Genomic DNA, 139,594 nt, shown 5'->3' on the forward strand with positions numbered 1-139,594 from the left:
ACATGTATACACACACACAAACATGTATACACGTGTATACACACATGTGTATACACACACACACGTATACACACACACAATATATACATACACACAATGTATACACACACACATGTGTATACACACACGTGTATACACACACACACGTGTATACACACACACGTGTATACACACACACGTGTATACACACACGTGTATACACACACACATACGTGTATACACACACATACGTGTATACACACACATACGTGTATACACACACACACGTGTATACACACACACACGTGTATACACACACACGTGTATACACATACACACACACGTGTATACACACACACGTACACATACACACACACACACATGTATACACACACACACACATACAATGTATACACACAAACATTTATACACACACACACCCCAGCACCACCACATCAGCACACCGGTATCCCATGCCCCCCCAGCACACTGGCATTCTCGGCTCCCCACCATTCCCAGCCCCCATCAACACCATCAGCACCCACACATCGCCACCTTTGCACCTCCCCCATCGGCACACCCACATCCGCACCCCCACATCAGCACCAAACCCTCCCAAATCAGCACACCAATACAATCACCATCAGTACAGCCACAGCAGCACTACCACCGCACATGGGCCGCGTGGACCACTCCCCACCCAAATGCCACACCCACACCACAAACATCCCGGGCAACGCCGGGGCTCTCAGCTAGTTATTAATAAAGAGGCCACGGCCTTTACCCACACTCTTAAACCCTTCGCTGCCAGGGGGCATGCAGTGCAATGAGGTTGTTAGCTAAAAAAGATGGACGTTTCCGTTTTAGAAATGAGCGTCAGCTGTGAGTAAAACCGCCATTGGTTTTTTATAGCTCCATGTGTACGGCATTACAATACAAATGGAATAAGTGCATCAAGATATACATGTAGCATCGGTACAGTGGAGTTCCTGCCCAGAAGAGCTTACAATCTAATGTGTTCTAAATAACAGGATAGGTGCAGAAAAACACAAGACTAGAGGAAGAGCCTAGGGGGAAATAAAGATGGATGTGTGGCTTGCAGTTTTATCTGTCCTGTTGTTCTGCAGTGCTTACCTGAGCTGTGTTCTCTGCACTGCTCTGTGTATAGCAGTGTACTGTGGGTTACTGTATCAGAGTTTGTGTTCTCTGCACTGCTCTGTGTATAGCAGTGTACTGTGGGTTACTGTATCAGAGTTTGTGTTCTCTGCACTGCTCTGTGTATAGCAGTGTACTGTGGGTTACTGTATCAGTTTGTGCTCTCTGTACTGTGGGTTACTGTATCAGTTTGTGTTCACTGCACTGTGTATAGGAGTGTACTGTGGGTTACTGTATCAGTTTGTGTTCTCTGCACTGTGCTGTGTATAGCAGTGTACTGTGGGTTACTGTATCAGAGTTTGTGTTCTCTGCACTGTGCTGTGTATAGCAGTGTACTGTGGGTTACTGTATCAGAGTTTGTGTTCTCTGCACTGTGCTGTGTATAGCAGTGTAATGTGGGTTACTGTATCAGAGTTCAGGCAGAAACTGAAGGACATCAGAGAATATTACAACTGACATTATTGGGGCAGATCACTTGGTCCATCAAGCTTCAGTAACCTCTTTCCCAGCCTAGCAAGTACTGGAGCGTTCTGGGAGTATCACCCACTCACTGCCTATAGCATTAGAGGGGGTTATTCAGTAAACTCGGATAGTGCCGATCTGTACACTTTCACAGAAACTCGTTGACTGCAGAGAAGTTGCATTTGTGTCGATTTTGCTCAATACTGTTGCTCCCCAAAGTAGATTATTATGATTATTATTATTTTTTATTCATGTGGCACCAACATATTCCGTAGGGCAGTACAATGAGGGAGGACAATGACATACAAAAATAGGTACATCTAAGTAGGATGACACAATATAAAATAGGAAAAAAATGAGTTTATTAGATATCTTCATTAATTACAAAAAAATCCCTGGATTGTACAAAGTACATATGTATGTATATCTTTATTTATATAGCGCCATTAAGGTAAACAGCGCTTCACAGCAGTAATACACGTGACATAATCATATAAATAACCAATGATACAAATTAAACATAATGGGAATAAGCGCTTCAGACATAAAAGTAACATTTAGGAAAAGAAGTCCCTGCCCCGAAGAGCTTACAATCTAATTAGTGATATATCTCACCGGTAAAAGTTGCTCTGACCTCTCAGGCTGAAGCAAACATGAAATCAATTTACCTGTGTTGTGTTACTGGGCAGTCACTGGCCACTTATAATGATTCAACACATGTCTCGAACCATGTCTGTCACCTTGCATTTCACACCCGGAGCACCGAATGTGTTAAACTGGCTTGAGAGTCCTTCCTGGCAACGACCACTGTGCGGTACTGAAAGGGTTACTGCTCTAAATCTCTGTTGTGCATTTGGGCTGGTGCCCAGCTCCTCGCGTGCCCAGCTCCCCGCGTGCCCAGCTCCCTGCAGATACAGATTCACAGTTCACTTGCTAGGAATAAAATCTTCCTTCATCACGGCTGCCTCGGCACATATTTCTATGGAAGAGCCAATGGCCGCTCCCAGGCAGGAAGATAAAACTGTCTAACCCAAGGAGCACCGGATTTGCATTAAATTAATTGAGGGCAGATATTGTGAATTTCATTTTAGTTGATAAGAAAACATATTTGTCTTACTAGTCATCACCTGATATATGTGCTAATTAAGTTGGTGGGGCCAGTCAGGCGACATTTTAGAAGTATATAAGTAAGCACACAGCAGCCTTGCTGTCTGCAGCCATGTTGGAAGTACCCAGGTTAAAGTAGAATGTTAGTGCTGAAGTTTAAAAGGAAGTTCAAAAGGACCTACTGGTCCTGATTCCTGCATGTGATCTACGCTGGAAAGGAGGATATTATCTATCCCAGACTGCACACCTCAGCACAACTATTTCTGTGATGCCGCCTTTACTATTCATATTTGTTATGACTTCACTTTTTTCAAATGATGCACTTCTTTCTACCAGCCTTATGTCGCCAACTCTATTCATATATCTCCATCTCTCCTTTCTTCGCCACTTCTCAGTGCTCATGAACTCCTTTCTTACCTGCGCCCGCTGTCACTACACAGCTTATCCCCTGCATTAAAACACACCCCTACAAATCCTCCTCACAAATTCTCTTTCTATCCATGCTTCTCCTTCTTGCTTCTGGGGATATCTCTCCCAATCCTGGTCCCTGCCTTATTTCTACATGCTCTCGCCCTCATCTGCCAAATCTGGTGTCGACCCCTCCAACCTCATACCAATCCCCTGACACCCTCCCTCCTCTCTCCCTTTCTCCTGTGCCCTTTCGAATGCTCGCTCCCTTTCTAACAAGTGACTTTCTGTCCATGACTTCTCTCTCTCTCTCACTCTCTGCTCCTATTTGCTATAACTGAGACCTGTCTCACTCAGTCTGACTCTGCTCTGGAAGCTGCCCTCTCTTATGGTGGCCTTTTTTTCTCCCACACTCCGTGCCCTGGTGGCAGGGGTGGAGGCGTGGGGGTCCTCCTCTCCTCTCTCTGCCGTTACTGTACCCGTCCTATTCCCCCCTCTCTTGCTTTTCCCTCATTTTGAGGCCCACACTGTCTTCTCTACTCTCCTGTCCTGCCTGCTTTCTCTCTCTAACCTCTTCTTTTGGCCTTCAACAGTGGACTGCAGCCAGCACCCACAAGGATGGCCACTATCTAGATCTGGTTTTCACTAAAAATGTTCTCTCTCTGATTTCTCCATTTCCCCCTTTCCTCTCTATGACCTCACCTCATCTCATTTTCTCTCTCGCTTCTCCCCTTCTCCATCTCCATCTACCCCTCGTTTCTGCAGAAACCTGCACTCTATTAACCTACCAGCCTTTGAGTCCATTTTACGCTCCTCCCTCTCCTCTCTCAGTTCTGCTCCAGACCCTGACAACCTGGTCAGGAACTACAACTCTGCTTTATCCTCCTCTCGCGATCTACATGCCCCGCTTTCTCTCTGCCGTCCTCGGCCTTCTAACCCCAGGCCCTGGCTAAATACCCACACGCGCATGCTCTGTTCCTCTGGAGGAAATCTCCCACTCTCACAGACTTCCTTCACTACAAATTTATGCTGTCCTGTTTCAACTCTGCCCTCTCTCAGGCTAAACAAAAGAACTTTTATTTACTAATCAACACGCACAAATCTAACCCACGCTGACTTTTTTGTCTTTAACTCTCTACTCAAACCACCCTCAGCTGCGTCTTCTTCTTCCGCTATCTCACCCCAGGACTTTGCTGACTATTTTAAGAAAAAGGTGGAATCCATACGTCAGAACATCCCCTTTCCTCCTCCCATCCTACACCGCTTCCCAATTCTCCTACTGCCTTCCATGACTCTTTTTCTGCTGTCACAGAGGAGGATGTGGCACTGCTGATCTCCTCTTCTCCCTCTACCACTTGCTCTCTTGACCCCATTCCCTCCAATCTCCTTAAACCTTTTGTTCCTACTATAATCCCTACGCTCACACATTTTTAACTCCTCCCTCTACTCTGGTACCTTTTCCTCCTTCAAACATGCAACAGTCATACCATTACTTAAAAACAGCAAGCTTGACCCTACCTGTCTTTCTAACTATCGACCTGTCTCCCTCCTGCCTTTTGCCTCTAAACTCCTTGAGGGGGTTGGGGGGGGGGGGGGGGGGGGAAAGGGGAGTTACTGGTGCCATAAGTTGAGGCGGGAAGCGCAGTGGTGTGACTTACCTGGGCGGGAGGTAGGTGTGTGTGTGACCTTTGGCCCGTCACTCCGCCTCAGGCCAATGAGAGGTGTGCGGGGGCGGGTGGGCCAAGGGAGCCATCTCATTGGCCTGAAGCAGAGTGACGGACCAAAGGTCCAATGTGATTGCCCCTAGGGACAGGCCAGAAATGCAAACACACATACGACGGTTTGAGAAATATATAGATAGATATATATATATATATATATATATATATATCTCTCTCTCTCTCAAAAGACAAAAAAGCCCCGACGCTACATCCAATATGACAAATTATTTTGTACATTATAATGTATTTTTTCTATATTCTTTCTTCATAGATATGGGTCACTTAGTTCAATACTTTGGCCTCCCTCTCTCCCTCCCCCCACCATTCCCTGTTCTCACCCCCATTCCCTCTTCAACCCTCCCCCCTCCATTCCCGCCTCTCTCCCCCTGTCTCTCCCCTCTCTCTCTCTCCACCCAACTCCCTTCCGTGTCCCCCTCACCCTTCCCCTCTCTGTCCCCTCTCCCTTCCTGTTTCTGTCCCCTCTCTCCACCACCTCTCCCTTCCCCTCTCTTCACCATCTCCCTTCACCCTTCCCTCCCCCTCTCGGTTGCCTCTTCCCACCCCTTCCCCCTCTCTCACCCCCTCTCTATATCTCCCCCTCTTTCCCCCTCCCCTCTCTCTCTCCCCCTCTTCTCTCCTCCCCCCCCCCCCCCTTTGAACAATGCAGGGATTGTGTGCTGGGCTCAGCTACCCCTGCATCGACTGGGCCCCAGCACAGAAATTCCGAGAGAGACTGTGTGTGTGTGTGCGCTCTACCTGTAACTGGATGAAATGGTAATGCACAGTGGTGTCTGATTCACCCACGCAGTGGGTACTACCCACACACACATACTACAAGCAGGATAGAACCATGTGGCACACAGCCGCGTGTTTCGTGCATAACAACAATAAAATCAGAAACACCAAGGAATTTTAGCTGAAGGAATGTTCCTCCCGCCGTGCCTCCCAGGGCCCCTTCTTAATGCAGCGAGATGGTAATGCCGAATCCTCTTCCTTTCCAGCAGTTACAAGCCAATCCAACATTATTCATGCTCTCTAACCCAACTGTCCATGCAAAATAACCTGCATGACATCAGTAATGCAGCTCCTGTGGTCAGGGATGGCCTGTGAGTAATCCAGTATACAAGGTGAGAAAAAGCAACACGGGGCACTATTGATTTTCTAACCTATTTATTAAGCCAAATAGCTGTGCGACGTTTCGACCCACATAGGTCTTTCTCAAGCGATAAGTGGCACTTGAACGCATAATGTGGGTCGAAACGTCGCACAGCTATTTGGCTTAATAAATAGATATGAAAATCCCTAGTGCCCTGTGTTGCTTTTTCTTGCCCCACCTGTCACCATACACACGAGGGGACTTGGCTCTGTGCATTTGGTTACCCATCCATGGCCAGCTCCACCAAATGGTGCTAAGCACGCCTTTACTCCCATTCATATGATTGCTAATGCTGAGCACCGTTTGGTGGATCTGGGCCCCTGGGTCTCTGAGCGCTCGAGGGGTTAGAAGCATATCGGAGTCTATTTAATGCAATTCCAAAGAAAAAGAATAAAAAATACCTCTTGTGAGCACATTCACATGTCTCAGACAGGTCTTCTGCAACCCTGCCGTTCCCCATTATCTCTTAGGCCTCGGACATGGTGCCTCCAGCCGCGCTCCTCCGCGCTGCTGCTCAGGCCCGCCTGCTCAAGCAGGAGCTTATAGGAGTCCTGGCAGGCGAGGCAGCGAGCGCGCTTGGGAGGCGGGTGGTAATTGGGGCGGGAGGCGGGGCAAGTGCGCCCCATCACGGCGCTGACGTGACGGGGTGCCATTGGCTGTTTGCCGGCCCTCCGCTCCCCTCAGCGCGTGTCAGCATATCTGATGCAGGGGGTAAGTGTGCTGGCTTAGCGCGGGTCTGCATTGTCTTTTTGACCATGGACCCGGCCTTAGAACACAGCGCTTCCACTGCAGCCAGGTATTCTGGGAAACGCGCCCTATAAGCTCATGCCTGCCGGATTGCACAGCTTTCCAGCACAGCCGGGGTTACAGAAGTGCAGAGCCAGTAACCCTACCCACATTTGGCTGGTTATACTGGCTTTGCACTGTGACGTTGGAAGGAGGAGTAGCATACCGGTAAATAGGAGCAGGGTTTGCTTCAAATTCACCTCTTAGTAAAGTTACATTTCAGATCATTGTCGTCTTTAATGTTTAGGGTCTTCCCCCATCCGCCCCCCCCTCCCCTCCTCCCTCTCCCTCACCTCTCGAACCCCGGGTAGTAACAGACAAGGGCCCTTTCCTATAGTGAGTAGGCCAGACACTGTTATGATTGCGATTGAATGGATACTTTATTGGTTTCTGTCCTGGGAGACACTCGGTCATGCTTAGTTTTGCTTCACACTGCAGCATGTACATCTCAGGAGATACGGGAAACAAAGTGAATAAAGTGCGCAGCTACAATCAACCAAGTGTGTATTGTGATAATAAAGCGATGATAATAAAAAATGTATATTACGTGACCTTGTGAACACTGAAATTGGAGCGTCTGCAGCCGTGGAAACAGGGGTGGCTCAAAACACCCCCTGAAGCTAGACAGAAAACACAAAAACACAGCGCACAACGCTCATAGTGCATTAAAAGAAATATTATTCAGATTAAACAGTACAGGTGAGTATTATGCGTACATAATACCCGGGAATACGGCGGGTTCCGTTCCAGGGGCCTGCCGTATAATGAAAATCGCCGGAAAGCGGATCCGGCGATTTTCAGTGATTTTGCATGCACAGAACGGCATTTTCGCCGTTCTGCGCATGCGCGGCCTATTGTCTGCACGCGCAAACTACGGTATGCGCGCGCAGACAACGGTCTGCGCATGCGCGCCGGGCGCAACCACCCACCGCCAAAAAGCGGGGCGCCGAGAAGCGGGGCCCTGCTGTACATCAAAGTGGAAAAAAAACAGCATGTCAGGGGTTAATGTTACCCATGCGCCAACCGGATCTCCAAGCAGGATATCGTCAGATGTTATACAGCTTGATGCCTCTGGGTCTTTCGATCCGTGAACAATGTCAGCAGTTTCCTCAATAGTCCTACTAGTGTGGGTGGATGTCCCAGCAGACTCGTTAACGAAGGCGAGGATTCCGTTGGTGAGAATAGTCACTCACAGTGGTTTGCTGCACACTTGCAGCCCTCCGATTCTCCGTCTCCAGATCTGTGACGTCACTCTGCGGCGACACCGCAACTCACGTCGCGATTTTCTCACCAGTTGGGGATTCGAACCAGCAATAAAGTAGGATGAAATGTCCAACTGAGATATCACATCAAAAGTTCTTTCCAACGCGTTTCGAAACCATAAGGTTTCTTCATCAGGGAATAACATGTACTAGTTTGTAAGGCATTGAAATACCCCACGCTCAAACCTGATTGGCCCACGGCTCGAGTCCTCCAGCCAATCCAGGAGGAGCGGGGAGGAGTCAATAACCCCATAATCTTACCCACTGTGCCGTGTCAGGCAACAATCTCAACATACAATCTTTATTCAAACCAAAAACATTAAATAAAAACCCTAAATAGCATATTCAATGTGCTAAACGGGAATAGCTAGAATGGAAAAGAAAAAGGAGGTTAAAAAACATAATTTGAACAAAAAACAAACTTAAATGAAAAACACTTTTAAATAAAAATACATATAAAAATTGAAATAAAAGTTTTGCAATTTTGAAAAGTCCTGTAGCAAATTCAGTACTGAGATGGAGTCCCTTAAATTGGAGGGGAGTTTAGCCACATAGGGCTGAAGGAAATACCCTCCCCCAAAAAGTCTTGTATTTTTTACTTTAGGGGGTCCTGTGGCGCTCAGCTGTGATGCCCTGACCGCCACGAAGCCCCCGTTTGCTGGTAAAACAGACTTTACATTTGTTGTATTTAATGTAAACAAAATAACAAATAATGCCGCGGGGTCAGAGGTCAGTGGTCAGAAAGTCGCAACGGCATCTTCATGCTGCAACTTGGTATCGGCCAGCACATCCCACAACCAGTGGGGGGAACCGCTTGTAATTCAGGAAACGAGGGGTCCCCAGAGGTTGGTTGATTGAATGTCCTTGTCGCGCACCAGGAAGAGGGTTTGCTTATACTTGTTCACTGATAGACATCGGATATCTGCATATGTTCTGTGTCTTTTACAATATTCTTGTATTTACATTTATTGTTTGATATTTGATATCTGCTTATGTGATTTGCCCTCTTTAGACTTTAGATTTATATCATTAGCTGAGCGTGGGATTATTTGACAGTGGGGAGGGAAGGCTTAGGGAAGTACCTTGGGACCAGGGGGAATGGGCCAGATGAAGAGGTCACCCCTCGAAACGTCGCCCCCCTAGTTTGCTTTCCTTTTTCCATTTTTGTGATTTTTTGCTTTTCTTTTGTGTTTTTTTTCCCCTTCTCCTTCTTTCCCCTCTACCCCCTTTATTTTTGATTTCCTCTATGGTGATATTTATTCTTGCATTGGCGTATTGGCTATTGTTGCTATATTTTCAGTTTATTATTAGTGTCATTAAATTATTCATATTCCCTACACTGGTATTCGCTTATATCTGTAGCTGTGAGACAGAGAGTGCTGGTACTATTTTTTGGTTTATATTGTTGATAACCTTCCAGAAGAAGTTAGCTGGGTTTGATATATTCTGATGAAGATTGTCAGAGTAGTATTGTGCTTTTGCGTGCTTTGTTTGCCTTGTGCACACGTTCCGCAGGCATCTGTAGTTATTAAGATCCTTGGTAGTGCCAGTTACTTTTTAGCTTTTCCACAAGGCATCCCGTAGATGGTAGAGCGATATAAGGTCGGTTGTTACCCATGGAAGGTGGGCCCCCGTACTCTTATTCAGTGTTGCGGAGCATCGGTATCGCAGAGTTTTAAGAACTCGGATTGGAAATAGTCGAATCGGTGTCGGGAATTAAGTTGATTCTGTACCAAGGGCAGCTGTTAAGATCAGACAGAAACTGTTGTGGGTTAAAGTTTCTAAATGTTCTAGTGAGGAGAACTTTAGGGCTTGATTGGGGTGATCTGATTTTCCTTACACAGTACGCTATTGCATGGTCACTGAAAATGTCAGGAAGGTGCCGGAGGATTGGATTCTGCTGGGACTAGAGGAGAGAATCCAGTCTAGCAAGGAATGGTTGTGAGATTTCAGGTTTGTCCGTGTGGGTTGGGAAATTAGTTGTGTTAGGTTAAGTGACTTGATTTGTATCTGGATTTTCTTGTTTTTAGGGTTGAGCCAATTGTAGTGCGGTAGATGCCAGCAATAAGAACGGGCTTAGAAAAGGGGAAGCAGATTTTGCCAACTAGGATTTAAAAAGAGGGTGGACTTGGGGGGAGGGGAGTTTAGCAGTTTAAATTGTAAGGTGGATACAAAAAAGACACAGCGCACAACGCTCATAGTGCATTACAAAATATTATTGACATATATAATAAATGGGTGAGTAATGTGCGTACATCAAATACAATAATAACGAGCAGTTTCGGGATATTTTACCCAACGCCTCCGGAGACCAGAATAGGTGTCCTTGCAGGAGTGATGCTGCGTATCCATTTGCTAGCTCCAGGGGGATCCTGAGCCCCCCCATTCCATCACAGCTGCAGACGCTCAATCCTAGGTTAAGTTATTTATTTATTTATTTCACATATCCTTCACTTATCACGTCACGATTTAGTTTTGCGCACTATTACTTTTTTGTTAAATTGTAAGGTGTCTGCAATATAAAATAACACCCCTCCTCCTCTCTTTGACCTGTCTCTCCTAGAAATGGAGTATCCCTGAATGGCGATATTTGCATCGGGGTATTTTAGGGGTTAGCCATGTTTCTGTGAGAACGATGGCTTTGGGTTTGTGCATAAGGCACCATGCCATTAGTTCATCCAGTTTGGGCAGCAGGCTCCGGATATTTATATGGGCGACGGATAACAAACACGAACAGTTTCGCCAAGTCAGGAACCGCGAATCGAATAAAAACTTCACGTCGTTCTTTTCTCCCTAGGAACGGGATAAAAATACAAAATAAAGCAGATATTCATGTTTGTTGCAATCTCCCCTTGGATGTTATTACAGCGCGTTGCTTTTTTATTAAAGAGAAGCACATTGAGGTGAGGCGCATGCGCGGAGGCAAAGAGCATGGTTGTCTAGACTGAGAGCACTGTGCCCTGCTACGGAACAATATAATAAAAAAACCTTTTAAAGCAGACGTAAAAGCCCGGAAAGTGCACCACAAGCATAACAATACGGGAGGATGTCAAAGAAACTAACGAAAACCCCGAAGAAAAAAGGGTTACCGGAGTACTTCGGCAGTTCCAGGAGGAGCAAACCGGGCCCTGCAATGGCGCCGCTCTCAAATCAAGGATCTGACACAGAACACGACGGGGAAGAAGAGGAGAGTGACAACCCCGAACTGATGCCGGTTAGCGTCCGGGACTTTAATCGCCTCTATACGGACTTAAAAACGCTGCTACAAGCAGATATAAAGGAGTTAAAGAAAGAGGTGGGATCCCTGGGGGAGCGGACCGGCCACATTGAGAAGCAGCTGGACCTCGCTACTAGAGCCACGAAGAAAATTGAGAAAAAAATCTACCGATCTCCAACATCGGATTAATGAGATAAGGGAACTCCAAGAAGACGCGGAAAATAGAGATCGGCGGAATAATGTGCGCATCAGAGGGGTCCCCGAGACGGAGGTAGATTGCGAGGAATATGTGCTGCGTTGGCTTGAGTCCCTGCTGCCGGAGATACCGAAGGAAAGGCTGGAAATGGACCGCTGCCACCGGGCGCTGCGGTCGAGGCCCCTACAATCTGAACAACCTCGGGATATAATAGTGCGACTGCATTATTATGGCACTAGAGAGGCTGTGCTCCGCAAAACACGAGCCAGCCCAGCAATTGACTTCGAGGGGGCTCGCCTCCTAATTTTTCAAGATCTGTCCCCAACTACGCTGCTAAGACGTAGGAACCTAATCCCTATCACAAAGATATTGCGGGATAAAGCCGTCCGGTACCGCTGGACCTTCCCATTCGGTCTACTGGTGGTCCGGAATGGGAGGCCAGTCTCTATGTGGGAACTGGAGGAAGAGGACGCCTTCTTCCAAAAGCTGGGATTGAAAAAGAACCCCACCATGGCGGCCGATGCAGTGGAAGCCCCAGACCCCACCTGGTCCACAGCGGGACGCTCCCCTAAACCTGGCGCTGACAAAGACTGAGGGTGAGGGGGTGAGGTAGTGGAGTTTTCAGTTCCAAAGTCTCCCAGTTACCCAAGTTGTTACACTCCCCCAACAGACGCTTAAAGTTGCCATCACACTAGAGGCTGAAGAACCCCCACAGTGGCGAGAGGAGAGGGTGAACGGTTTGCCCACCCGGACGCTGTAAGGAAGAAGGCTACGTGCCGGAGGCCCCGAATCCGAAGATGGCGGCTGCCACGAGGCTGATGGAGTCGCATGTTGGAACGCAAACCCCGGATATCCAAGGAGCAAAGGAGGAGAGCGCGCGCTTCCCTTCAGTCTGGCGCGAAATGAGGTCCAAAATGGCGGAGACCGGACATCCGGTGACGTCAGGAGACGGAGCGTGAGCGGCCATCTTGGAGGAGGCGGAAACAACATCGAGTGATCGCAGTTCCGGCGGACGGGGAGCACGGAGGACGTGTGCTGCAGCCGGAGACACAGCGGGACTGCAACCAAGGGGCAGCGATAATGGCAGAGGTGGCAGCCCCATGCACCCCGGCGGCAGCCAGCGCAGAGGAAAATAAAGAGAGCGGGAGGAGCGGAGGGGGGTATAGGGAAGGGACGCAGTAGTATAGCAGTTAGTTAGAACTAGGTAAGAGGGGTATGAGATCAGCGGGAAAGCAATAGAGAGGTGGAAGTGGAGTAGGATCATAGGCAGGTGAGGGAGAAGGTTCGAGGTAGGAAGGTGGCATGGCTAAGGGAAGTAGTTTTGTAAAAGGAGGAAAAGGTACGATAAGTTAGGCTTGAGAGGGACGGGGGAAGTTTTATATAGATAGTTAGAGGAAGTTAGGAAGAGGAAGGTGAGTCAGGCTAGGTAGGTAAGAGAAGGAGGGGGAAGTTACGAAGGAGGAGGAGGTTACGGAAAGATAGACGGCGTGGTGGGCGGGAGCAGCAGGATTAGACGGGGAACAAGGAAGTTGAGTGAAGACAGAGGTAGTAAGTGATAGGAATTAGTAGGGTAGAAGCAGCAAGTGAGGAGAGAGAGAGGAGTGTGGGGTTGGGGAGTAGTACGTAGATAGGCGCGCAAAAGTTAGAGGTACAACTAGGAGAGAGAACAGAAGGTGCAGAAGGAAGGTGGAGGGGCAGCTGAAATGAAAACGGTTACCCCAAGCCGGGAATTAGGCAGGTACAAGACGCGGAAGGGGCACTAATAGTATATTTGAGTGGATGCGGCCGACATCATAGCTGGGATTCACAGAGAGCCCAGGGGGGCACTAAGTCTCAGCAAAAGGGAGAGAGGGGTAGGCAATGTCTACAGTTAATGGGGAGGTTGCGTTAAACGTAGAGATAGCGGAAATAAATGGCGATACAGTTAACATAGGTTTTTTGAGTTTGCATGTGTTAGTGGCGGGGCAGGGGTATCAAGACAGAGACGCGGTCCGCATGGGCCTCAAGCCTGAGCCGGGTGACGTTCATACCCACGGCTCTGACGAAGTCCTTTGGGGGGGGGGGTGGTTTGAGGAGAGTGGTGCCCCGCCCTGGCCCTCCGGCACCCAAAGGCGATGAACTCGGTCCCTAGTTGGCTGGGCCAAGGCCCCGAGGACAGTATAAATGTGTTAACTATGTGGTTATGTGTTTGTCTTTCCTTTTGTACCCCCCCAGCCCTAACCCTACTCAGGCTAAGGATGCCCGAACTGAGCGACGACGGTTGGAGCCTCCTCGCTGCAGAGAAACCCACAGACAAACAGTTAAGGTACACCGCGGCAGCAGCTCACAAACACCCAACAAATGAGTAAGGAAATAACAGTCATCTCACACAACGTGAAAGGCTTCAGTAACCCTATTAAAAGAAAAATTGCATTCAAGGATTATATCCGCAAAAAGGCCTGATATCGTCTTCCTACAAGAGACACATTTTTCCCAAAATAATCACCCCAAATACTTAGATAAACATTACAGGACATATCTGGCCTCGGCGCCTGTTAAAAAAAGAGGAGTGGCAATTCTAATACAAGACCTACGCAGACACAGATGGTAGGTACATCATAATAATAGGGACTATACAGGGTCAACTGCTAACGTTAGCCTCAGTGTACGCTCCTTGTGAAGACGCCCCAGAGTTCTTCGTACAATTTTTTAATTTGTTACACAGCAAAGCACAAGGCAGTATTCTGTTAGCGGGGGACCTCAATAGAACGCTAGACCCAGACTTGGACAGATGCACGGGGACTAGCCAACCACAGAAACAGGACATACTAACAATCACCCAGGGGATGAGGGAGTGCCAATTAGTGGACATCTGGAGGGAGCAGCACCCTACCGCGAGAGAATATACTTTCTTTTCTCACCCCCATAACAGATACAGCAGGATAGATTACTTCCTGATATCAAACAGGGTGGTCCCGGTGGTCTCCCGAACAGGGATTCATGACATCTCTTGGTCAGACCACGCACCTATAGAGCTGCGGTGCACACTAAGTTCGCTGGACAGACCCGGAGCGAACTGGAAACTAAACGAGCTCCTACTTAAAAACCCGATAACCGAGCGGGAGATAGGGGATAAACTGAAGGAATACTTCGAAATCAATGAGGGGAGTGTCTCTTCACACTCGACACTCTGGGAAGCCCATAAGGCGACCATGAGAGGGATTCTGATGAATCTGGCCGCTAAAAAAAAGAGAGAAAAGGAGGCTAAGATAAAAGAGCTGCGGGAGAGACTAGCACAACTCTCAGCACTCCACATAGCCAATAAACAGGATGATATCCTGAAGGAGATCTCGGACACTAAAATTAAACTCAATCTGTTGCTGACCTCCCAGGTCGAAAGGGAGTTGGCCTGGTCTAAGCGTAAGTTCTATGAAAAAGCCAACAAGCCAGATACCTTACTTGCCAACAAGCTACGCAATAGGCTTCCAAATTACTGTATCTCATCAATTCGAACCCAGGGGGGGGGACCTTACCTCCAATCCTAGATTGATCGTGGAGGAATTTAAACGATACTATGAAACTCTCTACGATGGAGATAAGGTCAGCCACACACAACAAACAGGAGAGAGACTAAAAGATTGTCTAAATGAGGCACGACTACCCAAATTGAGCAGAGGAGAGAGAGAAGCGCTACAGGGGGACTTTACCCTAGAGGAACTAGCTGAGGTAATAAAAGCACTTAAGCCGGCCAAGGCTCCAGGTCCAGATGGCTTCTCAAATTTATATTATAAAAAATACCTGAAAACCCTAGCCCCCCCAACTATTGAAATTATTTAATGTAATTCTCGCAAGGGGTCTCCTTCCCAACTCAGATGCTCCAAGCTTCCATCTCACTGATCCATAAGACTGGTAAGGACCCAGCAGACTGTAAGGGCTACCGGCCCATCTCCCTGATTAATTCTGATGTAAAAATCTTCTCTAAACTATTAGCCAACAGGGTGGGTATCGTCCTTCCCAGATTAATACACCCGGATCAGGTAGGGATTATCGGAGGCAGGCAAGCAGCAGACAATACCAGATGGATAATAGATTTGATTGATTTGGCCAAGAAACGCAATATCCCGTCAATGGTATTGAGTCTGGATGCGGAGAAGGCCTTCGATAGAATAGATTGGCCCTACTTGAAGGAGGCATTGAGAGCATTTGGCTTTGAAGGACGGATTCTCGAAGCCATCATGGCATTATACAACGGCCCTACAGCTAGGGTGCGACACCAGGGCTTCCCCTCTGTACAATTCAATATCTGTAGCGGGACAAGACAGGGGTGCCCCCTGTCCCCGCTGTTATTCGCCCTGTGTATCGAACCTCTAGCGGCGCATATTCGTCTAAGCCCCGATATCGCAGGGATAGAGGTAAAGGATCAAGCCCATAAAGTGGCGCTGTATGCGGATGATGTGATCCTGACACTGTCTAAACCCCTCACCTCCCTGCCCAATGTCTTTGAGATTTTGGGGAAATTAAATCAAATTTCCGGGTTCAAAATCAATCAGACCAAATCAGAAGCCCTCAACATAAATCTACAACGCCCGGTAGAAAAATGAATAGAAATAAACTTTAATTTCAAATGGCAAGCCTCCTCTATCAAATATATTGGGGTGTACATTACCAAAGATTATAACTCACTCTATAAAGCAAATTACCCGAAACTGTTTAGGACTCTGAGGGAGGATCTCAGAGTATGGGCCGGATTTGGTATTTCATGGTTCTGGAGAATTCATAGTATTAAAATGAACCTCCTCCCGAGGGTGCTCTATCTATTCCAGACCCTACCAATGCCTTTAGTGCACGCTGATGTCCTCTCCTTACAGTCCCGAATATTTAATTTTATTTGGAACAATAAAAGCCCGCGAATTGCGAAAGGCATTTTAAAAAGGCCAGTCACAAAAGGGGGATTAGCGGTACCTTGCTTGTTGGCATATTACAAGGCAGCCCAATTAGCCAAATTGTCCAGTGGCACGCAGACCCGTCCCTGCGGAGATGGGTGGCGCTGGAGAGAGACTGCTGTGCACCAGTTGAGCTGCACGATTTAATCTGGCTTCCCAAACGCTGTGTAAACACAATAAGGATGCGGCTACAGGCCGTGGCGAACTCTGGCGGTATGGGGGAATACCAAATTTAGACATAAGCTTACCACCAAACAATCCCTGATGACCCCATTACTCAAGAATCCAGATTTTGCTCCTGGGATGCTTAGTAATAACTTTCTAATCTGGACTCAGTCGGGTTATAAACGACTCAAAGATCTGGAGGGGATGAAATTTATTAAAACATTTGCGCAAATCAAATCAGAAAAAGGAGTACCAAACACGGAATTATTTAGATACCTCCAGATCAGAGCTTTTTACAATAAATTCCCAATTCGACCATCAAGAACGAATTTCGAGCAGATGTGCTCCAGAGGAACGGACACACGGGGACTGACCTCTAGGATGTACATGGAAGTGATCTGTCCTGGGAAGACTGACGAACCCCGACTCAACTACATGACGAGGTGGGAGACGGACTTAGGGGAGACACTAGAAGACGAAGACTGGGATCATATCCTTCAGGCTGCAGCCAACAGCTCAGTCTGTGCCACGTTAAAGGAGAACGCATATAAGGTCCTCATGCGTTGGTATCACACCCCATTAAAACTATCAAAATTTGTTAAAGGATATTCGCCGCTCTGCCCAAAGCAGTGCGGGGAAGCAGCGGACTTAAAACACATGCTGTGGTCCTGCCCGAGGGTGGTCCCGATTTGGGAAAACATTAGGGAATGGTTACAGAGGATTCTCAACTTGGAGATCCCCCTGGATCCGTGGCTGTTCCTCTTGGGCAGGCGGACCCAGGGATTGCCAAAAGCGGCACACAAGCTGGTTGCGCATTTCGCAACCGCCACCCGATGCGAGATCGCAGCAGTAGGGAAACCAAATGAAATTCCAATTATCCCCAGAATTCGGAATACAATTTGGCACGTTTGCCAGATGGAACAGTTGACTAGTTGGGTCAATGACTCTGGCTCAAATTTCCTAAAAGTATGGGCGCCATGGATTGCCCAAACAGACATCCCAGGGGTAGAGGCCGACACAATCCTGCATTAATAGCATTGAATGCGTTCTCCGATGACGGGGCAAGACTCAGGCACTATCGTTTAGGAGACAGGTAGGATACACCCCGAGTTAGGATGACAGGGCAGCTAAGTCTCTATCTCTAGGAAGGATATAGTCAAACGATGCCACCAAGGATGCAACACTCATGTAACAAGTTCAAGGCCGTCTCGCCCTGCCCCCCCCCTCCCCTTCTTGTGTTGTTGTCTTGTCCGAGTCATGTAGGTCAGGTTTGTCAAGTCCTGTGATTAAATGTAGTTGGTAAAGGATGAAAAATGTTGCTCCGTCCCAGCGCAACGCGGGGATGGGGGCAGCATTAGTATGGGTACTGCGATACCTAACAATGGAATGTGTCACATTGTATGCTCTGTAAAACCCAATAAAAATTTAAGTTAAAAAAAAAAAAAGAGAAGCACATTGCTCTGCGTTAGATATTAGATTTGCAGGGTGGCTCGGAGGATAGGCATATTCTTTTTCTGTTGTCATTTTCATTGGTCTGGCAACATATTTTAGGTTAGATTTGGGAAGATCAGCCGCAAAACTATAACATTTGTTTCCCTCCAGAATGAAAACATGCTGCATTATAGTGAAATAGTGAGAGGCAGGCAGAGCACCTTTAAAAGGCTGCTTAATTAGTATTTGTCTCATTTCCCTGCCCTAAGAAAAACATGTAAACATCTTACACAGCACGGATACAACCTCCTGCAGCATTGTAACTGGAAGTAGCTGCTGGGAGGGGATCCATGAGCAGGGAGCTGGGGGCTGCTTCCTCGGAGAGTTTTGTGTCTCTGTGCTGGGAACAGAGCTGGAAATAAAATGTGATGAAATGTGATTGGAAGCTGCAACTCACACACTGCATAAAATCCACATCTTTTGGAGCTGTGCTGACACTGAGTGGGAAGCTCCCTGCCTGAGATAAGGTATGGATTTGGGAAGGGGGGTTTGTGCAGCTTTTTCAGTCATTTCACAGGGCACAGAAAGAAAAAGCAGAAAAGAAAATGTTATTCTGGTGAGTGTATGCAGGGCAGGTACAGTGCAAAGCAGCAGGGCAGGTACAGTGCAAAGCAGGAGGGCAGGTACAGTGCAAAGCAGCAGGTACAGTGCAAAGCAGGGCAGGTACAGTGCAAAGCAGCAGGGCAGGTACAGTGCAAAGCAGCAGGGCAGGTACAGTGCAAAGCAGGAGGGCAGGTACAGTGCAAAGCAGGAGGGCAGGTACAGTGCAAAGCAGCAGGTACAGTGCAAAGCAGGGCAGGTACAGTGCAAAGCAGCAGGGCAGGTACAGTGCAAAGCAGGAGGGCAGGTACAGTGCAAAGCAGCAGGTACAGTGCAAAGCAGCAGGGCAGGTACAGTGCAAAGCAGCAGGGCAGGTACAGTGCAAAGCAGGAGGGCAGGTACAGTGCAAAGCAGCAGGGCAGGTACAGTGCAAAGCAGCAGGGCAGGTACAGTGCAAAGCAACAGGGCAGGTACAGTGCAAAGCAACAGGGCAGGTACAGTGCAAAGCAGCAGGGCAGGTACAGTGCAAAGCAGCAGGGCAGGTACAGTGCAAAGCAGGAGGGCAGGTACAGTGCAAAGCAGCAGGTACAGTGCAAAGCAGGGCAGGTACAGTGCAAAGCAGCAGGGCAGGTACAGTGCAAAGCAGCAGGGCAGGTACAGTGCAAAGCAGGAGGGCAGGTACAGTGCAAAGCAGCAGGTACAGTGCAAAGCAGGGCAGGTACAGTGCAAAGCAGCAGGGCAGGTACAGTGCAAAGTGGCAGGTACAGTGCAAAGCAGCAGGGCAGGTACAGTGCAAAGCAGCAGGGCAGGTACAGTGCAAAGCAGGGCAAGTACAGTGCAAAGCAGGAGGGCAGGTACAGTGCAAAGTAGCAAATACAGTGCAAAGCAGCAGGGCAGGTACAGTGCAAAGCAGGAGGGCAGGTACAGTGCAAAGTAGCAGGTACAGTGCAAAGCAGCAGGTACAGTGCAAAGCAGCAGGGCAGGTACAGTGCAAAGCAGCAGGTACAGTGCAAAGCAGCAAGTACAGTGCAAAGCAGCAGTGCAGGTACAGTACAAAGCAGCAGGTACAGTGCAAAGCAGCAAGTACAGTGCAAAGCAGCAGTGCAGGTACAGTGCAAAGCAGCAGGTACAGTGCAAAGCAGCAGGGCAGGTACAGTGCAAAGCAGCAGAGCAGGTACAGTGCAAAGCAGCAGGTACAGTGCAAAGCAGCAGGTACAGTGCAGAGCAGCAGGTACAGTGCAAAGCAGCAGTGCAGGTACAGTGCAAAGCAGCAGTGCAGCTACAGTGCAAAGCAGCAGGGCATGTACAGTGCAGAGCAGCAGGTACAGTGCAAAGCAGCAGTGCAGGTACAGTGCAAAGCAGCAGTGCAGGTACAGTGCAAAGCAGCAGGGCAGGTACAGTGCAAAGCAGCAGGTACAGTGCAAAGCAGCAGGACAGGTACAGTGCAAAGCAGCAGGTACAGTGCAAAGCAGCAGGGCAGGTACAGTGCAAAGCAGCAGAGCAGGTACAGTGCAAAGCAGCAGGGCATGTACAGTGCAAAGCAGCAGGTACAGTGCAAAGCAGCAGGGCAGGTACAGTGCAAAGCAGCAGGTACAGTGCAAAGCTCACCCCCTCCCACATTTAAATGGTTAAAAGCTCACTCCATAGCATCTCCCACTCTCAGGGGAACTTGCTTGCTTGCAGTATGATTGTGGCAAATCTAATACAGAGTGCTTTTCCTGGTAATGTACAGGTTAATAAAAGCTTCAATCAGACTTAGAACTATGCAACTAATTTTGACAGATTTATTATAAATCATTCTTCCTGGTAATGCACAGGTTATTAAGAATTTATAGTAGTGTTAGGGACCCTTGAGATGTGGTCTGCCGTGTAGTGGCTCAGGGGCTTAAAACACTTTGGCCAAAATGTTAAACTAAAAGACCATTTTATTTAATAGATATCTATACATATATATTTAGGCACTGTACCGTGTATAAGTTTCACTGGATATGCACTGAGCTCTGTCTGTGTTTCATGTTCTGTCTCTGGTTTTAAACTGTGCAAAGCAGCAAGTACAGTGCAAAGCAGCAGTGCAGGTACAGTGCAAAGCAGCAGGACAGGTACAGTGCAAAGCGGCAGGTACAGTGCAAAGCAGCAAGTACAGTGCAAAGCAGCAGTGCAGGTACAGTGCAAAGCGGCAGGTACAGTGCAAAGCAGCAGGACAGGTACAGTGCAAAGCAGCAGGTACAGTGCAAAGCGGCAGGACAGGTACAGTGCAAAGCGGCAGGTACAGTGCAAAGCGGCAGGTACAGTGCAAAGCAGCATGACATGTACAGTGCAAAGCAGCAGGGCAGGTACAGTGCAAAGCAGCAGGGAAGGTACAGTGCAAAGCAGCAGGGAAGGTACAGTGCAAAGCAGCAGGGAAGGTACAGTGCAAAGCAGCAGGGAAGGTACAGTGCAAAGTAGCAGGGAAGGTACAGTGCAAAGTAATTCTCAGACGCACTATTAGAGAGTGTTGGGGTTCCTCAGAACTTCACAATATAAATGTAGAGTTCCTTAACCCCCCAAAACTTCAACCCTGGTGTAGAATGCTCTCGCATGTGTATATAAAGATTCTGTAACAGTTAATAGCTGGCGAGGAGCTACATTACAAGTAAATATGTTAAAGCCTCCGGGCAAAAAGCGAGTTGCTATTCTTTATGTTACATAAGAGGAAATCCTTCCACGAGTTACTCATGAATGCTCATGAAGCACAAAGTGAAGAGAGAAGAAGCAGATGGTGAGACGCTGTCACAGATGCGCATGGCGACGCCTTCAATATCTCAGTATAGTTGGGAGGCGCCTTGAAAGCGTCACATGAAATAGTGGGACGTTTGTATACTGCTGTCATTTTGTTCCTGAAGATGGTCTGCTCTGAAATCCTCCATTTTGCATACGATTGCATTATTCTATCGTTCGGAAACTTTAAAAAGAACCAGAGCGGAACATTTATTATTCTGTGTTCCTTTTCATTTGCCTGTTTATAACCCAGCATTTTTGCGGTCCGTTTCTATAAGGCTTATTATATACATTGCAGCCTGTAACTGACCCTGGGGTACAAAAAGGAGACAACGTCTACAAGAATTCGATGTGCATTCTTCATATATACAGTATATATACAGTGTATATATATATATATATATACTAGCTGAAAGGACCCGGCATTGCTCGGGAATTCTAAGGAACCATAAATACTGACATTTAAAAAAGGGTCATTGAATGTTTTAATTGCTGAATGCGAAATCCCTCCGCTGTAACAGCAGGAACTCCACCCATAATGGTTTCATTGCCTCTGAGGTCCTGAAGTGTTGGGCTGGGGCCATGGTACCGCAGACCGTGCACTAGTGTCCGCGTCTATGCGGCCGCGCGGAAGTGGGAGGGGTCGCGCGTTGTGCAAGAAATCAGTTCAAACGGATTTCTCTGCGCGACAGGCCGGTCACGTGAGCGGTTCGCCCAATGAGGGCCAACCAGCTCCGTGACGTCACTGGCACGCCCCTAGACACGCCCACGGACGGCGCGCGTACCGTGGCCAAAAAACGCACCCACGGGTGACGGCGCGGCCGTGCGCTCCTCCGCACGGGCGAAGGCACTATGGCCCCAGCGCAGGATGGAGAGCCTCTAATGCTGCCTGTGTGTGGGAGAGTGTACTTAGGGTTGGCAGGTGCACAGCGGATGAGAGGGGAAGAGGCCTGGCCTCCCTGCCAGCAACCCTACACTTCTCTTACTGCAGGCAAGCTGTGCCCTCCCCTTTTCTGGCTGCCGCCCCCATCTCTCCCTCCCCTCCTCGCTCTCCCTTTTGCTCAGCACTGCCCATCTATCCCTCAGGCCTCTTCTGTGCACTGGCCATGTGTCTCTAGCAGGAGTCGGGTAAGGCCCCAGGCTGTGTGTGTGTGTGTGTTTATTTGGGGAGTGGGTTTATTGTGTGTGCCTCTGTATTTGGGGAGTGGAGACTATTGGGGATGTGTGTACCTGTATTTGGGAAGGGAATTATTGGGTGTGTGTATTTGGTGAGGGGGCGGGTGTGTATTTGGTGAGGGGGCGAGTTTATGTGTATTTGGGGAGGGGGATGTGTGTGTATTGTGTGTGTATTGTGTGTGTATTGTGTGTGTATTGTGTGTGTATTGTGTGTGTATTGTGTGTGTATTGTGTGTGTGCGCTCTTGAAGAACTTTGGCTGTTCCTGTATTTTTGCTAATGTTGCAATTTAGATTTTCAAAGTGACCAAGATTAAGTGGTGGTTTGAGGGTTGTGTGATGGGATCAGTTATCAGTTATGTCATAGCTGATGTCATTTGTGAATTGTATTCAAACGTAGACAAAAACCTGCTCCTTGGTCTCGGGAACTATCATGCAAAATTTGGTATATAATTATTGCATTAAGTAAGGTTGTCACTTGGCTCGATTTCAACAGATACAGCCAAGTCACGTTGTTTTCATTCATTCAGAATATGTAAATGCCCTAAATACGTGAAAACAAGGGGTGACCATGGATTTCCTGCTAAGACATTGTATAAATACCCTAAGTGCGAGATGACAAATCCAGCAAAGTCTGCGTTTTAAATCTCAAACCCCAATTTAAAAACCTGTACTGGCTAAAAAGGGTTAAAGACACTAAACCGCGCCCAAGCCTCCGGCGGCGTTTGTCCGCTGAGGGACCCTCCGTCGCAGCCCCTCCGCTGCCGGCCACGTCGCCAAGGTAAGTTAATTGGTGGGGTTTTAGCGGTTAAGGGTAAGGTTTTTGGGGTAGGGGACAGCGTTACTATTAGAGAGGTTATGTTTAGGGGGCTTAGGTTAAGGGTAGGGGGTAGTGTTAGTATTAGTGGTTAAGGGTAAAGTTTTTAGGGTAAGGGGTAGTGTTAGTATTAGGGGTTAAGATTAGGGGGTTTTGGGGTAAAGGGTAAGGTTAGGGGCTTACCTTGGCGGAGAGGTCTCGGCGGCGGGGTAAGTGGAGTCAAAACACCGCCGGTATTTTGCCGCGACCGTATGTCCTAGACCGGAGCGGAACACGCTGCATTAGGCTGCGTCCCCGCTAGCGCTGAGCGTGCGGCGCTTCCAGCGGTTACTTGCATATATAGCTATATGTAAGTCCTCGCTCACGCTTGTGCGTGGGCACACACGCTCACCGGCGCTTAAGTAAACATAAAACCTATACTTTCCCGCGCGCTCAACTACCCGCAATGCCCCCCTCCCGCGCGCGCGTTCACGCAGGACACTCGGCGCTCATGCTTGGAGCGCTCTCCAAGCATAAGCACGCTCGGCGCCAGCGGGGACTCAGCCTAGATGCTGTAACCCCAGTGCTGGCTGCAATTGGCCCTAACGCAATGCAAAGGGTAAAGCTAGTCAGATCTGTGGGCTGGGTCCCAATCTTCCTACAGGCAGAGGCAGCCACAGGTTCATTTGTGCATACTTCCACAAATACCTGCTCAGAAATAATTAGCAACACACACATGACACAAGCCACAGAGTGAACCTGTGCTGTTTGGTGAGTTTCTGCGCACGCTGACTTAAACTCCCTTCTTTATCTGCCCTTGGTGAACTCTTTTAGCCAGTCTTTTCATGCTGTGTTTGTATTCTTGCTTCCTTTTTATGCTGCAATACTCTCGGGGAATTTTGGGAGAGTATGTAAAATGGCTGCCAGCCTCTCTCCCAGAAGTAATGATTTTATAATTCGAAGACTTATTTAAAGCTTTCCAAGGGGACTTTTTGGGGAAGGAAAGAGCACAATATGTCTGTGTCTTGCTTTCCCATCTTCTCATAAATAAGGCTCTTATAGTGTTATACACAGTGCAGGTAGTGAATCTGCTCTCAATGTAATATCTAGTGTGTCACACAGGAAGATCTGGTGTTGAACCTGTATCACCCACTTAAAAGACCAGCATCTAGCTGCCTGCATCAGTAGGTCACCTCTTGTCTTTGAAGTTTCCCCCCAATAATTGATGTCAGTAAAGCAGATGAGTGGCTACATCGCGATGATCTGTAATTGTATGCGTTGATATGTTTCTGCATCACGTGCAAGGACCAGCTGAGATCTCCGTGTCTTCTGGGGGAAAATATACTAAATACGCCAAACAGTCAGGGCATGCCTACCGCATTAACCCCGTATCCTTCAACAAACCGGGATTCATACTTTGTGCAAACAAAGCCCCTTACCTATAGGGGACGCCCACCTCCCATGGGGGATATTCACCTCCTGTACGTGGCATTATCCTCCTGCAGGGGAAATTAAAGTGTCGGGAGAGCATGTTTCAAGCTCCTGCACTGAAGAGGTTAAAATGTCTTGGGCAGAGAGAAGTCCCTGTTCTCTCCCTGCTTCTTGGCATGACCTGGGTTTGCTGCTGCTGCATCAGTTTGAAATGTTACAAGCCTTGGGCAGAAGGCAGAGAAGCTGCCCGCGCTGCCGCTGTGCCCCCTCATCTTCCGAATCACTTCAGCTTTTAGGGGTTTGTTTTGTTGTTGGTAACAGACAAAATATATATGCTAGAATTTTTTAGGATAATAAAGCCAAATCGGTGTTGTAATAAGTGTACGCTGCTTTGTTTCAATGTCTTTATTAAAGGAATCGCGTTGTTAAAATATGCGTGGAAATGTTTCCGTAAAGGTGGCTCCCTCCTACGCCATTGCAGAACCCCCCCTGTGTACTTTGTGTAGGGCACATTGGACCTTGCGCTCCGCACTCAGATTCACCTTTGTCTCGTAATTAACATGTGTTATTTGCTCTCGTGACTTTCTACAGGCATACCCCGCATTAACGTACGCAATGTGACCGGATCATGTTTGTAAAGTGAAAATGTACTTAAAGTGAAGCACTCCCTTTTTTCCACTTATCGATGCATGTACTGTAATATTCATATACGTGCATAACTGATGTAAATAACGTATTTGTAACAGGCTCTATAGTCTCCCCGCTTGCGCACAGCTTCGGTATAGGTAGGGAGGTTCAGGACGTGCTGACAGGCGCATGCATGAGCTGCCGTTTGCCTATTGGGCGATATGTCCTTACTCGCGAGTGTACTTAAAGTGAGTGTCCTTAAACCGGGGTATGCCTGTATATGTATTCAGTTAAATGTGTTATCCAAGGAAACGCCGAGTGTTTTTAACCGCTTTAATGATCTGAGTCGCGCACGAGGTTGAAGGCGGAGCGCGCTGGTAGTGACTGTCGTTGAAGTGGGTGACCGTGCTTTAAATCCCATGTCAGTTCTCCCTGTGATCTTGACTTATTTTCCCTGTACCGCTCAGTCTTCGACATCAGCTAGTAAGTAAAATCTATGCGCGGCGCTGGGCACACTGTTGGCGCCGTATAATACAAACAATTCTTCTTGATATAAATGTAATCCTGTGAATACGAGAACGTAACAGGGCTTGTTGGTTCAAGGAAAAGGCGGTGATTCACCAAAGCACAGTCACGTGTCCTTGTGGTAACTGTCTCTCACGTGGATGTCTGTGGACACGACATCTGCACTTTCAGTCATTTCCCCCAGAGGGAACACACACACACACACACACACACACACACACACACACAGAGTATCGTGTTACTTTGCACCGGTTTTTCCACTTTGGATGGACATTATCAGCAATTGCAATTACACCGTGCTATAGGTCCCCCTGTACTTTGCTTCCACGTACCCTTCCTTATAGACTGTAAGCTCCTATGGTCAGGATCCTCCTTAGCTACTGTAACAATGTATGCTAATGTTTGATATCTTATTGTTTTCGTCCTCCGACCCCTATTGTACAGCGCTACGAAATATGGTGGCACGTGATAAAATAACAAGTCCCTGCGATGGGACACCTTGGGAGTATATTTAGCAGCTGTACTCTCCTTCTCCTGTATATCCCTGGGAGCTATTCCCCTGGTATTTGTGTCGTGCTGGAAGCTGTTTCCTCATTCATCCTTACTGTCATCTCTGTAACTTGGCAGGGAAACCCCCCAGCATCTCTTCCTTGTTACATCTGGTTATATCACTGTTTCCATGCCAAACATATCCCTTTCCTCATGTAACAAACTCAGGAGCAGGAGAAGCTAAACCCCGGTTTTTTTTTTATCTTTCCTTTTGTCCCGCGAGTTTCTATGGCGACCTAACCTACTTCCGAACTGCCGTATGTGCCCAGAATTGGGATTTAAAGAGCCCCATGTACGCTGCATGTGAAGCGATGTGTGTGCGTGTCCTTATCTCGGACAGGATGTTTGATTCAATGTAACATTTCTTCTGTATGGTCTGAGCAACCGTTTCCTATAATTGGCTGTTGGGGAAGAGCTGAGGTTAAGGTGCTGCTCCGGGATAGATACGCATGTTGGCGTTTAATTCTCCGCTTGGGGGTTATTGTTCTGCAGCAGACATGAAGAGCACCTTATATGACGGTTGATATAAGTGTGGGACAGTAGGTGCACACCCGTGACCATACACAGCGCCTCAGCTGCCCGGAAGTCCGGGGAGATGAAATGAATATAAACAAATTCTCGAAACGGAGACAGAACCGGTTCTCCAGGGGTATAGAAAAAATATAATCTTTATTCCAAACAAACCGACGTTTCACAGATAAAGGTGCACAGGCGCAAACCTGGGAAGAGTGGTTCAGTGAGTAAAGACACTGACTGGCACTGAAAGTTTGGTTCAATTCCCGGTGTCGGCTCCTTGTGACCTTGGGCAAGTCACTTTATCTCCCTGAGCTTCAGGCACCAAAAACATAGATTGTAAGCTCCACGGGGCAGGGACCTGTGCCTGCAAAATGTCTCTGTAAAGCGCTACGTAAAACTATACAAGAAAAAACTATTATTATTATTTTATTAACTCATGACGTTTTTATTATTAATGCAGATGGTGAATATCAACACAATTCTCCTGTGTATCTGCGGTGGTCTCATTCTCGGCTCTCTGCTCATCGCTCTTCTCGTTCGGCGAAGTGCCACGGCAAAGATTTATTGGTACGAGAGTGTAGATATCATCAGAAATTTCCTCATGTCTCAGACCAAGGAGCAGAGGATCTTGGAGTTCGTGCTGCAGAACGCAGTGCGCGGCAGCCCCCAGAGCGTGGTGGACATTATCGATAAATACTGCGGCACGAAGGAATGGGCCATGAACGTGGGGGACGAGAAAGGTAACGGCGGGGGGGCTCCAGGGGTGCGCTCTGCGGCCTTCAAATGCAGGTGTAGCCCGGGTTATTGTAATGGAGGGCATGTTGGGCTATTCTGTGCTATCGCTGGATGTTGGGGTATATGTTGTGATATTGAATCCCGATATGCAGCGTTATCAGTGAGTGTGATCAAGCTGGCTACATCTGTACTAGATCTAAATCACGGGTGGCCAACTCCAGTCCTCAAGGGCTACCAACAGGTCAGGTATTCAGGATATCCCTGCTTCAGCACAGGAGGCACAGGTTTGGACTGAGCCACTGATTGAGCCACCTGTGCTGAAGTTGGGATATCTTGAAAACCTGACCAGTCGCCCAACCCCCACGCCCCCCCCTTCTTCGATCTAAATAAAAAATGATTTCCATGTTTGTATTGGGATAACTTGCAGTGTTTCGATATCCCAGTCTGCACTGTTCCTGTGGCCTTCTGGGTGAGCAGGGTTGCCCTTCAAACGAGAGGAAGGGGTCGGGGCCAAAGAATGAAAGCGGCAATCCAAGCCAGCGATTTTGTTTTTGCAGAGTACTTTTTTTTAACATTGTATTGAAGCTGGGGGCCCCCCTAGCTGAACCCCGATAATTAACGGGATTCAGCTGCTGGGACTCCCTACTTCCGGAGATACAGAGCTCCGTAGTAGGTGCCGGTAGCCGCTCGGCTAGGTGGGGAGCGCGTCCTGCGGGCCAATAGGAAGCCGTGACGTCACAGGCGTGGCTTCCTATTGGCCCACACGGCGCGGGAGCTTTAAAAAGCAGAGGGATGCCTGCACCCCCTCCGGAGGTAAGTATCTCTGGAAGTAAGGGGACCCCGCAGCTGAAATGAACGCGGTTTAGCTGCGGAGACCCCCTGCTTCAATTCTATGTAAAAACATAACAACAATAAAACAATCTATGTCTTGGATTGCTCCGTATTGGCAATAATCCGAAAACGCCTCTGCATATTACATTACGCCAACAGGGAGGTCTTGTTGTTGCTTGGGCGGCATTAAGTGGGCATTGTGATTGGCGTCTGTAAATACTGTGCAACTCCAATCTGTAAAGTAAGGCGCGTTGGGCAGTTGGACTTGTGCATGGTCTATTACAGAGCACGACATGGAAAGAACGCTATGGGTCCAACATCTTGTGCATCTCTGACACGTATCTCCCTCGCCTTTTGCATTGGCACTACCGTATATTAGAACACATCAATCGGTTGTATATAAAAACATCAAATATTACATGACATAAGGTTTCAATTTTTCAATGTCCACTTGTCCGTCAGAGAACTTTACAGCCCCGTTCCATAAAGATTACCCTGGGTGTTTTTTTAATAATAGTTTTGACCATGATTTTATTGATCACCTTTTTTCTTTTTTAAACTGTAGATTAAGGTGTGTGTGTGTGTGTCTTTATTTATATAGCGCCATTAATGTACATAGCACTTTACAGCAGTAATACACCTGATAATCACATAATTAACAAATAATACAAATAACAGGTCATGGGAATAAGTGCTTCAGACATAAAAGTAACATTTTGGAAGAGGAGTCCCTGCTCCGAAGAGCTTACAATCTAATTAAGCAATATCCTACATGTGTGTTTTTTAAATAAATCAGTTCTGTACTATGAGAAAGAGTAGCATTTAAAAAAAAAACTATTTTAAAGAAATGTTTTATTTATTCTAATGTAACAGGCATTTTTGTTCCTATAGCAACCATTTACAAAGTCACATCCCCTTCCCCTTCTGAAACAGCATCACCTTTTTGAGCCCTGCCCTCTTTAGCAGGGAACCCATTGAATCTATTGCCTGTCTGGTCACATGATCTTCCTCACAGAACTTTGGCTGTCAGTGCAGCAGAAGAGGACCCAAGATGTATTTAGTGAACCCCCAGCCGAATCTTCAGCGATATATTACAGGAGAACGGATCGATCGGCAACTTAGCTAATCACTTGTCAGTGTGCAGATTGTATTGATGCACATATTGAATGAAAAAAAATATATATTTTTTTTTAAAAACGACAGCTTGAACTGCAGCTTTAAGCAAACACATTTGTAAATGGGCACACACGGCACATATAAATGCTCACCAGGGATTGGCACTGATGCACGGTACTTCATTTTCAGGCCTGATCCTGGATAAAGTACTGAAAGAGACCGACCCATCAGTATTACTGGAGCTGGGCACGTACTGCGGATATTCTGCTGTCCGGATAGCTCGGCTCCTGAAGCCTGGAGCTCGCTTCTTCACCGTGGAGATGAACCCGGCTCACGCTGCAGTGGCCAAGCAGATGATTGAATTTGCCGGAGTTCAGGATAAGGTGTGTGTATATGTGTGTGTGTATGTGTGTATATATATGTGTATGTGTATGTATATATATATATATATATATATATATATATATATATATATATATATATATATATATATATATATATATATATATATATAATCTCTAAAGACAGAAATGCCCAGTGCTACATCCAAAGTGACAATTATACAGTACAATAATTCAGTGCTAATATTCTCATGAGTAAAGGTCACTTAGTTAAATCCTTTGGCCAAAGTGTTATAAACTATAAAGGAAAAACAACCGCTCATCCAAATACGTAGGAAATATATTTATAATGAACCAAAGGTGCTCAGAAGGATATATATCTTGTATATCAAGGTAGATCCCAAGAAAGGATCAAAAAGATTCCCTCATAGCAGAGCACTCATTGTATGGAGTGTAATAAACAGACTAACATTGGTCTATCAAAATGATATGTGTAGATTGGTCCAATTGTCCCATCTAAACCAAACTGGCCAGGAAAAAATAATAAAGTTTTATTCAAATATATATATTAAAAACATTCAAATCACATTCAAACATTAAAATAACCCCGTAGTTCAAGTGGCAGGATCAGCAAAATCTATAGAAATTGATTCTAATATCCATGTATTTACTGTCACTCTAAGCGTCTGATTATATAGACAAGGTGTCTTACTGTAAGACACCTTGTCTATATAATCAGACGCTTAGAGTGACAGTAAATACATTGATATTAGAATCAATTTCTATAGATTTTGCTGATCCTGCCACTTGAACTACGGGGTTATTTTAATGTTTGAATGTGATTTGTATGTTTTTAATATATATATTTGAATAAAACTTTATTATTTTTTCCTGGCCAGTTTGGTTTAGATGGGACAATTGGACCAATCTACACATATCATTTTGATAGACCAATGTTAGTCTGTTTATTACACTCCATACAATGAGTGCTCTGCTATGAGGGAATCTTTTTGATCCTTTCTTGGGATCTACCTTGATATACCAAAGCGTTATAAGCCTGCAGCCAACGTCACGGTATGACCAGTATGCAGCCACATCACGGCGTGACCAGTATGCAGCCACATCACGGCGTGACCAGTATGCAGGTCCAATCACTACCTGGTAAAATCCTAATTTTACCTCTGCTGGAGGGAGAATGACCACAGCGGGTCTGTCGTACACAGGAACATGGAAAAAAACTGTTAATTGGAAAGTAGGGAGGGGTGAGGAGCTTAAACCCTAGGAGGGGCCACGATGCAGCACTGGATGTAGCACTGGATGCAGCACTGGATGCAGCACTGGATGTAGCACTGTATGCAGCACTGGATGCAGCACTGGATGCAGCACTGGATGCAGCACTGGATGCAGCACTGGATGCAGCACTGGATGCAGCACTGGATGCAGCACTGGATGCAGCACTGGATGCAGCACTGGATGCAGCACTGGATGTAGCACTGTATGTAGCACTGGATGCAGCACTGTATGTAGCACTGTATGCAGCACTGGATGTAGCACTGTTTGGCCACGCTCAGCAGCTCTCCTTTTTGACACATGTATATGCTGTATATATGATGTGGTGGGATTTGGGGTTCTTGAGCTTGCTGTGATTGTGTGTCTGTGTGTGTGTATATATATATCTAGTTACGGTTGGTCAGGTGCCCGGCTTTAACCGGTGATAGTGCTGTGACAGTTGTAGGTATAAACAAAGTAAGTACCCCGCGGGATAAAGGGTTCCAGTGTTGATGTTGCCAAACTTGCATGCACAGTTGTACATTGTTTTCACTCGGTCTACTTAAAGCAGAGGTTCTCAACTCCAGTCTTCAAGTGTGAAAATTAGGTGAGCAACCACAAACAATTTATACGTGAAATAGTGATAGGTGATATAAAGGGGTAAAAAATGTGACCTGGTAAACTCGGAAGGAGCGTCTGCAGCTGCGGCACAGGGGATAGCTCAAATAACCCCTAATAGGAACAGAATACAGAAAAAACACAGCGCACAACGCTCATAGTGTATTAAAATTATAATGTGAATCAATAAAGAAGGTAAGTATTAGGCGTACATTTAAAACATATTTAACAGGCAATTGGAGGGTTAATGTTACCCATACACCACTCGGGACGGCAGTGTAAAGATCTTCAGTGTAGCAACACACCGCTCCTGCCGTCACGGTCACTTTCACTCAGGCTGTGTCCTGGATGATAATCAGCTCGGTCAAGATAGTTCAGCAGGGCTCACGGTACATGGTACACGCAGTGTCCTCAGGTTGGGGAGTCTTTACAGCAACACGGATCACGCTGTTCCACACTCCGATCCGGTATTTCCGTATCAGTGACGTCACTCGGGAGCGTCAGCGCGTCGTAGCCCTCCCAGACACCGTGAAGGCCCGCAATGAGATATTGCACAGTCCAAAGTTCATATAGCAGCTAGGATCTTAATTCCAACGCGTTTCGAGACATAGAAGTCTCTTCATCAGGGAATAAACTGATTATTCCCTGATGAAGAGACTTCTATGTCTCGAAACGCGTTGGAATTAAGATCCTAGCTGCTATATGAACTTTGGACTGTGCAATATCTCATTGCGGGCCTTCACGGTGTCTGGGAGGGCTACGACGCGCTGACGCTCCCGAGTGACGTCACTGATACGGAAATACCGGATCGGAGTGTGGAACAGCGTGATCCGTGTTGCTGTAAAGACTCCCCAACCTGAGGACACTGCGTGTACCATGTACCGTGAGCCCTGCTGAACTATCTTGACCGAGCTGATTATCATCCAGGACACAGCCTGAGTGAAAGTGACCGTGACGGCAGGAGCGGTGTGTTTCTACACTGAAGATCTTTACACTGCCGTCCCGAGTGGTGTATGGGTAACATTAACCCTCCAATTGCCTGTTAAATATGTTTTAAATGTACGCCTAATACTTACCTTCTTTATTGATTCACATTATAATTTTAATACACTATGAGCGTTGTGCGCTGTGTTTTTTCTGTATTCCAGTCTTCAAGACCTGCCAACAGGTCAGGTTTTCAGGGTATCCCTGCTTCAGCACAGGGCTCAGTTTTCAACGGAGCCACCTGTGCTGAAGCAGGCTCTTCGACTGAGCCACCTGCGCTGAAGCCTGGATATCCTTTAAATCTGACCTATTGGGGAGTCTTGAGGACTGGAGTTGATAACCCTTAACTTAAAGGATACATGCATCTACCATCGGTCAGTGTGAGCGGTCAGTGTGAGCGGTCTGTGTGTTTGTACTGTTGCAAATGTTACCGCAGCAATACCGGGTATTATTATTATTCTATGTTACCTAAAGCACGGGGTTCCCCCAGAGCTCAACAATGGTCCCCCTATGTCCGGGGAACCCCAAGTTCAGGAATGGCAAACCCGCGGTAGACGGACTGTCCACCAGGCAAACTGGGGAACAAATAGGCTATCAGGGGCAGCCGTGGTAGCTGTCCGTGGTAGCTGTCCGTGGCAGCTGCTCTCAGTACCACTTGTAGACTCTCGGTTGATTATATCGCTGCTGTAACATTCCTGGTAGTTACGCAGCTTAAGGGTTTTTTGCTATACTGGATTCACTTTAGATCACCCCGGCTTTAATGTGTGGATCCAAAACGTGGAACGTTTTCCTATTGTAGCTACAACTAAATCCCCTTTTTTGTGTAATTTTTTTTAAATACGTAAATGAAAACAAAGGTGCTAATTATATTTTAAACTCTTCAGTGGGAAAAGGTTATGCCATGTGTTACATCCCCCTCCAGCACTGAAGGTGTTAAATGTGAACTCTGAACTCTAACAGCAATACTGTGTATCAGTGCGCAGTGTGCTAGCAGCATGGATGCATGAATGAACAAGCAGCCAGTCTCATTACTGAAGCAACTTGACTTGTGGTAGTAGCAGCGAGATGTGAAAATGATACAATTAAACTGCAGCAAAGAAACCCAGCCCTACCCCGAGGTCACTACATTGCTGGGTGTTTTATGGCAAGCAACATTTTAAGTTGTTTCTCTGTCTGGGTTGTATCACTGGCTCCCACTCCTAACTGCCACTGGTTACATTGTGCAGTGTCCATGTCCCGTTCAATCGTGGAGGTATTAAAAGGTGCAGCGAGACGCCAACGCAGGGACAGCCTTCATTAAGGCTAAGGCCCCGCTGCATGCGTCCGCACAGCCGCCTTGCTTGCCGGCGGCGATCTGCGGTCTGCAGTAAACTTTTTTTGGCATGGGGGGGCGCGGCCATTGACCCCGGGGAGAGGGGTGGAGGAGGTTGTGGGTCCGTAGGAGGGCGGGTTGTGGGTCCAGGAGGACAGGGATAGATTGGGCCATCTACTTTGCACACACAGGCACACTTCCCTCCCAAGCCACATCCCACCTTTAGCTCCCCTCCTTCCCTCCTCATTGGCTGACTCGTGTACCACGTGACTCGTTAGCGCTTCTGATCACCAGAAGCTTGTAGCTCCGGCAGGCTGACGCGTCACAGCACGCAGTGAGCCACGTCGGAAGGAGGCAGCGGGGACCAGCACACTTGAGGTAAGGGGCTGGTGGCCCGCGCGCATGCGTGCCGCCGACCGCAGCGGGGCCTCAGCCTAACCCATTGCAATGCCGTCCCTTTCCAGGTACAGATCCTGGAAGGCACCACAGATGATATAATCCCCCAGTTGAAAAAGAAATATGAAGTGGACACTCTGGATTTCGTGTTTGTGGATCACTGGAAAGACAAATATACATCAGACACCAAACTCTTGGAGGTGAGTCGCCATCTTTTGTCAGACCTGTTCCCCCGCCCCTCCCAATGTCTCCGTGGCTTCAGGTATAGGTTGGTAACCGTACAATGCCGTATAAAATGAATTGTGCAGCTTGTCCCATACACTTTCTTTTAACGTAAGGTGCGTCACCATCCTCCTGTGACACGAGCGTCTCTAGGGCGCAGAATTCCTTCACGTTAGGAGCGCAAAGTCCAGTTCTCCTACTAGGAATTGGTTACAGATGCTGATCACGCAAGGAAGGTCATTCTAACCAAGGGGAGTGCAACTCCCGTCCTCGAGGGCCATCAACAGGTCAGGTTTTAAGGATATCACGGCTTCAGCACAGGTGGTGCAGTTGAAGACTGAGCCACCTGTGCTGAAGCAGGGATATCTTGAAAACCTGACCTGATGGTGGTCCTTGAGGATTGGTATTGCACTCCCCTGTTCTAACCCCATATAACGGAATATAAATCCGTGTCTCGGTCTGAAAGTAAGCCGATCCGCCCCGTGTATCCAATGAACCAGTGTAAAAAAGCAGCCGATCATGGTGACTATTCTGGATCCAGGCTCACTTGGGGCATGTGAGAAGATCCATGTAGCATAAACGCACCCCCTTTTTAAAGCACACAAAGTCCTTCTATTTTCTTCAACTTTGAGTGGTGTTAACAGAAATAAAAAAGTACTTGCATGTAGTTTGTGGTAGGATACTTCTCACAAGAGACATTTCCTAAGTGAGAGGAAGTGGCTTTTTTATCCGGGGAAGGTAAAAAGGAATCCCTTTCACAGGGAGCAGTGGAAGATGTGGCTACTCACTGTCTGCTGTTGTTAAGAGCGAGCACACTTTCCAGACAGGAACAAGCCAAGGGGCATTACAATAACAGAGAAGGACAGGGGGAGAGGGCTAAACCAATCTCAAACTATGCGCATTGGGAGGTTGCCAGGGCAACTGACTAGTGGCCTGTAGAAAAGGTGATATGTAACAGCTATGTTGCAATTTCACAGCAGCACTGGCTGCTAGAACAGGAAAAACATGAAAGCTTCCCTGGGGAGAGCTGGCAGCCGGAGAGCAGAGAAAGTACACCCAAAATAAACAATCCTGTTCCAGGACAGTGACCGGTTCAGCTTTTCAATGACAACTGTCAGAGGGTTTGTGTGTGAAGTTTCTTTGAGTGACACTCGGTGGTGTGAAATAAGGGGGTCTTTGAGTTTTGCACAACTAAGCTACCTGCCCTGGTTTGTACTCTGCCTAACCCCCTCTTCCTCTGCAGAGCTGCGGATTGCTTAGAAAGGGCTCCGTGTTACTTGCCGACAATGTGATCAAGCCGGGAGCTCCAGATTTCCTTAAATACGTCCGCACCTGCGGCCGATACGACTGCACCAATTACCCATCTCACCTGGAGTACATGGACACAGAAGATGCCCTGGAAAAGGCTGTGTTTAGGGGATAAATGTGTTTTTTTGTTCTATTAAAACTTTCGCTGTCAATGTGTTGCCCAGATTTTCTGGCAGTGAAAGGGTGGATAGGTATACAATAACCTCTTGAAATATAGTGATTTGAAGGTGATGTATTTATCCTGTCTCTAGACTATTACTATACAAATTGACTTTTTTTTTTAACGTTTGCTGCTTTCTAATAACAATGAAATAAAACCACAATCTTCTAAGCAAAAGTCTACGATAAATCAATAGGTATAACAGTATTAGTCAAAGGTAAAACCCTATGAAAAGTATTCAATCCCAATATACTGCAGGGGCACAGGGATCAAATACATCCTTTCCTTGATGATATCCTGGACCCTGGAGGGGAGTTTCCCAAATTTAGGGATTTAGGGCCTCATTCAGAAAGCGTTCATAAGCCACTTATCAAGCACTTATCACCCAAAATGCCTACTGCTAATCAGTAAGCAATGATAAGTGGGTGATAAAAGACTGAATTGCTCAAAAAAATTTAGTCATAAAAAATATCACAGAGGCAGCGGAGATAAGTCACTTATCACCACTTTTCAGCATGTTCATAAACTCGTGCAATTCTAGTAGCAGTAATTAGGCTATGAACGCATATAGCCGCTCTAGAATGGTGATTTTATCACAAAATCCTCACGCCAGAACGAGTTGGCGTGAAGGTGTTGGAAACCTGCAGAGAAGCGGCGAGATGGGACTTAGAAAAAAAATGCTTTTTTCCTGCGTAGGATTGATGCCGGGAATCTCTGGAGCTGATATCCATTAATATTAGCACCGGAGACCCCTGGCATGAATCCTGTGCAATAAAAATGCATTTATAGTAAACTTCATTACCATAGCGGATAGCCTCAGGGACCTCCTACTTCCCGAGATACAGGCCCCGTTATGGGGGGGGCCAGTATCTCCTATGCATTTAAATGTCCGCGTCACGTGACCATGGGAACAAAATGCATAGGCGATACCGGCACCCCATAATGGGGCCTGTATCTCGGGATGTAGGGGGTCCCTGAGGCTGAAACCAATGCAGTTCAGCTCAGGAGACCCCCTGCTCATCTAAACTACTAACAAAATTAAAATTTATACACAAATTTCGGGCGATATTTGCACGGGGAGAGACGGCTCTCTCAGAGCAGCTCTCTCTGCAGCAGATACAACTCGCTGAGTTAGGCCTTTTCAGAGGGTCGTTCATCAGATCACCAGCTAATCGCCCGTTCTGTGAATTTTGCTATGACAGGTAATGAAGGCTTTCTGATACTGTGATAGCAACGCTCATAAAAAGGGTGATTTAAATGGCCCGGTGATTTTTTTTATGAACCTTCTCTGAATGAGGCCCTTAGTTTACTAAGGGGCGCTAAACCATATAGCACCTTCAAGGGCCATTCAAGCAAATGGGCTGTAAGGTGTCTTATGACTAACCACTGTTTAGTGAACAAGGCCCATAATGTTGTGCATACATTAGCTGAGGAACACTGCTCATTTGCATGTTATTTCCCAGAATCCCTGGCTGCCGTGGAAGCAGTGTATGCTAAGAGCTAATGCGGAAGGGCAGGTCTGAGGCGTGTGAATGTGCTCACACGTGGGGATTTCTATTTGCTGTAAAATAATACAGAAAACAGAAGCCTTTTATATAATGCCAACTCTGCCTGAATGAGACCAGGATTACAATAGTGTCCCAGCATTTGCAGCTGTACAATGTGGCAGGTTCTCATCAGGCTGGGATAGAGGTCACTGCAGCTCACATACCACTGACCCTCTGAGCTCACGTTGTACAAGTCTGTAACACGCCGCGCAGCACCTTCTTCCCCATCAGGACTTTGGGCTTAAAACATTTTTTTTTATCTGCCAAATCTCTCCAGTCTGAACATGTTGAAACCGTATCATGGGAACAAGGAACAGAAAGGCGCAGACCAAGCTTCTTTTAACAGCTTATCAGTATCATTTCCTTAGAAAGATTCCATTTACTGGGTGTATGTATCATTTCATGTTCACCGTGCCAGCAGCGCACACAGCCCTTTACACCATGACCATACAAGGAAAATAAAGTACAAACAGTGGGGATCAGATAAAGGGAGGTTCTTCCCAGAAGAGCTTACTTATACAGCTCAACCCCCTTATAACGCTGTGCTTGGGGTCCAAAGAATCACATCGCGCTATAAGCGGATCGCGTTAGAAATAATGTACAGTTGTACGCATTGTACAATAAAGTATTTAAGACACCAATAATCGTGTTGTAAAGTATTCATAAATACGAAAATTGGGAGCCACGCTCACATCGCGTTATAAGCGGATTCGCGTTGTAACGGGGTTGAGCTGTACTTTATGCAAAATGAATATTTCACCTGCACGTTAGATACTTCTGTTTATACGAAAGAGCACAAATTAAACGCTCCAACACCTACAAACTGAAGGTACCAAAACCAGAGAAAAGGAAGTACAAAAATATGATAAGAGAATAACAATATTACTCTAATAATGCTACGTTCTCTAGAGCTGCTAAGGGGTACACAGTATAAATCCCTGCACTCGGGTATACCAGAAAAAAATCAATGCTTTATTACAAAAAGAATATTAAAAACAAACCGTTTAAAAACGTTATTTATATTATCTGTTATTTATATGATTACCACATGTATTACTACAGTGAAGCGCTATGTACATTAATGGCGCTATATAAATAAAGACATACAATACAATCCTCTCCTAACAAGTCTGCACAAACAGCACAATATACACAATGACCATGCACTCGCACTAATCTACACTGGCCTAAATCCTGTACCACCTGCAACAAATACTCAACAAGGACTTTACTTTTTGTGTTGGACTAAAAGGAAGACCGTTAACGATGTTGATGCCTGGCAAACAGTCTGATCAACAAAAACAGCGGTAGTTGGACTGCAGAATTATCTTTAAATACTCACACTTGTCCGATTGTTTAAAGAAGGTGTCAATCGGCTGCTACATGTAACCTGTGAAACTGCCCCCAGGTCACATTTGTCCTAGGAGGGTCCGAGAGGCTGGAAACGTCCCATTGAGACAGTTTGAGGATGTCATTGTATCTTCTGTTCAACCAGTCACACGGGAGATTTACAGGTCCCTCGTTAATCCCCTCAATGTTCGGGGGAGGGGGTAGTTTCGTTCTGTTCAGGGCGGTACTTTAAAGCAGGGGGGTGCTCAACGCCAGTCCTCAAGCCCCCCCCCCTGTGCTCAATCAGTCCCTGCTTCAGCACAGGTGGCATAATCAGTGGTTCAGTCGTTGACTGAGCCACCTGTGCTGAAGCTGGGATATTCTGAAAACCTGACCTGTTTGCGGGGGGCTTGAGGACTGGAGTTAAGCGCCCCCCCCTGCTTTAAAGGATCAGGTCTGCCTAGATAAAAAAAATTCTTATCCCTCCTCTTTCTTTTTTGCATGTACGTGAAGTGCGGGGTCTCCGGAGTGGGGTCTCCCTGCTTCCTGGCTAAGGTGCTGCCAGTTCCTCTCCTCCAGGAGAAACAAGATGGAGGTTCAAATCCCCCCCACGTCTCACGGACCAATAGCAAGCCCTGCGGTCAGTCGTCGTGGCTTCCTATTGGCCCACATGACGCGAGTGATTTAAAGGAGCACGACTTTAAAAATCCTATCTGTTGTTATTTTTTTATGAATCAGTTCTGTAGTATTAGATAACACGCGCTGCTGCATTTGGAGTGAGTTATAATGTACTAAGCATCCTTCCCTTTTGGTTTCTATAGCAGGCTCTGGCACACCTCTGAGCCCTCTTGCAACAAATGATCACAACCAGGAAAGTGTTGCAGTGTTCCCAGCAGGAGACTGTATGTGAGCTGAAAGCTCCAACAATAGACATTGTTACCCTTATACCGTAGCTGTTGCATTTCACTGACTGAAGGATTGATTCAGCGGCAGCCATTTGGTTAGCCCAAAGATCAGGATATTCACCGTTCGATCGGCAGCTTACGATAATTCGTTTATATTAAAAAGGTAATCGAATGCTGCATAGATTTAAAAAAAAATTTTTTAAATGCTTCTTCCAACCTCGAGATACCGACAGAACCCCCCCCCCCCGGTAAATATCTCAGGAAGCAGGGGGTCCCCGGATCTGAAATAACCACGTTTCTGCTGCGGGGACCCCCTGCTTCCTGTACATGCTGAAAAAAAGGGGGCATGTAACTTAGAGTATTCATTTAAACTAAAGTCAGTAATATATGGAAGTGGACCTGCACACACTGGCGAGCTCAGGGGCGCCCAGCACTGAGACAGGTTAAGGAGAGGAGAGGTGGAGCCTCACACAGGTAGGTGCCTCAGGCCTCTTAAAAATAATGGAATGCTGATAAGTAGCTCCTTGCCATTCCTTGTGAAGTCGCACTCACCGAGGTTGGTGTGTTATAAAACGGCCCTGGAATTGACACGGAGGCTTTAGGTGAAATAACGCATATTTCTGGGGTTCCGGGTGAGTAGGAAAACCAATATTGCACCGTTCTTCTAAACGGGTTACTACATTGTTTCTTAGCAGCATGTGTGTATGTTCTTAAATGTGTGCTTTGTATGTGCTGGACCATGCTGCATGTATCGGTAGTGAGCTATAATAATGTTTTTATTGCAAGATATTGTATTAGAATAAGGTTTGTAGTGAAGGGGGCAGGTTTGGGAAGCGGAAGGGGCACCACCAAAACTCATTAAAGGGAAAGAATTCAGGGGCTTTTCAAACTAAATCGAGCGGTGGAAATCCTTTAATCTGATTTCACGTTTATTTTCTGGGATTTCTCAGAGTATGCAATATACTTACTGTTTTCTATAGAATTAGTTAAGGCGTCATTATTAATGTATGATATTATTTATAACGTAGCAATTTATTCCACAATGCAGTACAATAACGTAAATAAAGTCAGGATGGTGCAGTGATTACAAAGGTGCAGTGATGAGGGCAGAATAATAAAGCTTGTGTAAGAAAACCTCATCTCTTTACATGAAGATTTCTCCGTAATTAAAAGCTGCTGAAGTATTGGAAAGTTTGGTGTGTGATTTGAAAAAGTTAAAGCAACAGTATAAGTGACAATGTGAGAAATGCACTGTGAGAAAAACTGCCTGGGGTCACAAGGGAGAACCGGAGAGTCTGCTAACTAATCTGCCACACTCGCATGTCACTCGCATGTCACACACCCGTGGGACAGGGAGAGGGGGCACAATGTGGAGAGACAGGTCAATAGCATCTCCTTCATTGGCAGAGGAGCGAGTAATGCATTCATTTTCAGTGAAAGGGTTTTAAAAAACGAAGCAGCAGGTATATACGGTGCTGTGCGCTTAACTTTGCAGGCACAAGACGTAGCTTCCCCCAAGAGTTTGCATTTTATTATTACAAAAGACTGGGAGATGGTGACTTGGCTGAGTTTGCGAATCCAGCGCAGTGACCCTGAAGTCACAAACACAGGGGAACGATACACAGGAGAGCACCCGGCATTGGAATAAACCCAGGGACAAAAAGCTACACAACTGAAGGAGAAAAGTGCAGAAGGCGGCAGCCCTTCTCTTGGGCCTATATTCACTAAACTCCATTTAATCTCTCGCCCTCCAGCAAAAGTCCTATTTCAGGGTCTGGGAGTAACGCCAGAGTTAAATATGACAAAGCAGCAGTTCCCCCACACCCATTTTTGGAACTGTCTTTTTACAGAAGTGGGAGTGGGAGGTCCTGTAGCTTCCGGGGACCCTTTGGCTCCAAAGATAATTTCCAAAGTAACATTAAAGATGGCTGCCTGTGTTGTCCAGCAGAAGGCCAAGATATGTTCTGATCCCATTTGGCTATTAGCCAATCGGAGTGATGGTTGGATAGCAGTCTTGTTGATTACCCAAAATGGATTGGAAACACTGGCACATTTAAAAATGGTAAATATTTCGGGAACCAGAGGTTTCCCCAGAGCTAAATCTGGCACAGTTCAGCTTTAGATTCCAATTCTGTAAAAACCAAGATAAAAAATGTACGAGGGATTACTGCTTTAACGTGGAAACTCAAGCACTTTATTTTTTTTTACATAGGATTGAAGTTTGGGGTCTCTGGAGCTGAACCCCATTAATTTCGGCTCAAGGGATACCCTGCTTCCAGAGATACCTCCTTAGTAATTGCCGGTAGCCGCTCGACTAGCAGGTATCGCGTAATAGCCGCTTTTCAAAGCTCCTCCGTCTTGCGGGCCAATAGGAAGCTGCGACGCCATCCGGTTCGGCTTGCTATTGGCCCCCGTGGCGCGGGACCTTTAAACTTGAAAGCCCAGTTAGCTCGGCCAAAGAGGCTACCGGCACCTACTGCGGAGGTAAGAATCTCTGGAAGCAGGGGGTCCCCGGAGCGGAAACTAACGGGGTTCAGCTCGAGACCCCCTGCTTCAATCCCGTGTAAAAAAAAATGAAACATTATTACCCGGCATTAACCGGATTCAGAACAACGGACAGCAAACCCAAACCCCCCCCACCCAGAAAAAACCTATGCTCTTTAAAACCTAGTTACCATCACGTTATTTGCTGTATTGTGTTCTGATTAACATAGTTACATAGTTACATAGTAGATGAGGTTCAAAAAAGACGTACGTCCATCAAGTTCAACCTGTGCTAAATTTAGACAACAGATACTTTATCCTATATCTATACTTACTCATTGATACAGAGGAAGGCAAACATAAAACCCCAGTGACATATCATCCAATGATATCTCATAAGGGGGGAAATAAATTCCTTCCTGACTGCAAGAATTGGCAATCGGATTAATCCAGTGTTAAACTCATGTTGAATTAGCCAACAGAGCTTAATGAACCCGGGACTTTTTCTCCACCCTCTGAAAGACTTAATGAGCTGCGTCCCTAAGCTCGCAGCACTTCGTTACTACAGAGAGTCTTTCCCACGGAGTCCGAGTGACAGTCTCATCGTCCATCAAATATCCCGGTCCTCAGCTCTGATTAAATTCATTGTCTGCCCGTCTGGTGTTTGTACAGTAGCATAAATATAATGACACGAGGCCGCATCCGAACAACCCTCTTTGCACAGACAACGGCAGCCCCCCACAGTCCAAGTGATCAGGGTTCTTGGTTCTGTGGTCATTTCTCTCCAGTGATACGGACTGTATATTAAGATTGTAAAAGCAGCACCCATTTAGAGCGCTAGAACAGAGACATATTAAGACGGACACCCTGCAAACGCTCAAGCACAACCTGAACATTCAGGAGATCCTGACCCAGAACAACCTCTGCTTTGATCCATCGCCTTGCGACGTGACTAACGAGATAAGCAGTGTGACGGAGTAATTACGATTAACGGTCACTTAATGCGCTGCCACAGCCCGGTAACCACTGACGTGCAATAACAATGTAACATTTTTTAATAGGGTTTTGTTGTAGGTTGTGATACATTTTAAGGAACCACCATTTGCGTTCTTCATAGAGAAAATTCTAGTGTACTGGGGTTTCCAAACCTCGTCGGTTTCTTCGAATGTAACCGAATCAATGAAGAACGCTCATATTGCTTCCATAAGAGTCATCACATCCAACGATTACCTATTTCCAGGACCGGTACATTTTTAATAGCAAACGTGTGATTTAAACATTAGTCCCTAAATGCAATGATCTTGCATCCTATTTGATGCTCACACAACCAAAAGAATCCCTCTCGGAGTTGTGACATCGGCGCGCACACACTGTGGTATCTAATATGATGTTATTCTGACCACAAATGGTCCTCTTCTCAGCTCTCTTGCTGCAGTTCTGCCTAAATATTTCCGAAGAACGGTCCGAGGATCACGGTCTGCCATGGCTGAGACGGAGCAGAGGATCTTGGACTTTGTGCTGGAGAACGCAGTGCGCGGCGACCCCCAGAGCGTGGTGGATCATATAGACCAATACTGCAGCCACAAGGAGTGGGCCATGAATGTGGGCGATGAGAAAGGTAAAGACACAGAAAACCGCTACACTGAGACACCAATAGTCCAGCTGGTGGCTTCTCACCCCAGTAACACACTCCTGCTCCCTTGAGCGCTGCTGTTGTAGATTCCAATCCACCTTCTGGATGCATGATCATTCTAGGCAACCTTTTAGTCGACACTCATTGCTGGTGGTAACAAACCAATGGAAGAGTCTTGTTGGCGTGGGTGCTCAGTGCATTCACCAAGTAAACCCAATCGCTGAGTCTTCAGTCTAGAATGGCCGACCTAAACGGTCTAAAGGAATAGATATTAGGAAAACAAACAAACAGAGCTAGGAATATAGTAGAACCCCATACTCAGGACTGGTATTTACTGATTTCTTAACTGGTTAGTCCTTTACCTGTGACTCTATGACAATAACTTATAATGTTATCTTGTTAATTAATCAAACAAGTATTATGAAGCCTTAACTTCCCCTATTGCTCTACTGCTGAAACTCCAACACAGGCCCTCATTCTCGCCCGTCTTGTCTATTGTAACCTTCTACTGTTCGGCCTTCTTGCTGCTTATCTGTCTCCCCAAAAATCACTTGACTCCCTCCTAATTCAGTTTCCGCATCTTTCCTGCTGAAATCCCTCTCCTGGCTTCCTATTTAATTCCGTATTACACACAAAATTCTCCTCTCTTTTAAAGCTTTACACTCAGCTGTAATTTCTCCCTATATAGCTGCCTGACTCTTACGTTCTGCTTAAGAATGTTTTCGGTCTACTCCAGTGTTTTTCAACAGGGGTGTCCTAGGAACCCTCGAGTTCCTTGAGCACCCCTAAAGGGTTCCCTGCAATTCTCAGGTCATTTGAAAATTGTACCAAATACAGAAGAATTTACAATGCATCTGATCTCAGACGCGCTATTAGAGAGGGTTGGGGTTCCTTGCAATGCATCTGATCTCAGACGCACTATTAGAGAGGGTTGGGGTTCCTTACAATGCATATGATCTCAAACACTATTAGAGAGGGTTGGGTTTCCTTACAATTCATCTGATCTCAGACGCGCTATTAGAGAGGTTCAGGGTTCCTTACAATGCATCTGATCTCAGACACTATTAGAGAGGGTTGGGGTTCTGCAGAATTTCACAAAATAATTATAAGGTGCCTTAAATAAAAATAAATAAAAAATAGGGTTAAAAAAACCACTGGTCTACTCCTTTTGTACCTAAAAACCTCTCACGTACTGCCCCATGCCTCTGGAATGCAGATCCCCTCAATATCTGACTGGCACCCTCGCTACACCTTTTAAGACCTATTTTAAAACACACGGTAAAGCATTTGGGTAGCTCTGCCAGCTGATACTATGCATCTCATATACATTAACAATGACCCCTTGCAGAAACACACTTACTAGAACACACCTATGGTCTCTGTACTTAACACTTTTAGATTGTAAGCTCTTCGGGACAGGGACTCCTTTTCCTAATGTTACTTTTATGTTGAAGCGCTTCTTCCCATTATTTTGTCACGTGTGTTACTGCTGTATAGCGCTGTATACATGGATTGCGCTATATAAATAAAGATATACATACAGGCCAACCCCGTTACAACGCAAATCCGCTTATAGCGCGATGCAAGCGCGGCTCCCAATTTTCATATTTATGAATACTTTACAACACGGTTATTGGTGTCTTAAATACTTTATTGTACAATGCATATAACTGTACATTATTTCTAACGCGATCCGCTTATAGCGCGATGTGATTCTTTGGACCCAAAGCACAGCGTTATAAGGGGGTTGAGCTGTACTTTAAAAGTTGCTGGGAGCAATGCACATCTGTAGAGTCTTCATTCCCATTGTCCCTAGAATCCCACTGCAGACCCAGCTAATCTGCGGCTTAGAACCTTCTCATGATGCCCTCGCTGGTTCATGATTGATGTTTGGGGCACAGAGAGTGCGTTTAAAAATGTAGGTGTCCCTGTTCTGGAAGGCAGCAGAGCAAGATTCTGTTATCAAGGTGAAGAAGCAATTTCGATACGGTCTTCAAAACGTTTATGTGGAAATCTTATTTCAAATAGGTCCCTTTCTCCAAAATGAAGTAAAAGAGTAGGGTCGTATATATGAATACGGGTAGTTGGGAGTTTTCAGCACCACCAGGCAGCGTTAGTATGAAGTTGGGTAATAATCACATTGTGGCACTTTGGGTGCATTATTGGTGGGAAGCAGGGGGTCACTGGGAACCCCTGCTTCCTGAGATACCTGAGATGGTCCGTAGGCCATGCCGGTAGCAACTCCAGCTGGGAAAGCAATATGGCGGCTTAAATCTCCCATGGCACAGGATCCAATAGGAAGCCACAACGTAATGCGTTGTAACTTCCTATTGGGCCGCATGCTGCAGGAGATACTTGTCTGCGTAGCGCATGCTGGTATCAGGGGGTCCGCACAGCTGAAATTATCGGCCAGAAGTTTTTATTTTATTTTGAAGTGAAACTTCTATGCTGGCACACACCATATGAAAACTTCCCTTGGAGTAAATTGGCTTGCTGGTGACGGAAGTGCACTCCCGGAAGTGACGTCACGGGTGGCAGAAGAGGCCTCTCGCGCACGGCACGCCTGCACAGTAGGCGCCGCCGATGGCTTGGCGTATGGAGCACAGGTGGACGACACACACACAGACACACACACACACAAGGAATTCACAGTTACTATACATATAAAAGAGCAAATAGGTAAAACGGGGGGTGTGCCGAGCACGCGCGTTCTAAGTCAAACTTCTTTGCGTTTCGTCACTGAAATTGTGTTTTGATTTTTTAATTAAAACCATCACAAATACAATTTCTGTGACAAAACTCAAAGAAGTTTGACTTAAAATGCGCATGCTCGGCGCACACACTTTGGAAAAAAAAAAGGAAATTCTCCTTTAAAAAGGAACAGTGGGCGTGTCAAAATGATCATATTGTATGTGGAAAGAGGTGTTCTGCCTCTGACACTGAGACGGTTATTATAACACGCTCCTGTTTGCTTCTCCTTCAGGCCTGATCCTGGATAAAGTACTGAAAGAGACCGACCCGTCAGTGTTACTGGAGCTGGGCACGTACTGCGGATATTCTGCTGTCCGGATAGCTCGGCTCCTGAAGCCTGGAGCTCGCTTCTTCACTGTGGAGATGAACCCGGCTCACGCTGCAGTGGCCAAGCAGATGATTGAATTTGCCGGAGTGCAAAACACGGTATATATATACAGCTCTTTGCTTTAGGAAATATGTGTGGGTGAAATGCAAACTGCAAGCTAAATCGTGTCTGGTTAGATTAGCGTTCTCTTATTGCAAATGTTCAGTTCCAGCAAGTAAAAGTTTCCCTAGCTGTGAGTGGACTGAACGGGAGATGTGTTACATGATCAGCAGTGGGATGTGCAAACCACTGTTTTTATGAGCAGAGCCAGGTATTTTCCCTAAATGAACGAATTGACATAGGGCAAAATGTTCCTATATAAGGAATTCTGAAACCCAGGGACCTACGGCTTCAGCATGATGTGTGCCGAAGTTTACACAGCTTGGCCTAGAAAAGGAAGCATCATTCCATAGATAGAACCTTCTAGGGTTTGTAACCATCGTTCATGGCTGATTGTGAAGCTGCTACTTGTGAAATACATGTGTTGGAACCTGTATCGCAGGATCCTCAGTTGCTCAAGTAGTTAAATGCCTGGTGAGCATTATATGCCGATGTTGGTAATAATTCCATTGACGAGAGACTGGTTCAGCACAATGCAATACTTTGATACATTGCTTTCCAGGTGCAGGTCCTGGAAGGTTCCACAGCAGATTTCATTCCACAACTGAAGACCAAATATGAAGTGGACACTCTGGACTTTGTGTTTCTGGATCACTGGAAGGACAGATATATCATAGATACCAAACTGTTGGAGGTGATTCCCCATAACGCCTCTTCTGTGTGTTGATGTTTAATGATTTTGATAGGGTGGCAGAGTAAGGCAACCGAGTATTAAATCCCCTGTTATCCAAAACTAGGTACAGACCCTGTATCCAATTTATTGAACGGTGAATATTTTGCCTTGGATAACATGTAGGATGGGAGTGTAAGTGATGATATATACATGCTTTTCTCATTTATGATATTGGATGAGAATTCATGCGGCAGATTGCTAAATTCCCCAGAAAGAGATTTCTATTACATGTTTAAGGAGATTTTTTTTTTTTTTTTTAAGAATCAAAATAAGGGATAATTCTCTGATTCTGCTCAGTTAAAACCATCAACTCTTCCGTGGTCAGCATGTTCTCTATTCCGTGTGCTGTTCTTGCATGTTACATGTTCCATCTCTCCCGCTCCGCAGGAGTGTCAGCTGCTGAGAAAAGGTTCGGTGTTGTTGGCGGACAATGTCGTCTATCCCGGGATCCCCGATTTCCTGGAACATGTCAGGACCTGCGGCCGGTACGACTGCACCAACTACCCATCTCACGTCCAGTACATGAATAAAGAAGATGCCTTGGAAAAGGCCGTGTTTAAGGGTTACCTGTGACAATGTTACAAACAGGATTCACAGAAGACCGAACATAGCGCCGTGTTGGCAAAAAAACAAAACCCCACTCACACAGACGCATTTATAATTGTTACAGCTGCTGGGAGAAGGCCTAACATTCCGAGAACATCGGGCACTTTTCCTTGCGCCTGGTTGGGAGCAGTAAACGCAGACAGAATAGAATCGCTCTAATACAGATGGAGCAGGCTGTGAGATTCTGGGCCCACCCTGCCATGAGTCCTGTGCAAAGGTTGGGATATTCTGCATGTAACAGGGATATGTTCTGCCATCACCGGCTACATGCAGGTTATATAAATGGAGCCAAGTCTGACCGCATCTCAAGTCCAATTTGCAGGCAGTAAAAACAACGTTTGCCAACTACGGGCCTTATTGTTTCCAAAATGGGTATGTTTTAGTTTTCGCCAACAGAATGGCACTGGTTTGGTTGACAGTTACAGTAAGCGAGCGGTTTCCCTGCAGATGTGCTTGTACCGGGAATAAAATACGTGAATGCTGAAAGTGTGAATCTGAACGCCTTTCTGGATTGTTTTTTGCTGCCAATTTGGTTTTACCACGATCCTAAAATACCAGCGTTAAACGGTACACACTGCCTGCGGATTCTGGCCTGGCAGGAAGGGGGGGTAGGGGGGGTGTATCTTAAAAAAATAGAAACAATAATTGTTAAATAACAGTATACAAAGTACATGATATGGTGCGCTGAATGTGGGTGCGCTGAATGTGGGTGTGCGCTGAATGCGGGTGTGCGCTGAATGCGGGTGTGCGCAGAATGAGAGTGTGCTGAATGCGGGTGTGCGCTGAATGCGGGTGTGCACTGAACCTCGGCGTGTTGAAACTGGATCAGTGGTAGAATAAACGGCAGCAGAATTCCTAAAGCCAGGAAACTCATTCTGAGGTTTCAGTGACTTTTATAGATGCAAGTACAAAAAAGTGTATATAATAAAGCTCTAGCCCAGTGAGCTTTCACTCTAAGACTGGGAGAATTCTGTGCTCATTTGCATGTCATTACCCAGAATTCCTGGCTGCAGTGGAAGCACTGCTTGCGAAGATATTATGGGGAAAGGCAGGGTTGCAGACCTGAGACATGCAAAGGCACCCCAAGTGGTATTATTATTTACGGGAGATCAAATAAATCAGACCACTTTGATTTAAATATTCAACACTGAATTCCTGATCCTGTTATTAGTGCCCAGAGCTTTCCAACCCTCAGGATTTCATCTCCCAGTAAGCAAACGAGACTTGTGTAACCCTCCCTACCCGCTGCTACAGGGGGTCACAGCAGACTGGCAGTGCCAAGTGTCTCAGGCCTTTGCAGGGTGCTAGGTAGGTGCAGGCTGGGCGTGGGTTAAAAGATGGAGGCACCATCTAAAACACTTCACATGAACTGACCTAGACAAACACTCGTGGCAATAACTCTCAGGGCTTCATCCCCTGGTAGGCCCCACTCTGATCCAGGGGAGATGCATGGCAAGTACCCAGTGAAAATTAGTGAATGGAAACCGCTTGCAGGGAGATTAAGACGCAGTAAGAACCTACGGGCAAGTTCAATGAGAGCACAGGCTGCGGTTAGGGGCAACCCTGTGAGATCAGGACAATTGGCATAAAGCAATCAACTCTTTACAGAAACTAGTCCTCCATCTACACTTTCTAAAAACCACAATTTCTATAACATTGAAACATAATTACAGGCGGTCCTCGGTTATCCAACGTAACCCGTTCTGTAAGTAGCGTTGGATAGTGACACCGTTGTAATGTGAGTCCCGTGTTAATCAGTGGCGGTGAGCGTCGGATAACGCATTCCGGCGTCGAAAAACGTCCCATAGGGCTGCATTGTAAAGCGTTGGATATGCCATTCGTTGTAAAGTGAAACGTTGGATAGCGAGGACTACCTGTGATTCTAATGAGAACTAGAAAGAAAATACTATTTATTTATCCATTTCCAGCGGGCTACCGTATAAAACAAGGCTCATTCACACAGGACACGAATGAAAGGGTTTCTTTTGAAAGCAGACAGATCCTGCAGAACATTACGAATGATTACAGAAGTGGGAGCCCTGTATCTAGCACACTGTGACGCATGCCACAGCCAATTACAAGAGCCTATCCCAGCCTCCCCCTGCACACTGCGCTCCATTCCCTGCGCCTGTCATATTCCATCAACTCAGAACGAAAAAAACATCCGGTCGGTTTTGTTATCCTGGTTGTAGGAAGTGACAATTCCTCATGTGACTTAACGCTCCCAGTACTTCCAGAAACTGCAGTCACAGCGGCTCACACGAGTGGCTATTCCGTGCCACGGTGTGTAAGTGCTTATACACCTCTCACTGGCTCTCAGCCACCTGTACGTGTAGATTTATATGTAGGGATTTCGGTCTTAATTAAACCGGTGGCAAAACACCACCTCCTGATCACGCTCCACTTCTGGTTTTACCGTTACCTGTAGAGTTCCACCTCTTGTAGCAGCCGCAGGTAAGACACAAAGACAACACAAGGCAGTATGTTTAATTCAAAACACTTGGGAGGGGAGGAGGAGGGGGGGAGTGGAGGAAAAATGAAACAGACAATTGGAATCCCGAGAGAAAGGGGAAGAGAACAGAGTCGGGGGGAGGGGGGGGGAGAAAGAGAAAAGAGACGGGGGAGGAGGGGGGGAGAAAGAGAAAAGAGACGGGGGGAGGGGGGGGAGAAAGAGAAAAGAGACGGGGGGAGGGGGGGGAGAAAGAGAAAAGAGACGGGGGGAGGGGGGGGAGAAAGAGAAAAGAGACGGGGGGAGGAGGGGGGGAGAAAGAGAAAAGGGACAGGAGGAGGGGGGGGGAAAGAGAAAAGAGACAGGGGGGGGGGAGAAAGAGAAAAGAGACGGGGGGGGAGAAAGAGAAGAGACGGGGGGGAAAGAAAAGAGACGGGTGGGGGAAAAAAAGAGACGGGGGGGAGAGAGAGAAGGGAGACGGGGTAGAGAAAAGAGCAAGGGGGTAGAGAAAAAAAAAGTCAACGGGGGGGGGGGGGAGAGGAAAAAAAAAGAGCAACGGGGTGGCAGAGAAAAGAGCACAACGGGGGGGGGGGGGGAAAGAGAAAAGAGCGACAGGGGGGGGGGGAAGAGAAAAGATGATGCGTCCTTGTATTGAAATAGGAGTGTGTTTTGGCAAGTATTCAGGGTTACCAGAGGTGGGTAGGCGATGATTAACTTTGATCAGGCTTTTAGGGACTATTTGGAGCATAAACACAGTTAAAACGTAGGGAGCCTCGTGCCTGTGATAAAACATTCGGAGAAACAGCATGAAAAACGACAGATACAGCTTCCTAGAAAATTGTGCTCAGTACTAGCGACGGAGCGCTAGGCCACGCCCCCAGCGGTTCAGCCAATGAGGGCGAACCTGCTGGGTGACATCATGGCCACGCCTCCCTGCAGACCGGGGAACTCGGCTGCACGTGCCACCAGCCTGACAGGCGCGCGTGCAACGCAGGCAGACAGCGGGGCCGTAGCCTCATGAACATTAACCTGTGTCCGTATAGGAATGCGCCTCGCACGGCCCGTTTCACAGTCGTCATGTAATGTTTTTATGGCGCAATAGGATTGAGGATTTAATATGTAATGTCTCAATCTAGTATTATCCATTAGAATTGGGATGTCCCATTCTGTGCTTGTCCTTTCCCCGGTGTAATATAATCAGCCGGGTGTGAAGAGGACAAGCCCTTCTGGCCAACAGATCTGCACCAGACGTAAGCATCTTAAGTAATAGGTTTCTAAGATTATAGTAGGGGCGCCCGTCGCCCGAGCGATGGGTGAACGGAACTTTCAGCGTGGCGGACGCGTCACCAGGCTGGTTCGCCATCATTGGCTGAACCGCTCATGTGACATGGCCGCCGCGAGAAAAAAAACAAAAATGATGTATTTCGAAAAATCTGCCGCGCGGTCGCTCTGCATCGCGCCTGCGCGCACTATGGCGCGGCCCGTATCAGCTGCTGCACTTTGTTCTCGCAGCGCGCGAAAACCGCACGCACCTTTTTAGCCTACTATAATCGCAGCCTTATGTCCGACATAGCAGGCGTCCGGTATAAAGTGTTACTATGTTACTTACGTACTTATGTTACTTGGTACCCTTCGGGCTGCCGATCTGTCGCAGGGTAACAAGTAATGTCTCAGATCAAGGAGCAGCGGATCCTGGACTTCGTGCTGCAGAGCGCAGTGTGCGGCGACCCCCCAGAGCAGGCTGGGTAATATTGACTAATACTGCAGCCAGAAGGAATGGGCCGAGTAGAAAGGTAACAGAGTATCCATGTATTGCAACAGATAACCTTTGCTTTGTGGCACTGTAGGGGGGAGAGGGAGGAAGAGCCCAGCTCAACTTTACATACAGCTGGTGATCAGTGATCAGTGACCAGTGCAACATTTCTGCAAACAAATTGCTATTAACCTTTCCTGCTCTTGAAGCCCCAGCAACATATTCTGCACTATAAAATTGAATGAGCAAAATGTAGCCCGTTATTCCATCAGCTGAGAAGTAAAGCAACCCCTCCAGAAGCCTTCACTTCCAGACGTTAACTGAATGTCCCCACTTCTCAGATGGAATAAGGACACTAAAAACCTTATGCATTTGCTGTAAAACACGTTCTGTGGAGCCGGTTCATAATATAGCTATATGGCCATCAATTTCCTAAATGATACCAGGGGTAATTCTATATCTGTTGAAGCAGCCATTTACGCTATTTTAGGCCTAAAATACCTAGCAACTTCAATGCATGGTCAGATGCACACAGTAGATATAGATATCAATTAAAAAATAGATCCAGCACTCTTGGGACATTTATTCAAGAAATATTTAATGTGGTAATCGACATTTCGATCATCTCGCCAAAAGGTTCCAATGGGAAACGAAACATCAATCACCACATTAACTTCTTCATGAAAGTCCCAAGGGTTTATTCCATATTGTATTGATATGATATCAGATACAGAGAGCCTATTGGAATACTATCCACATCAGATTGCTTCTCTTTTCAAACAGTGCATCCCATACCAACCTCTCCCCTCCTACGGAAACCCTACTGTTGAAAGTCCCAAGGAATGCTGGATCTATCTTTGGATTGATGCCCATACTCGCACATCCACGGCACCCGGGTTGGTAACTAGAGGAGTGCCTTACTATATAGATGGCAGAAAATAACTAATACATTTATGTTTTGGAGACTGGACAGCCTGACCTTTTTTGCATTATACCTCGGACAGTATGCACCCAGATTACTCTACTGACTGTTCAGGGGTGTGTGTACAAGTACACGCGCTACTTCATTTGTAGGCCTGATCCTGGATAAAGTCGTGAAAGAGACCGACCCGTCAGTATTACTGGAGCTGGGTACGTACTGGGGATATTCTGCTGTCCGGATAGCTCGCCTCCTCACCGTGTAGACGAACCCGGCTCACGCTGCAGTGGCCAGGCAGGTGATTGAATTTGCCGCAGTGCAAGATACGGTTTAATATATCCCAGACATACGCGATACTCAAGCCGGCAGTTTCAGGAATACTTTGTTGCCAGTCTGTATGCTCACAAACTCTTTCCTATGCATTGCGTATGCATAACAATACATGTCAGAAGAGTGAAGATAAAGTCCTAACATCTCATACCTACTGCAAGCACCGTGTTATATACAAAATGGATTTATATATCACTGGTGGACGTGCTTTAAATGTAGTGATCTACGAAAACAAAAGTCTAAACTGGTTTTAAACTTGGGCGATAAGCAGCTCTTCGGCCTTGTAGAAGGTTTTATCCAATCTTGGCGCTCTCACACAAAAGGAAAGCGTCTTACTTAAATCTAATTTTCTTTGGAAAAGTGTGACACTAAGTTTGCAAATGAAAGGAAATAGTTAGTGGTACGTCAGGTTTGTATACAAGAAAGTACTAGTACTGTATTTGGTATCCCATAGAAGTCACACGTTAACCACTGCATATAGTGTCTGTCCACCAACACCACCCCATATTGTATCCATGTGCCAGACAGCCAAACTCTGCTTGGGCCACTTCGTCCTCCCAGGCAGCTGAGGAACACGAGATGAAATGACAAGACCCCATAACCCCAGCGAAAAGTCACACAGTACAAAGGGAATGTACAATACAGGGCCTCTCTCCTGACTCGCGAAAGGTCCCCATGCACATGAATTATTAACGATACTGTTAGCTGTTACATTGAAATCGACTTTTCTGCTGTTGGAATCCTCCGGAACCCGTTATCCAGGTGCAAGTTCTGCAGGGCTCGTCAGAGGAAATGATCCCCGAGCTGAAGTTGAAACAAGCGGTGGAACATCTCGACTGTGTGTTTATTGATCATATGTGGAAGAGGTAGAAACCGGATGCGGCGTTACTGGTGGTGAGCCCATTCCTAAACGTCCTGTGCACTATTGGTACCCGTTTCTGTGTTGAGGATCTTTATACATTCACACTTACGGCCTCACACACACGGGAAGGTAGAATCAGAAAGATTCCCACAACCATGCAGGCTATGGAAGTGCAACAAGATCATACCCCGCTTTCGTTTTGCCGACAAAAAAAGGCGGCCGTGACCAACACATATTAGGCCTCATATCGCAAAGAAAAGCCAATGCCACTAAAAAACGCATAGGGATTTTATCATTTCCAAAAGTGAATGATTCAGCCGTCTCTTAAGGCCGAGTCCATAGAAGGACAGGCCGCGCTGAGCCGTGCGGACGCTCCGCGCTGAGCCCCTGCATCCTCAATGAGGATGCCTTGAGAGGGGGCTCACGCGAGCGTCCGCAGGCGTACTCAGGCTTTGGAGTTTTCAGCCGAGCGCCAAGCTGTTTTTCGGCGCGCTGTCGGCTGAAAACATCCAATCAGCCTGACGCAGCGTCAACGTCACGGCGCCGTGACGTTGACGTCAGTGCGTCGCGGGCAATTGGCCCAGCGACGTCACTGCCCCACCTCCAACCACCTCCCCCCCCCCCAGCTCCCTTCGCGCATGCTGGCTCGCCTGCAAGTTCATGCAATCGCGCACTTCAGCAGGCGAGCCTCAGCGTCAGCGCGCCTCCGCTCTGATCAAGACTCTATGGCCCCGGCCTAATGTTGCTGCGTGCTACATTGTATTATTGCACGCGTGGCCAACTCCAGTCCTCAAGGGCCACCGTCAGGTCAGTCTGGTTGAGACACCTGTTCTGAAGCAGTCATCTTTAAAACCTGACCTGTTGGTGGCCTTTAGACTGGAGTGCCCCCTGCCCCCCCCCCCAACGCATTATTGCATCTAGTTTTCATGCTGCACCGTGCCATGCGTAATGCTGCTGTTGACATTACGGACACGTGTGACAGTTTCCCGGCTCCTCTCGCTCTGCGCAGGAGTGTGCGTTACTCAGGAAGGGCGCAGTATTACTGGCGGACAACGTGGTGTATCCCAGAACCCCCAAATTCCTTAAACACGTCCGGACTAGCGGCCACTACGACTGCACCAGCTACAGAGTGCATATAGCGTACACGGAAAAGGAAGACGCACTGGAAAAGGCGGTGTTCAGGGGGGATAGAATGGTAGGAAATGGGATTGGGGTTGAGGACCCTCGCCTTGACCAAAGTTGATGTAGCCATGCAAACGCTGGTTTTCTTTGGCTTCGTTGAATTGTGTTGCAAGACTGCAGTGACTTCCCCTTCAACTCTTCTGCATAGGATCGCGCAGGAAGCCCCCTCTGAGCAGGAGCACCGGAATCCGCGTCGGTTCCATCGGCCTATAGCAGGTGTGCATGGGGAACCCTCATTTTGTTCATGAAGCAGATAAAGCCATGTCCTTTCTTTATTTTTGTTTTGGCACATGCTCTGATTTAATATAAAAATAAATTATTTCTACATGGAAATACAAATATGGGAGCTAAAATCTTTTAGTGGCTGCAAACGGCAAAAGCTGAAAATGCGAGTATTCCATAATAATAAAAAAAAAATATATAGTTTTGGAATTGGTTAAAAAGAATAAAAAATAATGGCTGCCTTTTTCTTCAATAGAAACGATGTTGACGATGTCTCGTGTATCATGATTGGAGAGGACGTCATTTAAGCACAATATGATTGCCAATGGTTTTTCTTTTTCTGATCCAATTATTTAATGAAGAACGTCCAAAGTGTAATAAGAGACATATGATGAGGGGCACTGCAGCTTTAAGACAGGCCTGTTAGATCCATTTTGACCCGCTCCCCTGGCTGCGCACTAGATTTTCAACTTTGTTTTTTCAGCAAACCTGTGGGATCTCCTCTTCCCTCCACGGGATCCGGCGCCCGTCAGCATACATGTGAAGAGTGAAGATCAGATCGTTACATCTCATACCTACTGTAAGCCCCGTTAATTCATGTAGTACAGGGGTAGCCGACTCCTGCCCGCAAGGGCCAACAGGTCAGGATTTCGAGATTATCCCTGCTTCAGCACAGGTGGCTCAATCCACCACTGCACCACCAATCCTGAAAACCTGACCCGTTGGTGGCTTTTGAGGACTGGAGTTGCCCACTCCTGAGGTATTGTGCTATAGCAATGTCTGTATATACAGGCATACCCCGGTTTAAGGGCATTCACTTTAAGTACACTCGCGAGTAAGGACATATCGCCCAATAGGCAAACGGCAGCTCACGCATGCGCCTTTCAGCACGTCCTGAACAGCAATACCGGCTCCCTACCTGTACCGAAGCTGTGCGCAAGCAGGGAGACTATAGAGCCTGTTACAAATGCGTTATTTACATCAGTTGTGCACGTGTATGACGATTGCAGTACAGTACATGCATCGATAAGTGGGGAAAAAGGTGGTGCTTCACGCTAGGTACATTTTCACTTTACATACATGCTCCGGTCCCATTGCGTACGCGAATGCGGGGTATGCCTGTATATATGCGTACGCGAATGCATGGTATGCCTGTATATAGGCGTACGCGAATGCGGGGTATGCCTGTATATATGCGTACGTGAATGCGGGGTATGCCTGTATATATGCGTACGCGAATGCGGGGTATGCCTGTATATAGGCGTACGCGAATGCGGGGTATGCCTGTATATAGACGTACGCGAATGCGGGGTATGCCTGTATATATGCGTACGCGAATGCGGGGTATGCCTGTATATAGGCGTACGCGAATGCGGGGTATGCCTGTATATATGCGTACGCGAATGCGGGGTATGCCTGTATATATGCGTGCGCGAATGCGGGGTATGCCTGTATATATGCGAATGCGGGGTATGCCTGTATATTTGCGTACGCGAATGCGGGGTATGCCTGTATATATGCGTACGCGAATGCGGGGTATGCCTGTATATATGCGTACGCGAATGCGGGGTATGCCTGTATATATGCGTACGCGAATGCGGGGTATGCCTGTATATATGCGTACGCGAATGCGGGGTATGCCTGTATATATGCGTACGCGGGGTATGCCTGTATATATGCGTACGCGAATGCGGGGTATGCCTGTATATATGCGAATGCGGGGAATGCCTGTATATATGCGTACGCGAATGCGGGGTATGCCTGTATATATGCGTACGCGAATGCGGGGTATGCCTGCATATATGCGTACGCGAATGCGGGGTATGCCTGTATATATGCGTACGCGAATGCGGGGTATGCCTGTATATATGCGAAAGCGGGGTATGCCCGTATATATGCGTAAGCGAACGCGGGGTATGCCTGCATATATGCGTACGCGAATGCGGGGTATGCCTGTATATATGCGTGCGCGAATGCGGGGTATGCCTGTATATATGCGTGCGCGAATGCGGGGTATGCCTGTATATATGCGTACGTGAATGCGGGGTATGCCTGTATATATGCGTACGCGAATGCGGGGTATGCCTGTATATATACGTACCCGAATGCGGGGTATGCCTGTATATATGCGTACGCGAATGCGGGGTATGCCTGTATATATGCGTGCGAGAATGCGGGATATGCCTGTATATATGCGAATGCGGGGAATGCCTGTATATATGCGTACGCGAATGCGGGGTATGCTTGTATATATGCGTACGCGAATGCGGGGTATGCCTGCATATATGCGTACGCGAATGCGGGGTATGCCTGCATATATGCGTACGTGAATGCGGGGTATGCCTGCATATATGCGTACGCGAATGCGGGGTATGCCTGTATATATGCATACGCGAATGCGGGGTATGCCTGTATATATGCGAAAGCGGGGTATGCCTGTATATATGCGAATGTGGGGTATGCCTGTATATATGCGTACGCGAATGCGGGGTATGCCTGTATATATGCGTACGCGAATGCGGGGTATGCTTGTATATATGCGTACGCGAATGCGGGGTATGCCTGCATATATGCGTACGCGAATGCGGGGTATGCCTGCATATATGCGTACGCGAATGCGGGGTATGCCTGCATATATGCGTACGCGAATGCGGGGTATGCCTGTATATATGCGTACGCGAATGCGGGGTATGCCTGTATATATGCGAATGTGGGGTATGCCTGTATATATGCGTACGCGAATGCGGGGTATGCCTGTATATATGCGTACGCGAATGCGGGGTATGCCTGTATGTACGCGAATGCGGGGTATGCCTGTATATATGCGTACGCGAATGCGGGGTATGCCTGTATATATGCGTACGCGAATGCGGGGTATGCCTGTATATATGCGTACGCGAATGCGGGGTATGCCTGTACCAGTGTTCGAAGAACCTTAAAGCAAAATGTTTTTTTTTTCCACATTTTATTTTCTTGCCTGTTCCAACGCGGTTTTTCTTTTTGTTTTACATTTGATGCTACTCAGAATATATAAAGCATTTAAAATATATGTACGGGCAGTTAAAATGTCTCTCTGGAGCACAGTGCAGTCTAACCACAGACGCTAGAAATTAAGAAAACCATGATTTAAAACCCTTATTTTTATTTCTTTACAGCAGGACATGATCAGGGGGCGACATAGTATTATTATTGGCTCCTGTGATGGATTGCTGCTAAAAAAAAATAAAATAAAAAAACAGAAGCCAATGAAAAAAAAACAACTTATATCAGAGTTCCTTACACTGACCTGCAGCAGACGGTAAGTGCAGAGTTCCACCAGGCGTGGCTGCACCCTGCAGTATACACACATGGTTCTGGCAGGAGAGAATAATCTAGCACTCGCTGAACCTGCTCCTGATGTCTGAGCACGAGGTGCATCGAATGGCTGCAGAGCGTTCAGATACCACAAGTGAAAGTGCAGACTGTCCGTTCCAGGCAGCGTTTATTGAAAACATGTCAAAGTTGTCATTTTACACACCTGGCACGTTACAGGCATTCAACCCATCCAGATTAGTAAAACATCAGCATATGATACAATGTTACTGCAACGTGTTCTTTCATTCCGCATATAATCACTTGCGGAGGGGGAGGGGGGGAGGGAACTCCATCTTTTCTCCTAATCTTCAACTCAAACCAGTTAATTGAAGAATAATTATATTAGTCTAAGATCCCAGGGACATAACTTACCCAGACAACGTAAGGAAAGAGACACACTGCTCATTGTTTTTCAGCAGTTTCAAATCTGTTTCTTTTACCCATCATGAAAGTTCTTCTTTTAAGGCACATGACCGCTACAAACACGTTAGTGACTAGTTACCAGCAAAGTTTATAGTTTGCTTTTCTTTTTTTTTAATGATTATTTATAACCTTTTATTTGCTGCCAGAGCAATGCTTGGCTGTTCCATCTGGCACTGAAGGAGTTAAATATTCTTGCTTATGTGATCTTGATAAACAGAACAAAAAAGGATTATTTACAGCTTAGGCCATGTGGGGATCGTGTGGGTGGGGGGGTATTTGGAGAGGGGGCGAAGATGCCTGTTCTAGGAATGCAAAAACAAGACAAACATTTATTAATTTTTCACACACAGAGCATAGTTGTAAAATCCAATCAGTACCAGAGGATCCACAGAGGGCAATGTGGTACTGGCCTCTCTGGTACTGAATAGCTAAGTCTGCTGCTGGGGTACCCTCAGTGGTTTTCTGGGCTTGGCTTTGTTTGAACAGGAGTAAACACAAAATCAGACTAAAGAACAGAGCTGGGACGAAGTGCCTAAAATCACCCAAACTACACAACCGGAAAGCAGGCCTCAGCTGGATCGTGCGGAGCAGGGTCCTGTAGTATTGATGCGACTGTCCCCTCACTGAAGGTACACCACAAAGCTACACAACTCGCGCTAAAGTAAACAAATGGAAAAAAGTATAAAAACATTTAAACACTAGATAAAAATACAGCAAATGTCCTTAACAAACCCCCACAAAAACAAAAACCACAGCTAGAGCTGTCCTGGGGTTTTGCCGAGAACACGCGTCCCACATCGAGAGAACTTCATGCTGGCCCATCTAGTACTGAAGCACTTTTTACCATCAGCGTTTTAATTTGGCTGCAGTGCAGACAGACTATATGGATACGTGTAATAAGGTTTCTATCTAGTGCCTTATTACTGCCGTAGGCCTGTGTGAAAACCAACCCATTCCCTGGCCAAAGAACCGCAACGTATCGGTTAGCGAGATTTTAAAGACGTCCGCGCTGCTCATTTTTACTGCCACAAAATGGTATCGGGTCAGGGGTCTGGGCGCGCTCCCGCGGGGAAGCGAAGACGTTTAGTATTTCTATTGGCTGGACATTCATAGGGTTCTTAAAGAAACTACAACAAATTAAAATGGCTGCCGCTTGGGCACTAGCAGGAAACCACTGATTAACTTGGTGGGACGACCTGGTTCAGGTACCCTAGAAAAATAAATATTGGCCAGGGGATTGCTGCTTTAAAGAGGGTAAGAGTAGGCACTCGATGCCACAAACAAAAAGCAAAGAGCGGTGTCTTGGTGATGTAACGTTTGATGAAGGACTTGAACACATGCTGAAAGTCCCCAGTACCTTCTCTTCTAACTGTAATTGAACGTCTGTTCTGAAATTCACTTAAGTGTAAACTTGTTGGTTAAGACCTGAATGCAAATGTAACATAAGGGCTCCTACGCAATGATGGCGGAATCCCCTCCGCCGCATTTAAATTGGTCCTCACACCCGCTACTCCCTTCCTTCACTCCTCCTGTCCACCTTCATCCCAACAAGCATGGCCCACAGTTATCACCGCTGCTTAAATGTGGGTGTTCATGATGAAGGATTGCACAAGCAGCCATTATTCATATGACACGCCTAAAATGCAACGAACGTGTTTTTGCTAAAGGACTTCATTGCTTCTCCATTCAGTGCCAGAGAGACCAGTGACGTATTGGTACCAAAGTAGAAATGACAGACAATTTCAACATGCAGACACCCTTCTTGAATGAGAACAGCAAGAAGTGCCAATGACTGGCATACATGTTTACCCTCATGAGTGGCACCATTACAGGGTTCATGACCCAGATTTAGGAATGGACACCAGGTGTGATAGCAAAGATTGGTTGTAGATCACAGGTAGACATTAGGAAATCTACAACCGTATTTTGGGCGCCTCCTGGACACAGAGACCGGAAATTGCTCACAGCGACGGCTCTTCCACAAAGTAAGAACGCAAAACCCTGGGGTGAAGGGTTTCAGTTTATCTTCTTCAAATCCCCCCCAGTTAAACTAGTCTGCCCACTGCAAACTAATCACCTTATTTTGGCAAATCTATATTTTACACAACAAATAAACAATCAATATATACAAGTTTATACATCGTCTGACTGTCCAGGATAATGGTCGTGATCTTCAAAACACAGAGCACCATCTATGAATATACAATGTATTCTTGCAGAACAATTCTGTTTTTTTAGATACATCATGTGTGATTATAGTGAAAGGAACAACAAATGTACTTATTTGATGGGCGCAATAAAAAAAACAAAAAAAAACAACAAAAAAAAACACACACTTCTGGGAGCAAATTAGGGTCCACTGCTGGCAGTCTTGTCTTTTGGCCACACATCGGCTTAAAGTGGATGTTTTTCTACAGTATAAACCATTTTCCTTTCCGGACCTTAAGGCTGTAAAAGCTGCTGGAGTTAGGTCTAGTACTGATGGTGTTAATGGTTATGAGAGTAATGGCCAATTTCTCAGGTATGCTGAGCAGAGTGTTTCTTACTACAGGGATGATAAATAGGTTTGCATGGCTTTCGTCCGATACTCCTACCACCTCCAATCACAGCCCAAGGTTTAATCAGTTCCTGAGACTTCACATGCAGCAGGTCCGTGTGTTCCAGTAGTATCTGTACTGCAGGGCCATTAAATCGGAAGGCCAACCAAACCTTCCAATCGGGGTTGAACAAACAAGTACACAAACTGCTCCTCCCGCAGGAAATAAGGAAAACGACAACCTGCTCTATTCAGGCAAAAAGCTAAGAGGTGTACCAGTGATTCAGCTAGAGTCTGAAGCTGTGTGTGGCAATGAAACGGTCAATTGTTTCCCAATAGTTGGGGGAGGCCTGATTACCCCAAATCCGGAGAGGTTAACAAACATGCTAGAGTTGGAGTTGCATGGTAATAATAATAATAATTATTATTATTATTATGTGGCGCTTTTGAAAACCTGGAGATTTTGGTTATTAAGCACACACAGAATTCCTGTGAATGGAGAAGTTGATGCATTACCCGGATTGCCAGAGGCCGAGCAACATAGCCCAAGGATGGTGATTGGTCCCAAAACCTTCAAATAAGGAGGTTTCAATTTGCTTTGACCACCTAATCCCACAGGGGAAGTCAAGGGGCTAACAAGGACCACCCCAGCTTAAATGTAATGTGCCTTGCGATGATAGGAGTTTGTTCCCATTGATATTTTTTTTTTATACCCAAGAAAAGCTCTACACAGGCACACACGCACACACTCCAGCACACACGCACACACTCCAGCACAGCATATATGGAAACATCGAAGAGTAATATAAAACCCAGTCCCCCCCAACACACATCCCAAAAAATAAAAACCCAAACTATTTCCCTTTGTAGCAAGTTTCATTAAGCACCTACTGAAATTACATTAAAATCCAATGGCAACTGTGATTTGTTATTTTAATCAAAAAGGTTAGTTTTGCTGCAATGATTCCATGATAAAAGGTCCCGGATTATCTGATCGGGTCAGTATGAAATAAGGAAAACTAGCCAGGGAGAATGCAAGCTTCAGAAGGTGGATACTCCTTGGAAACGTTTACAATGCAACTGAAGAGAGCACGAGTTAAAGGCAAAATGATCCTACAGCACAAGTGTCTGCACACACATTGCAACCAGATAACTTACTATAGCTGCAGACTTCAGAGCCTGCTGGTGGCTCTGTTTATTCAGGTTATTAGTGATCTGATGGTCCAGTTCTATGTATGCTCCGCCACATGAATGAGTTGGCTGGGGGAACATTGGTAGAATGACAGCTGTACACATGAGCTGAAATTGCATTCCTGTTTACAGCATGCACACTCCGATTAAGAGTCCCACTTCAACCAGGAACAAGAACCAAAAGAATTCCAGTCCATCGCAACACATTTCATAGTCAGAAGACAAAAAGCAGTCCTGGGGTTTTTACTGCTGGGCTTCTGAAGCGTTGAGAATCACATTCCAACCCAATCCCTGATGGAGACCAGTAATGCTTAGTGTTGCTCTACATCACAGGTCCACCTACCATGAAAAGGAGCTTAGTTACACAACTTATAGCCAACTTTCCCAATCCAGACTTTCTTTATTCTCCTTCTCTTGGAATAAAAACCACAAACCCAATAAAATCCCATCACTCCTTGGCAGAAAAAATAAAAAAGAAATTAAATGTACCTCAGTCCACAAAACTTCATTCGGATTTTCACAGTTCAAAGTAAGGAGAGGAACAAAAAAACCCCCCCCCCACCCCCCAAAAAAAACAGGAAAGTGCTCACAATTCTTCCTGTTGGCACCCAAAAGTTGTGGCATCGTCTTCTCGCACAGGACATTATCCCATTAAAAGTTTCCCTTCTCGTCACCTTCTTGTCCCCAAATCTGCACCATCCCAGGTTTCCATCAGTACAGGGAGAGTTTCGGAGCAGGGGGCGAGGTGCAGGCTGCTTCCAAGAGAATGTTATTTATGAATATATACTTTACATTTATGTACTAAAAAAAGTGTCAATTCAGAAGAAAAATTAAACAACCGCAGTTTTTTGGCTATGATCACGTAGTTTGGTTCTCAGACACCGCAGGTGGCATTTTTTCATCCTGTCCCTTTTTCCAAAAGGGGTTCAATGGTCCTCCCCGTGGAAACATCATGGCAGTGGTGGGTAAGGACTCCTCCTATGTGTATTCAAATTTGTGATTCTTGGTTTATAAAATAAAAAATTAAAATTAAAATAAAAAGGAATGTCTCCCCCAAACAGAATTATTGGAAGTTTAACCCTGTAATACAAAGAGAAGAGCAGATATAAGGTAGGAGAAAGGGGCGTAGGGATGAGAGAGAGAGAGAGAGATGGTGTTGGACAGGGGCACGAGGGAACAGGAACAGGGGCACGAGGGAACAGGAACAGGGGCACGAGGGAACAGGAACAGGGGCACGAGGGAACAGGAACAGGGGCACGAGGGAACAGGAACAGGGGCACGAGGGAACAGGAACAGGGGCACGAGGGAACAGGAACAGGGGCACGAGGGAACAGGAACAGGGGCACGAGGGAACAGGAACAGGGGCACGAGGGAACAGGAACAGGGGCACGAGGGAACAGGAACAGGGGCACGAGGGAACAGGAACAGGGGCACGAGGGAACAGGAACAGGGGCACGAGGGAACAGGAACAGGGGCACGAGGGAACAGGAACAGGGGCACGAGGGAACAGGAACAGGGGCACGAGGGAACAGGAACAGGGGCACGAGGGAACAGGAACAGGGGCACGAGGGAACAGGAACAGGGGCACGAGGGAACAGGAACAGGGGCACGAGGGAACAGGGGCACGAGGGAACAGGAACAGGGGCACGAGGGAACAGGAACAGGGGCACGAGGGAACAGGAACAGGGGCACGAGGGAACAGGAACAGGGGCACGAGGGAACAGGAACAGGGGCACGAGGGAACAGGAACAGGAGGGAACAGGAACACGAGGGAACAGGAACACGAGGGAACAGGAACAGGGGCACGAGGGAACAGGAACAGGGGCACGAGGGAACAGGAACAGGGGCACGAGGGAACAGGAACACGAGGAAACAGGAACAGGGGCACGAGGAAACAGGAACAGGGGCACGAGGAAACAGGAACAGGGGCACGAGGAAACAGGAACAGGGGCACGAGGAAACAGGAACAGGGGCACGAGGAAACAGGAACAGGGGCACGAGGAAACAGGAACAGGGGCACCAGGAAACAGGAACAGGGGCACCAGGAAACAGGGGCAGGGGCACCAGGAAACAGGGGCAGGGGCACTAGGAAACAGGAACAGGGGCACGAGGGAACAGGAACAGGGGCACGAGGGAACAGGAACAGGGGCACGAGGGAACAGGGGCAGGGGCACGAGGGAACAGGGGCACGAGGGAACAGGGGCAGGGGCACGAGGGAACAGGGGCAGGGGCACGAGGGAACAGGGGCATGGGCACGAGGGAACAGGGGCATGGGCACGAGGGAACAGGGGCAGGGGCACAAGGGAACAGGGGCACGAGGGAACAGGGGCAGGGGCACGAGGGAACAGGGGCAGGGGCACGAGGGAACAGGGGCACGAGGGAACAGGGGCAGGGGCACGAGGGACTAGGGGCATGGGCACGAGGGAACAGGGGCACAAGGGAACAGGGGCAGGGGCACGAGGGAACAGGGGCAGGGGCACGAGGGAACAGGGGCAGGGGCACGAGGGAACAGGGGCAGGGGCACGAGGGAACAGGGGCAGGGGCACGAGGAAACAGGGGCACGAGGGAACAGGGGCAGGGGCACGAGGGAACAGGGGCAGGGGCACGAGGGAACAGGGGCCCGAGGGAACAGGGGCAGGGGCCCGAGGGAACGGGGGCACGAGGGAACAGGGGCAGGGGCACGAGGGAACAGGGGCAGGGGCACGAGGGAACAGGGGCAGGGGCACGAGGGAACAGGGGCAGGGGCACGAGGGAACAGGGGCAGGGGCACGAGGGAACAGGGACAGGGGCACGAGGGAACAGGGGCAGGGGCACGAGGGAACAGGGGCAGGGGCACGAGGGAACAGGGGCAGGGGCACGAGGGAACAGGGGCAGGGGCACGAGGGAACAGGGGCAGGGGCACGAGGGAACAGGGGCAGGGGCACGAGGGAACAGGGGCACGAGGGAACAGGGGCACGAGGGAACGAGAGGGGGCAGGGGAACAAAAAACAACAACAAAATAAACTAACAAAATAACCATCCGTGTTTCCTTTGCCATGATTGGGGGAAAGGGTAGGATGAACAGTGGTAGAGCCCAACATGACCCCCATACACTATTTGCTCTGGAACTTTATGACCGTAAAGAGGCCGACGTTGGGGCCTGCGGTTAATGGGGTGGGACAGTCATTAAATACAGGAGGCAAGAAAGAGGAAGGTCTCAGTCCCGAGTGTCACTGGGTAACTTCTCCAAGAGAAGGGATCCCGCTGCTCTCAATCTACAACCGAGGAAAAATAAATGAAAAGACGCTAACCGGGCCACCGTGTGTAAGCAAAACGCAGCATCCAAACCCAGACAACAGCAGCAGAACCAGGGCAGGAAATCCTCATTCCCTGCACGGGGGGTTCTCACCTTACAATGTAGCATCGAGATGAAATAGGGGAATTTAAAGACCAAGACCAGGGGTGCACAACTCCAGTCCTCACGGGCCACCAGCAGGCCAGGTTTTAAGGATATCCCTGCTTCAAAATATTCAATCAAAATAACTGAGCCACTGATTGAGCCACCTGTGCTGAAGCAGGGATAGCCTTAACACCTGGCCTGCTGGTGGTCCATGAGGACTGGAGTTGTGCACCCCTCATTTAGATAAAAAGGAGCTTGAGAATTGAAACGAAGATCCCAAGCAGGTTAGGGAAGTAGAGATGTAGCAGCTGTTATTGCACCGTTCATGCGGGGGGTGGGGGCCAGGGGCCAACATTCATGGTGCACATTTGTGCAAATCTCACGCACAGGCTGGTGTCGCGTTAGTGGAGCAATGTACGAGAACAAACGGTGTCATCACTAGGTGGCGCTGTGGGTACCGTCAACAGAGCACGCAAGGTTTTTGTGAATGGTGCCTGTGTGTGGTCGGTGCAGCTACGTAGTTGTGCATACACGACACCACTCACTGGAACGCAAGCTGTGAGGCCATAATATGACCATGGGACACCTAGTGGGCAAAGCAGGTATTTTTCCCTGTAATTTCCCAGAATCCCTGGCTGCAGGGGAAGCACCGCATGCTGGGAGATAATGGGGAAAGGCAGGGCTGCAGACCTGTCCGAGACGTGTGGGTGGGCTCACACGTGGGATTTGTGTTGGCTGTTTTGCAGACTTCCTGTTAATGTGTTAGCAAGCGCAGAGAATGGCTCAGTTTGGAGTTATTGTCTGCATTGCGTAATGCGTTAACGGGGGCGATCCCAGCCGCTACAGCTCTACAAAGAGGCGATTATCAGCATAAAAAACAGGGTGAGAAGGAGGCGGCACTCAGATTATAGTGCAAATTTCAAGGCATTTGGACACCAGAATTGGCTCCCCTTTGCTGCTAGAGAGGTAAGGGGCAGACTGGCCAGGCACCCACTGGGTAATAACCCTTTTTACTGCTAGAGGTGTCATTGTTGCATTGCCTCTCCAGCAGCAAATCGGTGAAACTGCCAAGATCCCAGAGTCACTAGAAAGACCTACCATGCATGCAAAAATTACACCCAGGAGTCAACAGGCTGCGGTTTAGGGTCACGTGCATCCACCAGATTCACAGAAGGCCTGTTGCTCCGGGTTATGAGTTTCTTATTTGTGTCATTCTGCAGCGGCAGCAGGAAAGGAGAGAGCAAAACAGAGATTAATGCAAGGACACAGGAGAGGTGTGAGAGCAGCAGAGGCTCGCCAGGAGGAGCAGGCATTAGTTCATACAGTTAGAGGTTAGCAGAGCAACACAACAAACACACAGGACACACAGAGGGAGCGACATCTCTCATGGGTTAGAGAAAAGTTCAAAGCAGCATTTCCTAAAGAATATTCCTCCTGTGAAATAGAAAGTGCAGAACAGTATGATGTGAACAAGTGTCCCTCTACACCTTCAGCTGCTCCTCCCTAAAGAAAAACAGACAATAGCCCCCAAACCACAGGTCCTTGCTGGGTCTGACACGCACACCGATTTTGTGCTTCATCTGTCCTCTAACCAATGGCAATTAGCAAGGAGAGCCGGCCGCCCCCCAACAAGGACTTCTCTTGTGGAGCTTGGAGTTGGTTACAAAGTGTTGGCTATTGCATGTAAATATTCAAGGACCAAAAAGTTTTTTTTTGTGGCTACGTTCTCTCAGTAGAAAAAGTATTCACTGCCACTGGGACCAAACAGAGTAAGGTAAAGCAATGAAACTGAAGGGTGAAGGGTTGCTACCTTTACTAGACGCGGAGATCACGAGGACAATACTTGCAGCATGTTCTTGGAAACTAGTCCCTCCAGTACAACCCGATGCACAATCATGCCCACACACCATTTAAGTTCACTCACACACCCCTCATATTACCAACACATACACAAAAATGTACCTTCAAGGGCTCCTTCTCCGACACATCCCCCATGTTCTCATTGGATCTGTATTTGCGTTCCTTGTCCCGATGATCAATGGTGGAATATCCATCTGTGAATGGTAAAAGTGAGTCTTCGGCCCGGCAGACAGCAGAGCTTACAAATCGAGACAACACAAGAAGCACCGACTCCTTTTAAACTCGCTCACTACAGCAATGCAGAGTTTAAGAATGCACTGCAATAGATACTGCATTTAACATAAAGGGACAATAAAAAAATAAAAATAATAATATACTGTATATAACTAACTGGAATTGTTAGAAGTGAACACAATCAAATATTTCAGCGATGAGGGGCAGAGAGGTTACATTACAAATTACAGAGCCTCCCTTCACCTTCGAAATAAATCAATAAAAGATTTGGCTTAAGATGCAAACTACACAAAGTCATTAGGAGATGTGTGTCACAGAAGACTTCACAGTTGGGGAAGGTTTTACAAAGATAGATGTAGGGAGAGGCGAGAGTCACAGTTTCATGGGACCTCTTGGAAGAGGGATCTGCGGCTTCTTTCAGAGGAAGGTTCTAGCCATTGCTTACCAGGCCCGAGTTCCCCCATCGGAATCATGTCCCGGCTTGCAGACTTCTTGTTTGCTGAAACACACGAGAGATCCAGTTAGCGGCCACCACTGCAGAAGGCAAACGTGCAAGCTGGTAGTAGTTCTTCTTAAAACAAGAAGCTGCTAAATGTTTAATCCTGGGCCTGGCAGTGATGAAGGTTGCAGGATTTTCATTCCTGACTTGTGTTTGGAAAGCCTTTGGAGATCCCTCAAGGCTGTGAGGATAATGAGCAGACATCACTCTGCCTCTGTCTAAGGTGCATTGTAAGAATGTTATCGTGTCTCCAAGAACAATGCATTTCAGTATTCTAGAAATGTGTGTACTGTTGGGAAGAGACCGCCAACAACCTTATTTTCCCTTAGGTGATTAAGCCAAGTATTTCTGTAATAGTCAATCAAGGTAGACACAGGAAGAGCCATTGTGCCATTCGGATCCATGTGGACCTGAGGTTTTGGGCTTCACACAGTGCTTGGGAGTGCTTAAGCATGTGTATACAAAGGATTTAACATGGCTCTGGTTGGCTTCCCATACAGACTCCCAGCTGTGTCTCTCACCTTGAGTTTTATCCACCAGTGGGAGGGTGCTGTCGTCAAACCCAGATTTCCCATTGCCTTTGGATCCTTTTGGCAGCGTTGATACAGCAGACTGCAAACATGGAAGTGGAAAAGCCCACATGTAACATGCTAACCGTACCATGGTGATGTGGGGGCCAGGGCATTTACATGTGAAAGGGGCAGATGGATGCTCACAAATAACCTGATGCAGAATGAGTGAAACAGACGGATGTTGGTTTTGTGGCAGTTGCCAACCCCAAGTGGGCTGCTGGCGCTGTACATCCAACACGCAGCCTTGCGGTCTGTGGGTTCATCAGTGCATGATGTTTGACAGATGTGTGGAATCTGCGTGGGTTGTGCAGATGGTCTAAAGCAGGGGTGGCCAACTCCAGTCCTTACGGGCCACCAACAGGTCAGGTTTTCAGGATATCCCTGCTTCAGCACAGGTGGCTCAAACAGTGACTCCGTCATTATGACTGAGCCATCTGTGCTGAAGCAGGGATATCCTGAAAACCTGATCGGTTGGTGGCCCGTGAGGACTGGAGTTTGCCACCTCTGCTTTAGAGGTGCACAAATTGGGGGGGCATGGCGCTTACAGAGGCCACACGCGCTTCCCCAAAGCATTTTAAATTAAATGCCAGGGATCACGCACAAGGCCTCTGTAAGTTCCCTTACCGTGTCTCCGGGCCACGGGACGGCACATGACGCCAGAACATCGGAGGCAAGGTAAGAAGGTGGGGGGTGGGGGGAGCGTGAACAGACAGGGGGGCGCAGAGGGGAAAAAAGTGTCCGCCCCCTGCTCTGGAGTATAGCTTTATCTGTGCTTAAAGTGTTGGGAGAAACCGAGGGAAATTGAGCCGCCAAATCATCTTTTGTAAAAGGAAAAACTCTGATCCCAGTGGAGAAAGGCAAAGAAAAGTATAAAAGGAGATAAAAAGGTACAGGTATAAACACACACACACCCACACCAACCACACACACACCCACCCCCCCCCCCACACCCAGGCAGGGCAGACAGAGGATCAGCCCTTTAACACCAGTATAATGAAGCTCCCTGTGTGCCATCTTCCCTCTGCCCAGTTCTACCTGAAAGTGGGTCTTGTTCCACCCTTCCTTCTGGAGTGTGCTCCGGAGCTCTTTGTAACTCCAAACCATCTGCAGAACATGGGATGCGGCTTTCACCTCCCTCGTGGACTGGCTGGAATGGATGGCAAGGGGTTAATAGCCTCTTGACGCTCGTGATACGTTCAGACACTCAAAAGGACATATTATATGGGGTGGGACGGATAACCTTCCCTGAAGAATGTGATTACAAGGGACTGCTAACCAATGTGTTCCTGGTCCCTATGGCAGCAGCATGATTGAGCTGTGAATAGCTGTACTATTTCCACGGAAGCACTCCTAACACTGCCACGAGATGTGGAATGACAGGGGTACTGGATGAAAGGGATGCGCTTTACGTAGGAGAGAGAAGTAACAATGTTGGGACGTTATTCGTTAAAATAAACCACACTAATTGTTTAAATACTATGTTGGATACGAGAATGTTCTGCATCTTTCACATGACTTAACATTGTCCAAGAGTCAGGGAGCGCAGACACCAGGATGGACATATAGGGAGAAAAAACAATAACACAAATGATAGTGCAATCCTGTATGGTAAGGAAATCATGCAACTGGAAATGGGGGCATACACAGTGGATAAAACAGATGTGTACAGGGAGCATACACAGTGGTTGAAATCAAGAGTAGCCACACAGGTGTAAAAAATGGCAAAAAAAGGTTTAGTTGATGGACATCAGGAGGCACACAGATGCAGTGGGAACTTACAATCAAGCCCCAGAATTCAGGCAATGGAAATAGAGCTTAGTCTGTGTCCGTTTCCATTGCCTGAATTCTGGGGCTTGATTGTAAGTTCCCACTGCATCTGTGTGCCTCCTGATGTCCATCAACTAAACCTTTTTTGCCATTTTTTACACCTGTGTGGCTACTCTTGATTTCAACCACTGTGTATGCTCCCTGTACACATCTGTTTTATCCACTGTGTATGCCCCCATTCCCAGTTGCATGATTTCCTTACCATACAGGATTGCACTATCATTTGTGTTATTGTTTTTTCTCCCTATATGTCCATCCTGGTGTTTGCGCTCCCTGACTCTGGGACACTGCAACTATATAAGGATCTAGAAGGAAGATCCACTGAAGGTCGAGCTGCAAACTGACACTGGTTGTATATCATTTCATTCTATATTTTGCATTCACTATACTGTATTATTTCCTCTCATCTGAAACACTCACATTAGCGCCTGGTGATTTTTATTTTCTTACAGGCCTTAACATGCCCGTTCTTCACTGTATAGTGAAGTATAGTCTCGGTTGGCCGGATGGACCATCTTTTTATTCAGCTACTAAAGGTACCTGGACTTGTTTATGGTGATGAGCTTCTCTATGCCCTGCGTCTGGATCAGCGAGCGGGCATTCTCACAGCTGTCTGTGATGATTTCGTGGATTGTGTTTAGCACGGCAACAACAGTGTCTTCCTCCAGGTTCTTGGCTGGACGTTGCTGACCACCGGGTAAGTTACGCACCAGCTGTCCCATGGCATAGTTACCTGGAGAGAGAGAGGAGTCAACACTCAGATCATGGGGGTTTTGTGTCACCTTTTGTGACACTCAAACCTCAGCGAGACCTTCGAGCAAGTAATTAATCCAATGGCTACACCCGGTGTAATGGCACAGTCTGTAACCAATACAGTAATAAATGGGCCCGGAAAGAAGGGTGATTCAGTAATAATGGGTGTTAAAGAGCGGCTTCCCAGTGCAAGTTATTTTAACTCTTCCCTGGAATCAGGAAAGGAAGGGGTTAAGCCTACTGTGCAATGGACACAAACAATGGATTGCAAGCTCTTGAGCCAGGTGCTCATCATGCCTGTGAAATTGCCAGATACAACACTGCACATCCTGCGGGCTCCATACATGTTGGTCACAGGAAGGGACTGACCTATCAGGTCCTTGTTGCGCCGATCCATCGAAAGGTTCCTCAACGCGATGGCCACGGCTCGGACCACTTTGTCGGAGTCAGACTGGAGCAGTTCCACGAGCACGGGCAGCCCCCTCTCCTTCCGCACCGTGGCACGGATATAGGTGGACCACTGAAGGGCAGAGGAAGAGAACAGATTTCCAGTCAGAAAGAGACACTGAGAACCTGCAGCAAAAATATGCAATGACTACAACTTTAGCCACGGGGACATTCATAGCCAACCACTTTAGTATTAAAGGGCCCACAATGTTGGCTCCTGAAGAAGTAAAGGGATCACTGCAGAAGTGGGTCACACAAGCAGAGATTCATAGACGTTTCCATAGTGTAGACCAGGGGATCTCAACTCCAGTCCTCAAGTCCCCCCAACAGGTCAGGTGTTGAGGACATCCGAGGTCCAGGATAGGTGCCTCAGTCGAAGACTGCACCACCTGTGCTGAAGCTGGGACTGTTTGAGCCACTTGTGCTACAGCAGGGATATCCTTAAAACCAGCCCCTGTTGGGGAGTCTTGAGTAGTGGAGTTGAGCGCCACTGGTGTAGACCACATGAATTATCAACATTTGGTGGAACAAGATAGGAGCACTTCCTCTTCGTGCTCAGCCTCCATATATGTATGTGTATAACTATAACCTATTCATACCATACTGCAAGAGCGCTCAATGGAAGGACATTGGGATGGCTTTGGAGACCACAGTTTGAAACGGTTGATCTAATGCCAGGCAGTTCCCTCACTTACAGTCCAGTTGCCAGCACTGAGGTTCTGCAGGGCCCCTGCCGCAGCCTCCAATGTGTTGTAGTTTTGGCTCTCCGTCAGGATGGACAGATATAGGCGGACCACCTCCGGTTGGTACAGAAGTTCGAAACCTGCACATGGGGGAAAAAAAATTAAAAATAAACTATAGTAAAAATATGAATTTTTAAGGTCAGCCACAGAAGAGACCGATTTGCAGAAAAGCATATATAGTGTATATATTTATACACACACGCGTATATAAAAATCACATATATGGTAACAGGCAGACAGCTCAAATTTACCAAAGCCAAATAAAAAAAAACAGGAGATTTTGGAAAGAATGCAGATTTGGAAATTGAAGGAGTTATTCTTCATTAAATTCCAATAGTGCTGATTGGGCGACTATTGCATGAAACTTTCTATTTAGGTCAATGGGAGACTCCAAGCAATAGTGACCCGACCGGCACCATCGCAGTTTAATGAATAATCCCCCCCCAGATTTCAAATGCAACAGGAATCATTTTATTCTGCATGCAGGTAGTGCAACACAGCCTTGCTGCCACAGGGGGGCAATAGAGGAGCTTGTGTGGGTCTTGTGAAGGTCACAGCCAAGGAAACTCATGAAACCAGCTTTCTTCCAACACCTCAACAAAGCATTGCAAGCAGCCCCATCACAGAACCCCATACATAGGATCTCAATGTCTTATTGGGCTCGTCCTTCCCACGTGGGATTCAAACCTCCCGCAGAAAACATGTCACTGTGCTCACACTGCAAATCCAGCTAACCAGATCCCAAAAGGAGTTAATAGAGCGAAGAAAACTGCTCCGAGGGACAGGAGGACGGAGGAAGGCTTCAGAGAGCCAAAAGCAACACTACACCGACACTAATGGGAGTCATTTGTCTGGGCTGGGAGACAAGCGAGAAGACAGCGCAGGCCAGGAGATCAGTGTGCCGTGTAACTTCTGGATCCAAGCCTGCATGGGGAAGCACCGTGCTAACAATACAGCCAGCGTGGAATAAGTTAACCTCTTCCCGCAAGGATTTGGGCTGTAGGTCACAAAAGGGAGGCGCAGAAAGAGTGGTCAAAATTTGATATATAACACCCCCTCCTCCCCCAACCACCCCAAAGAGTTCAGGTTAATTTGCGATATCTCCCTAACTTGACACGGATACTGCGTTGCTGGTGTCTCAGGGTGTATAATCTATTAAAATATATAGGTTCCTAGTACAGTGTAACCCGAGACTGAACCCAAGGCCAACCTGCAGGGGGTGTCTGGGACAGTAAATGATAGGATTTTAATGTATGGTTAGGCATTAGGTTTAAGTAACAAAAATAAATGCAATTTAAATAATAAGCAAATGTCCTATTTTGCCAGTATACATTTAAATCCAATTACATATGTTCAATTCAATAGCAATTAGTTATTTATTTTCAATGTAGTATAAAGATGGGTTATTTGTAGGGGCTAAGAAAGTGAAGAAACGATATCAACTGGCTGCACAGGAGAGACAAAGCAAGTTATTAAATGCGCACAATGGAATCAACAAAACCAAAACCTTTGAAGTGGCCGCTCCCCCACAAATTCCCAAACTCATTGAGCCGGTATTAGGATTTCTGGCTGCTGAAACCAACGTTTCTTCTCTAAATGACCCACACACACACACACCACACACACACACCACACCACACACAATCTAAATAGTTCAGATGTGAAGAGGCATTTATAAATCTGTGAATGACCTTTCATGATCTCAAACTGGACCAAATAAAGCGTATCCTGTAAGATCTTGCTGACACGAGGAGCAGCTTTCCTAGCAGCTCCCTGCATCTCTGCAGTAAAACACGCCTCCCATTACTGATCACTTCTACCTCTCCTACACTGGGCCAGCTAAGCACGGCTATTTTTAGATGCGAGCTGCTCTATAATCACCCGGGTTTTACAGTCATTAGAATCCCCGGTTATAATGAGAACTGTTCTGAAATGACCGTCTCCTGGGAGTGATGGGCAGGAGGGACGCAGCAGAGGGGCGTTCTTTAGGGGCACATATTAGGGTGCATCATTGTGCCAATACCAAGAGGACCAGCAGCAGCGTGAGGTTTAATATTTTGGGCCCATCCCCTTGTAGCACAGCTGACAAATAGGATTATAAACTCTTCAGTAAAGGATTTTCGTTAAACCCCCAAATGCTATACAGCGTATATTAATAATATCATTGCAACCGTAGGTGTTCTCTGTATTGGCAGGTCCAGGGAAACACTAGTGTTAAGAGGGGGTGGGATGATTTGGTTAATGCCATTAGGGGTTTTATAAAAGTTGACACAGAGACACACACACACACACACACACACACACACACACACACACACACACACAGAGACACACACACACACACACAGAGACACACACACACACACACACACACACACACACAGAGACACACACACACAGAGACACACACACACAGAGACACACACACACACAGAGACACACACACAGAGACACACACACAGAGACACACACACACACACACACACCTCCAGGGATCATTAAGTGACAGGCAATCACTTTAAAATTAAATGAAAAGGAGCGGTCCTTCCAGCCTCTCAGCCTCAATGAGGAGAGAGAGGCGCACAGCTGTCGCTGGATGGCGGTGAGAATCTGCAACGTGGATGCAGGCACAAGGACTTCGTTAGCATTGTGAAGCGAAGGCAGGAAATCTTCAACACAGAAGCAGCCCTGCAGGGAGCAAGGTTCTTACCAACAGCACACTGCAGGGGCCCAAAATCACTGTTGTCATGGTTACCCCATCAGTCACCTTCAGACAATGCAAAGCGGCTTGTTCAGTTTAGTTAGCAGAATTTCACCTGGGCTTTGTTAAACGGGGTTTGCACCCGGGGGGGGTGCTGGCTTCTCTGGGACTGATCACGTGTAATAAGGAGGTCCGTGTTCTGCGTGCCTTCTACACGTCGAAAAAAATCGATCAGAACAAACCCGGAGATCTGTCTGAAAGGATTGACTTCTTCCTAGCATGCGATAAGCGTGTTAGAGGTGTCACATGATGGTGCTGCTTCACATGCAGTGCTCATGGCATCGTGTCACATGCTTAGCAACTAATGGGCCAAAGATAGAAAGAAAAACAACTCCACAGCAACGCCAGCCATTGGTATGTTATCCCCTTCAACGCTGTTATTTGATATGGCGTTTACTCCTTGTACCAGACTTGAACGTTTAAATCAACGTCAAAATGAACTTTCCCAATAAAAGCCGTTATAACCCTCATCTTGTCGTTTTCTATGTGCTGATTTTAAGTATCCTACACACAGGTTCCCATGAAATAAAAGCATGGACTGACAATTACTGTGGGTCATCTAAAACATGTCAGCGTTCGCACCTAAAAACACCCCTGCTGGCAGCCTCTTCCATAAGCCCACTATGCTCCCTCCCAAATTAACTACGACTCTTTCTGAAAAGTGGACGGGAAAGGTTAGTCTACAAATCAGGAGGCAAAAAAAAAAAAAGTGGACTATGCACAAATGGACGTGCATGGTAATGAAAGGGTTAACCGTATCGAAAAAATAAATAGATTTACAACATGAAACGGGGAAAAACACTGGAGTTCTAAGTAAAAAGGATGGAGAATCTATGTAAATGAAAGGAATGCAGCTGGGACAGGAGAATGACACCGGAAGGGGAATAGGTGTGTGTTCCAAAAGGATGTCAGGCTTCCACTTCAAGGCAACGCATTCTGTGCCTAAAATATGCAAAGGCTGAATGCCTCGGTTCCCCTTGGTGGTAGTAAAAACCATACTGCCAGCTTGATTCAACATCTGTGGAGCATTGGGTTTTAACAGCCTTACCAGGTTGTGAGTTACAACCTCCAACATGCAATTCTTAGTTTACTGCCCCACCCAAAAGACCAATAGAATCCGAGCCAAGGCTGTAATTTTCTCCTCGGAAACCGTTTCAAGCAACTGAAGGATTCGGGCGCCAGGGCGGCCTCAGGAAGGGAACGTGGTCCCAGAGCTGGCAGCACACAAGGAGCCGCATATCCTCCACTATATACAGTACAAATGGCCATGGACGTCAAAGGGGCTTACCGTGTGACCGATCGGCGGCTCTCGATAGAATAAGAGCCAATGTCTAAAGCAGGAGGGCTCCCTCCAATCACATAAAAAAGGTGTTAAAGCAACAGATCATTTTCACGCGGAGGCGACAAAAGACTGCTGAACAAGCTGCAGTCAGGAATCTCAATGTAGTTTTCCAGAATCTCAATGTGGCTTAATCATAGAAAACTAGCGAAATTACCCGGCGTTGCCCCAAGGGAGGAGGCGGGCGGAGGTGTATAAAGTAGGGAGAATTCAAGGTAATTCTTGAAGTTCTGGCAGCACAACAACTATGTGACCCCCCACTTCCTCTCCCTCCCCCCTCCCCCAAACCTGTCTGAACCCTGTGCTCTTGTCCTCCCTCAATCCCCCTTTCCTTCTTCCTCGCGGTCCTGGGACGCTGTCTCCCCCACCACCACCTATATCTACCATCCACAAATACTCTAAGCAAGTCAGCCACTGGGTTTTGTACCTGGTAGGCCATGTATCTGCCACGTGAGTAGCATCGTGAATTGCACACCTTGTCCAGCTGCACATTCGTACAGAAACATGATATATAGGATATAGATCTGATATACCAAGCTATGGGCCAAACATACCAAACCACCACCTACACTCTTCCTTTTGAACCTATTACATAGCACGCCAAGTTTGGCGGCTCTAGGATTAAGCGGGTGGATTTGTATAGCCGGACTAACAAACAAACTTTCTGAATTACAGTATAGATTTAACATAACCCCTTGCAGCAGCTGTACAAAAATAAAAGATTTTTCACTGGTTCAGTTAATTGAGAGATGAATTAAATATATTGGGGTGTATTATAAGTGGAACAGCACAGTTAAGCAGTGTTGTGATAAATGCCAATTTATGTATGCCGGGTTTCTCAAAGTTTTGTTCAAGTTCCTGACTGGTAGCACCTTAAATTCCCACTGAGCAGCTCACTCCTGTGCCTTGGGAACATGCTCCATGGCTGCTCTTTAGATCTTTTTTGATGTGTGTCCCCAATCTCTCTAGTATACAAGTGATCAGGTCTATATGTTGGGGGGAAGGGGGGCAGTTGGAGAGAGAATCTTCTGCATGATCCATGCAATGTTTATTAGAAAAGGTTCTCCATTCCCTGGTGTCTTATCTTCCATGCTGCACAGTGCTATAGAATATGCCGGTACATTACAATAAACCATAAATCACAAGTGACAGGCACAGAAAAGGATCAAGATTGAGGAAACCGAGAGCCAGGAGAGGAGATTGCAAGGGTGGAAATGTAAAAGCAATGCTGGGGAGGGAGGGCCCATTGGGGAAATCTCTGTTCTTGGGCAACCACTCATCTAACATTCAAAATGTTCAACAGATCAGCAGACATTGCTATGAATTATGAATACCTTAAGAGGAAGGTGAACTTTGTACTCTGAACAAGTTGTCCTCAATGGCTCTATGGGGAATTAGCCAAGTTATTATAAGGTCCGCCAGTTTACATCCACAATAATACTGAGGAACAGACACCAAGCCCAGTGTTGTAGAACATACCAAGTATTCAGATGAAAGGAAGGGTGAAGATACAAGTGTTGTTGTTGCATTATAAAAGGTTTCTGTGGGTGAATTTATACAAATCAGAAGTTTGGAGTTTGCAGGGTGAAGAATGTACATGTTTCTCAGACGGTCAACTAGTTTTCATTATGGCCTTTCAGGAGCCTCTCTTGAAACCAGACTCCTCATGAAATGCTTAGTCTATAAGATATATAAACAACCCGTCAAAAAGTACAGTAAATCTTTCTACGTAAACGGCCCGTTACATTTTCATTGCTTTGCGGGACTGTCTCCTGACCACCCACATGCTTAGCAGGATTTATTTATAAAATGTTCTACCAGGATAATACAGTGGGAGTTACCTCTCGTTTTCACATCTGCCCCGGGAACAGAGTTATAATGGCAATACATGGTTGCATTAAGCGGACAGAGGATATACATCATATTTACAGGCATTTCATGGACAGAGATAATGTATGATTATGGGCGTATGTAACAATTACAGACCAGATTAAAATGGGAGGCAGCTGAAGTCTTTAAATTACTTAAACTGGCAAAAACTTATCGCATTTGACAAAATATGGGAGACCTGGTCACTCCTCGCGAGATGAGGGCTTCGGTAGATACAACTTAAGGGAGCAAACTAGGCCCCCCCGATTCCCAGCGTCAGCCCCTTACGACCAAAGGACCAAGGAACGTGGCCTCCAGGATGTGAACACCCCCCCCCCTCCCCTCTGTGCTCACTCTTCGAGGACCCCCCCCTTTCTAGGACAAACAAGTTTGCCCTTTTTTTACCCCGGAAAAAGTTAAAATGTTTATGTATTAGGCTGTGAAATGAACATGTAAATCACCTGTTGTATCTATGCCTAATAAAATTGTTTGAAAGAAAAAAATTACTTAAACTGGAGGCAGTTTTGAGAGTCTCTGGTAGATTGTTCCAGTCATGAGGTGCCCGGTAAGAGGAGGAGCGGCCGGATTCCTTGTTGAACCTTAAGGAAACCGAGCTGCAATTCACTACCAAAGCAAACACAAAAGGAGCGAGTGCCAACGACACCAAAATTAAACTCTTCAGCCCTGCAGAATCTAATCATCTAAGCCCAGAATGGACAAAAAACCCAAGGGGGAATGGAGATAGTCTTACCCGACGCACTCCGTGTTACTACTGGCCTCAGGTATTCGGTTACCCATAACTTATGCACTAAATGAACTAAAAACGGAAGAGGCCTTCACTTGTGCCTCTTTCCAAAAACTAGTCAGAACCCCAGGAAAAATGGATCTCCTTAGCTCAGTGTTTTTCAACCAGAGTTCCTAGGAACGCTTGGGTTACCCGGGCATCCCTAAAGGGTTCCCTGCAATGTTCTGGTCATTCGAACATTGTATCAAATGCAGAAGAATGTACAATGCATCTGATATCAGACGCGCTATTAGAGAAGGTTGGGGTTCCTCAGAATTTCACTTAGGGTTCCTTAACCAAAAAAAAAAAAAAAAAAGTTGGAAACCAGTGCCGTAGTTGATTAATGGAGCAAGAAAAATGGGTTTGCTGTAGTGAGACATGTCTCCGTAAGGGATACTTTAAGAGCCTCAATATTTTCTATTTCTCTACACGGCAAAAAACATTACACCACAAAAAATACAGACAAAAAGGCAAGTTCAAAAGAAATCTCCCCGTTTCACCAAAAGAAAAAAATGGGTGCACGCTTCTCATTTATTATACTTATTTATTCAGTTAATGCTCCAAAGTACTAAAAAAAATAATTAAAAATAGCCCGGCTAGTATTGCAATGATGGGTAAACAGGTCTGACATTGACTTACTTATTCGAGCTGTTCAATGGATGGATCTGTACTAATTGAGGTTATGTAGAGAGCACTTTATCTTCATGATGTTGCAGGAACACATGTTTCCTTCTAAAAAAGCTACAGCATGAAGGAGTTCTAGGCTGTAAAAACGGGGGGGGGGGGGGGGTGCTAATTTTGCAGCAGCAAGGTATTTAATACAAACTAAAGATTAAAGGCAACACTGGATTTCTGGAATCCCTGCCGCCCCGTCCAGCACTCAGTGATTTGGGGATTATTTTTAGAAGGAAATTCTTGTGGTCGAAGCCGTTCAGCACGGAATGAGTAATAACACTCCGAGGCTTACACGCAACTCTGTCAGATCTTAATCCATGGCTTCTCCTGTCCTCTAAATGCATTCGGGAACAGGAACGACTGGACACAAATCCTCAAATTAAGTGGCCGTTGCACTGGCAGCTCTGTTCAAAAAGGTCCAAGAAGGGAATCCGCTTTTAATTAAAGCAAAAAAGAACAGGTCTATTCTTAGCAACGTGGCATCGATATTTCATTGAACCACAAAGTGTATGAAGATCTGCTTGGATTTAAAAAACACAAACAAAAAAAATAATGATCAATGCATGTCTGGATGGATGACCAATATTAGTAATAGTGAATCACTTTTGATGTATTTCAGGGGATGCGGAAGGTAAAAAAAATAAATCTATAGAGCTTTCATATGTCTGAAATGTTTATTCAGTGTTGCCAATACTATACATCTCATATGGCTTGCGCCTCAACGCCTTGCAGATGCACTTACCAGATCACCCTAATATGCTCTCTGCAAGTTGTCCCTACTTACCACTTAGATTGTAAGCTCTTTGGGGCAGGAACTACTTTAGGTCTGCAGCACTTATTCTCACGGTGTGTTATAATACTAATGTCACATGTATAACTGCTATGTACATGGACAGCGCTATATAAAGATATACATCCATAGTTTGGAGGTCAAGCTGGATTTCTGGGGTGGGGGAGGCCACATTTCCGATACATTTTGAAGAGCCCCAATCATGTTTTTTGGTGTTCCTCCAAGAAGCGTTAGAAAATCAGGATGGATGCAGTTATAAGCAATATATTTCCACATTGCTGCACGGTCGTTTTTAAGGAAGGTCGGTTCCGTGGTGGAAACGCCCCCCTTTCATTGTAGTGGCGCAATGTCCTCTGATCATTTTCAGATGTCACGTCAAAGGAAGAGGTTAAAAAGTAGCTTAGAAAAAAAGACCAACCCGTGGCTGGTAGATTTGAAACGGACAGAGATTGTGCCGGCTCGGATTGAAAATGTCTTTGATCATTAAAGTCTCGTCTGCGTTTTAATGTGGTGAAGGACTTGCAGGAGAGGGAGGCTCTGGGATCTCATCGGAATGGCGGAGAGGAGGCAGCAGGAAGACAGGGCTGTCACTCAGGGAGTACGTTCAGAACTGGTAATGATGCCCGGAGTCACCCCGGACTACAAGAGCTTATTAGAGGGGAACGCACTCTCTCGATGTCTTCACGCATTACACCCCGCCCCATCACTCGCCCTTGTGTACCAACTGCCTGTGGGGCAGTCCCTCTGCAATTCCAACGCTGCGTTCGCAGCCTCGGTTTCCTGTGACACTGCATTGTACACCTCAACAAAAAACACAACTCACAATCAAGTCCCTTAACTTAATACAGTATTTGGCAAGTAAAGGGGTCTCTAGTGCAGGGGTTTCTCAACTCCAGTTCTCAAGGGCCACCAAAAGGGCAGGGTTTCAGGATATCCCTGCTTCAGCACCGGTGGTTCAATCAATGACTGCACCACCTGTGCTGAAGCAGGGAATAGTCTGAAAACCTGATCTGTTGGTGGCCCTTGAGGACTGGAGTTGAGAAACCCTGCTCTAATGTAAAAAGGGTCCTCCATAGTTACAGAAAAGCAGGGGCCTGGTTTATACATGCGTAGTTTTATTTATTTTTTACAAAGCATAAAAAAATCCACCTGAAATCTACAATAAAAAGGTTGTCGATAAACCACTATAAAAAAAAGTATTTGCATCCATTAAAAAAGCAGAACGCAGGTAAATACATAGAAAAGTAAAACGTGTGTTTTCATTTTTTTTTTTAGCAATCATCCGTTTATATTTCAAAGACTGAATGAAATCAATAATTAGAGCTCCGAGCCCAGTTTGTAAAGGAAGTTTGAAGGCAGAACCTCCTTTGTTGCAGCAGGGTAAGGCTCTAAAAACTGCCAGCCCCATGTAATGTGTCGGGGTAAACGGAGGTAATCACAGTTCGGTATATATTCTGGCTAAACTCCTATCGCCTCACGAGTAAGACGCGCGTCTTTGATGTGGCACAGCTACAAAGCTTTGTGCCAACGGATAGAGCCAAGCATAGGAGCTTATCCTGTCTGCAGTGGTTATGACTGTGAAAGGTGAGGAATATTAACAGCTTCGGGCTGTGCCTGCAGGATCGGTCCTCACGCGGAGGCGCCTCTGAATTCTCAGGGTTACCTATAAACCATAAAACGATGCTGTGATACAAATGGTCTCTGTGTATGCCGTGTTACACAGACTGGTCTCTTCTTCCTCTTAGCCTCAGATAGAATCAATATTAGGGACGCGAAGGTCAAGCCAACACTTGCTGTGTACATGGAGGCGGATCGATAACAGTGTGTACGGTGCACAGAGTACTGATATATATCAAAGAAGAGGGACGCAGGCAGGATACGAAAGGAAATGAGAAACAAACACTAGCGAATCTGGGTGCACAATGTTGAGGATGAAAGTGCACCTCTTACCATCAGAAAGGTTCAGATAATGGCATTGCATCCGTCAGACTAACTCTTGGTACCCTCGATGCTTAAGCCACAAGGATATGAGAGAGACCTTACAAGTCACCTCTCAAAAAGCTGGGCAACCTTCTTCCTGAAACCTCAGAAGCCCAACGCAGCAGAAGACCAAGCAATATCCTACGTGTTTTTTTTTTTTTTAAATAAATCAGTTCTGTACTATGAGAAAATACTTGTAGCATTTAATTTTTAAACAATTCTAAATTACATTTTTAATGTATTATAATGTAACAAGCATTTTTTGTTTCTTTAGCAACCATTTACAGAGTCACATCCCCTACCTCTTGTGAAACAGGCTCTAGCACAGCCCTTTTTGAGCCCTGCCCTCTCTCTCGCAGTGCACCAATTGTATCTAGTGACTGCCTGGTCACATGATCTTCCCCACAGAACTTTGTCATATTAATATACAAATGTGTTCCACTGACTGGCTGCTGAGTATTCTGCATTTAGTGAACCCCCGGTCCAAACCTTCGCCGATCAATGAAGAACGGATCGATCAGCAACTTAGCCAATGACTTATTGCGTGGATTGTATTGATGCACATATTAAAAAAGGGGGGGGGGGGGGGGAAATTAAATGTCCAAAAAACAAAAACAAACCCAGCAGCTTGAACTGCTGCTTAAAAGCCTTGATTCACTAAACGCAGATGAAGGCTGAAATTGTGTTGTAAAATATATATCTATCTATATATCTACTTTTTTTTTTTTAAATGAGGTAATTCTCTGTCTTCGCATAAAGCAACACAAGTTTGTACCGATGGGATTTGTTAAATTTAAGGGAAATTGGTTATTAATGCAAATGTCCTCATTAAGATACTATTCACAGACATATTGGGCTACCGCCAACAGATAAAGATTTGCGTTATCACCTACCCCAGGCTGGCGTTAGGCCTATCTTGTCTATGTTAATAATGGTCCCCATAGGCCTAGGCAAGATAATAGCCAACCTAGAATAAGTGATCAAAACATTACTATATTAACGTCTTGGTGGCTTATTCTAGATCTGCTGAAGCAGCCAAATCAGGCAGTTTCTGGACGAAAATCCACATTGGTCTACGGCCTTAATAACCACTTCAAAAGATATAGAATGACCCCCTAAGTAGCCAACCCAAGTCCAGCTGGCCACTTGGGCTCCAGATGGCTTAATATTTGCGCATTTTAAATGTTATGCTTTTTGTATTTTATTTGTAGGGTGCTTATGGGGTATGTTAACCCCTTCGCTGCCTGAAGACATTCCTTGGTAAAGCATCGGTAGCCTCAGATTTGTTCCATGTGTTATGGCAGGGGTGCACAAAGTGGGGGGCGCGAGATTCTCTGCGGGGCGCGGGGGTTACAGAGGCCCCACGCTTTTCCCGAAGGCATTTAAATTAAATGTCGGGGGAAGCGGCGAAGGCCTCTGCAACTCTAGCTCACCTTGGCTCAGATGTTTACTGTATCACGTGACGTCACGTTGCCATGGCAACAGTGACTTCAGAACGCCGGAGTCAAGGTAAGGAGGGGCGGGAGGGGGGTGGCACACATCTTTAACCTTTGCCATGACTTCCTTTAAAGCTGGGTATTCGTTACACATTGTGGACAAAGTATGATAAATTTGCCCACCACCCCAATGTAATCCCAAATCAAGCAGGTGCTAAAGTCTAATCTATCCCATGGGGTGCCCTTAAGATGTAGCTACTACGCCATGAGGTCTGGCCTTCCAGGGGCCCCCATGACATAGTAGCTACGGTATAATAATCCTGCTAGTTCATCTAGGGGAGATCATGTTCTGCGCCACATGATCCATCACCAAGTGGAATAGGAGGACGCCACCTCTTCAGTCAGCAGTGGTCCCGTGATGGTGAGTGCTGGAGGGGCTGGGACCTTCCAGTTGGGGAGATCTTTAACTTTATATTCTGGCGTTTTTGGTGCCTTATGGGAAATCAATATGGCTGCCAACAGACTCCCACAATGCTATCAGAGTCGACTACAACTTTTGACCCTCGTCACCATCTATGATTTAACTTTTTTTTTTACTGGCACTTAAAACAAGTAAATATTTTGGATCGTTGCTTTCATTAGGTTTTTATTTTATTTTTAAAGAAAAGCGGGGGGCATTCAGCTCAGAGGACATGGTAAATAGAAATGTAAATAGAAATCAAAATAGAAGTTAGGACTTTTCCTGATCTGGATTTACCATGGCGCGGTATGCACGACTATAATACTTTGGCCCAAACACCCAACGAAAACTCCAATTAAAATGAAATATTAGACATCGTTATAGACGTGCAGGCTTTTATAAACAAATGCATGAGGTTATAAATGAAACATGAATCCATTCGCTACATTTACAGGCTCTTCCGGCAGTAACAGAGTCAACAAGAGGATGTGGAATGTGAACTCTACTGACAAATCCCTGGAAGATACAGGCAGTAGACAGAAATCCAGAACATGTGCCAACCCAAACCTTCCAGTTAGAAGACGCTTTGGGGATTCCCAAAACGTCAGTCAACATATTCTGAGACGTGTTTTTTTCCTGAAAGAGAAACAAGCTGGAAACCACCAGCGCCCATGGGGTTGGGAATCACAATCGGCGTCCAAAAAGCAACATTTCAATCAATTCTTTGGGTCATCCCGCGGTGCTCAAGCCTTAGGCCAAGCCTATAGTGCCCCCGACGGCACCCGTCATCGCTAGCGAAAGTTGTATTTCGCTTTGCGGCGGCGTCGCGGGCGACTCGGGCATTGATTGACTCAGGGGCTGTAACATAAGGTGACAGACCCTGAAAAATCAAATATTACCGGCTTCCGAAAATCGCGTTGCCCCGTCGCGCTCAGTATAAGCGAACGTGGCGGCGACAATGCATTTGTTTTCGGCCGACGTTGCATCACCGTCACTATAAGCGCAGCCATAGGCATGGCGGCCATAGGCTGCGCTTATAGTGCCAGCGAAGTCACATCAAAACCGTCGCGTGCGCTTATTAGTATCTCTATTTGATTTTTCCAGCGACCGTAGCCTGACGTCACAGTCGCCGGCGCTATAAGCGCAGCCTTAGGCACAAGGAACAAATCCTACTGTACCTTTCGCCGATTCTGATCGCTTGGGCAGGTCGAGGGTATCGAAGTTCTTGTCTGCGTCACCGTTCTTCTTTCCTGAAAGGGAGACGCTGGAACTTATTGGGTTGCAAGAGATCAATGCAGACAAACCCAGAAGGGATTTACACACTGTATTAACAGATTACATTTAAATCCGCTCAATTTCGACAGTCCCTTTTGCACCTTTCTGTTGCCGCATGTTATTCATTCATTTCCAAGTATAACCCCATTCAGTGTCAGAGATGTGCAGCTCAGTGCAGACCCTCGGGAACAAGTTATAAGAAGGAATTTGGTGGGCATCATATAATCAAGCTGTAGAGTTAGACACAAATAAGGGAATAATGTGGTGTTCAACATTTTGCAGTACTGAATTAGCCACACAAGTAATTACTAGCCGTGAATAGACTGTCGCAGTGAGCTAGAGTTCTATGACTCGTGCTTTAGCAAAGCTATTAAAATCTGAGGCAATATGAAAACCTATTAAGAGCACAGACAGTATGAGTTTAATAACATAATTTGGATTATATTGGGGGGGGGGTTTACCCAGAGTTTTCATTATTCACATCTTTTTGATTGATACTAATACGCAGCATCATTTATTCCCCTAGGATGAAGTTAATCAATAGTACCAGTGAAAACATATGGTTGTATATTTGTATTGGACGCTATGTATCTGAAATCCTTGATTATATTATTATAGTGCATTTCTCCCCCCATCAGTTACATTAGCTGCATCTGAAACCCCGTCTCCCCATTTGTGTTAAATACTACACAGTGCCTCTGTGTGCGTTAATCAATATATCTGGATTTCTGTGCATCAATGAGAACACAGATGATCTCCTCTCGTGTGCCTTAAAAGGCCTGTTCCGCAAAGCACCTGGGTGTCAGGTAGAACCGAGCAACTGCGGTTTTGCTAGACGTGGAGGTGGCAGAAAGAATGAAGGGGGGAAAAAGCATAAGAATCTGCAGACTCACCTTGGTTAAACCACTCCTCTAATAAGCAGAAAAGCAAGAGAAGAAAGGTGAATTTACAGGAGGAAGAGAGAAAAGCAACAGGCAGAAATAAAAATGCTACAGTCGGAATAACCTGGATTAAAGCCGCAATTGCCCCCAAAAATGTATTCTTTCCCCCATTTATGTAAACCGGGAGTTCTATGATGCTGAACCATAGCACTCAATGATCAGAGGGACACTGCTGCCAGTACGTGTAGAGGAACACTGCTGCCAGTACGTGTAGAGGAACACTTCTGCCAGTACGTGTAGAGGAACACTGCTGCCAGTACGTGTAGAGGAACACTTCTGCCAGTACGTGTAGAGGAACACTGCTGCCAGTACGTGTAGAGGAACACTGCTGCCAGTACGTGTAGAGGAACACTGCTGCCAGTACGTGTTGCAAAGAAAAAACAAAAGATGTGTAGCGGCAATGTCCTCTCGCGATGTGGTCAATTGAAAGCAGTGACATCATCAGTGACACCGAGTGAGGCTGAAGCCACTGGGTCATATGGTTTCTGCCAGACAATAAATCTTAAAAGGGGAGTTTAACATTTTTATATATCTCAAGAAGCAAGGGGGTGGGGAGGGGGTCCCACCACTTCAGAGGATCATGTGTGCGCGCATGCGTATATATACATACATACATACATACATACATACATACATACATACATACATACATACCACACACAACAAAATTAACACAGATCGGTGCTTTAGAATCTTCTCCGAACGTAGTTATATGTTTGTATAGAAGACAAGGTAACACGTGTGTGTCCCAATGGATAGTTATAAAGTATCAATATAAAATGTGCTAGCACTGGATGGCTAGTGTATTGCAGGGACCCGGAGCATCGAAAGAGCTGCAACATTCTTTAAAATGTAGCCTATTATTGGAGGGACGGTAAGAAGTCCCAGATGCCCTGTAGCTTAGGCAGACCGGTCCTTAATTTAGGGATTTTCTGTAGCTGTATTCTGCTTCCCCATCCAGGAGCTTACGGGGATACTGAAGGGCACTAAACACCAAAGCTGCCAGGTGTCTATATCCTTAACATTGTGAGTAGCAGAGTACACTGGATACTGACAAACTAGGCTCTTGAGTCATTGCCAGCAACACCAGGGCTGGATTTATACACGGTGTCTGATCCCAGTTTCTGCACCCAAACAATGCTCAGCAATAAATCGTCTCACTGCTGTAGGAAATGTTTGGCTGCATTGGGAATGGTATACAGGGAGAGCAGTCGTTCCTGGAGGTGTTTGAAATGTTACCGTTTGCGCTACTACATGACAGTAATGATACAGCTTGCAGCGAAACAGCTGTGTGAGGTTGTAAACCTCTCCGAGGGGGTGTTCTGTAACACAATGAAGCCCTTTCCTCGATTGACATGGCTGCAGCATTCCTGTCTCCGTACTGCAGCATCTCTACTGCTCCTACAGACAGGGGCCAGTTTACGTGGCAAAAGTGAAAGCTGCATATTAAGAGGAAGAGGGGGTGATAGCCAGACGCAAGGCCAAAGCAGGCAAGTGTGTGACAAAGACACACACACACACTAAAAATAGCACAGGTGGTGTATTTGCATGTCTCAGACAGGTCTGCAACCCTGCTTTCTCCATTATCCCTTAGCAAACAGCGCTTCCACTGCAGCCAGGAATTCTGGGTAATAACATGCAAATGAGAACACTGTGTCGCTAACGCACATGCCAGTCATGTTTTATCCCTCTGCTTCAGGCACCAAAAGAAAATTGAGGGGGGAAAAAAAGGGGGTGAGGGGGAAAAAAAAAGGGGGTGGGGGGGGGCGCAAATCCCATGAGACAAGTGTCACAGAAAACTCCATAACGGGGCACTCAGGGGGTAAAAAGTATATCAAATGTATTAAATATGCAACTGGTGGTAGGACAAACAAGACAAACTATAATCAAAACACTAAAAACATGTCTGTGGACCTTCCCCAAAGAATTAGTCACAACAGTAATATAAATGAAATGCTGTAACGCACCCTAAAATATGTCCTAATAGTAGGGTGTCAAGTGACAAAAGAGCACCTCAGATAATACTGAAGGTACTAAAACCTCACAGTGATCCCCAAGGTCCAGGAGGGGTTAATGAATGACCTCTCCTGAAAAAAAAAATATGGGATATCTGCACAGGCAGCTGGATAGAGGAAAAAATGCACATAACCTCAAGACCAGGCGTATATATAAACCTCAAGACCAGGCGTATATATAAATACCTATCAATAGGTAGCAACACGTGTGCAGCCTGGTGGAAAAGCAGTAACAGTTACAGTGTCAACTAGAAACCCTTCGCAACAAATCAAGTTTTTATTAGAGTTTGTCTGGTTTGTTCTGCCATCAATTGTATATTTAATAAATTTGATATATTTTGTTCCCACCCCAAGTGCCCCCGTTATGGAGTTTCTGTGAATCTTTCCTTGTGGGATTTGCTCTCTTTTTCCCCCTCTCTTTTTTTGTTATAACTTTCTATTTACTCCAGGGAGCACCACCTGTATTTTATAAGTTAGGGTGTGGTTTTATTATCAATTTGCTAGTAGTGCTGTTCTCAGCCCTTTGTTCTCAGCAAAAGAAAATAGACTGATCTACACTGGCGACACACTTTATTCGAGCTCGGCTAGTCCCACGAATTCGGGTATACCCGGGTGTATTGAGGTTTGTGACTGTTTTCTGCCCGAGTGCATTGAGTTATTTTCCAGGCAGGGATTGAAGCATTTTATTCCCGCTGGCTGCAATACTGCACAGTATATATATATATACTGCATTACAATTCATGAATTTATGCCATCTGGTAGACACGCGAAGCATTGCAGCCTATTAAATCCTAATCATTATCATTTAACAGATCAGCCGCCCGTCAGCCAGGCATGAACCCAGGCTGGGAAGGCAAACGCAACGGGGCTTGTCAGAGGTGAGGAGCGGCGCATTCCAGGTATCTGCCAGGTACATACTGGGTATTTGCTCGAATAAAGTGTGTCGGTGCAGTATCTCTGAAGCTGGACCTTTGGCTAACCCCACTTAACAGACCAGTTCAAAAAGTCAAGAAGGGAAGAGTCTTATCACACACATCTTTTCCGCCGCTGGATGTTGCACAGCCGCTGGATGGAGAAGGCTGTCCCCTAGCTTATCGGCAATGAAAAACAAGGGGTCAAACGATGAAAAATGAACACTCGCCCTAAATGATGCACAGAGTACATGTCGGAAAGCATGGGATCATTGGGTGAGAAAGCACAAAAAAAGGTCAAATCTATGGACGTGCATCTCTCCTAGCAATTTCGCGGCCATGTAAATTCCACTTTCTCAGCACTGGGAATGGCTGTCTCAAGATTTAGTATGGTAGAGAGGAGTACGGTGTTCAAACATGACTGTTATACATCTTAAGATAACCACCTAGAAATTGTGTAACTTGTTGAACTGCTCAATATATAGTACACTTGAAATAAAAATTCAATGTTTCTCCTCTCTGTATTAACTACTCATTTTGTAAAGTAGATACAATTGTACAGCACTGCATACACATTTTTAGTGCTATATACTATATAGGATGAAAAAAATGTTGTTTTCCTTAATTCAGCCTATTTTCTTTTTCTCCGCTCATTCACGCTTCCCTCGTTATTACAAAGCTACAGTATCACCTGTGCGCCTTCCGTATTTTTAATAAACTTTCTCTCGTCCTCTGGGGAACGCGTGGTTACGGAGAAACCACAAAAGCGCCCCCGTGTTTGAAAGGAAGCCTGAAGAATTAAATAGAACCTCATTTGCCCTGTGGCAGACTATCAGTTTGTGAATCTTGCTGGTTAATAAAACCGGGCTTGAAAGACAGCCTGCTGTGCATCTTCAGCACCGTGCATGCTCTGCTCCGTGTCCACGTATTAATAAGGAGCAGAGAGTATCCGGAACCACATGCTCAAATCTACTGGAAACCAAAATTTGCCATCTCCCTTGTTTCGGGAAGCTACGCTGTGTTGGAGAGCCGTGTTATTTTCACTTCTGGTGTGTTCCACCGCACAAAACGGATAAGGATAGGCCGATATGAACAGTCGCAGCAGAGGGAACATTGCCCGCAGACAGGGGAAGCGCCATTCACAGTTTATTACGTGCGACAGGACAAGGCATTTAACTGGAATCCAGCCTTTACAAACAAACAAACACACACAAGCAATGCAGGTTTAAACAAGCCAGACGTTGTCCAACTCAAGGTGATAAGGAGTTTCAGGATGGCTGCAAACAAAGAGGAAGCTGTTTACCCTTTGAGTTAATAACCCATCAACTCCATAAAGGTCTATAACTACTTTGCTGTAATGTACTGATTAGCACCACACCGTGCCTCTATCTGGGAGCAGAGCGTGTAAGAAATGTTCCCCGCCCATGGGACATTTCTTTTTTTTAAAATTGGGGACAATAAAATGACACTTCAATAAATAACTGAACGTGCAAAACTTAACGGCCTTGTAATATCCAACTTGTAAAGCTAGGAGTTACACCAGGAGTTGGGTTGACAAGTGGTGAATGCATACGCCAAGTTTGTGATGCCTCAGTGCCATGGTTTGCAAATGTACAAGTCCAGCTGGGAATGTTAGCGCCTGTGGGGAATATTTAGTGTTGAGAAACGGCTTTGCCCTTGCAGTCTTTCCTGGAAGAGAAGGGTTGCAGTACTGGACATCAAACACACCCCTTAATGCCAGACACAAAGTCCCACCCGCCCCTCCTGCGTCCTCCTCACCTTTAGCCTTTTTGCCCCCGAAGCAGCCGGCATCATCTTTCTTCTTCTTCTGCTGCCCCCCAATGCCGCTTTGCTGGTTGGCTTCAATATCGTGGTATCTATCGGCCCCGGGCACCTCCTTGTGAACGTGGTATGACAGGTTACGCATGATGCACACGCAGTTCTCCACAGACTAGACAACAGAACACAGGAAAGGAAGATGAAGTGTTAGAGACATTCACTGATACATTAGAGTCTGTAAAAAACCTCAGGAGCGCTGGTCAATCACAAGCCCTTTAGGGAGAAGGTATCTAATGGTGCACACTTATCTGTACGCGATACATGCAAATTTTAACTCTAACCACCCAACAGTAATTAGGAATCAAACAGATGTACAACTTGCTACAAGACCTTTCCAAGGGAGGAAAGTAGAGAGCCGGCACACCAGAAGACTTTTGATGCAATGGTGAAGGTTTATTGAGCGATCAATGTTTCGGTCAAGGACTAAATAGCGACCAAAACGTTGATCTCTCAATAAACCTTTACACTCAAAACTCCTCCGGAGTGCCAGCTCTTTACTTCATGTCTGAACTCCGAAGCTTGTGGAAGTCTTGGCATACTACTGGACTACGACGAGTAAGGAGTACTCCTTTTGTATTTATCATAGACCAGTTGTTTCCAACTTTTTTTTGGTTAAGGAACTCCAAGTGAAATTCTGAGGAACCCCAACAATCTCCAATAGCGCGTCTGAGATAAGATGCATTGTATATATTCTTCTGTATCTGATACAATTTTCAAATGACCATAAAATTGCGGGGAACCCTTTAGGGGTGCTCGGGGAACCCAATGGTTGCTAAGAACCCTGCTTGAAAAACACTGTCAGAGACCTTTTCAAGGGATAGTCCTCTGAAGTTTGCACATGATGGAAACACTGGAAATAGCTGGTGTTCAAAATACAAAGAGGGATGTAGATTAATGAAAATAGCACACTGTTATACCAACGTTTCCACCACAACTGGACATGTCATAAGAAGAAAGGGGTGGGGTGGGGGAGAGAAAGCATGTACTGGTAAGGCTGGGGCCATAGAGGGGTTAGCAGGTCTGAGGCGCGCTGAGGCTCGCCTGCTGGAATCTGCGTGATTTCATGCCCATGCAGGCGAGCCAGCGGGCGCGATCGGGAGGCGGGGCAGTGACGTCGCTGGGCAATCGCCAGCGACGCACCGATGTCAACGCGCCGTGACGTTGACGTTGCTTCGCGCTGATTGGATGTTTTCAGCCGACAGCGCTCTGAAAAACAGCGTGGCTGTCGGCTGAAAAATCCAGCGCCTCAGCACGCCTGCGGACGCTCGCGTGAGCCCCCTCTAAAGACATCCTCATGGAGGATATAGGGGCTCAGCGCGGAGCGTCCGCACGGCTCAGCACGGACGTGCCTTCTATGGACTCAGCCTAATAGTACCAGGCTACATTGTGAAATGGCAAAGTAAAAAAAAAAATAAAAATTTAAAAAAATAAATAAGGGGGGGGGGGGGGCAGGTGTTGGTCTGTGTGTCATCTTCAGTTAACCTAGTGAGCTTCCAGGTCCTGGATGAGATGGGTGCTAGTGCAGACGGAATGTGCCAGGAACCACTGGGAAACCTCACCTTGTTGTCGGTGTCCTTCTTTCCAACGGCAGACTGTAGAGCGTGAAGCAAAGCATCCACCAGCCCGTCACACTCCCGCAGCCTCCTCCGAGCTTCGGGCCCGTCAGAGCTCACGTTCCTGAGAGCCAGGGAACAGAAAGAAGGAAGAGTGAAGACGAGAGATTCGGAGGCTCAGTAATGCGTGCACGCGTGTAACGGCTGAAAAAGTAACTTGGGCGGTAAAAAAAACCAACAAAAACTGCCATGGTGTTGGATGAACCTGGTTCGGATCCCAGCGTCAGCTCTCAAGCAATAAAACTAGGATTGTAAGTTCTTTGGGACAGGGAAGAATTGTGCTGGGGAAAAAAAGTCACAGTACAATACCGTGTACAGTGTCCATGCTATACAAGAAAAAAAGCATTATTTTATATTTAATGTACATATAATATAAGCTACAAAAAAACCAAAAAAACAGTGTCCTTAAAGTAACACTACCTTGTGGCTCTCAGATACCTGTTACTGAAGCGTTTAATACAACAGAAAAAAAAAAAAGTCCACTGCAATGAACAGAACCGCCAATTTATACTTTGCTTGTGAAGCATTAATGTGGTGTGTAACTAGGTTACATCTCCGCTCTTAGAAGCACTGCATCATTTATGCACACGAGTAGTACAACCACTATGGAAAGACAGAACTCGGATGCCTTTCTATATGTAGGAATGAAGTCTGCAAATTAGAGCCCCGGGACCTGCTCTGATTACAGTACAGTACGGAGCTGCCAAGATTTTTATGGCGTCTAAGGGGACGCCAAACTTACAGCCACATTATCGCTCCTACAACAGCCAGGCTCTTGTTAAATGTTTATTTTTTTTCAAATCATTTTATCACAGCCGGCTCGGTTTAGCCTTCAAAAACCTTCAAACCCTAGTGTAGTTAGCGTTAAATACTTTATTCCCATCTCCCCCCCCCCCCCCCCCTCCGGGTCAGCGAAATGTGTCCGAGGCCGCACAGGTTATTGAAGGGGGGGGGGGTCGCAGAAAACATAGGAACATTCCTGTGAAATGCAGTGTTACCCAGATCGCAAAGGCGGATAAGGCTTCAATGTAATTCATTGTGAAAGCACTAATTCCCAGCCACTTTCCCCGAGACAAACTCGACATTAATCACTATTAATAGAGGGAGAATAGGGTGGTAGGACACCGAGTCATTCCCACACAAGAGACTTTCTTCTTTCCCTTCTGTATCTGGAGACAGGGGGCTCCTAAAAAAAAAAAAGGTAATGGGAAGACAGCAGCCCGCACTAGCCATCAAGGCATCAGCATTAAGCTGAGGGAGAGAACTGACATGATCCGTCTTGCAAAATGCAGCCATTAAACCAGCGTCTGTCAACAGGTTGGGATGGATTTGCATTCATAGGATCTGGTGGCCACTGTCCTGGTGCAAGCCAAAGGAATGTGGGCGTCGGGATGAGCAGTGACACACCATGTTCCATCCTATAATCTCCTAATGATGATTAGATTAATTATGGTGCATTATGGGATTTGCATATCAATGAGGCTGTTCAGGTAAAAATGTTTTAGTAAATAGTGTGTACAGTATGTTCATTTGTATCGGTCACAAAATAGCAGCAGCCCAGTCTAACTAACCCATAAACCGTTCAAATAAATTACCCAATGTCACTTAATCCCTACAACGGTGAAAAGGGATCAGCCACAGCAATTTCAGGGGCCCGTCTAATGAAAATTGCACAAGCTTCATAAATGGTAATCAGCCAATGAATTTGGAGGTGAAGAACTGCGCTGGGAAAGGGACTCCTATAGATGGGCCGTGAATACTTTGCTCCCTTAGGTCTCGGACATAGTAGTAGGCGCATGCGGTGGAGCGCATGGCGCCGCGTGCGCCTGTACGAGAAGCGATCCATGTCCTGTAGGATTCCTATGACGTGCGTGACGGGGAGGTCGTGACGTCACGCGAGCGGTTCGCCCTCGTTGGCCGAAACGCGCACGGAACCCGGCCGTCCCGCGACAATTAAAAAAATGTTCACCGCGCCAAAAAAAAATCGGCCGCGCCCTCGCTCGTGCGCTCTCTGCCCGTCTTCATTGTGGTACGGCCTTTGGTTTGTGGACGCGGCATCACATATGCTGCATTTCGACAGCTGATCACCTCTGCACAGTTCCGGCAGCAGTGGCGACATACTCCTGCTCATTCAACACATTTTCTAACGGATCGTCTTTGGTGTTAAGCAAAGATTTGCAGCCTCATTAGAATGCATTATTTAGTTACCCAATAACGAGTCCGCATAGGAGTAAAACCACAGTGTTTACTTCCCATTGCAACAACTGAAGAAGGGTGTTTATCCCTTTAGTGCCAAAATAAATACAACGCATGCTACTTAGGCTTTGACGGGTTTAACGATGGAGCTCTATTTCTTTTCTTTTCTTCCCACAAATTACATTTCGGTTACAATTGAATCATAGATAATTATTATGACATGTTATACGGTAACAGCGCGTGGCTCGATGGTGATCTGTTCCATCACAACATGGTTAAAACGTTGTACCTTTTATGTCACTGGAAACGTATATTTTGCTCAGAAAAAGCACGGGAGCAGAATTCCACTCTACCCAATTTCCGCCACAATGCAGGGCTGCTTTCCCGATTTTTATCCTGAAATGACCACGGGCTCCTTCGATAAGCTTATTACTTCCAACTTGCCCAATGCCTCCCCTTGTGCGCATTAGGCGCTTGCAGAAAAAACAGGCCTGAACCTGGCCTGAAGCTACCCAAAAAGGGTTCCATATACTTTTAGCAATGGCCGTCTTTGTACGTTCATTACTTTCAGCATTCATGAAACCACTCTGGAGAATGGATAGTGTCATTTGAGATTGGCAAAGCCACTGCAGCAGAATTGTACCATCATCCACAGAATGGAGTTATCAGTAGAAAGCTTACATACAGTCTACAAGTCTATAAATCCAGCTCACTCCTGCTAATGCATTTAGGAAGTGTAATCCCACTTGCCAAAATCCTTAAAAACTTTTTTTTTTTTTTTAAATTGTGCTTTCTTGACGTTATCCTGATCTAATACTTCATCGTTAAATCAGTGGTTGTCTATTTACTTGGAACATGCAGCGGCAGCAAAGTTTATTCAGGTCAGGGGTATATTTCACACTTCCTCGCAGTCCTAAAATCACTGCAACTTCTCTTTAGCTAGACATGCACTAGGAAATGGAGTGCATGGGGGTACAGATTTGGGGCTGTGCTCGTCATTTTGGATTACACAAAATGTGCTAAAATCAGCTCAGAGAGGTCCGCAAAGGACTGGTCTGCTAAATGTCAGTCCCTTCAACAGCAGAAACGCGGTGACGCGGTGACGCAGTCAGCATCTTACATTATGAAAGACAACAATGTACCAGGCTGTTGAGAAAGTACTTGGGTAGTAAATTATATATATTTCGAAACTGACTATATAGCATAAACCCCTTAAGAGTGCTTACAGATTACCAAAACGTCATATTTTATTTATACTTGGTTCTTGGACCACTTACATATGTGGATTCGGTCTTCTGGTAAAAGAAAATACTTCCTAAAATGTATTTTACGGTGGAAAAAAAATATATATCATTTCTCAATGGTGGGAGTCAAAGAAGTAAATCGAATGCATCAGTTTTCACCATTATTACTCGCCGATGTTTGTTTTCTAGGGGGTTACATAACGAAACGGTGAATCTTTGCTAACTGAAGCTGCGGTTTTAGTCCCGATAAAGATATATTTCATTGGCCGGATACCAGCAGGGGATTTAAACTCCTTTAACAGGAAATGAACATTGCCTTCTCGTCTCATGTTCTATGCAGGTTGCCTTGTTATGGATTCATGCAGCATGCGGAAAAGCTTTTGATCTCCGCGTTCCAGGGGGCCTGGAATGGAACCCAGTAATGCAATCTTCCTCCAATTTTTGGAGCCATTTAAATTCACCATGAAAGTAAGCGGCGCTGTAGGGAGTGCAGAGCTACGTCAGAGCCAAAAGATCTGAATCTCAACCTGAAGTATCACCTTCCAGGTGATTAAAGTTGGTTGTTATCCAGCGATACCAAGTACTTTTCTAGAGGAAATAAAATATTTAAAAAGAAAAAAAAAAAAAGTACACGTACCTCACTATTTTCATGAACAAAGTTTTTAAAAAGGTATAAAAAAAAAAAAAAAAGCTGTGCTACCATGTTGAGCATGATTGAATTCAAGCACTATTTTTTTCTTTTAACACACTTTATATATCAATGCACATTTCTTATATAAAACTTTAAATATTGCCTGGTCCTGCACTCCTAGACAGTGAAGCAATAAGTGTCCTGTTTCTACCCTCTTCTCCGGTAATATGGAGCTGTGTTTTGTAGAGTTAACAGCAGCTAAAACCAGCGTTGGATACTCATTAACCAACTGGAAATGGGGTCTCTAAGAGGTGAAGCAGCTTAGAAAGAATCATTTAGTGAACTCTTCTCTCAGAAATTAAGTTGGCAGCAGGTATTATGGAAAGAGAAGCAACTGAGAATCGACCTATTGATCTTCTGGCACTTGAGGGACTGAAGATCTAATTCTAGCGCTAATGCAGAAACGTTCAAAGCAGCTGTGAGACAATGAGAAAAAAACACCATCAGTTTTATACGGCTGGGGGAGGATACAAAATCACCGAAAACACAAGAGGATGGGAAGACGGATGCAACAGTACCACCCGCTTATACCCTGCCTTCCAACTCTGCTCAGGAAGTGCAACCTATAAGCAGTGGTGGACTTCCCTTACTGCCGCCTGTAGGCAGAAATCCGTCACTGCCTATAAGGGTGCGGGTAAGATAGAACGGTCGCCATCGTTTTCATTATGAAAATATCAATTACGAGGATACATCCCACGATGGTTCTGTAACCTTAAGTGGACAGCCACACCTTACCAAGTAGCAATTGGGTCTGTCCAACAAGCAAAATCCCACCCAGATCCATTTTACACTGCTAAGAACAAGTATTATTTTTCGTTTTTGGGAGAGAAGGAGCCTGGGGATGGAAGCAACAGCCTCCGTAAAAGGAGAGGGTGCATTATGAGAAAGCCACATTATCCTGTCCCGGCATAGACACGATTAAATAATTTATCAGAGTTAGACCTCAATGGCCATTAACTGGATTGCATATCAAACAGGAGTCCCAGCGATATTTACAATTGGTAAAGTAAAAAGATGGCGATACCTTAAACAGCCCGATGTGTTCTTGAACACGGTTGACCATTCTGCATCCCGGGGTTTGGAGTCTTCGTTGGGCTCATTCTCCCAGCCGGAGTGAGGGATGATCACCTCATTGGTGAGTGTTTGAAGGCCATGGTTGATAATCACCATCTTTAAGGGTTCGTAAGAAGATAGGTTCCACAGAGTGCCTTAGGAGATACAAGCAGAAAGTTGGAAACATGTTTGCCTGTGGATTTGGGCAGCCAGAGCCCAGAAGAGAAAGAGAAAACAAAGGGCAGAAAGATGTTGGAAATGTTGGTGATGAGCTAGATTCACAAAACTAGCCAATAGGAGAGTTAAAAATCACTTCTGCAACTGAATGTAGTCATGTAATACACGTATCGTTCCCCAAACAGGAAAGTTTAAGCCCTGAGACAACCTCAACACGCGTGTACTGGACTTACAGTGAAGTGGATGCCACACCTGAACTAATACAGTCAATGTTTATCTTATAGCTTAATAGTTTATTAACTTTACAAAGCCAGGCTCAATTGTAACTCCAAGAAGCAGAACTACCAGGAACACAAAACATATGTATTATTTCCCTTAATGGATCGCAAAAGAAACAATGTACATAAAAACAACAACAATAAAAAATTCTGTTACATTGGTATTACACCCCCAAAAAGGTTCACGCAGATGTTGCCGGGGACCTCTGAGATGTTGATGGGGATGTGGACACATAGGAGACCTGGCACATATTTGGTGGCATTGGCCAGTAATGCAGACGCACCGGAGGACAGTTCTGAAACTAATAAAGGATGTGACAGATATCACGATCCCGTTAGATCCAATTCTAATCATTCTGGCTAAACCCACGGAAGATGTGAACCACTATACACTTAAATTGATCCTGCATATCTTAACGGCGGCTAGATGTACTGTATCAGCAGCGTGGAAAAAGACACTCCCGCCGTCCAGAAGGGAGGTTATTAGAAGGGTTAACGAGGTTCAATTAATGGAGAAACTTATTCTTGAATCATACCACAAGGAAGTATGATAGGGTCTGGGAGCCCTGGAATGTTGGATAGGGGCATGACCCCAGAAGGAGAGAGGGTCTGGGAGCCCTGGGATGTGTATAGGGGCATGACCCCGGAAGGAGAGAGGGTCTGGGAGCCCTGGGATGTGTATAGGGGCATGACCCCAGAAGGAGAGAGTCTGGGACCCCTGAGATGTTGGATAGGGGCATGACCCCGGAAGGAGAGAGGGTATGGGAGCCCTGGGATGTTGGATAGGGGCATGAACCCGGAAGGAGAGAGGGTCTGGGAGCCCTGGGATGTTGCATAGGGGCATGACCCCAGAAGGATAGAGGGTCTGGGAGCCCTGGGATGTTGCATAGGGGCATGACCCCAGAAGGAGAGAGGGTCTGGGAGCCCTGGGATGTTGGATAGGGGCATGAGCCCGGAAGGAGAGAGGATCTGGGAGCCCTGGGATGTTGGATAGGGGCATGACCCCGGAAGGAGAGAGGGTCTGGGAGCCCTGGGATGTTGGATAGGGGCATGACCCCGGAAGGAGAGAGGGTCTGGGAGCCCTGGGATGTTGGATAGGGGCACGAGCCCGGAAGGAGAGAGGGTCTGGGAGCCCTGGGATGTTGGATAGGGGCATGACCCCGGAAGGAGAGAGAGGGTCTGGGAGCCCTGGGATGTTGGATAGGGGCACGAGCCCGGAAGGAGAGAGGGTCTGGGAGCCCTGGGATATTGGATAGGGGCACAAGCCCGGAAGGAGAGAGGGTCTGGGAGCCATGGGATATTGGATAGGGGCACGAGCCCGGAAGGAGAGAGGGTCTGGGAGCCATGGGATATTGGATAGGGGCACGAGCCCGGAAGGAGAGAGGGTCTGGGAGCCCTGGGATGTTGGATAGGGGCATGAGCCCAGAAGGAGAGAGGGTCTGGGAGCCCTGGGATATTGGATAGGGGCACAAGCCCGGAAGGAGAGAGGGTCTGGGAGCCATGGGATATTGGATAGGGGCACGAGCCCGGAAGGAGAGAGGGTCTGGGAGCCATGGGATATTGGATAGGGGCACGAGCCCGGAAGGAGAGAGGGTCTGGGAGCCCTGGGATGTTGGATAGGGGCATGACCCCAGAAGGAGAGAGGGTCTGGGAGCCCTGGGATGTTGGATAGGTGCATGACCCCGGAAGGAGAGAGGGTCTGGGACCCCTGGGATGTGTATAGGGGCATGACCCCAGAAGGAGAGAGGGTCTGGGAGCCCTGGGATGTTGGATAGGGGCATGACCCCAGAAGGAGAGAGGGTCTGGGAGCCCTGGGATATTGGATAGGGGCATGACCCCAGAAGGAGAGAGGGTCTGGGAGCCCTGGGATATTGGATAGGGGCATGACCCCGGAAGGAGAGAGGGTCCGGGACCCCTGGGATGTTGGATAGGGGCATGACCCCAGAAGGAGAGAGGGTCCGGGACCCCTGGGATGTTGGATAGGGGCATGACCCCAGAAGGAGAGAGGGTCCGGTCCGGGAGCCTTGGGATGTTGGATAGGGGCATGACCCTCTCTCCTTCTGGGGTCTGGGAGCCCTGGGATGTTGGATAGGGGCATGACCCCAGAAGGAGAGAGGGTCTGGGAGTGCAAAATATGGTGTTTATCAAATGTTGTATGATCTGTAATGTGACGGTTGTGTTTGTAAGTAATGTGATACAAAAATGGCTTGTTCCCACCTTTTTTCTTTTTCTGTACCCCTTCCTTTCCCATTTATATTTGAAAAATCTAATAAAAATATAAAAGTTAAAAAAAAAACAACAACAAAAACAATTTGATCTGTTGGAGGGGGGGGGGAGGGACAGGGTGGGGGTGTATTGGGGACCAGAGTTGAGAACCCAAAAGGTATGAAATCATTTCTTTAGTTGGAATTACTCTAGGAACAAAAGCTGAAGTGTGGTGAAGGGTAAGAGACGCGCAGTATATTCCCGGCTTCTCAGCGGTGCCGGGTACTTCATCATCTCAAGAGGTCATTTCCAGCGCAGTGCGACTTTAATAAACATTTGTATGAGCAATTGGATCACAATATGCAGATAAAGAAGACCGTGGCTGTGGGAAAACGGGGCACAACTGGGATCAAATCAGTGGTAAGCAACGCCAATACTATCCTCATTCATCAAGCAAACCATGCCCTGCCATCGCCAAGTGCAGAGCGCCATCCCTAACTAAATATCTGCTGAGAACATGTGTTTTACAGCAGCGTCCCATCCGTCAGGACACACATAAATAAAGCAATGCAGCTTTCTGACTGCGACCAGATTACTGCTTCTTATCGAGCCGCCTGTCATTTCGGGTTTCTTTGTACGAGGCGAAACAAGAGCGGATACAGTTTCATTCCGACAGCGTGAGCCAACGCCACCTTGGGACAGGTTGGAAAAGGGCTCCTTGTAATAACGTCTGTCCCTATTTACAGGTTTCAAGAAGGACGCGCGATCCCCCAGAAATGTTCTGCGATCATGGGGGACCTTTTACAACATGCCTGTGTGCCAAATGTAACAGCTTTAGGGAATGATCATGCAGTGCCATAGAGGCCCTCCCAATATGGAAATCCATTGCATTAGTAAACAGGAGAGTGGAAGGCTAGTGACTTAACGCTGGTTACATACTTCCCTGGTTTGGGAGTAAGTAGGTGCTACTCTGCACTAATGTATATTTTGCGAATGGATATGTTTTTTTTTCCCCCTTCAAATGTAAGCATTTGCGCCTCACAGCTTATCCAATTATGAGACACAAAAGGCCTTAATTACCCATATTTAGTACTGTATATTCACTTAAAGATGTTTTCCCACTTAGCAGGTAAAAAGAAAAACATTTTTAAACTAAAAATCAGTGTAATTGGCTTCCTTTAAAAGATGTAATCACTCTTAAAGCAGCAATACAGGTTTCATGTAAATGGTTTGATTACAGGAGTTAAGCGGGGGGTCTCGGGAGCCAAACTGTGTTCATTTTAGCTCCGGGAACCCCCTGCTTCCAGAGATAGTTACTTCCGTGGGAGGTGCCGGTATCTGTGGAGTTTAAAGGTCACGCGGGACAATAGGAAGCCGCAGGGGATGACGTCACAGCTTCCCATTGGCTCGCAGGACATTTCAACGCCGCAATTATGTTAGGCACACAGTTCCCTGGCTGCATAGATACTGGCATCCATATGAGGCAAGTATCTCTGGAAGCAGGGGTCCCAAGAACTGAAATTAACAGTCCCGCTCCGAAGACCCCCGCTTCAAAAACCGGCAATAATAATAATAATAAAAAAAAAAAGAAGGTAGACGCAACGGGGAGGCGCGGCAGTGACGTCACGGAGCTGGTTTGGGCGAACCGCTCAGGTGACCTGGCCATCACATCGTGGAATCAAATTGAACGGATTCCTCGCGCTGTCGCACGCGCAGTCTATGGCTCCAATCATTGGCTTAAGGCCTCCGCGCCGTCTCCCCGACCATGACAGCGGCCCAAGAGTGTTGCATCTGAAAGTGCGAATCTTTAAGTGAATATGTAGTTAGACTGTAGTGGGACTAGAGGTGGACTGGAGACTGAATGCTACTGCAAACTCTTCTACACAAGGCAGCAAACGGTGAGCTCATCTGACTACACCATTATCCCACGCTAGTTAGGCTGCACATTTAACCCCCCTGTACACTATTTACTGCAGCCTCTCCCAACACTTGTCTGCATACAACTGTCTCTCCCAGTTTCCCCCCCCTGCCCCCCCCCCCCCCCAACTCCCTCTGCAATCCCTGAACACACCCTAGCATTACAAATGCAGCATACTTTCAGTGGCGAGTAACGTAAAAGGCTTACAACAGCTTCATGCAATGTACCTTTCTGAGAATGAACCTGCTACTTATCTCAACTCTGTTCTTTATTGTGACCTCATGGAAATGTTACTCTATCCCATACAAATACCCCCCTCCTGGCCCACACCCAATATCATCATACACCGTGGATTACGCGAAAGCCTTGCATTATCTACTGAATGTGGGTGGAGAACTCTGAAGACCAGCACACCACCACTTATCTCACTAATGGCAAACATCACAAATGTACAACTTGCAAACAACTACTCAAATTTCTATTTATACTGTTACTCTTTAGCAGGTGATACTTAACTTTACCCAGCCCCCCCCCCCCTTTTCAACTCTGTCCCATGCCCCTGAGAATACCCCTTTCAAATGCCAAAAAGGACCATCTCTCGCTCATATAAATATCCGTAGTCTGTTGACCCATCTGGATTAACTAATGGCATGGTACCCAAGACATAAGAGCAAAGCCATCACTCTCACAGAAACATGGCTAACTCCTAAAACCATCGATGCAAATATCACCATTTAAGGATACTCTATTTCTAGGAAAGACAGGTCAAAGAGAGGAGGAGGTGTGTTATTTTATATTGAATACTCCTTACAATTTACTTTGCTAAATTGCCTGTGACTGAGTCACTGTCTCTGTGTGCGGAAGTGTAGTGCAGTATGTTCTTTCCAGCATGCAGGCAGTTACATTCCTCCTGGAGAGGCTAGCTACAGGGCAACCTAATTAACAGCCAGGACTCCTGAATGAACAGGACGTTTAAAAAAAAGGCAGGAAGCTGTCAGACAGGGAGCTTGTTTTTCAACAGGAGAGCAGAGCGACTTCTCCCCAACCAGGAGGTTACTGGTTGGTCTGACCCCTAGGCCTGCAGGAAGCACGGATGCTGGGACTCACACCCAGGCAGAGGATTGCTACGAAGGCCAACAAGCTGCTGGATGGAGCGGATTATACAAGGAACCGGCGTTCCAATCCTGCTGAAGGAATTACCTGGAGACCCTGTGAGAGATACCCCAGCAATTAACGGATAAGGACTTTTTCATTGCTCATTGATATTCTGTTTCTAAACATGAGGGTATGTTTGGGGTTGGTAACTGGATTAGCTAGCCAGCCAGGTAGATAGAGCCTGAGTTGGTTAGCAAGTCTCCCAAGGGGAGTAGGGTTTTATTTTAGGGTTTGGTTGTCTTAAAAGGTACAGTGTACCTTATGTTTGGTTGTTATTGTACAAAATAAACCAATGCAGTTACAGCTTAACCCACTGTTTGGCATCTTACTGACCATGCCGCGAGAACGCCCTGCCACATGCCCCCCAAACCCACCCTCTTTTGAAACCCTAATTGGCAAAATTTGCCTTCCCTTTTTGAAGCCTGTTCTTTATTGCTGGCATCTACTGCCCCCAAAATTCCCTGACTGATATCACCCAGTTTCTTGGCTCTATTTCCTCTCTGAATGAGAAGAATGAGCTGTTCGTTCTTGGGTATTTCAACTACAATTGGCTTGACCCTAAAAACAACCAAATCCAGGTACTACTCAAGTCACTTAACCCAACCCAACTAATTTCCCAACCCACACGGACAAACCTGGAATCTCACAACCATTCCTTGCTGGATTGGATCCTATCCTCTAGACTAGGTGCGCAAACTTTTGCCCCTGCGCCCCCCTGCCTCTTGTCCTCTGGTGCTCGCGGCCCTCCCCCTTTGCTCTGTGTGGCGTCAAATGACGCGCAGGGACGTGTGGCATCACGTCACCCGACACGCCGAGTTATTTGACGCCGCGTTGCTATGACAACGCGTGTGTAGCGCCAGGCCGTATGACCCCCGCGGCGTCTTTTGTTGCCATGGAGACACTTCCAGATGCCGGCTGAAACAAGGTAAGGTTAGGTTCCAGAGATAAAGGGATGTTAGGTAAAGGGATCCCCTGGCATTTAATTTGAATGCCTTGGGGAAGAGCGCGGGCCCCTGCAACAGTCTGCGCCCCCCCCCCCCCCGGAAAAATCTCACGCCCCCCAGTTTGCTCATCTCTGCTCTAGCCCCAGCAGAATCAAATCCTCTGGTATTGTTCCTGACATTTTCAGTGACCATGCAATAGCGTACTGTGTAAGGAAAATCAGATCACCCCAATCAAGCCCTAAAGTTCTACTCACAAGAACATTTAGAAACTTTAACCCACAACAGTTTCTGGCTGATCTTACCAACTGCCCTTTGTACAGAATCGACTTAATACCCGACCCCGATTCTGCTCTTGATTATTTCCAACCAGAGTTCTTAAAACTCTAATACCCATGCGCCACTACACAGAGTACACGGAGTACAGGGGCCCACCTTCCAAGGGTTACAAACAACCTTATATCGCTCTACCATCTCAGGGATGCCTTGTGGGAAAGCTACAAAGTAACTGGCACTACCAAGGATCTTAACTGCGGAACATGTGCACAAGGCAAACAAGGCACGCAAAAGCACAATATTACTCTGACAATCTTCACCAGAATACATAAAATCCAGCAAATGTCTGGAAGGTTAATAACAATATATTCCAGCCATCAACAACCATAATATTATTAAGATGATATTATTCTGACAAATCCCACTGACATTGCAAATGCATTCAATTAATACTTTTGTGGGGTGTGCTACTAACTTATTAGCAAAAAGCAACCCAAACTACAACCATGAAGCTCAATCTGAGAGCACCCCTATAGCCCCATCCTCTCCCACCACTGCCCACAATGTTAAATTTGACCAAGTATCTGAAGTGGAGATTACACAAGCGCTCCTCAAATTAAAACTAAGCAGCCAATGTGGACCTGACTTACTGCAATCTAAGTTCCTAAGAATTGGTGCCCCAGCCATTGCCACACCGCTTGCTTTCCTAATACTCTATCCTGTCTGCAGGCCATATCCCTAAGACCAGGACAACTGCCAGAGTTGTCCCAATCTTCAAAAGTGGGGACAAAAACACTGTCTCAAACTACAGGCCAATCTCTCTTCTCCCAATACTATCCAAAGTCATGGGAAAATGTGTTCACTCCCAATTAAGCGATTACTATACCAAGACAAATTTCCCTAGCCAATTCCAATCTGGCTTTCGCCTCAAACACTCAATGGTAACTACCCTGCTAAACGTTTGCAATGAAATCCAGTGTGAAATGGAAAGGGGACAACTCACTGGTGCAATATTCCTAGATTTTGCAAAGGCTTTTGATACTGTTTATCTTGCTAAACAAACTTCAATTTTCTGGAATAGGGTAACATGCTTTAAACTGGTTTCATTGCTACCCATCAGGTAGATCCCAACATGTGTATCTAGGGCACTAACTCCAACCCCTTGGATATCCCCACCTGGTGTGTCCCGTAAGGCTCTGTTCTGGGGCCCCTACTCTTCTCATTGTTCATCAATGATCTTCCTACAGCTTGTAAGGGAGCTTCAATACACATGAATGCAGATGACACAATCTTATATGCACACAGCCATAGCCTCTCCGACCTTCAACAAGTACATCAAGTCACAAAAAAAAAAAAATCAGGATTGAAAATTGGATTTCCCAAAACCATTTTTAAATACGGACAAGACTGTAACAATGGTATTTGGGACCAAAACTAAATTTCTAAAAGCTACCAATGAAAGGGCTTCAGATCAGAACCAACTAATACGATCCAAGCCCAAGTCACTAGGTTTTAAGTATCTGGGTGTATGGTTTGTCTCCTATTTAACATTTGGGTTGCACATTAATACCCCGACATCCAAAACCTATGCCAAACTAGGCGTACCTTATAGGAATAAATCCTCCCTGGTCAGAAAGCGTATCGCACAGCAGATACCAATGCCAATTAAAGACTATAGTGACATAGTGTATGGTACAGCACCCCAAACTCACCTTTGCAAACAAGACCGCTTCAACAACTCAAAATGCCACTTTGTCCTTCAATGTGACTACAACACATCAGTGCGAAATGCTCAAAGAACTAGATTGGGCATCACTTGAGTCTAGGCGCAACGTTCATCTTTCCTGTCTTGCCTTCAAATACCTTCTGGGCAAGCTACCCATCTATCTGAACAAGCTCCTCACCCCTACCACACGCAGCACTTCTCATCTGAGATCTGACTCCAAAAGACTGTTCATGTTCCCATTCTCCAACAAAGTATCTGGACGCTCCTCCTCTTACCGTGCACCCCAAAACTGGAACAAATCTACCGGAGACTCTCAAAGCCGCCACCAGTCTAAATTCTTTCCAAACTAAAGCGGTCTCACATTTTTATCTGGTCTGTAACTGTGTCATACGCGTAAAAGATCAAATACTTTAAACTGTTCATGCAATGTCTTTATACATAATGTATGACCCTGTACACCTAATGTAACCATGTATTTGTAACTATGGAGTTGTCATACCTCTGTGCCCAGGAAATACTTGAAAACGAGAGGAAACTCTCAACGTATTACTTCCTGGTAACACACTTTATAAATAAATATTAGCAGGTCATGGTCCTTGGCTCACTTTCTCCAAGAGGGACGGACCCTTTAATTGTGACGCCAATATATGTTGCCGAGTGGGACTGCACCTTCTCTAGAACAGCGTAGAATAGCGTCCTATGTTTTATGGCAATGCTAGAGAGAGGAAAAGGCAGAGCAGTATTTGTTTTCTTAAGTGTCTGGGAGGGCTGCCTGCCATTTTCAGCCAGACTCATGGGCCCTCCCTAAGAAATTATAGACTGGCGTTTAAGCTTCAGCATATGAAGGGGGGGAGGGAAGGAGTCAACTGCTTGCCAGCATCTGAATGTGCTTTGGGACTGCCATTCAAAGACAGCAGCTTGCTAAATCCATGCCAGGGAATAATACTACTGCTCAGAATCAGACCTTAAGGTGTGAGCGAGGGGGAGGGAGCATTTCACTGTTGCTGGTTCACACAAGAAAACAATTAGATGCCCTGCAGAAGAAATAAAACGATGAGCACAATGTTCACTGGACTTCGCCCAGACCAATGAGCCAGAATTGATAAAGGTACCAGGGAATTGCAAACAGAAAACTCATGGCCTGTGGTAGGGGATTCAGATTAAAAGAACTTACATTGGAACTACAAACATTGCCGATCTGGCAGTCCCTAAAATTCCAAAGCAAACATTGAGTCCTCTAGAACAGAGGTTCCCAGCTCCAGTCCTCAAGGAGCACCAACAGCGCAGTTTTAAGTACTCCCCTGCTTGAGCACAGGTGGTTCAGTCAAAATGATTGGGCCACGTGTGCTAATGAGAGGCTAGCCTTAAAACCTGACCTGTTCGTGGTCTTTCAGGACTGGAGTTGGGATCCTCTGGATCTAGAACGTATTGGATTTTTAGCTGTGGTGCATTCAGTAGAGTCCAATCCAAAGCATGCCTCTAAAATTGAACTGAATACATACAGTAACAAAACTAAGTAAACTAACTAAAGTATATGGCAAGTTCCAGCTTCCCAAGACCCATGATGGGATTCACAGTAGGTATAAGAATCAGAGCCTTACCTGTAATGAGCTCCCTGACCTCCATATCATTGGTCTTCCGTAGCAGTCTGATCAGGGCTGGGATACCGTCACAGTTCTTAATCGACACTTTGTTCTCGTTATCCTTCCCGTATGAGATGTTTCGGAGGGCTCCGCAAGCTTTGCGGTGGACTTCAGGCTTGGGGTGGTCCAACAAGCCCACAAGGATGGGGATGCCCTTGAGGTGCCTCACCTCCTTCTTGATTTTATCATTCTCATAGCACAGGTGCTGCAGGTAAGCTGCTGCGTTTGACTTGACTGGATCGATGGGGTGGTTGAGCATGGCGATGACCTCAGGGAGGTCAGGATCTCTCCACCTTGGGTCTTTGCGGATGCTGTCGATGGAAGGGGAGCGTTTTCCCAAGCGGTCAATGCTAGCCAGGCTTCCTCTTTCTGGCTGAGCCAATGGAGCTGCATATCCACCATGAAGATATGGTATTCTCTCCTCGATCAGTTCTGTTTCTAAAGGGTCATCATACCCCCTGATTAGAAGAGGGGGGAGGGGAGCAAACAAGACATTTAGTATCAGATGCTGGCCTTGGAAACCTTGAGCGTTACATTTGTTTCAAGCATTTCTCCAACAAACCTCCCATGCTATGTAATTATCTGTAAAAGGAGCCAATTGGTAGGGACTGTACAGGTGTCCCTCTCTCTTCTCTCCTCTTCCCCGCCCCCCCTCTAATACACTTTCTTATATGTACCTCCCCCCCCCCCCCCCAAAAAAAAAAAAACCACTCACCCTCTAATGTTGTATGCCTGTATAACTCTGCTTGGAAAATCAATAACAATTTTAACTTGGGGGGTGGGGGGAATAATAGGAGATAATTGGGATATTAGTATAAAACAATTGAAAATATGGTGTTACAACACTGGCATTTGAGGATACATTATTGAATGGAAGAGACAAAATATCAACAGCTTCCCCAGGGGTGCATAGTTTTATTTGGGCAATCAGGAGAAGGACTAAACTTATTTGGTGAACATGCCTGTACTCCAACCTGCTCTCCCCCCCTCCTGCTCTCCCCCCCCCGCAGCTGTTTTTTTGAGAGGTTTTTGTAATGTAGTTCTTAGAAAGAACATGTCCATGATCTCCAGCCTCGCTGCAGCATAAGGAAAGGGCCCCGAATCAACAACGCAATTAAAAACGGAGCATTCTGGGATGTTCCAGTCATAATTACTTGCAGCTCAGTAATAATGACTTTACGCAGGCTTTTGAAATGCCCGTGCCACATGTAGACCGCCACACTGCTAGAAAACATTTTATATCCAATAGAAAAAAAAATATTTGGGTGAGGACTTGGAAAAGACACTAAGATATCCTTTGCGTTTGGATAAAAATGCACACATTGGTTACATATTAAGCACACTGCACCACAACTGAACACAGCATGACAACTGACTAAGTCTGATATATTTAATCATTTCAGTGTCACCATATTTTAATTATATAGAAGCATAAAACGCACAGTGCATGTTGTGCCGGGTACCACTGTTTTTCTGCAGGTTAGCCCATTTCAGATTTCATACCGCACATGCCAACGTACGCAATGTACTTATTATTCCACAGGTGCAACATTCCAAAAGCAGAACTGTGGCCAGATCGAGACAAACGGCTCCACTTGGGGGTGCTTCTTGGAGCGTGGCAATGTCTCACGCATCACCGAGCACGCAGAAAAGAAACTGAATCTGATGCCGGACTTTAAAGCCCAGGCCAAATCTGGAGAGACTCAATCTGACAGTGCTAGGCACTGGGGCCAGAAGCTGGGCGTAACCCTCTAAAGCAGAAGTCGTGTGTCCTTGGAGAAAAAAAAAAAAACCATCTGACAACATCAGGGACGTGTAGGGACCATTCTGAAAGGCATCGTCAAAACGCAGAGGGGAACTACGCAAGAATTTAAGGGTTTATAGAACTGGTGCACTGGCCACAGGCTTCAAGGAGCCCGGCCTTCTCCGTATGCTACATACTGCAGCATTAATCACGGTTACAGATGTAATACTAACAGATGCAGTGCTGTGTGAAGCTTTACATTCCTCTCTACAGTGGAAGGGGCTAGACATGGACCAAGCCCTTCTGTTGTGAAGTGCAAACAGATGTAACAATTTCCAGCATGATTTCCTCTGCGCTGAAAGATGTGCTCTCAAAAGGCAGCTTTGCCTTTGTGCTGCTCAACTCATAATCAAGCGAGAGGGCTTCCAAATGAGTTTAATGAGCAATGAGTCATCCCACCATGGGTTGAGAAGATTTCCAGCTGTGAGACTAATCAAGATAACACAGGTGAGGTGCTCTGATCAATCAGAAAACGAATCAATCACAGTGCAGCCTGCAGCATTAACCAGACCATGTGGCAGTGGGAAATGTTATTTGCAAAGTATTAACGCGGCTACATGTGACCTTGAACCCGTGTGTTTCTGTTAACTACATATTTCCAGGAGCACTCCGCTGGATTTTAGTTTGCACACGTCCCATACCCCCGAGTTTTACACTCAATGGCTGGAGGATTTCACTCACCCCGTGAGTGTTCTGTGTCGAGTTGGAAAGAACCAGCACAAGGTCTTAACAGCCATGCGGGAATACTCGGCTACCAACAGACTAACCATCTTACACAGAGGGTGCAAAGCTATTCCAGGAGGCATGAATGAAGGTTAATTTCCCAGACAAAGAATGGCATGTGTTTCACTCTGCAATGTGTCTAAAAAAAGACAACAAACACCTTCCTTACACCACTTGAACCGAGGCTGTACGAACACCTGCAGGACGGTTGCCAGGATATAATTTGTGAAAACATTTACATATAAAGTTAAAATGGTTTTACTCGCTGAAGGCCTGAGGAAGGGAAGGCTTAGCTGGCTGGGTGCAAGCTGTTGGGCTGCTGGCTGAAGATATTTTGATATCCCCTCGTTTAGCACTTTAGGGCAAGCTGCCATTTTTAAAGGGATCCATATATACGGTTGCTCCAATAATGTGCCATATAATTAATGTGTTTGAGTTTCTAAAACCAATACCGGTTTCGGAATATAATAATGTTTAACACCAGTATGAATGACAGGACTACAAATATCACTGGATAATCACCCTTACACAGCATTAATAATGAATGGTGAGAATGGTGAGAATGGTGAGAATGGTGAGAATGGTGAGAATGGTGAGAATGGTGAGAATGGCGAGAATGGCGAGATGTTCTGTATTTATAGCAAACACAAGAAAGAATGCTATCCCATGCACAGAGCAGCTCAAAGAGGCAGTTTGATTAAATAGTTTAAAAAAAAATAATACATAGATAAAAGTCCAGCTATTACAATCACAAGAGTTGTTCTAACATTGTTTTACCTTCCCTTGTGAGGTCTGCCAGTCAGGGCTATGCCGGGAAGTGCTCTTCTGCTCATCGTGGAGTAATCGGGATCAAGTTCATAGCCCTCATCGTCTGCCCCAAGGCTGCGGTTATCGTCCTCCAAACCGTACGGCTCAGGCTGGAATCGCTCGGGCTGGGACCGGTTCAGATCAACGTTGCTGCCAATGGGCACTTGCGGCTGGGCGATGGGGACGTAGTTTTCCCGCCGGGTGGGGAGAGTGTAGCTGCCATCCTCGGGCCGGTAGCTGTTGCCCGGAGTGTAGGCGTACCGAGGCCGGTAGTTGACTCCGCGGGACAGGCTGCCATAGTTGTCGGGTAGGTCCCCATAACCTTCGTGTCCCATGAAGGGCCGGTACTGCGTTTCATGGGGGTCACCGTAGGACTCGTTGTAGCTGTTGTTGTAGGACCTGGTAAGGGTGGAGGAAGCCTGCGGGTTAATGAAGCGATCGCCGTTCTTCATGTATCGTCGGTCAATAGAATCTGTGTAACTGCTGAGAGGCGACGAGGCATCGAGGACCGGCAGCCCGTCTGGGCCCAGGGGAACCTGCCGCACGGTTCTTGTGGTGACGGTTTTCACCATTTTAGTGACCTGGAAAGAAAAATAAATATATGTTGGCAGAGTACCACAACGTCCTCCTCCCACTGTACCAATGGGTGCTCACGTAGTACAACCTTATATTAGGGTCACCCCGTTTGTATTGAGCTGAGGAATTCGATGGAGCTTTTCAAAACAATAGCAACGATAAACGTAAAATACAACCTCCACATTTTATCATTGTTTTACTCGGAGTACAAGTAAATAAACAGTTCTTTACAAAGTAAGCTTACAACATGGGTAAAAATACAAGACACAAAAGTCCTATATTATTTATAGAAAAAAGCTGTCTGTGAGTAGGGTTACTGGTTCTGCACTTCTTTAACCCACGCCGAGCTGAAAAGCTGTGTAACACGGCAGGCGTACGCATATAGGGGTGTCCGTTAATAGCAGCAATCCTGCTTCCCTTTTTTTTTTGTAAAATAGGTTGGAAGAAATGGGTCTCCGGAGCGAAACCGGATTAATTTCAGCTCCGGGGACCTCCTACTTCCTGAGCTACTTAGCTCCGTGGGGGGGGGGGGGGTGCCAGTAGCAGCTGTGCTGTGTGCGGAAAACATAATGGTGGCTTAAAATGTCCTGCGGGCCAATAGGAAGGCGTGACATCATTCCTTGCAGCTTCCTATTGGCCCGCGTAACCAGGACCTTTAAATCTCCAGAGCTGTCTGAGACATGTGGGATTTTTATTGTGTGATACTTATCAGCATTTATCTACAAAAATCCAAAAAGTATTCACTAGCACAGTACACAATGGGTGCCACAAAACTACAATAATACAGATCTCATCACAAATGAACATTAGATACTATACAACTGGTGAAGGGAATGCTCTTCCCCGTAGAATCCAAGTTAAAGACCTTTTCTATGTGACAGTGGTGCAATGGAATTGACCTTTCAGGACATTAGAACAAATTACCTGTTGAGAGAAATATAAAAGGGACCAAAAAAAAAAAAAAAAAAAAAAAAAATTTTAGAAATATGGCAAATACACGACCCGTAAAATAAGTATCCTATATCAGGTGGGCTGAACATCAGTCCTCAAGCGCCCCCAACAGGTCAGGTTCAGGATATCCCTGCTTCAGCGCAGATGGCTCAATCAGTCCCAGCTTCAACTGAGCCACATGTGCTGAAGCTGGGATATCCTGAAAACCTGACCTGTTGGGGGGGGGAGGAGGGGGGGCTTGAGGACCAGAGGTGAGCACCGCTGTATAGTGCCGGCCTCACTCAGAGTAAAAAGCAAGTCAGGGTTAAACTAATTGGGGTGGGGGGGTGGGGGGATGGGGGGGGAGGCGGGGGTGGGGGGGGGGGCGAAAAGCAAGAATTTAAAACAAATCCTGCGGGTTTCAGAGAACATGTTTTTTAGCTTTGCGTTTATAGATTATGCTCAATTCATTATTATCCTTTCAAACAGAAATGATGGATCAGAGATCAGGTGACTGGCTCGGAACTCAAATGTGCTCATCTACATTGTGGGCTACTGCAAGAGGAAAACCAATGTCATTTATTTGGTTTTATTTGGCTTAAGTAATAAATTTCAACGATGGGGTGGGGGGGGCGCGTTGGGGGGTGAAACATTCATGTGTCAGATAGGTCCCCTAATCGTCCTCAACGCATGATCACACTGTAAACTGTGGCCCGCTAGCCAGGGATACTGGGTAATAACATTCAAATATTACATGGGGGGAGGGGAAACGGGGTTTGCCACCTTTTCCCCTGCATGGGTGGGAACATTGCATTAACGTGTTTGCATCACTTTTTGGTGTGCACCCCCCCCCCCCTTGCTCACTACGCTGTTGCCCTGTAAGTTTCAAGCCCGTAGCACCCATGCCTGTACCCGTAGCTTTTGTGTTTGTCCCCATCTACTAGAGGCATCCCAAGTTGCATTTGTCCCGATCCCCTCCTCTTTGAGCTTGGGAACATTGATAGCCATGGCTATTGATTTGGAATGATTCATTTTCAAAATGTAAATGGTGGCTGAACTTCTCCAATGCCGAGAAAAGGTTAGGGAGGGAGACGGGAGGCTTGCAGAATGCCAACACAATGTCCTCTGCAAACATCGCTACTTTATATTCATATAAACCAACGGTAACCCCAGAGATATCCTTGGTAGCTCCAATATAACATTTTATAACATAAACTAGAGGATAAAGGAAAACTGCCTCATGCAAATGGGAAGAGGATTCGTGTAACCACCAATCCTGATGAAAGCTGTGAGCAAAGAGCTTTAATTCTTGACATGAACCTGGTATCAAAGTTCCAGGCCTCCAACATATTAAACATACAATTCCAGTTTAAACAGCTAATGTCTTTTCAGCATATAAACTTCGGATAATCGCTGGGTGTTTTGTTTGCATTCAGATGGTGTATAATATTAATTAACCTTCATGTGTTTAGTGCTAGTCTTTGCGGAAGAAAACAGACTTGATCAGAGATAATTATCGAAGGTCAATAACGCATTTCACCTATTAGTTCAGATTTTCACGTGTCGTTTCACGTCTCCATTTAACAATGATATGGGACGATAGCTGGGTTATTTTTACCTGTGTGTAGAACGGCACTATTAGCCCTTGTCATAGGAGGAGCGCATTGCGGGCAGTCCACAAACCGACTAAACAGAGCAGCGAGATGTGGGCGAGAACAATTGTGATATAAAATAATTACTAGACAAGCCATTTGGGGCCAGGGATATTATTTTGTATTTTAAGGCCTTTAATAGCAGATGTGTAGCTTTTCTAAGACTTCCAATTGAGACGCAAAGTGTTGCATCTATTTATATTTAAAGCTTATTATAGAAAGCGGTTATACTAATGAAAGATCATCTTATTAATATATCTTGCTTGGGAAAGTTGATTAATTGAGATGTCAATCAACACATGATCTAGGCAAAAAGAGGGGGAAGGGGAACACAAAATGAATGAGTCCCCTAAAGAATTCACCAACTGCACACCTACATATTATAAAATCTAACTTTTAATAAATTGACTTAAAACATATATTACCAAACGTAGTGTACTAAGTGTTTTTTAAAAAATGAATTAAATATTCAATAGCGTGCAACCCTGTCAATGAATGTATGATTGTACAAACCCAAATGCAATATTCCTGGGTTTGACAGGACAGTGGATGCTGAAAGTCAGGGTATTAACCCCTCTGGAGTTTAGATGCAGACTGTAGGTAACCGTATCCTACTCAGTGAGCCTTTAACTGGTCAAAGACTCAGCAATCCTGCAATGATATATATAGCAGCGAACACCTATGGTTGTATTAAGTGCATATGCTTGAGAAGTGACGCTGACACAGACGCAATCAATCCACAATACCCTCAGTATAGATAGGCTGGAACTCACAGTACCATTGACAAATTTATTAAAAGTTAGATTTTATAATATGTAGGTGTGCAGTTAGTGAATTCTTTAGGGGACTCATTCATTTTGTGTTCCCCTTCCCCCTCTTTTTGCCTGATTCACTTTTCAGTTCACAGTTTGCACCCACATTTACAATTACCAATATTATTATATACTTTTTCACTTTACTCAATTAGTGTGGCCCCTGTGATCACTCCCCAACCCTCCCCTTGTTTTCTAAACACATGATCTAGCCTTGAAAAAGAGTGCTGAACCTGGGGATAGAAAGTAGCCCTTTTCCGTTGGGCGAAGTACACGCCAGGCATCAGCAATGCAAAACGGTTTAAAGGAGTGGTAGCGCTGGTTAGAAGCGCGTAGGTCACGTTGATCTGGGCATTTTTTAATTTGTTCACATAGGGATGTAGGACCAAAATTAAAATCCCTTCCAGTAAAGAGTAACTCTGCTTTAAATGAAAGTAGGGATTGTGTCAAGTTTCTCAGAACTGGGGAAACAGATTTACCAAAGGAACTCAAATATGGTCTAGAACATTTGGTTGCAGCCGTTTCACCGCAAACAAGATGACCGCCGGAGTTTAGCTGCGGCTCACCTCGCCGCTTGGACACTCGGCTGCTAAAGTAAGTCACTAACTTTAGCCCTTGCCCTAATCTTAACCCTATACCAAAACCCCAATTACCCATTACCCTAAAATTTACCTCCACGTAGATGAGGCCGGCGGTGGAATGTCCAGCGGCAGAGGGTCGCCCTGCGGCTAAACGCCAGAGGCGAGTTGGTATAGCAAAAGATGAACCTCATCCCCATAGATTGTCAGATTAACCTTTAGTTGTATCAGTATAGAAACTGTCCCTTCAAATCTCCGGCTTTCTCCCACGTACGAGTCACGACATCTCTTGGGGAAGTTCACAGTGGACCGTCTATTTATTTGTATTAGGGGGGAGTGGGGGGGGAATTTAGCTCTCTTGGGAGGGCTGGTGTGAACAGTCTCGATTCTGGAGTTGGGAGACTTGTGTTTGAAAAATGCAACACCTGCCGGAGAATGGGTAATGACACTGGATTTACCATGTCTAACATAAGCTTAGACGGAAAGTCGAACGAAAAAGGATCTTTGTCACAGAGTATTTGTGTTGAGGTATTAAGATCACACCTTTTAACCAGAGGGGGGAGAGAGGGGGAGAGAAGGGGAGAGAGAGAGAGAGAGAAAAGAGAGAGAGAGAGAGAGAAAGAGAAAGAGAAGAGAGAAAAAGAGTGGAAGAGAGAGGGAGAGAGAAGAAGAGAGGGAGAGAGAAGAAGAGATAAGGAGAGAGAACGGCTTCAGCTGCGTAGTAATAGTGAAGGGACCAAATTAGACTTGTGGGCCTATTGTCAGGTGGCATTGGAGATAATGCTCTATGGATTCTGTCCATTAGCAAATGTTCTTTTGGCAAATTTGGAAGCAGAGATGACAAAGTCCAACATAAATTGTTCCAGTTTGTCAGGCCCAAGTCATGAGGCTATACGGCCATCTCAGTGCTGCACTCTTTGAGATAAGAAAAGGATACGGACTAAATTGTTAAAATCTGAAGAAAAATTAAATGGATTGAGGTGGATCGTCTAATTTCTTATCTGAAGTGTGGACTCCACTCGGAGTTCAAACCCTGCCCTCCCTGTTGAGAAGTTTTAAGATCACATTTATGTATGTATGTATGTATGTATGTATGTATGTATGTATGTATGTATGTATGTATGTAGACAGAGTCACTGTCCTTATGGACTAGAGAGCTAGTAACTATGGTACTTTCCAGCATACATGGAGTTAATTTCCCTTGGATAAGCTACCCTCAGGTGCAGCTAATCAGCCTGGTCTGAATGAACAAGGAAGTCTTTTAAAGCAGACACAGGAAGCTGCCATGCTGGGAGTGATACAGAGTGTCAGGGAAGGGGGCAGAGGAGAGTTTCTCTGAGCTCACGTGGGGCCGAGTTCCCCAAGGAAGGAAGGACTCGAGGCAGTGCTGAAGCAGGACGTCTGCACCAATGGACTAACAGATAAGAAAGACATATTGATGTACTTAAGACTGTTCATGTGAGGTGCATATGCCGGGGCATGTTTTAACCTGGGAACCAGTATAGCTGCCCAGCTGCCGCTAGAAAGGGCAGGAGTGAAGTCTAGTTAGTATTCTTAACAGGAATAGGTGTTTATTTGTATTATTTGGTTTTCTTAAAGGGACAGTGCACCCTGTGTATGTTTTGTGGCTAATAAACCACTACAGTTAAAGTTTCCCAGCATGTCTTAGCGACCCTGCCACAAGGCTGTTGTGTGTGTGTGTGTACATATACACACACAATTTTTTTTTGCTTTGTGGGAGAACTTATTCAATAAGCAGTAACTATGTTTATGGCACAACTTAACTCGCTGTGTGGGGGGACGGGGGGGTAAGCCTAGACTAAACAGCATTGCAATATGAGAAGACCGCACTTGTCACCGTTTCTCAATAATTTTTTTATGAGCATGTAAATCAGTTCTGGTTTTATCAGATGTACTTGTACTTTCATGTTGTCTGAGACATCTGCAAGGTGACCTTCACTGGCTTAACATGCAAAATGTTTGATCCCTAATAGAGATGCCGCATGAGGATAGAGGGGGGGAAAGACTAAACCCCCCATTGTATTTGGAATACATAAGGAGCTTGTTCTTGCTCCATCTGCAGATTTAAAATTACCAGGTTGACGATGACTCTCTGAGAGGCTGTTGAGAGAAGCCTCATTTCCCGCACAGAGGAGCAAGTGAGATTCTCGGAGACCAATCATTTCACCGAATAATGTTCTCTTCCCCCAGGAGACAAAGCCCAAAGAATAATGTGAGGTCAAGATAATATTAAGCCGTAACCAGCATTTTAGTCTCAAGAGGAAAATGTTTAAAAAAAAAACCTGCTCCCCATGCAGTCCTTTCTAGACATGCCAAGTACCTTTAAACCCCTATTTTAACACCTGAACAGCTGCATCATGGGTACATATAGGAGGTGGAATGGTTTCTTACCTTTGTCTCTGTCCGCCTGGTGGTCCCATCATCCGATGTCACAATGGACACATGTGAGGTGGGTGTTCCAGGATCTTCCTCTACAGTAACCGTTTCTTCCATCATCTCCGGAGGTTCCTGCATCATCGCGATGGAGGTTTGGTTACTGGGGCTCTGCTCCTACAAAAATCAAATACAAAACGGGTACATTGTTATAAAATTTTTTTAAAAAAAACGTCTTCAGGCGCTTACAATATCAGGTTGAGATGGGTCAAATACACATGCCTAAAAATAAATACGTGAGCCAAATGTGCAGGCCATGTGTACTTTTAAAACATACTGGACACCTAACAAGCTCCTATTAAACCCCCAAAAATACCCACAACATATATATAAGCATATGAGTGTCAGAGGAGTGCTACTGAGCATGGCAATATGCATTAAAACCAGAGACATAACATAAAACACAGACAAAGCTCAGTTTTTAGCACATCTAGTGAGACTCATACACGGTACAGTGCCTAAATATATATGGATAAATATCTAATAAGTAAATGGTCTTTTAGTTTGACATTTTTGGCCAAAATTGTTGTAAGCCCCTGAGCCAACGCCAAGGCAGACCACATTTCAGGGGTCCCTAACGCTAATATAAATTCTTAATAACCTGTTTAATAACAGGAATAATGATTTATAGTAAATCTGTCAATATTAGCTGCAAAGTTCTGTCTGACTGAAGCTTTTATTAACCTGTACATTACCAGGAAAAGCACTCTGTATTAGAGATGTCACAGCCAAACTGCAAGCAGGCAAGTTCCCCTGAGTGGAAGATGCTATGGAGTGAGCCCATAACCATTTAAATGTGGGAGGGGGTGAGCTTAAATTAAGTAGGAGGTTGCCAACCTCCAATCAGCCATGACTAGCTGGACAAGAATTGCAAAACATACTGGACACCTAACAAGCTCCTATTAAACCCCCCCAAAAAAACCACAACATATATATAAGCATATGAGTGTCAGAGGAGTGCTACTGAGCATGGCAATATGCATTAAAACCAGAGACATAACATAAAACACAGACAAAGCTCAGTTTTTAGCACATCTAGTGAGACTCATACACGGTACAGTGCCTAAATATATATGGATAAATATCTAATAAGTAAATGGTCTTTTAGTTTGACATTTTTGGCCAAAATTGTTGTAAGCCCCTGAGCCAACGCCAAGGCAGACCACATATCAGGGGTCCCTAACGCTAATATAAATTCTTAATAACCTGTTTAATAACAGGAAGAATGATTTATAGTAAATCTGTCAATATTAGCTGCAAAGTTCTGTCTGACTGAAGCTTTTATTAACCTGTACATTACCAGGAAAAGCACTCTGTATTAGAGATGTCACAGCCAAACTGCAAAATATATGAGCTTGTTAGGTGTCCAGTATGTTTTGCAATTCTTGTCCAGCTAGTCATGGCTGATTGGAGGTTGGCAACCTCCTACTTAATTTAAGCTCACCCCCTCCCACATTTAAATGGTTATGGGCTCACTCCATAGCATCTTCCACTCAGGGGAACTTGCCTGCTTGCAGTTTGGCTGTGACATCTCTAATACAGAGTGCTTTTCCTGGTAATGTACAGGTTAATAAAAGCTTCAGTCAGACAGAACTTTGCAGCTAATATTGACAGATTTACTATAAATCATTCTTCCTGTTATTAAACAGGTTATTAAGAATTTATATTAGCGTTAGGGACCCCTGATATGTGGTCTGCCTTGGCGTTGGCTCAGGGGCTTACAACAATTTTGGCCAAAAATGTCAAACTAAAAGACCATATACTTATTAGATATTTATCCATATATATTTAGGCACTGTACCGTGTATGAGTCTCACTAGATGTGCTAAAAACTGAGCTTTGTCTGTGTTTTATGTTATGTCTCTGGTTTTCATGTGTACTTTTACCATAAAAAAAAAATGTTCTATTTATAGTGAAGAAAAAGGATTTTATTTATAAGGACCCATCCAAACATGCAGCGCAGACCTGGCATAGTGAGAGAAACGCAGGCAATGCCAACACTGTGCAGATCGGCAGACACCAAAAGGAGACATTCAAAAGTCATCTCTGTCCCGAAGTATATACCAACTCCAAACCTATGCAGTAACCGTACAGCAGCCGAAACGTTTCAAAACAAAATTACATTAAAGTCACAGTATAACACCTTGCTCTGATAGAGCTCCAGGGGGAGCAGAATCATCACAATATGCTTAGTGTGTAATAAACATTCTCTGCTACAGTTAAACCGGATCATAACTCAACTTCAGATCAATATTAGTTAACGTCACATAAGTTAGGAGAAGGTTGGTTGGTCTAATGAAAAGTTGCTTTTGCGCCACTGTATACAACATTATGGGCCCAATAAGCCACTAACTAGTGCATACGATCCATTATTTTATTGTGTGAAGCACAGGGCTTGCCCAAGTTCCTTTGGATCTGGTTCTGGGATTCCTGTTGCATTGACACAAGGCCTCTTCATACCCAGGCTGTAGCTTGGTGGCACGTATGACTTCAGTGACATTTTGTCCAAGCTTAAGCAAGTATGGATCAGAAAATGAAGACGTGACAGAATTGATATATAAAACGATTAATCCCATGGAACACCAAATGCATGATTGCATCTATTTACCTTGTCATAACCCTACGCTCCCAGTTCTGTAGCTAATAATAATGTAGTGTTTCAAAATGTACCAGCTTTAAGGCAGGAAAATTCAAACTGAAGAGCTCATTGACCTTTCTTAACCTGAAGAATAACAAGCTTGTGTGTCTGACTAAGTAGCTTTAGCAGAAAAGATGACTTCCACTTCCAGCGAGGGATTAGCATTTACCGCTGGGTTCCGGAGGAGAGGAGAGTTCTCGCATTTAAACCTGATGAGCACTTTCCTCTCTGCGCCCCGATTGTAAAATCTGTACATTTAAAATTCATCGCACTTCATATTCAACAGTCATTTGTTCAGACATGGCAGGGCTGATTTAGACTCTTCAGGCCAAGCTGCTTTTACTGATTAGTACCAATAAATTCCCACCTCAATTTGCTAGACTCAGATCAGCAGATAAAAAGGCTCTTTTCTACTGTAATATATATGATGGTCCACTCAGCAGCAGAAATAGCTAGGAAGCAGCCTACACTATTCATGTAGTCAATGACCTGATTCACCCTTCCTACACTCCGATGTATCAGAAGCAGCCATGGACTTGCACCCACCAGTATGGTGCTCGGTGGACATATTAGACAAGCCCCTATATGCCAGTCAAGTGAGCAGTGAAGAAATCTGTGCACAGAAGTTCAGAGCTGCTTCTTCTACAGTACATTTCTCACAGGTGCACATGGTTAATACAGCCTGCTGACCGTTTAGAGGCAGACAACTTTAGAGGTGAATCAGGCCTCGGGAAGCCAGCAATGCAGTCAGCCAGTCCCTGTGCCAGCCTAACCACCTCCCAACACCTCATTCGTGCGACATGACCAGAACGGCTGCAGGAGGCCAAGTAGGAAGAATATTTATTTTTCTTCTTTCACACAAATTAACATATCTTAAATGAACCATTTCTCCACTTTACACAGAGGACGGGAGAAGGAACACAGTCCCAAGTAGGATCCTCACTTCTCCAGAAATAGGCATTAGGTGTTAAAAAAAAGTCTACCGTTATTAATAACTGGGCCAGAATGGCTCCCCCTCACACGTGGCGGTCCTGCCCACGGATAATGCCAGCCATTTTTCCAACGCCTCGTTGATTTGTTATATTAGACGCCTCTTTGGTTCTCACTAATTTTCCCGTGAGTCTCACTTTTTGAAAAACAGCCTTCACTCATCGGTCCTCTCAGACAGCAATGGAGTCTCAATGATTGAAGGCAACACTTCCACTGAAATGCCATTTCCGTGTTAAGAACCCCCTAATATTACTTGCAGTGATGATTGTAACCAGAGAGAATAAGCTCTGCCCAGCTCTTGTTTATGATATACAGTAAATCAGTGGTTTTCTCATTTATCTTTATAGTTGACTTAATAATACAGTGTTGGAATGGACCTGGACAGCCCGTTCCTGCAGCCACGTTGCTTGGTGAGCTTTGCATCCATCAATCCTTTAGATTAACCATTTGGTAGGACATACATAATACCGCATGTCCCGGGGTGTGGCATAAAGCTAGTCCCACCGGCTGCCGTTAGTTGTTAACCACATGGGAGTATGTTCCATCAACTGAGCCACGTGTGCAGCAGCAGGAATATTCTGAAAACCTGACCTGTTGGGAGCTCTTGAAGACTGTAGGTAGCAAACCCCTGACATACCGTTTTCACACAATTACAGAATAATCGAATTTGGGTTACAGTTTAAAGATAAACATACTTCATTTTTATTTTTAATCTGGGAGCGTAATGTATCCAATGTCTTTCTAGAAGTCAGAAAGGTCCAGCGTTACTGCTATCACACAGAAGGGCTCAGCGTTACTGCTATCGCACAGAAGGGCTCAGCGTTACTGCTATCGCACAGAAGGGCTCAGCGTTACTGCTATCACACAGAAGGGCTCAGCGTTACTGCTATCGCACAGAAGGGCTCAGCGTTACTGCTATCGCACAGAAGGGCTCAGCGTTACTGCTATCGCACAGAAGGGCTCAGCGTTACTGCTATCGCACAGAAGGGCTCAGCGTTACTGCTATCACACAGAAGGGCTCAGCGTTACTGCTATCACACAGAAGGGCTCAGCGTTACTGCTATCACACAGAAGGGCTCAGCGTTACTGCTATCACACAGAAGGGCTCAGCGTTACTGCTATCACACAGAAGGGCTCAGCGTTACTGCTACAGCTGAACTCCATTATAGCGCAATCCACTACAATGCGGTCTGAGCGTGGCTCCCGATTTAACAGGCCTTTTTTTTTTTTTTTTTTAAACATTCAATGCTTTATTGCTAACGGAGACACGGTGGGAATTGAACATGAATACATTTTGTATAATACACAGGCAGGAATTGAACCCAGGACCTTTCGTATGCTAGTACTAATTCTCTACCTTTACGCCACAGAATTGGTGTGACAAAACAGACTCTATAAATATACTTAACCTCTACAGCACATTGCAATGGACTGCACTGTGTACTATGTATATGTTAAATTGGTTTTTAGAGTCTGTGACATCACACAATCCATGTGGTGTAGGAGGTAGAGAATTGGTACTAGCAGGAATCCTGGGTTCGATTCCTGTATAATATGGTATACTTTATACATTATAAAATGTATAAATTGTACATTATAATAAAAATAAAATAATAATTTATAAATTATTTTATAATTGATAAATTATACCATATCATACAGGAATCGAAACCCCGGACCATTCCATATGCTAGTACCAATTCTCTACCTCTACGCCACATGTGCATGTCCTCCAGAAATTACATGGTCTATTCCAGAACACAATATATTCAAGTAAAATGTGGATGTAAAATAATGTAACAGGATAAACCGGACAAAGTTTAGAGATGTGCACAGAACGCCAACACACCCAGCACTGAAAGGGTTAGGTATCGCATGCTTAACTTGTGAAGTAAATCTCCACGCGCCCCATTAATACGATTTCATGGCCCTTGCCTGGTGCTTTTGAAGACTCTACAAATACTACAAAGCCCCTTGGTTCTGGCTACCAGCAGGTAAATAATCCTAAATTGTAGTACCGGACTGCTGGGCCCCAAATGGCCCCCATTCTTGTTTAAACGTTGGTTTCCGAGCACCACGGTGTCAGAGACACTTGGGTTGGATTTACATTCCCCAGATGCTGCGCTATTAGTCAGGGGCGGTCGTGCAGTTTGAAAAAGATTAAAAGCTCTGCTGGTTTAAGGCACGTTTAACTAAAGAGGCGGTTTAACCCGAGTGCAGGTCGAAGCGGCACTCGGGCTCACTGTTACAGCTGTGCACGTTAACCAAAATCGCTACTTGTATTGGAAATTCAGGAGCTCAGAACTCAATTCTTTCCGGGGAGATTCTGTTTTCTCATTAAGCAACCTTTAATTCCTAGTAACACACACACACACACACACACACGTGTATGCTCGATATTTACACAGGAGAGATAAGTGTGTGGGGAAAGAGGGGGAAAAAACAAAAAACTTACAATCTATAAGGAAGGGCAAGTGGAAAGACAGGGTACAAGGAGATACGAAGGTTTATTTGTTGTGGATTGTATAAAGCAGCTGTAGCATCAGCGAGTGGCAGCAAAATGACACCCTTTGGGGCAACTAAGGTGTTATCTCCAAGAGCCTGGGGAAAATTAATATCAGGGAGGGGACACACAAACACTTTCTGGGTAGACCTTACATTATTGCTGACATTTCCTCCCCTCCCTTTTGGATTCCAAATATTTGTCACTTAAGGAGCCGGAATTTAAAAATAAAAATGCGTGTGGTTTTTTTTTTACTGCCAAATTGGTCGGTCGGAGAAAACATCTGGTGCACGCCTTCTATTGTGCGCCATCTGAGGAAACGGGTTGTGTACTGAAATTTAACAAGGCTGCCCCCGTCTGTGCACTTTCAGCACATACAAAACTTATTTTCCAGTTCGGCATGACATTTTCTCTGCACTTTCTGAATAAAAGCTTTTTAGTTGCAAACACTGAGCCACATAAAATGTCATATTAAAGCCTCCGCTGTACAAAAGAATCAGAAAGCGTCTGCCACCTCCTGTCAATGCGCCATTACTGGTGCCGTCACCAGCGCCGATGAAACCTTCTCTCTTGCTTTCTCGAGAGAGGAAAGTGGCTGGGGGGCTGGAGGTTAGTCTATTTTTGGTGTGTGAGGTTTAGCAGCAGACATTACTGTGAATTATGCATTATATCCCAACTCCGATAACAAAGATGCTATTTCATGGCCTTACAGAAAAGTATACTTTACATAACAGGAAGGATACATAAATATGCAAATTAGTTCTAGTTACAAAGACACTGCGCTCAGGCTCACTCATTCTGAACCAAGATTGTTGGTTACCTCTGCATTTTAGATGTATAAGGAGAGCAATTCTCCATCTGCAGCTGTGTATTTGTGACAGATCTAATCACGGAGGAGCAGCCAAGAAATCTTTGTTCCATTGATCAACTGATCCTACTGACCACAAGGGGATTTTCCTCTCCCGGGCTAGTGTGTATAGGACGGGAGACCGAAAAACTAGGAGTTTAAAAAATTCAGGACGTTAATGCCTGGTCCCTCATCAACTTCGCATATTTCCCGATCCTCTCTTTCTGGAATATGCCTACACAGTTCAATGGATGCTTTAAAAAAAAAAAAAAAAAGTATTTGAATTTGTATTGTGCCTTTCATGTTAAGTTCTAAATAGTAGTACAGACCTTCACCAAATGTGCGTTGTATGTGTGAAGGCATCACATAACCCATCGTTTGTTGTTTTAAATAAAATGGACATATTAACATCAGAAGACAGGGGTGCCCAATGCTACATCAAATTGACAAAACATATATGGTACTGTAATGAGTATAAAGTTTAAATACTTGAATAATAATAGTAACTACTTGGTTTTTAAAAAGTAATTACTATTATTATTCAAGTATTCAAACTTTATACTCATTACCAGTGTTCGACAAACCTATACATTTGCTCGCCCCGGGCGAGTGGATTTAACACCGTGGCGAGCTCCTATTGGCCCAAGCCGCACACCTTTGGTACTAGGTGGCGAGTAGATTTTTTTGTTTGGCGAGTAGATTTTTTGGTGATTTGTCGACCACTGCTCATTACCATATATGTTTTGTCAATTTGATGTAGCATTGGGCACCCCTGTCTCTTGTTATATACATTTGCCACGCTCAGTAGCACTCATTTTGGCATAAATATATATTCATGATGTGGTAGATGTAGGAGTTTGAGCTATCTGGGAATATGTGTGACATATTAACATGGCACAAACTAGTGTTACTTATTGTGGTTTTATGCCAAGTTCAATTTGGATGATTGACGCACTTTATTGTATGTCCTTATTTATATAGCGCCATTAATGTACATAGCACTTCATACTTTTTTTGACGCACAAATCCCTTTAGTACACACCATGAACATCCTAGTGCAGTCAATTTGTGCGCCATAAAAGTCCGGAAAAAAAACGAATGCCGCCAAATGGGAAATTAAGTAAATAGACGGACATGAGCGCAACTTAAGATGACATTTCCGTGCGTCAATTTTGATCCAAAAAAAGATGTTTGCGATGCTCAGTACATAGACCTCATTGAATGGAGATCTAAAAATTTTACTATAGCTGCCCAATAATTAAGGGAGACAATTCTATTGCACCCATCCCAGACCAAGAAATGAACCTGTAGTGATGGACTCTCCCATGGTCTAAGGCGGCGAAGAAGCCGAGCAAGCCACATGCAACATAAAACCGGCCCAGTGTATATTTTCACGAAGCGCTCAGGGGGATCCGAGAAGGAAGGAGTAGAAAATGCTCAGTGTGTCCCACAGGGGGGAACAGGATTATTTTAAAAGCAGGGAAGCCTCCTGATGGTAACTGGAACCGCCGTCTAGGACAAATGTAAAACTCTGGAGGATAACAAAGTGGTTAGGACTTTTCAGTCCTTCAGCCCAGCCCTGATAATGGTATCAGATGCATCAATATTGCAGTAATGAATACAGAAGAACATGCTCCACCCCTCCTCACACACATTCAAAACATGTGATAACCAGGGACTTTCCTGGAAGTCATAAAAATGTACAGTATAATGATTGCATATATAGGTGCTCCCATGAGAAGTGACTGGAGTTTCCAGTAAAAGTATTGGGTTTAGATATTGCTCCTAGTCTTTGCACTTTAAACTCTTAAGACTGGGCAGGATCGCAGCTTGGAAACCCAAACTTCTTTCAGAAGGCCGAGTAGAACATGGGGGTCCCAAGAATAGAACTTCCCAGGTTCCCAAGATGCTTACCTGCACGTCAGCCCTCTCCAGGGGAAACGGCAAATTAAATCTCCTTCGTCACAGTGTGATGCGGGAGGTTTAAATACCAGCGCAAAACCAGGTAGTGATGCCGGTAAGCATCTCCGGCTGCCCTCCCCACCCGTCGTGGGCTCTGTGTCACTATGTACAGTATCTGTGACACACTGACGCACATCCCCACCCCCAACCCTTGCACACCCGTCTCCTGCTCTCAGGTCCTTCCCCTTTTCCCACAGCGCTGACGTGACCGGTCAATCAGGTCAGTCATCACTGCAAAGGCGCCTGGGGTGCGGGGACTTTTAGGCGCCAGGGGTGCGGGGACTTTTAGGCGCCAAGGGTTATTCCATCCCTGTGTAGCCTACATCTCTGAATGTGTTATCTGCACAGAAAATTATTTGTATATAAAAGTGTACATAATGGATTCTGACTTGCAATAAGCCCCAATCAAAAATCAGTCGCCACACTAGGGGCCACATTTTAAAAATAAAAATTAGGAGATCCAAGAAGCTCAGTTAGTAGATGAGACTTGTTACAATAGGTATTACAATTTAATTGTACGAGCTACATCTTTGAAGAGCACATGTGCTTTTGAGACCTTACAAGAGTCTTCAGATGCACTGGAGCGGAATAGAAAATATCAAAGGTTGATGTAAGGCAATTGATACGCTGCGCATGGCATGAACATGTGTGGGAGATGCCTTTTTTAAATTTAGATTATGTGTGCATTGTACTGCACCCTTCTCTTAGTCCAATTACCAGCCGTACATTTCTTAATTATGACATGATTTGAAGTGTAGATCTGCCTCCAAGTGTAGATCATCCATAAAGGTTAATGCCACACACATTCCCCGTGTCAAACCGACTCTGCAAAACGAGAACAGGCACTGTGCGCCAGGCTGGCACCGCCGCAGACTTCAGGTTCTCATGTTTTAATTGTCCAAGACCTTTGAAAAGAAAATGTTCTGGTCTCCTAACCTTGGCACTTGGCTGAACGTGCGGAGGCGGGAACGCCGTGACAGCTACAAAGAGAAAAAATGTCATAGAAATATGTTAACGGCAGTGTTAGAAGGCGATGCCTCACTACGGTGATGAATGAGGGCGGACAAATGACCTTCCAAGTGATATAATTATGGATAGTATCGAGATACAGGAGAGTGCTCATTGCAATAATGCAGAAGGAACTATTCCAAAAGTTTGTCAAGAGCTTTCCAAGTGCGACTGAAGCAACATGCTGAATTTATTGGCGTCTTGTCCTGGAATTGGTAAGAAACCACTGGCACATTTCCTGGTAAAACCCGGGCAGATCGATGGAGAAAAAAACAGAAAGAATATAAATCTGGAAAATCTCAGGTTGGCTAAGAAATGCAAAGTAAAAAAGGATTGGTCAAAGGGGAATAGAAAGCATTGCATTACAGAGCAATACATTGAACTGCAATGCATTGCAACATAGGGCATGAAACCACATTATACCGACAGCAAAGAGGTTATGATCATTTAGAACCCAGTACAAATCCAATTCCCTTTTTTGAGAGATGAGGGCTAAACTAGGTTTTGCTGCTCGCAGCCCAAATGAGCTCCGTCGCGCACTTACTGAATCCGAGGCCTTATTCCGTCAAGAGATTCTGCAATGGTGTTGCAGAAGGCCTCGTTAATTTGTTGCTATAAAGGTCCTGAAACACAATCCACAAGGCACTAAAGGCCCATCAAAAACGTTCCACAAGATAAATTAAAGGTAGTTTACGTAGGTGAATTTTAAAGCAATGAGCAGGCATGACAGCAAATCAGAAGCATTTTGCACACAGGCGCGGATGGATGTGAATGTGTAAGCTGCCGTTTAAAGAGAGAGGCTGGCTGACAACATCATGCAGCCCTAGGGAGTTCAGAATTGGAGGAGGGCAGGAAAAGCAACGTTTGGGAGGTCTCCAACACATCCCGAAACCAATAAAGAAAAGCTAAGAGGAGAACACTCGTCTCCAAAGCCAGAGAGTGCGAGACCATGTCACAATAAAAAGGATTTAAAAAAAAAAAAAAAACAAGTATTTCTGCTGCCTGCATTTGCCAGGTCTTGGGTTCTATATGTAGAACCTGGAAAGGGGGGCGGAGGGGGGGGGGGGTGTTTCTAGAACATTCTTTCCCTGTCTCCAGTTTCTGTCCCACTTCAATTTCCATGCCCGGGAAACAGCTGGGGACGTTATTCAGGGAATTACCAATGTATTGTTCACTTAAGTAAGGCACGTTACACATTATTCCACGTTAAGAAAACTCACTTTCAACCAAAGCAGAATTAGGCCACGTCCACAGTGTGAGCGAGCGCCCGCGGCGCGAACAGGCCGCACCTCTGAGGCAGGCCAGAGAGCGCGCCATGAAGCGCGATGGCGTTTTCAGCAGACGTGAGAATTTGTTTTTGGCGCATGACGGGTGGGCCACGTGAGCTGTTCAGCCAATGAGGGTGAAACCAGCCTGGTGACATCACGTCCCTGCCTCCCCGTCGCGGTGGATCTCAGGCCACAGATCGCTCAGCCGACAGGCACGCGCGACGCCATGAGCTCCGTCGCGCGCGCCCTCTGTATCCGAGGCCTTATTCCGTCAACAAGAGATTCTGCAATGGTGTTGCAGAAGGCCTCGTTAATTTGTTGCTATACGGTCCTGAAAAAACAATCCACAAGGCACTAAAGGCTCATCAAAAACGTTCCACAAGATAAATTAAAGGTATTTTACATAGGTGAATTTTAAAGCAATGAGCAGGCATGACAGCAAATCAGAAGCATTTGGTGCATCAAGACATGCCCACAGTTCTTCACAACATTACCTAGCTAGCCATGCAACATGGGAAGGGAGAGGAGAAAGAGGCACCAGATCTACTGTATGTCAGATGCAGGTGAGTGACCCGAGGAGGTGGGTTTTTATTTGCCCCTCCAATACCAATATACTGCAATTGGCAAGAGTTAAAGGACAATGTGTACGAATTGACGTAGGATATTTAACAATTAAACAGAAAAGTTCCATTTGCTTTCTGAAAGTATGACTCTTAATGGACACATTAGCACAAAAATCAGCCCCTTTCCTCTGGGGGTCAGTCTTGTGAAAGCTCAGACCTTTCTTAAAATGGGCAAAAACGCCAGGTACTTTTTGATAGTTCAGCCTCCAAGTCATATTGCTCAACTAGGAAGGTCATTCTCCAGACAGTCACAACACAGTGGTGCTGGATGCGGTTGAAAGGACTGCTATTTGTGCAGACATTCCAGAGTAAATTTATACGGGCGGTGGAAACACCCTAAAAAACGTGGATTAAATTGCGTCTATACTAATTAGCTAAATTCTGCCGACAGGTCCGTATATTATATGTCCCTACTGCCATAAATTGTATGGTTTGCACAAAAAGGTAGCTAGCGTTACCTGTGGAATAAGTTAACCCTTTCAGGTCTTGCAATGCTTTATGATAGGGGCAGCTACATAATAGGGGAAATTAGAATGATAACGCATGGCTATAAAATGTCTCATTATGAGTAAATATTCCCAAAGTTGAAAAACCAAAGTTAATTTATGAATGAATCTTTCAAGCATAGCTGCGTATTAATAGGCAAATCCAAGATCAGAACCTGAAATTCAAGCAGCAGTTGCACATGGACAGAATTAAAACAAACAAACAAAAAAAAACGTGTTGCTGCACTATTATTGGTGATTTGGTAGATAGTGCTTCACCAGTAAGTGCTCTATTGTATAAGAACAATATATTCAGAGTATAGTCCCAATGTCCATAATAACAGAGATCACCCAAGGGAGATTAAGGGAACTAGTGGTGCCCACCTGGCTACCACAGAGATTGGTCACCTGGTAAGTAATTACCTACCCATAGGGTTTAGATCAATAAAACAGCAGTCACTGAGAAGGTAAATACAGAGGGGCTGTTGCCCTTTACCCAACAGTGAAATCCAGACAGGGAAAAACTCTGCAGCGTGCAATCCTCTATGGTAGAGATCAGAATATGTAGACAGTGCCTTGATAAAGTCCAGTTGGATGAAACATGTTTGAGTGTTTCTTACACCTTCATTGCTAAGCTGATTGTGCAATAAACACAATTTTACTACATGTGGGGTTGCCCTATCTAATTTTGATCCCCTGATGTGGATGCTGTGCTCCTTTCCTTCTACATATTGTTGCACTATTAGAGAACTTCATCCTTGAAAGGACCTTCAGATTGGACAAAGTTCACATCAATAGTCTTGTTGCCCGCACATATATCTCTGAATAGCCCATATAAGAATAAATAGGGAGATACCGGGGGTGCTACAAAAACGAATGTCTGAGCGATTAAACACAGATTATCAGTAGGAAAACCTAAAGCACAGCAAATTGTTGGACACAAAATGTTTACTGGATTACGAGTTATACTTATGGTAATGTAATCCCATTTTATAGCATAGATATAGAAGACTAAAACACACACACACACACACACACACACACACACACACTTTTCCAACTGAACCAATACGGTTATGTCAATTTAACTCAGCGGTGCGCAAAGTGGGGGGCGCGAGATTACCGGCGGGGGCTCGAGGTTTACAGAGGTCCTGCGCGCTTCACAAAGGCACTTAAATTAAGTGCTGGGGAAGCTGCAGGGCCTCTGTAAACAATACTTACCTTGATTCAGCCGGCATCTGGAGACGCCTCTCCATGGCAACATGGCGTCAAATGACGACACGTTGCTATGTCAATGTGACGTCATGATGCCCAGACGCCGGGAATCAAGGTAAGGAGGAGGAGGGAGGGGGTGTGCAGAGGAGGAGGACACCTGGCAGGGGGAAAAAAAAAGTTTGCGCCCTCTGATTTAATTCATGAAGACGACATTTGGAAATTTTTGGGATGAAACCTAGCAAATAAAAAAATATTACTTATGAGCCAGGCATACACCTGAGACAGGTCTGCAACCCGGCCTGTCTCCATCATCTCTTGGCAGTGCTTCCACTGCAGCTAGGGATTCTGAGTAATGGCATGCAAATTAGCACATAGGATGAAATCTATAAATTGTCGGTCCTTAGCACAGCTTTTTCGTCCGCTTCTCACTTGTGTCCTCCAGCTACTAGGAAAAGAAAGCCATATAAAAATGCAATGTTGCTCAGTTTCAGAGAAAATGTTGTTCTTTCCTAGACTCTTTAATTATCCCCTGTCCAGTTAGTTGGGGCAGCAGGCAGCATAGGAAAGGGAGATAAATATCATTGTAACAAAAATATGTTTGTGCTGAAAATCAGCAAACAATTGGTGTCTGTTTCTGCTGATGCACCTAGAAGCAGCATAAATGGGATTTTCATAATCTCAGTAACAAGTTACTACTGCTGCTCTGGAGACACGTGGCTGACAGATCCCATTGAACATGTCTTCTATCTCATTCACCACTGTGCAAACGAGACAGCGAAGACGTACATAGAAATCCTGCTGCCCGGCCATCCAAGTCCCGTTTAGGTATCCAACATGGAAAAGCCAAGGACTGGGAAACTGAAAAGGTTATTTTTCAGTGTTTTGACCATTAGCAGAGGCACAATGCTACCAGTGTTGATGTGTTTGAGTGAGGATTGAATACGTTTACACGATTCTGCGCCCAACGTATAATTATCTACGTTCACCTTGCATCAAAGGAAAATAAATAACTTTATCCCACAATAGACGGTCCTATGTAGAGGTCAGTACAGTTAAATATGCAATCCCACTAGGGCTCCGTGTGTAAGTACAGTCTTTATTGTATAGTGCCATCCATGTACAACATAGCGCTGCTCTGTTGAAGACAAAAATAATGTATTATACAATTCTCAGTTGGGTCACTTCTCTGCCAACAAACCACAAGTTTACAGCTCTCTCTGACCACGCTGCTACAGGACTTTTGCACGGATAACCAAGAGGGGGCACTGGTCATTAAACCTTCATATGGTTATAAAGCCCATCCAGCCTAGTAAGGAGTGACCAACTCATTAGATTGTGTTGCTCTTATTAAATAATTAAACCACGCAATAACAGATATGGCTGACCAGGTCTATACAACGGAAACGGAAGTGCACTGTTGGGTTTACCAGATCAGAACCTTGGACAGGAAGTGACGTAGATCTAGAATATATTATGAAACAGATTTTAAGTATCCCATGCTCACTGGCATGTCTGCTACCCTGGCACGGGGTGTAGGATTCTCATTTGTTGTGCATATGAGGGGTTTATTCTCTTGCAAGTCAAATAATGAGAAAATAGAAGGCCAGCTAATTAGACATGGCACGCGACCACTTAAATAATTGAAACAAATAGCCACACAACAGAGCTGTGAGAGACTTAAGGAGGCTGAGAGCATTATGATACATCACCCGATACCAAAAAGGTATGAAGAAGAATGGATTCCTACAAGCAATTGCTTTATTTCTTCCTGTGGCTGAGGCTGCACGACTTTGCTGCAGTTTGAGACGTAGGGGAAATAAGGTTGGCTAGCCACAAATGGCTTCTGTAAATCATTTGCATCGGGTTATTAGAAAAAGGCAATTCATAACAGAACCAATTACTTGTCAAAAAGAAGGCGAGACAGGTTCAGGAACATGCCTGTGATGTACACGCAGGAATGTTTGCTAATTCTTTCAGAAGCAAATGTGCATCAGTTGTACAAGACAATGGCTTTCCTGTCAACAGGAAAGGGAGATTGAGACGGCATTATGTATAAAGCAGCAGTCTGTGCCGCTAGGTTTTCTTCGTGGCAGGAGGTAAATTTACAGTACCCCGATCGCCCTTGGTTTGAGAGTTAACTAGGTTTTAAGAACCAGGCAAAAAATACCTGTCTGGTGTTGCCAATATGGCCGCCGTCAGCCTGGCTCTAACGGCCAATGGAAAGCTGCAATGTCATCAGGAAGTGACAGTCGCAACTGTCCAACACCAGCACACACACAAAAAATGTTTTGAGATGGCCTAATGCTAATAAAACTTTACCAAGCGCCGAGTACAGTGTTGGTGCTACATAAATAAAATGTGAGAACATACACACGCCTCTTTGCTAGTTTAGTCAAAGTAAATGTTTGCGAAGAAAGCAGCAGCGCGTTATTTTTTATTCAGACTCCAAGTGTTTAATAATTATATGTACTCTTGTCGTAGCTACACAAGATGTAATAAAAAATCTTTTGACATGCTGCTACCCTAAATTCTTAAGAGTCTTTATGTAATCTTCCACTATACATAGTTTTAGATGAAATGGCAAGTACGGTTTCATGAACCCCGGTCTCTGTTTATTTTAGTTTTTTTAAACTTACATTTTATTGGGTTTACAAACTAAAAATGGGGAGTGGGGGATGCGGAAGGGGAATCATTTCCATTTGGTATTTTATTGACAAACATGCTTAATAACATACGGCGTTATAATTCCAACAACAGAACTTAAAATCAACTTTGTGCTATCGTTCAGCTACCAAGCTTGATTTTGCAGGTCTCTGTTTATTTTTAAATTAAAAAAGTCATGCTTATCCCATCGGAAAATAATCACTAACTAGGAAGTTAAGAGTGTGTCCAACAAAACTCTATAAAATGTATTGTTGTAATTAAATATTATTGAAAGGTGCAGCCAACGGTTCTTGCGTGAATTGTGTTATGGGCTGAGCAGATGACTGTATTAATATATTAGTACCAAAATGGTAAAAATGTGTCTTGCGCCTTCTCTTATGACAATTTAAGGAAGAACCACAGGAAAAGTATTGAGCTCATATTCTATTTTTAACCTGCCATGAACATCGTCTGGAGCAGGAATTTGGCCTGGTTATAGAAATAGGAAAACAGGTCTTCTTATACCGCTTACTCACATCGGATTGGTTCTCTTTGCCAAGCACAGACACACAATGAAGGAATTGGGATATTGAGAACAATAGATGTAATTACACAGAGACCAAGGCGTTCACTACAAGGTTTCCATTCCCTATTTTAATAGGTCTTTTAGCAGCACAATTACATACTACATCAGTGGGAGGTTACACTACTTGGATGCCAATAAAAGTCAGATAGGATCAGGCTTTCCGCGGACCAAAAGGTCAGCGCAGAAATGCAAGAACACATAGATCAGGACGTTTTCAGTCTCCTGACATGCAACAAAAAGGTTCCTGGCAAAACCGGTTTATTAAAAGTTCCTGCCAAATCTATTGATGGAGCATTAAAGTTAAATGCAGCTTCAGTTCCTAATGTTTTAACCTCACTTATAAATCCATTTAGGTTTCTTCAGCAGTGATGGAGATACTGCACTGGCTTCCTACAGATATGATTAACAAGACCACAACTTAAAACCAGTTGAATCCCCTCAATGCTGAAGACGTCTCCCAAGGTTCATCACAGCAACACTATCTGCAAAAGCAACCTGCCTAGACGTCCAGCATATGGTGCGACAACCACCGGACAAAACATTCATGCCAGACAGAGCATTAGGATCAGATCACTTATCTGGGCGGCTTCACAGACGTTAAAACAAGTGGACGGTGATAATAAAAAAAACATGGATTATGCAGACACTGTTTGCTCTACATCACTTTAGGCCTCGTCCATGTTCCCTGCTTGCTGGCGCAGCACTGAGCCCCTGCAGCCGCAATTAGAGCGGCTTTAGTAGGGGCTCACCTACGCTTCCGCAAGCGTGCGGAAGCGTAGGTCTCAAGGGAATTTAAAATTCCCCCGCTTGCCAGCGCGACAGGCCGGTCACGTGAGCGGTTCGCCCAATGAGGGCGAACCAGCTCCGTGACGTCACTGGCCCGCCCCCGGCCAGTGACGCGCCCGCCCCCTGACAGCGCGTGCGGTAAGCAACCGCAAGGCCAGGGAAAGCACCCGCTTTCCCTGAGCGAGCAAGCAGGGAGCCTGGCCGAGGCCTTAGTCCCAGCATGTATTAGCATTTTACGGTTTGTTATCCAATTGTAAGCCCAACACCTTGTATCAGGTTATAATTAGGATAGCTACACACAGAGAAAGGGGGTGCATACTTCAGCTAGGAATAATGGAATAGGACTCCGGTTCTATTGTGTTGGTTTTCGGAACTGGGGCCATGATTAAGTGGGACGGCCGGGGGGCATTCGTATTGTGCCGCTAGAGGTGAAATTCTTGGACCGGCGCAAGACGAACCAAAGCGAAAGCATTTGCCAAGAATGTTTTCATTAATCAAGAACGAAAGTCGGAGGTTCGAAGACGATCAGATACCGTCGTAGTTCCGACCATAAACGATGCCGGCACGCGATCCGGCGGTGTTATTCCCATTCCTGTGATCGGTGGGGTGACGGGATTCAAATCCCCTTTCACAACACAGGTGCGCACACCGGGCCCCCGGGCCTTTGGAGCTGACACTTTACTCAATCCCTATATAGGGACACAATCTTGTGCAAGGCATCTCTTGCCCTCTTCACTGGTGATCTCGACGGATCCCTATGTGATATATACATTAACTGCCCTTTTGACACTTATCCCCTGCAGCAGTTAACACTGCCTAATCCCTATTGATGGAATAGTGGCTACATGCCCCCATTAAGGGATTTCCTCTGCGACACACACACACACACACACACACACACACACACACACACACACACACACACCAAAACTCAAGAGAATACTTGGACTCTCTCAACAGCTATGTTTGTAGCAGCAAACATTACAGGGCAATGCTTTAAAAGATCCTTGCCGCAATCCGATGAGGAATGCAGCCTTAACTATATTTATAAATCCGAAACCTCTGGAGCCAACATTTCGTGACACCAAAATAAACATCTCACATTTCGTGGATGCTATTTGCTGTCAAACAAAGATGCCCTCAGGACTCCGATATGGTTCGCATGCGTTTCCAGTGAATGGAAATAATGTGCAGAGAACATCAGCTTTGCAGGAGTCGAGCGGCAAATTGGAATAAAAGCCATTACAATGTAAAAATACACTCTGCTCATTATTCTATGCAAAACCGGTCATTGCAGGAAGTTAACAAAAAGAAATGGACAATGGCCAA

The 139,594-nt window shown here is 45.8% G+C and overlaps 3 protein-coding genes across 10 annotated transcripts in view; 2 read left to right on the top strand and 1 right to left on the bottom strand.

Annotated features, from left to right (window-relative positions):
* The window catches only part of LOC142464911 (catechol O-methyltransferase-like), a 38,569-nt gene extending 2,158 nt beyond the window's left edge, over window positions 1-36,411 (top strand). For 2 of the 5 annotated variants that reach the window (XM_075568567.1, XM_075568570.1), the window contains exons 2-5: window positions 27,403-27,682; window positions 29,814-30,007; window positions 34,613-34,744; window positions 36,010-36,411. In XM_075568567.1, coding sequence (XP_075424682.1) covers window positions 27,403-27,682; window positions 29,814-30,007; window positions 34,613-34,744; window positions 36,010-36,189 — 786 coding nt within the window. In that variant the 3' untranslated portion in view covers window positions 36,190-36,411. Of the gene's footprint in view, window positions 1-18,344; window positions 18,495-22,314; window positions 22,453-23,953; window positions 24,066-27,402; window positions 27,683-29,813; window positions 30,008-34,612; window positions 34,745-36,009 lie in introns of those variants that run through there. The other 3 variants (XM_075568568.1, XM_075568566.1, XM_075568569.1) reach the window with 3 other exon arrangements.
* Window positions 36,412-40,392: 3,981 nt separating this feature from the next.
* Window positions 40,393-49,142, top strand: LOC142464912 (catechol O-methyltransferase-like). Its single transcript, XM_075568571.1, has 5 exons — window positions 40,393-40,647; window positions 43,921-44,117; window positions 47,116-47,309; window positions 47,873-48,004; window positions 48,431-49,142. The coding sequence occupies exons 2-5, from the start codon at window positions 43,982-43,984 to the stop codon at window positions 48,614-48,616; spliced, it is 648 nt and encodes a 215-aa protein (XP_075424686.1). The 5' UTR covers window positions 40,393-40,647; window positions 43,921-43,981; the 3' UTR covers window positions 48,617-49,142.
* A 10,349-nt stretch (window positions 49,143-59,491) lies between these two features.
* ARVCF (ARVCF delta catenin family member) lies at window positions 59,492-120,828 on the bottom strand. 4 transcript variants are annotated; one of them, XM_075568573.1, is made up of 17 exons: window positions 120,670-120,828; window positions 113,680-114,290; window positions 110,334-110,833; window positions 100,028-100,211; window positions 94,819-94,936; window positions 93,200-93,371; window positions 88,447-88,464; window positions 87,457-87,528; window positions 74,137-74,264; window positions 73,364-73,514; window positions 72,782-72,974; window positions 71,450-71,561; window positions 70,364-70,454; window positions 69,789-69,842; window positions 69,212-69,303; window positions 68,348-68,463; window positions 59,492-64,950 (listed from the first exon to the last, which is right to left on the bottom strand). In XM_075568573.1, exons 1-16 carry the CDS (start codon window positions 120,793-120,795, stop codon window positions 68,362-68,364), a joined length of 2,724 nt encoding a protein of 907 aa, XP_075424688.1. In that variant the 5' UTR covers window positions 120,796-120,828; the 3' UTR covers window positions 59,492-64,950; window positions 68,348-68,361. The 4 variants fall into 4 exon arrangements, with proteins under 4 accessions (XP_075424688.1, XP_075424691.1, XP_075424692.1 ...); XM_075568575.1 differs by lacking the exon at window positions 59,492-64,950 and adding an exon at window positions 66,868-67,124; XM_075568576.1 differs by lacking the exon at window positions 88,447-88,464.
* Between the last annotated feature and the right edge of the window lie 18,766 nt (window positions 120,829-139,594).

The sequence above is a fragment of the Ascaphus truei genome, chromosome 13, assembly GCF_040206685.1.
Source record: "Ascaphus truei isolate aAscTru1 chromosome 13, aAscTru1.hap1, whole genome shotgun sequence".
NCBI classification, from domain to species: Eukaryota; Metazoa; Chordata; class Amphibia; order Anura; family Ascaphidae; genus Ascaphus; species Ascaphus truei.

Bases quoted from the DNA above. Each gene is read 5' to 3' on its own strand.
- LOC142464912 (XM_075568571.1), top strand. From the start codon at position 43,982: ATGGCTGAGACGGAGCAGAGGATCTTGGACTTTGTGCTGGAGAACGCA. The intron at 44,118-47,115 runs GTAAAGACACAG...CTTCTCCTTCAG, and splicing joins GAATGTGGGCGATGAGAAAG to GCCTGATCCTGGATAAAGTA. The intron at 48,005-48,430 runs GTGATTCCCCAT...CCCGCTCCGCAG, and splicing joins TAGATACCAAACTGTTGGAG to GAGTGTCAGCTGCTGAGAAA.
- ARVCF (XM_075568573.1), bottom strand. From the start codon at position 120,795: ATGATGCAGGAACCTCCGGAGATGATGGAAGAAACGGTTACTGTAGAG. The intron at 110,834-113,679 runs GTAAAACAATGT...TCTTCTAATCAG, and splicing joins GGCAGACCTCACAAGGGAAG to GGGGTATGATGACCCTTTAG. The intron at 74,265-87,456 runs GTACAGTAGGAT...CCCCATGTGCAG, and splicing joins GCGATCAGAATCGGCGAAAG to GTTTCGAACTTCTGTACCAA.